Source organism: Fistularia commersonii, chromosome 24 (genome assembly GCF_037954325.1).
Source record: "Fistularia commersonii isolate RoL2024-O1a breed Wild chromosome 24, RoL_Fcom_v1.0, whole genome shotgun sequence".
NCBI lineage: Eukaryota > Metazoa > Chordata > Actinopteri > Syngnathiformes > Fistulariidae > Fistularia > Fistularia commersonii.
In genome coordinates this window covers 8,810,651-8,926,304 of record NC_141307.1, presented here as the reverse complement: position 1 = coordinate 8,926,304, position 115,654 = coordinate 8,810,651, and the positions used below count along the sequence as shown (strand labels likewise).

Sequence of the window (115,654 nt, the reverse complement as noted above, 5' to 3'; positions counted from 1 at the left end):
TGTAGGAAATGCCTGAGCACACCTTGTATAACAGACCTGGGAATTGTACGGCCCACGGGCCACATCCGGCCTGCGGGATGGCACTGACGGGCCTGTATGACAGACCTGGGCAATGTATGGCCCCGGGCCACATACCTTTGGTTGACTCTGACCGCCAGTGTAAGGTTAATTGGAAATTACAAAATAAACATACTTTCTAATTTCACCTCATTCATGGGGTAAAGCTGCACTGCTTTTATTCTGAAGTTGTTTTTTTTTTAATTCACGCACATAATGACGTAATGCGTATATCAAGACATGCACGTTATTGAATCACAAGACAATTTTCACCCTCAAAAATGTCGTCTCAGGCTAAAAAAAGAAAGGTAGATGCCGAATGTAGGATTTTCAACAAAAATTGGACAGCTAAGTATTTATTTACTGAAGTTGGAGGTAAAGCTGTGTGTTTAGTTTCCGGGGAGCAGATCGCCGTGTTTAAGGACTACAATTTGAGTCGGCATTACCAGACGAAACATGCAGAGAAATATAAAAACCTGACTGATGACGAAAGAACGCGGACATTGGAAGCTTTGCTAGCTAAGCTGCAAACGCAGCAAGGCTTTTTTACCAAGCTTCATACATCCAGGGATGCAGCAACCAAGACCAGCTTCGTGATATCCCACAAAATAGCCAAAAACAGCAAGCCATTCGCAGAGGGGGAGTTTGTGAAAGAGTGCTTGGTAGACTCTGCAGCACTAATATGCCCTGAAAAAAAAGCGGCATTTGAGCAAGTCCCGCCGTCCAGGCAAACCGTGGCGAGAAGGATAGAGGACATTGCGGGGAATCTGGAGCTACAGCTGCAACGTGAAGTGCCAAGTTTTGACTTTTTCTCCTTGGCTTTGAACGAGAGTTGTGATGTCCGCGACACAGCCCAGCTACTCGTATTTGTCCGTGGGATAGCGCCGGACTTCAAGATTACGGAGGAGCTGGCAGCAATGCGGTCGTTAAAAGGGATGACGACAGGGAGCGATCTCTTCACTGAGGTAAATGCTTGTATGGACACGTTGGGACTGAAATGGGACAGACTGGCAGGTGTCACCAAGGACGGTTGTCCAAATCTTACAGGGAAAAATGTCGGACTTTTAAAACGCATGCAGGATAAAGTGACTGAAATTGACCCTGATCAGAAATTGGTATTTTTACATTGCATTTTACACCAACATGTGTTGTGCACATCAGTGCTAAAAATTAACCATGTTATCGATGTTGTTACTATAATAGTTAACTTCATCAGGGCGCGGGCACTGAATCACAGACAGTTTATAACACTTCTGGAGGAGCATGAGAGTGAGCACAGTGACATTGGCTACCACACTTCTGTGAGATGGCTCAGCCTGGGCAAAGTGCTAAAAAGAGTCTGGGATCTGAAAGCAGAAATCCAGGAGTTTTGTGAGACAAAAGGCAAGGCCATCCCAGAGCTTGCAGATGAGGACAGGATGGCAGATTTTGCATTTGCTGTTGATGTGACTGCACTGATAAATGAACTGAACACCAAGCTGCAAGGCAAGGGCCTTTTTGTGCATGAAATGCACAGCCCGGTGAAGGCTTTCATGAGAAAGATACAGTTGCTTTCAAGACAACAGGAGAACAACACTCTCACTCACATGCTGACCCTGAAAGAAGTCACACCATCAGCTGATAACCTCTGCAGGTACTCATCCATGTGAGGAGCATTGTATGGTGAGTTTTCAAGGTGATTTGAGGATCTTAGAGCAATGGAGGATGACATGCACATGATTTCTTCTCCCTTTACCTTCCGTGTGGATGATGCACCCAGTGATTTTCGGCTGGAACTCATTGACCTGCAGTATGATGTAGTACTGGCAGAGCACTTTAAGTCAGGATCTCTGCTGGATTTCTACTCTTCTCTCAAGGAGGAGAACTTTCCAAACATTAGGAGACATGCTCAGAAGATGTTTGTTCTCTTTGGCTCTACCTACATTTGTGAACAAACATTTTCAATGATGAAGTTTACAAAATCCAGGTATAGATCCTCTCACTGATGATCATCTGTCAGCTGTGCTTCACATCTCCACTTCAGACATTCAACCTGACTTAGATGCACTTGTTAAAGCCCAGCAGAGATTAGATTTCTCTCACTGAACAAGAAAGAAGAACTTTAAAACACCATATGAGGTAGCTAGAGCTCCTCTCTTGGCAACCAGTTGTACGCCTTTTCTAGGTGTACAAAAAGGCAATGGGGCTCCCACGGGCCTTCTCTGTACTTCTCTATGAGCATTCTTGGCGCAAATACTGCATCTGTAGTACTCTTCCTTTTTCCATGTGTATTTTATTTAATTTTCTCTTTCTCTTGTCATTTACTGTCCCGCCGTGAATTTGAGTCCTGGTATGGCCTTTGCTAGCTCCCTCTTTACCTTAGGCTGCAGCCTAAGGTAAAGTGTGTCTGATGATTTTTGGTTATAGTAACCTTGGGTGCCACTGGCTGTAATCATGGAAACGCAATAGAAGGAGCTCCAGACAGATCTGGAAATGACTGGAGGTGGAAAAGACGGAGGACGGCTGCTTATATAATGCCCTTCCGCGTAAGCTAGTCTCGTTTACGGACATACCACCCTGAACACGCCCGATCTCGTCTGATCTCGGAAGCCAAGCAGCGTCGGGCCTGGTTAGTACTTGGATGGGAGACTGCCTGGGAATACCAGGTGCCGTAAGCTTTTTCATGTTCGTCCTCTCTGTCTACAGCAGGGGGTGCTGTCTCTCAAGAGCGCCAACATTTCACACACGGACACACGCCGCTCATTCCCTTGTGTCTGTCCCACCGGAGTCACCGTGAAGCCCGGCGCGACACGCATTCAGTCATAGTTTCCCGCCTTACCTTTCGGGTCACTTTCCGTTGTCTCGCCGCCTCCGTCCGTCGCTTGCCGCCTTTCTTTTCATCCCTGTACAGTATTTCTCCATGTGTGCTGAATTTCTTTTTCTCTCGTTTGTGCCTCTCGCTGTTGAATAATCCAGCCGCTGACCTCCGTACCACTGGCTCTCCTAGGCACTTACAGGCCTCCAAATGTACGGTAAGTCATCAGGACCCACTGCCTTTGAACTCCTCATCCTCTTCGATGCCCTCCTCGCTTCTTTTTACACTTGTCTCTGGTCCTTTTGCGGTCGGCAGTAGTCAGCGCTTCTACCCTTGGCTCTCTTTCATTTTTCCCCATTCATTCATCATATTCCTAGGAGTCTGGTTGTTGAAGTCCTGGGTTTACTTTGATGCTTCGGCGTCCTGTCGGGGGGCCGTGCACCACGTGAGCGGGCAGATGCGGAAGATGCATCAGCCATGTTGTTTTTTGTAAAGCAGGAACATCGGCCTCCACCGGGACCTCTGTGTCCGGGGCGTGACGGAGGTCTTATCTTATCTTATCTTGACCTCCACCTGTTTTCTGCTCTCACTACAGATCACAACGGCATCTGCAAAGGTCACGGTCCGTGAAGATTCACGTCTACCCTCATCCGTCAGGCCATCCGTCACCGTTGCGAACAAGAAGGGGCTCAGGGCCTATCCCCGACGGAGTCCCGCTTCCACCTTGAACTTCTCTGGTCCAGTCTTACAGCACACCGCACCAATTTCTCCCAGCTAGCATACATGTCCTGCACCAGTGTAACACACTTCTCTGCCGCTCCAGACTTCCTCATAGGATACCAGAGCTCCTCTCTTGGCAACCTGTCGTAGGCCTTTTCTAGGTGTACAAAAAGGCAATGCGGCTCCCGCCGGCCCCCTCTGTACTTGTCTATGAGCATTCTGGGCGCCAATACTGCATCTGTGGTACTCGTCCTTTTTTCCATGTGTATTTTATTTATTTTTCTCTTTCTCTTGTCATGAACTGTCCCCGCGTGCATACCAGTCCTGGTATGGCCTTTGGCAGCTCCCCCTTTACCTTAGGCTGCAGCCGAAGGTAAAGAGTGTCTGATGATTTTCGGTTCGCCGCCTTTCTTGTCATCCCTGTACAGTGTTTCTCCATGTGCGCTGTATTTCTTTTTCTCTCGTTTGTGTCTCTCGCTGTTGAATAATCCAGCCGCTGACCTCCGTACCGCTGGCTCTCCTAGACACTTCCATTCCTCCACCTGTACGGTACGTCATCGGGACCCACTGCCTTTGAACTCCTCATCCTCTTCGATGCCCTCCTCGCTTCTTTTTACACTTGTCTCTTCTCCTTTTGCGATCGCCAGTAATCAGCGCTTCTACCCTTGGCTCTCTTTCATTTTTCCCCATTCATTCATCAGGTTCCGAGGAGTCTGCTTGTTGAAGTCCTGGGTTTACTTTGATGCTCCGGCGTCCTGTCGGGGGGCCGCGCGCCACGTGAGCGGGCAGATGCGGAAGATGCATCAGCCATGTTGTTTCTTGTAAAGCAGGAACGTCGGCCTCCACCGGGACCTCCGTCTCCGGGGCGATGGGGGCGATGGGGGCGATGGGGGAGATGCGCCGTCGCTCCGGGCCGAGCGGCGGAGACGGCGTGGGGGTTTATTTGTGAATGAAGTCGTGAGTGAAGTTGACGGTGCGGGGAATGCGTTGGTGTCGAGCGAGGGCGCGGGGCTATCGCTCCTCGGCCTTTTGGCTAAGATCAAGTGTAGTATCTGTTTTTATCAGTTTAACATCTGGTACGTCCCCTATCCTCGGACCTAATATTAAATTGATTTTTGGAACAGGGAGATGGGATAGGGGCTTGCTCCGTCCACTCCGCGCATCGACCTGGTATTGCAGTATCTCCGGGAACGGTGCACCCCCCGCTTTTGTGTCCGGTGTCAAGGTTGCCGTGTCCTCCAACAACGTCATACGTAACCAACATACATGGGATCCAGATCTTGTCTGTGCCTTGCGTGACCAGCGACACTGTCCCCGTTGTTTCTGCCGGTAGGGAGCGGTAGATAGCGACACACGAGCGTGTCTGCCTGAAACCCTGTCCCTACCATTCGCCCCGTGCAGCCCGATAAAATCCCGCTATGGACCAGAACTGAGCCTAAATGGATCGCATTTGAAACGGATGGATTGCCCCCGATAGACTGTGTCAGACTGGGCTCAAGGGGAAGTTCTCCCGGCCGTAGAGCGGCAGAAACCCCTCGCGGCATTCGGAGGACGGACGGAACGTGTTCCGGTTGTCCTCTGACTTCTTCGTGAAAATTGAAGCGTCCGTGTCGTTTTCGGCGTCCCGGCCCGTCAGAACTCAGAGTTGACGTTTTTTTGACGGAGTGTGTGTGTGTGAGAGATTCACGCAGGGCGGTGTGTGCGTGTGTGTGCGAGACGGATGGTGTTTGAGCTCCCGGATCCTGCAGTATTTGTGAAGAGTCCGCGTGGGTTCCCCCCCCCGATTGAGTACGCAGTGCATACCCCCACTTCTCTAGATTGACCTCCACCTGTTTTCTGCTCTCACTACAGATCACAACGGCATCCGCAAAGGTCACGGTCCGTGGAGATTCATGTCTACCCTCATCCATCAGCCCGTCCGTCACCATTGCGACCAAGAAGGGGCTCAGGGCCTATCCCCGACGGAGTCCCGCTTCCACCTTGAACTTTTATGCTATGGCCTTTGCTAGCTCCCTTTTTACCTTAGGCTGTAGCCTAAGGAGTGTCTGATGATTTTCGGTTAGAGTAGCCTCGGGCGCCACTGGCTGTAATCATGGAGACTAAATAGAAGGAGCTCCTGACAGATGTGGAAATGACTGGAGGTGGAAAAGACAGAGGACGGCTGCTTATAAAATGCCCTTCCGCGCGGGTCTCCCTCGTTTACGGCCATACCACCCTGAACACGCCCGATCTCGTCTGATCTCGGAAGCCAACCAGGGTCGGGCCTGGTTAGTACTTGGATGGGAGACCGCCTTGGAATACCAGGTGCTGTAAGCTTTTTCATGTTTGTCCTCTCTGTCCCCAGCAGGGGGTGCTGTCTCTCAAGAGCGCCAACATTTCACACACGGACACCCGCGCTCATTCCCTTGTGTCTGTCCCACCGGAGTCACAGTGAAGCGCTCAGTCATAGTTCCTCGCCTTACCTTTCGGGTCACTTTCCGTTGTCTCGCCGCCTCCGTCCGTCGCTGTCTGTCGCTCGTCGCCTTTCTTGTCATCCCTGTACAGTATTTTTCCATGTGTGCTGTATTTCTTTTTCTTTTGAATCATCCAGTCGCTGACCTCCGTACCGCTGGCTCTCCTAGACACTTCCATGCCTCCACATGTACGGCATGTCATCAGGACCCACTGCCTTTGAACTCCTCATCCTCTTCGTTGCCTTCCTCGCTTCTTTTCTTAAGAATAAGAATAAGAATAAGAATAAGAACAACTTTATTAATCCCGAAGGAAATTGCAGTGCCAGAGTTACAGAAAATATAACAGTAACAAATCATAAAAGAAAGGCAGAATTAGAAATAAAAATAAACTATAAACTATAAAGTGTCTCAGTGAAACTATAAAGTGTCTTAGTAAGCAGTGATAAAACTATAAGTGTCTTAGTAACAAGTGAGGTAAGGAGTGCACAATAGTATGATAGAAGGGAACATTGTAGTGTAACTGTTACGAGATGAGATGAAATATGATGAAATATTGCACAGTTTCTGAATATTGCACAGAAATGAGATATTGCACATTTTTGTTTGTTTTTAGGTTAAAGATAGGTTGTTATGGTTGCCGGCGGCTGAATGGAGAGGAGTTAAAAAGTCTGATCGCCTCAGGAGGAAAGACCTCCTGTGGCGTTCAGTGGAGCTCCTCGGTGGTATCAGTCTACGGCTGAAAGAGCTCTGACAGGACGTCAGTGTGGCATGCAGGGGGTGATGGATGTTGTCCATGATGCTGAGGAGCTTCTTCAGCATCCTCCTCTCTGACACCTGCACCATAGACTCCTGCTCCACGCCCAGGACAGATCCAGCTCTCCTGATGAGCTTGTTGAGTCTGTTAGCGTCAGCTGTCTTGAGCCTGCTGCCCCAGCACACAACAGCGTAGAAGATGACGCTGGACACCACCGAGTGGTAGAACATCTGCAGCATGGTCCTGCAGACATTGAAAGATCTGAGCCTCCTGAGGAAGAACAGGCGGCTCTGACCCTTTTTGAAGATGGCGTTGGTGTTAATAGTTGTAAAGTTGTAAATAGTTGACAAGTTGTAAATTACTTTGGAATTCTTTAAAGCTGGTGTTTGGTGGTTTGATGCCAAACTTATCTGGTTTTGTAGCAATATATTGAATCAAAGGGCAACGTTTCTGATGGGTAAAGCTGTTCATCAATTGTGATGGGACGACCAGGTCTGTACAGTCATGGCCAAAAGTTTGGAGAATGACACAACAATAGAACCATCTGGCAAACACCTAAAAACCATGAAGGAACAGACATTGTGAAAGTGGCAATCTCAAAACTTTTGGCCATGACTGTAGAATGTGAAGACCACGGCCTCAGCTACATTTCACACCTTGCATTGTACTCCCAGCAAGTGGCTGCCTGCCATTAGTGCCATATTAGAATAAAAGCAGGTGGTCATCAGAAGGAAACCCCAAGGCTCAGGAATCTCATATCAGTTTCGAGCTGGTAAAGGGCAGTGTTTCCTCAAAGCGTCTCCAAGTGCTTGTTTATTCGGGAATGTGGGTATTCTGTAAGTCTTTCCAAAGAGTGTGGTTCAGTCCTGCTCTATATTTGTACAGCATCATGGAAACGCTGTGTTGGTGTTTGGCGCTATATGAATAATCAAATTTGATTGGTCGTGACTCAACTCATTGCAAGCTTTTGTGGCTCGTTGGTCTAGGGGTATGATTCTCGCTTTGGGTGCGAGAGGTCCCGGGTTCAAATCCCGGACGAGCCCGAGCCCTTCCAATGCTACATTCTGCTGTGTCATACGGACAGATCTGGTCTACTCTTCGCACACACCTTGCATCCTCTGTTTCAGCAGCAATGTTCAACCATCACAGACTTTTCCACCCAATGATTACTTATATAGAAGAAAAAACTCCCAAGTGTCAGCTTCACAAGGAAGACACCTTTGTAGTATTTGGTTCTCAGGACCACCTCGCTATAATGTCATCCAGAATGGTGAGACTGAAAATAGAGTCTACTCGTAAGCCCTTTAGTACCAGGGCTTACAATGGGCCCATGGCATTGCTGGCTACCTTCTCGTTTTCCATTGCAGTAACCAGGCACTTCACCGTTTGCTTGGGGCAACAGGTGAATCTGCCTTCAGATTAGCATGCAGGCTCTGATTATTCTTCAGGGGAACCTGGTCTTACAGCCCTCAAGGATTTTCTTTGGGATTGCTTCGGCAGGACACTGGAAACAGGCTGGATCCTCTCCAAAATACTTTTGTACTTTGGCAGGAGGGGGCAGGACATCATACATGGATCTGATGGTCAAGCTCAGCTTGTGGCCTCCATGTTCCACTGCCGCTCCAAAAGATCATACTACTTTTTACACCATCTCAGCTCACCCAGCGGCCATGCTTGGTGAGGGACAAAGCTCTGGCAATTCAGTCTGCTTCTTCCTGGTGGTGCATGTCCAGTACCACCAGCTGGTGCTGCTCAGCGGGAGAAGCCTTCCGTCATGTGGGATATTTTTGTTTTCCTGCACCTCTTGCCATGTTGAATTGGCCCACAATGTCCCTTTGTCTCACGGTAGACTTTGCCTTTGCTTTACTTTTCATTTTCTCCCAGTCTCTACGGTAGAAGCAGCACTGCCGCTGAAGAGATGTTGGGACTCTTTGACATTGTCTCATGTCTTGCTTAGTAATACTTGTATTTCTCCACCAGGCCCAATTATGGTGGGGATAGGGCTCCATTGATTGTGATCAGCATTGCAGAGAAAATCAAGTCACATCTCATTTGCCATTAGGTTTTCTCATCCTGTGCAACAAAGGAGTCGGAGCTAATATCCCGGTTCAAATGACAACAAAACAAAACAAACTTACTTGCTCACATTACAGCGCTGTGAAAAAGTAGGAGCAAAGGAGATGAGAGTCAGGGAATCATCAGTGATATGAATCCGGGACCTCTCGCACCCTAAGCGAGAATCATACCCCAAGACCAACGAGCCACGCCCACTGCTTGCATGTTGACTGTTTTTCGCGCTTTATTAAATCTCTATTATAGTTTGTTTTCTTTATTTATATTCCCTTCATCCACCTGGATGAGCCCATGAGGTGGGGCAGCTAAATGACTCTGGTGACAAGGAAGATGAAGAGGACAAAGGCAGAGCAGAGGACAAAGTGGTGGGAGCTGAAAAGGGAGGAGTGTTGCATGGTTTTAAGGGAGGAGTTGAGAAAGGGTCTGGGTGGTCACGGTGAGCTTACAGATGATTGGACAACAGCAGCTCGAGTTATCAGGGAGACAGATAGGAGAGTACTCGGTGTGTCATCTGGAAGAAAAGTAGACAAGGAGACTTGGTGGTGGAATGAGGAAGTGCAGGAGTGTATACAGAGAAAGAGGTTAGCAAAGAAGAAGTGGGATACTGAGAGGACTGAAGAGAACAGACAGGAATTCAGGGAGATATAGCGAAAGGTAAAGATAGAGGTAGCAAATGCAAAACAAAAAGCGTACGGTGACTTGTATGCTCGGATGGATAGAAAGGAGGGTGAGAATGATCTATACAGGTTGGCGAAAACAGAGAGATAAATATGGAAAGGATGTACAACAGGTCCGGGTGATTAAGGACAGAGAAGGAAATGCATTGACAGATGCTAGAAGAGTGATGAGAAGATGGAAAGAGTACTTTGAAGAGCTGATGAATGGGGAAAATGAAAGAGGCAAGGGTAGAAGAGGGGACTATTGTAGACCACAAAGTAGCACAAATTAGTAAAAGTGAAGTGAGGAAGGCATTGAAGAGGATGAAGAGGGGAAAAGCAGTTGGTCCTGATGATATACCTGTGGAGGTGTGGAAGTGTCTAGGAAAGGGAGCAGTAGATTTTCTGACTAGATTATTCAACAGGATTTTAGAGAGTGAGAAGATGCCTGAAGAATGGAGACAAAGTGTGATGGTGCCTATTTTTAAGAATATAGGGGATGTGCACAATTGCGGCAACTATAGAGGGATAAAGTTGATGAGCCGTACAATGAAGTTATGGTAAAGAGTAGTGGAAACTAGACTGAGAGCAGAAGTCAGCATTTGTGAAAAGCAGTATGGCTTCATGCCGAGGAAGAGTACTACAGATGCAGTATTTGCGTTGAGAAAGCTAATAGAGAAGTACAGAGAAGGCCAGAGGGAGCTGCATTGTGTTTTTGTAGACCGAGAAAAAGCATATGACAGGGTGCCAAGAGAGGAGCTCTGGTATTATATGAGGAAATCTGGAGTGGCAGAGAAGTATGTTAAACTGGTGCGCGACATGTATGCTAGCTGTGAGACATTGGTACGGTGCGCTGTAGGGGTAACAGAGAAGTTCAAGGTGGAGGAGGGACTCAACCAGGGATCAGCTCTGAGCCCGTTCTAGTACGCAATGGTGATGGACAGATGAGGTTAGACAGGAAACCCCTTGATGTTTGCGGATGACATTGTGATCTGTAGTGAGAGCAGAAAACAGGTAGAGGAAAATCTAGAGAGGTGGAGGTATGCTCTGGAAGGGAGAGGAATGAAAGTTAGTTGCAGCAAGACAGAATATATGTGTGTGAATGAGAGGAACTCGGCTGGAACGGTGAGGCTACAGGGAGTGGAGATCAAGAAGTTGGAGGATTTCAGGTACTTGGGGTCAAAAGTCCAGAGTAACGGAGAGTGTGGAAAAGAGGTGAAGAGACGGGTCCAAGCAGGTTGGGATGGGATTGAGAAAAGTGTCAGGGGTACTATGTGATAGAAGACTATGGGCCAGAATGAAAGGAAAGGTGTACAAGACTGTGGTGAGACCAGCGATGCTGTATGGCCTAGAAATGTTTGGAACAAGGTGTAAATTACTTTGGAGTTCTTTAAAGAATTCTAAAATAATTTTAAACTTGTTCCATTAACCTTCAACTTGTTGAGATTAACGCTTTTTGACCAAATGGCTTAATCTTTTATCCCTGCGACTGGATTTCAGTAAATGTGACATATTGTAATAGAATTACGTCTTACTCAAAACATTCTAACTCCAGACACTAGTTTTAAAGACTTCCATTGTTATTTAAACTTGCTCAGAAAAGATTCAACTTGGTGAGATAAACACTTGCTGACTAATTTCCTTTATCTTTAATCCTGTTGCTGGTTTTCAGTAAATATGACATTTAATCTGTAGAATCACATTCTATTCATCATATATCAGCACCAGACACCAGCTATAAAAGAAGTACAAAATTAAAAAATGCTAAAAAAAAATGTGATGCTCAACAATATATAGTTTATATTTAATGAAATCCAGCCACATGTTTAAATGGTAAAGCAATTTGTTCAGGAAGTATTTATCTCACCAAATTGAAGGTTTTTGGCACAAGTTGAAAATAATTTTGGAAGTCTTTCAAGCTGGTGTCTGTTGCTGAAATATGCGTAATAGGACATGATTCAACACAATATATTTCATATTTACTAAAATCCAGCCGCAGGATTAAAGGATAAAGCCATTTGGTCAAAATTGTTTTTCTCATCAAGTTGATGGTTTTCGTGTCATTCTTTAGAGCTTGTGTCTGTTGATGAAATATGCAGATTTGGATGTGATTCTACACAATACAGAATCTACGCAATGTATGAATTCACTCTAATTTAGCCGCAAGAAGGAAAGATGAAGCCATTTGGTCAAAAATGTTTATCTCGCCAAATTTAAGGTTTTTTGAACAAGGTGTAAATTATTTCAGAATTCTTTAAAGGTAGTTACTCTTGTTGAAAAATGTTGAATAGGATGTGATTCTACACAATAAAAAATCTACACATTATATAAATTCACTAGAATCCAGCAGCAAGAATGAAATATAAAGCCATTTGTCCAATTATGTGTACCCTGCAAAGTGTAAGCTCTTTGGAACAAGTTGTAAATAACATTGGAATTCCTTAAAGCTGGTGTCTGGCGCTAAAATATGCTGATTAAGATGTGATTCTAGACAATATAAAATCTACAAAATGTATACATTCACTGAAATCCAGACGCAAGAAGGGAAGAGAAACCCATTTGATCAAAAATGTTTATTTCGCCAAATTGAAGGCATTTGGAACAAGTTGTAAATTGCTTTGGAATTCTTAAAAGCTGGTGTCTGTTGCTGAAAATTGTTGAATGTGATGTGAATTTGCACTCTATTGGTCAACTGTAATGAAATCCAGGCGGAAGTTTGAAAATAAAGGCATTTGGACCTAAAATGTTTATTTCACTAAGTTGAAGGTTGTTTGGCACAAGTTGTAAATATCTCTAATTCTTTAAAGCTGGTGACCGGTGATGAAACATGCTGATCTGGATGTGATGCTACACATGACAGAATCTACACAATGTATTAATTCCCTCAAATCCAGCCACAAGAAAGATGAAGCCATTTGGTCAAAAATGTTTTTCTTTTTTTTTTTGAACATTTATTAGAACAGGTTCCTTAACAGAGTTTTATACATTCTTACAAAACCTCATAACAAGATATACATTATACAATACTCTTTATAGGTCACTTATTTCCTCAATAGCAAGTGAAAAATAAAATAAAACTAAAAAAAAAAACAGAAAAAAAAAAACAAAAAAAAAACAAAACACAAACACCAAGAAAAGCATCTAACTCAGTCAAATAGAGATAATATCTTCAACTCTCCAAATATTTTTTAATGGGTGCCCATTTGTCAAGATATAGGTCTGTCTGAAGTCGTAAGTTTGCTGTTATGCGTTCCATGCAGTTTACATCCTTAAGCCTCTGACGCCACTGGTCCAGGGTAGGTGGGTGGGGTTTGAGCCAATTTACTGTGATCATTTTATGTGCAATTAATAGAAGAACTCTAAGCGTAAACACCTGTTTTTTCCTTAGGCCGCTTGTTGATGCTGTACCCATAATAAATTGCTGTGGATCAATTGGTCTGTTTAATTTTAAAATCTCACTTATTTGTTTTTTTTATCTCTTCCCAGAATTTCATCAGTTTAGGGCAGTCCCAAAAAATGTGGGAAAAGTCCCCCGTTATGCCACAGCCCCTCCAACACAGGGGAGAACAGTTATTATCATACGAAGCTATTATCAAGGGAGATTTAAAATACCTTATTCTTAACTTCCAGCTGAACTCCCTCCATGTTGGGCTGCTTAAACATTGTTGCCAGGGCAACCAAGAACTCTCCCGTTCTCCATCAGCAATCATGGCATTAGATTGCAGTTCCCACTTAGCTTTCACATCCAGTGTGTCAACTGAAGTGTCCATATGTATCCTGCCATATATATCTGATATTGTATTTTTAATGTTCATTTTGTTCTCAACTATCTCAGTCCAATATTGTTCAAAATTAGTTGAAGCTTCTTTAATATTGTCCCATTCTTTGTGTGTCATCAAATAATGTCGAATTTGAAAATATCAAAATAAATCCTTAGAATCAATGTCGTATTTTGCCTGAAGTTGTGAAAAAGCCCTCAGAGTTCTTCCTTCAAATAACTGATTTATTGTGATTAAACCTTTCCCTGCCCATCTAATGAAACCACCGTCCATCTTTGCTGGCAGAAAGTCACCTGCTGCTGTTATTTTTGCTGCCCTCGATAGAGCTAGAGGTAGATTCAGGAATCGTCTTGTCTTTTCCCAAACCTTAAGTGTATGGTTGACATATTCATTTTGTATCTTAAGTCCACGTCTTGCTTTTGAATTTAGAAAGGGGAGAGTTGAAAGCGAAACATTTTTATCTGAACCTTGCTCTATATGCACCCATCTTGTGTCCATATCTAGTTTTATCCATGAGACCATTTTTCCAAGTTGTGCTGCCAGGTAGTAACTTCTTAAGTGTGGCAAGGCCAATCCGCCCTTATCTCTGGGTGCACAGAGTATTTTCAATCTCACTCTGGGCCTCTTGTTCTGCCATATATATTTGGAAATGAGCTTATCCAGTAATGTAAAGGTAGATACAGGAACAGTGATAGGCAGAGCATTGAACAGAAACAGCATTCTAGGTAGGACATTCATCCTGATACTTTCTATCCTCCCAACTAAGGACAAAGGAAGCACCTCCCATCTTTCCATGTCATTTTTGATCTGAGAAATTAGTTTGCCATAATTTGCCTTATATAGCTGACTTGTGTCGTGTGTGAGAATGATTCCCAGGTATCTAAAGCCCCCTTTTGACCACTTGAATTTCACCTGTCCGTCCAAGCATGTCGGCCAGCATCCTGTTATCATCATTGCTTCTGATTTCCCCTCATTCACCTTGTACCCTGACACCTCCCCATAGTCCCTCAGGCATTGCATAAGGGCCGGTATAGATGACTGAGGGTTTCTTATAAACAAAAGAACGTCATCCGCGAACAACGAAATTTTGTGCATCTCCCCTTCTTCATCTACCATTCCCTCGATCTGATCGTTTGTCCTTATCAATTCAGCAAGCGGTTCGATACACAATGCGAAAAAATAGGCGAGATTGGGTTCCCCTGCCTGACTCCTTTTTTAAGGTGAAAAAATTGGGAGCGGTACCCATTCACCCTGACCCTTGATATTGGGTCTTTATTCAGTGCTTCAATCCATTTATAAATGTCATATTAAATCCCATTTGTTCCATAGTAAATTTCAGATATGTCCAGTCCACTCTGTCGAACGCCTTCTCAGCATCTAGACTGAGAAGCATTGACGGGTGAACTGAATGTCTTGCCACTGATTGTACATTTAATGCTCTTCTAATATTTGCTCCTTGTCGACCTGGTATGAAACCGGTCTGGTCTGGATTAATCAATTTACCTAAATACTTCTGCATTCTATTTGCTAATATGGCACTAATAATCTTTACGTCATTCCCCAACAAACTGATTGGCCTATAGGCACCACAATCTAATGGATCTTTCCCCTCTTTGTGTATAACCGCTATTACTGCCTCAGACCAGGTCTTAGGTGGGTCAGATAGGTGGGTTTTCTCAGATAGGAGCTATTAATTCGTCCGCCTCAGATGCAGAGAGTTTTCTTAAATCAAGATTTTTGAATATATCTTCTAATTTCCTTTTGTCTTGTGTTTCTCCTGATGTATCATAAAGATTTTTATAGTAAGTTTGGAATGCCTCAGCCATCTCCTCTGGGTGGGAGACCTCGGTCAGAGAGGAGGGGTGTTTTATCTTAGGGACAATACGGCTTGATTGTTGTTTCCTCAGTTGAAAGGCAAGTAGCCGGCTTGCCCTATTTCCCTTTTCATAGTACCTTTGGCTTGTATATCGAAGTGCTCCCTCTGCTTTTTGTGTGAGAAGTTCATCCAAGGAGGTTTTACTTTCTTGTATTTGTTTAAAGACATTTTTGTCCCTTGTCATTTTGTGTTCATGTACTAGTCTTTTTATGTCACTTTCCAGCTGTTTTTCCTTTTCCATTCTCTGTCGGTTTAATCTAATCGCAATTTCAATACATTTCCCTCTCAGCACCACCTTTGCCCCCTCCCAAAGAGTCGAGGGGGATACTGATCCATTATCATTAATTTTGAAGTACTCATCAATTGCTTTTTTTATGTTTTCCTTTATACTTGAATCTGTCAACAATGAAATATTTAGTCTCCAGTATTTGAAGTGCCAACCAAAGCCTAAATTTAATTTCATATATACAGGACCATGATCAGATAGGGTACCAGGTTCAATAACACATTCTCTGACTTTATATAAGCTTTGTTTTGAAATGCAAATCAAATCAATTCTTGGGTATGACCCATGTACCATGGACAGAAAGGTGAAATCTCTCGTGGTCGGGTTCTTAGCCCTCCAAACATCCACAAGTCCTAATTCTTCCAACATATGTTTTGCTGCCCTGGATTTCCTGCTAATGGGCCCATAATCATAAGGAGTTTTATCCAATTTTACATTTAAAACACAATTGAAATCTCCTCCTAAAATTATAGTACCTCTGGCTTCTCTTGCCATTACAGTTGCCACTTCTTTAAAGAAATTGGGGTCATCTTCATTAGGGGCATAGATATTCATGATAGTTAGCTCTACTCCACTCAAGGTTCCCATAATAAGTATATATCTCCCCGCTTTATCCTTCACTTCTCTCTGAATTGCAAAACTAATTGAATGACTAATTAAAATTGCTACTCCCCTCTTTCTGCTGTTTGAAGAAAAAGCATAGAATACCTGTGCAACCCAGTCTCTCCTCAATTTCTTATGTTCTACCTCATTTAAGTGTGTTTCCTGTAGTAACGCTATTGAGCAATTACATTTCTTCAACTGAGTCAGCATTTTCTTTCTTTTTATAGGATTATTTAATCCTTTGACATTATAACTGACAATCCCTACCTGTGACATAAATCGGTATTTCCTATTTTCATTTTACCCTCCCCAGATTCACCTTTGCATAAAGTAACTATCCTTGCCCTCGTAGTAACAAAAATCACTTGTGCCGACCTAACCGACATGTCAAGGAAATAAGAACTCTTAAAACACAGAACAGAAAAAATAAAGTAAACATATGTGACTTCCAATAGTCCAGCTGAGTACAGAGATCTGTCCAGCTCCTGTTGCAATGCAGGCAGAGGGTTGTGATTTAAGATTCCCTCTGGGCAAAGTGCACTGAGTGCTGTCCAAATCACAGACCAAAGAAAAAAACAAAACCTTTGGTGAGGCGGTGATCCCAACACCGGTCTCATCGTAAAAAAATATTAATTGAAAATAATAGCAAAGTTAACTCTCCTCTCCTCTCAATAACTTTACAATATGATTCACTTAACTTCAGCATATTTGGCTGTTTAAACTATAAACAGTAATACACATAGAACTTTAAGATTGACAGTAATAACGTTATCTAATTATTTTAACATTACCCGGGCACAGTACTCCTCATCATTTTAGTCCGGCAAAACAGTCCGCAGGTCTGCGGCGGACAGTGATGTGTCCTTTCTTTCTCTCTTCCCACCATCCTGTCTTGTATGTATCATGTATCTTTTGAGAGTTCCCATTCCAGTCTCTCTCTCTTGCTAACCTGCAACTCGATGCCGAGCTTCTTCAACGTTGGCACAGCATCCACCAGCGGAGGAAATGTTTTCACTCCCGACTCCAAGTTGATTCTCAGCTGCGCCGGATAGCGGCACATTGCCCGGATCTCCTTCTCCTTCAGCTGCTTGATCACTCCTCGGACCCGGGTTCTCTTCCTCTGTATTTCTGGAGAGTAATCCTGGTTAAAGTAAATCACTCCCTTCTGGAACTTCACTCGTTTTTGGGCCCATGCTTGTCGCAGCACTGCTTCCTTTACTGTATAATCCAGAAACCTCACGATAATGGAGCGCGGAGGCGCTGAACTCACAGGCTTTAGCCCTAGTGATCTGTGTGCCCTCTCGATTTTTATATTTAGCTCGGGCGGGAGTTGTAGCGCCGTCTCAATTAAGTTCCTCACAAAACCAATCATGCCACCTTTCTCACTTTCCTCGGGGACTTGATAAATTCTCAGATTGTTGCGGCGCATCCGGTTCTGTAGATCATCGCACATGTTCTTCAGGGCCGCCTCCCGTTTCAACAGGTGCCTCAGCATCCTCTCATGGCGCTGGCTTGTGTCTTCCACCTGGCATACCCTGGTCTCCGCTTCCTCAGTTCTCCGCTCTAGCTTCTCCATCCTTTGAATCAATCCTTTGAATATACATTTTTACCATATATATGCACTCTCGCCATGTCTTTCCTGTATGTTCCATACATTTTCTTAGTCTGTTTTTTACTGTTTCATTTGTTCTTTCCACTAACCCTGCAGTTTGTGGATGATAAGAACAATGTCTCTTTAAGTCAATGTCCATAACTTGACCCATTGTGTACAACTTCATTTATTCTCTGCAGTATGCCATGGGTTGGCAGAATATATTTACAGATAGGTTTAACTACAGCTTCTGCATCAGCTTTTGTAGTGGTTGTGTTGCACACGTGAATGATGATGATTCAGTGTGTAGGTTTTGCGGGTTTTGTTGTCGGCTGTAACACAGACATTAGCCACATTACTGGCGTCCAACACAGCACTGAACTAATGCTGTGACCTCGTCTCGGCAAACTAATCACAGTTGGTTTCACGCCATCCTGTGGTGGAATGTGGTACTACATACTTACGAACAGTGAATGTGAGGAAAGGAGCAAGTTGCTAACTCAGGAAATAAAATACATTAATATCAAAAAAAAAAAGGGAGGGGGATGTCTGGTCTTTGCGCTCTCATAGTTGCAATTTGGATATAATATCTTTATCTCACCAAGTTGACAGTTTTTGGCACAAGTTGTAATTCTTAAGAGCTGGTGTCCGAAGCTCAAATTTCCCGATATGGATGTGATTATACACAATACAGAATCTAAACAATGTATACATTCACTCAAATCCAGCCGCAAGAATGAAAGATAAAGCCATTTAGTCAAAAATGTTCATCACCCAAACTGAAGGTGTTTGGAACAAGTTATAAATTACTTTGGAATTCTTTAAAGCTGGTATCTGTTGTTGAAAGATGTTAAATAGGATTTGAACTTACACAAAATATGTCAAATGTATAAATATCATGTTGCAGGTTTAGTAGGTTTTAACAAGTTGTAAATTACTTTTGAATTCCTTAAAGCTGGCACCTGTTGTTGAAAATTATTGAATAGGATGTGATTCTGCACAGTATATATCATCTTTACTTAAATGCAGCCAACAGTTAGAAATATAAAGCCATTTGGTCAATTTTTCATCTCAGCCAGTCGAGGGTTTTTTTGCAAAAGTTGTAAATAACTTTGTAATTCTTCAAAACTGGTGTCTGTTTTTGAAATATGCTGATGATTATGCTATGATTCTAAACAATTAATGTCTGATTCACTAACATCCAGCCAGATGTTTAAATGATAAAGGCATTTGATTGAAAAGTTCTTACCTCACCAAGTTGAGGATTTTTGAAAAAAGTTTTGAATAAGAAGTGAATTGTTAAAAACTGGTGTTTGGTGCTGCAATATGTTAAATATGAAGTGATACTACACAATATATGTCACATTTACTGAAATCCAGCTGCAGATTTAAAACATAAACCCATTTGGACATAAAATGTTTATCTCACCAGTTGAAGCTTTTTAGAACAAGTTTTAAACAAGAAGGGAATTCTTTAAAATTGGCGTCTGGTGCTAAAATATGTTGAAAAGGACATGATTCTACACAATACATGTGACAATTACTGATATGGAGTCGCATCTTCAAAGGATAAAGCCATTTGGTCAAAAAGTGTTTATCTTCCAAGTTTAAGGTTTTTGGCAAAGGTATTTGCCAACTTTGGAATTCATTAAAGCTGGTGTCTGGTGCTGAAATTTCCCGATTAGGATGTGATAATACACTATCGAAACAATGTATAAATTCACTCAATCCAGCCGAAAGAATGAAAGACAAAGCTATTTACTCAAAAATGTTTCACACCAAATTGAATTTTTTGGAACAAGTTGTAAATTACTTTGGAATTCTTTAAATCTGGTGTCTGTTTTTGGAATATGCTGAATAGGGCGTAATTCTACACAATATATGTCACATTTACTGAAATCCAGCCATTTGGACATCAAGTGTTTATCTTACCAATTGAAGCTTTTTAGAACAAGTTTTAAGAAGAAAAGAATTATTGAAATCTGGTGTCTGGTGCTAAAATATATTGAAAAGGACATGATTCTACACAATATCTGCGACAGTTACTGATATGGAGCCACATCTTTAAAAGATAAACCCATTTGGTCAAAAAGTGTTTATCTTCCAAGTTTTAGATTTTTGGCACAGGTTGTAAATAACTTTCGAATTCTTAATGCTGGTGCCTGGTGCTGAATATGATGTGATTCTACACAAAGTATGCCATCTTTACCTAAATCTACCCAAAGGTTTAAACCATAAACCTATCTGGTCAAAACTCTTCATGTCATGATGTTGAAGCTTTTTGGACCAAGTTATAAATAACAAGTGAATTCTTAAAACTGGTGTCTGGTGCTAAAATATGTTGAATAGGCCATGATTCTACACAATATATGTCACATTTACTGAAATCCAGCAGCAGGTTTAAAAGATAAAGCCATTTGATCAAAAACGTTTATCTCACTAAGTCGAATGTTTATGGCACAAGTTGTAAATAACTTTGGAATTCTTTCAAGGTTGTGTCTTGTGCTGAAATATGCTGAATATTAAAGAATTCTACAAAATATAGAATCTACAAAATGAATAAATTCACTCAAATCCAGACTCAACAATGAAAGATAAAGGCATTTGGACAAAAAGTTTTTATCTTCCAAGTTAAAGATTTTTGGCACATATTGTAAATAACCATGGTATTCTTAATGCTGGTATCTGGTGCTGAAATATGCTGAATATAACAGTCAAAATTGTTTTGACTAGATGGCTTTATTGTGGCTTTATTGGCTTTATTGGGTCGAAGAACAAGAACGAGAAGAAGAGGAGGAGTGCGTGTTCAGAAGCAGAGAGAGAGGAGGAAAGGAAAGAGCCTGGGAGTAGGGAGTAGGGAGAGTAGGGACTTTGAATATTGGGACTATGACAGGAAAAGGTAGAGAGTTTGTCGACATGATGCAGAGAAGGAAGGTGGATATACTGTTTGTCCAGGAGACCAGGTGGAAGGGTAGTAAGGCTAGAAGCTTGGGAGCAGGCTTTAAGTTGTACTATTATGGTACTGACAAGAAGAGAAGTGGAATAGGAGTTATCTTGAAGGAGGAGTTTGTTAGGAATGTCCAAGAGGTGAAAAGAATGTCACATAGACTTATGAGTCTGAAATTGGAAATTGAAGGTGTGATGCTCAATGTTGTTAGTGGCTATGCCCCGCAGGTGGGATGTGAATCTGAAGAGAAGGAGAAGTTCTGGAATGAGGTGGATGAAGTGATGCAGAATATTCCCAGAAATGAGAGAGTGGTAATAGGTGCAGACTTCAATGGACATGTTGGCGAAGGCAATAGAGGGGATGAAGAAGTGATGGGCAGATTTGGTATCCAGGACAGGAATGCAGAGGGACAGATGGTGGTAGATTTTGCAAAAAGGATGGAAATGGCTGTAGTGAACACCTTTTTCCAGAAAAAAACAGGAACATAGGGTAACTTATAAGAGTGGGGGTAAGAGCACGCAGGTAGACTACATCTTGTATAGATGCGGTAACCTGAAAGAGATCAGTGACTGCAAAGTAGTTGTAGGTGAGAGTGTTGCCAGACAGCATAGGATGATGGTTTGTAGGATGACTCTGATGACAAGGAAGATGAAGAGGACAAAGGCAGAGCACAGGACAAAATGGTGGAAGCTGAAAAGGGAGGAGTGTTGCATGGTTTTCAGGGAGGAGTTGAGAAAGGGTCTGGGTGGCCACGGTGAGCTTCCAGATGATTGGACAACAGCAGCTTGTATTATCAAGGAGACAGATAGGAGAGTAATTGGTGTGTCATCTGGAAGGAAAATAGATAAGGAGACTTGGTGGTGGAATGAGGAAGTGCAGGAGTATATGCAGAGAAAGCGGTTAGCAAAGACGAAGTGGGATACTGAGAGGACTGAAGAGAATAGACAGGAGTTCAGGGAGATGTGGCGAAAGGTAAAGATACAGGTAGCAAAGGCAAAACAAAAAGCGTACGATGACTTGTATGCTCGGATGGATAGAAAGGAGGGTGAGAATGATCTATACAGGTTGGCGAAACAGAGAGATAAAGATGGAATGGGTGTACAACAGGTCCGGGTGATTAAGGACAGAGAGGGAAATGTATTGAGAGATGCTAGAAGAGTGATGGGAAGATGGAAATAGTACTTTAAAGAACTGATGAATGTGGAAAATGAAAGAGAGGCAAGGGTAGAAGAGGTGACTATTGTAGACCACAAAGTAGCAAAAATTAGTAAGAGTGAAGTGAGGAAGGCATTGAAGAAGATGAAGAGTGGAAAAGCAGTTGGCCCTGATGATACACCTGTGGTGGTATGGAAGTGTCGAGGAGAGGCAGCGGTAGATTTTCTGACTAGATTATTCAACAGGATCTTAGACAGTGAGAAGATGCCTGAAGAAAGGAGACAAAGTGTGTTGGTGCCTATTTTTAAGAATACAGGGGATGTGCAGAATTGTGGCAACTATAGAGGGATAAAGTTGATGAGCCATACAATGAAGTTATGGGAAAGAATAGTGGAAACTAGACTGAGAGCATAAGTCAGCATCTGTGAACAGCAGTTTGGCTTTATGCCTAGGAAGAGTACTACAGATGCAGTATTTGCATTGAGAATGCTAATAGAGAAGTACAGAGAAGGCCAGAGGGAGCTGCATTGTGTTTTTGTAGACCTAGAATAGGCATATGACAGGGTGCCAAGAGAGGAGCTCTGGTATTGTATGAGGAAGTCTGGAGTGGCAGAGAAGTATGTTAGACTGGTGCAGGACATGTATGCTAGCTGTGAGACACTGGTACGGTGTGCTGTAGGGGTAACAGAGAAGTTCAAGGTGGAGCTGGGACTCCATCAGGGATCAGGTCTGAGGCTCTTCTTGTTAGCAATGGTGATGGACAGGCTGACAGATGAGGCTAGACAGGAATCTCCATGGACCATGATGTTTGCAGACATTGTGATCTGTAGTTAGAGCAGGGAACAGGTTGAGGAAACTCTAGAGAGGTCGAAGTATGCTCTAGAAAAGAGAGGAATGAAAGTTAGTCGCAGCAAGACTCAATATATGTGTGTGAATGAGAGGAACTCAGGTGGAACGGTGAGGCTACAGGGAGTGGAGATCAAGAAGCTGGAGGATTTCAGGTACTTAGGGTCAACAGTCCATAGCAACGGAGAGTGTGGAAAAGAGGTGAAGAGACGGGTCCAAGCTGATTGGAATGGGTGGAGAAAAGTGTCAGGGGTACTATGTGATAGAAGACTATCGGCCAGAATGAACGGAAAGGTGTACAAGACAGTGGTGAGACCAGCGATAATGTATGGACTAGAAACTATTACAATGACCAAAAGACAGCAGGCAGAACTAGAGGTTGCAGAGATGAAGATATTGAGGTTCTCTTTGGGAGTGACCAGGATGGATAGGATCAGGAATGAGTCCATCAGAGGGATGGCACATGTTCGATGTTTTGGAGAAGGTCAGAGAAGCCAGACTGAGATGGTTCGGTCATGTACAGAGAAGGGATAGAGAATATATTGGTAGACGCATTCTGGAATTGGAGCTGCCAGACAAGAGGTCTCGAGGAAGACTAAAGAGAAGATTTATGGATGTAGTGAGAGAGGATATGAAGGTAGTTGGTGTGAGAGAGGAAGACACAGAGAATAGGGTTAGATGGAGAAAGTTGACTCGCTGTGGCGACCCCTGACGGGAAAAGCCGAAAGAAGAAGAAGAAGAAGGCTTCCTATTGGTCGGCCGTGCACCACGTGACAGGGGAGATGCGGAAGATGCATCAGCGATGTTGTTTTAAGTGAAGATGACGGTGCACCCTCTCAAATTGCAAATAATAACAAATTTGATGGCAGACATCTCAAAGATCGTGAAGACGAATGTTTAACGTGCCATTTGGTGCGTCTACTGTATTATGTTGGTAGATGATAATGCAAAGAGGCAGGAGGGTTGTGGGTGACGTGTGACATAAGTTTGTTAACTGGACAATCTGTCTCTACGCCTTGCTTCCGTGTACCGAAATAAATTCCCACCAAGGAATCCGATCTTAGCGCAAATGGATTGTGTTTGACGACAAAAGACGACAGCCCCGATCCGTCCACCACACTGGTCGCGTTTAAAGACTGTCAGACCGGGATCGTGGCAAAGTTCTCCCGTTTGTAAAACAATAGAAACCAATTGTGGCATCAGGAGGATGGACGGAATGTGTTCTGTGTTCTGACTTCTTCATGAAAATTGAAGCGTCTATGTCGTTTCGGTCATTCCAGCCTATCGGAACTCATAGTTGACGTTTTTCTTGTCGTTGAATGGCTGCGATGGCTGACCCTGGATCAGCTTCTGAATGGAGCAATGCATGACTCAAAAAGTTTTGTATTTGTGGTTGTATTTGTACTTAGGAATCAATTACATGCTTGTGGTCATGTGGCACTCTCGTCTGTTGTTTGTACACATTTTCATCTGCTTGTTCATATGGGAAACGAAAACATTATTATTGAAAATCTCTGGTAAAACTGTTACAATGTTTTTTTTAATTTTACTGAGTTCTAAATCCACCTTTCTGTGAAAAGGATTTTTTAATCATCTCTGAACAAGCAAGGCTGATTTGTAGCGACTTGCACAAAGATCTACAGACACATTTTTAATTGCGTATTGTAAATGTGTAATACTGAAACACATCTCTTGTGTGTTTTGTAATAAATTTCAGGATGAGTAGAAAAGTCTGATGTTTACAACCTTTCAAGGGAAATCCTGCTTTTCCAATCCAATCCAATCTGTATCCTGTCCTACAACCCACTGAAGGGATTCAATGCAGCGTTGGTCTGTTCTGCATCTGAGGCTTCCACCATCCAAGGCTGGACCTGCAGCTCTGATATCAAAGGAATGGCTGTTTCGACGAGGTGGAACCGTGGCCAGTAAGCTTTCCTTTCACGATGGAAATGCTCCCTTACTTGTTGGCTTCCAACTTCTTCTTCCCCAGGTAGTGTTGGAGTGAAGCTTCTCCAGCTGGCATTTGGTAGAGGTGATGGTGGGGATCTAGGTGGTCATTTCATGTTCTTCAACTGTTGTACTGGGGGGCTTTTCCAATAATTATTTGGAGGCACGAATCGGAGGCAGCCGCTGTCAAGCCTGCAGTAGCTCCCCTCCGTCGCTCCACCGAGATGCACCGATGATCATCTCCATTGCCATGGTAAAGGCTGGAGGGGATGTGACGCAGCCTGCCCTGAAGCCCACTTCCAATGATCACCATGTTTTGTACTCTGTGGTTGTTTTACAGAATAAGAAATGCTGGAGGAAGCTTCTGACCAGGTTCGTGGTGGTTTCATGCACTTGGAAGAGGTTGAAGGCCTCCCAGATGACAGATGTGGGGATGGATTAAGACGCCTTGGCTCGGTTGAGGAATAAAACATGCAGGTCTCTTCTGTACCCTTTGAAGATTTTATTTGTTATTGTGTTTCAGGTGAGTTTGGAGTGAGAAGTTATGACTTGTTATCGCGAAGACATGCACCGGGGGTTCAAGATATGTTTAAAGAGGACAGAATTCACGCAGAGGTGCACTGTTTGTCATAGCTTCATTTTGACATTGATTTTCAGTCCAGACAAGGTGCTGTGAGACTTCAGTGTGTTGTTGGTGCTGATTGCCATCACCCTGTTCATAGGTGAAACTAAAAACTTGAATGTTGTATTTGAATATTTGACAATTTGATTAAAATAAGCTCAAAATGATCATTACAGTCTAAATCAGCTCATTTTAAAATGTTGATTTGAATAGGTGTCAGTGCCCAGTATCCAGATAAAGTGGGGCAAAACAGTATTTAGTCAGCCAACAATTGTGCAAGTTCTCCCACTTCAAAACATGATAGAGGTCTTTCATTTTCATCATTGGTATACTTCAACTATGAGAGACAGAAAGCACATTGTCTGATTTTTAACAAACTTATTTGGACATAATGATGGAGAATAAGTAGTTGGTCAGGAACAAACATTCATAGCAATACTTTCTTATATACCTTTTGCTGGCAATGACAGGTCAAAGGTTTTCTGAAAAGTCTTCATAAGGTATTCCAGGGGCGGGCAAACTTTTTGGCTCAGGGGCCGGATTGACTTTTAAAATTTGACAATATGATACATGTAAAACAAAAAATGGATTTGTGAACAGTACATATCAGACTCTTTTGATATTTGCTTTGAAAATAAAACCAACTTGGTTTTGAAGGCTCTGACATTTGCTTGCATTTCATTCACAAACCGTTTTTTCGGTTGGATCTTCACGTCCAGCTCATTCATGTGTGTCAGTAGGTCCACAGTAAATGTTAAATAACAAAGCCAATCTGTGTCATTCAGTTCAGGATAAATTCTCAAGAGTTCTGAAGTAGCTCCAAAAATTGATAATCTCCACTTTGAGCTCCCACATTCGTTGATCCAATCATACATATCAAGCATGAATTCTGTACCAATCTTTGATGGGCCAGATGTGGCCTGTTTAAGAATAAGAATAAGAACAACTTTATTTATCCCAAAGGAAATGGTTGTGCCAGAGTTTCAAGTAAAACATAACAATAATAAATAATAGTCGGAAGGAGGGAGAATGAGAAATACAAATAAAACCATAAAGTGTCAAAGGCTAGGCTATAAAGTGTTTTAAGGTCTTAAAAAGTACAAAGATTTGAATATCCCCTTCGGCTGAAGGGTTTGCCTACCCTTGATGTATTCACAGGGTTTTTACACACTGTTGCTGGTAGTTTGGCCCATTCCTCCATGCAGACCTCTTACCGCTTGTAGATCCTGCCTACAAAGCCACTCCTTCATTGCCCGGGCGGTGTGTTTGGGATCATTGTCATACTGAAACCCAGCCACGTTTCATCTTCAATGCTCCTGCAAATGGAAGGAGATTTTCACTCCAAATCTCAGAATCCATGGCCGCATTAATTCTTTCCTTTCAGCCTTTCTGATCAGTCGTTTGGTCCCTTTGTAGAAAAACAGCCCCAAAGCAATGCTTCACACTGGCAATGGTGTTATTTTGAATGTGATTCAGCATTCCTTCCCCCAGCCATGACACACTTAGCTTTTACTAAAAAGTTGTATTTTGGTTTCATCTGACCATAGGACATTCATAGTCCTCTTTTGGATCATCCAAATGCCCTCCAGTAAATTTAGATGACGCGATGGGACACATGCTATCTCAGTAGAGGGACACATCTGGCACTTCAGGGTTTGAGTACCTGGCGGCGTAGTGTGTTACTGATGGTAGCCTTTATTACTTTGGTCCCAGCTCTCTGCAGCTTATTCTCTAGGTCCCCCTGTGGGCGTCTCATCATTTTGAGCCCTCGGGGTGAGCTCTTGTGTGGAGCCCAAGATGGAGGGAGATTATCAGTGGTCTTGTATGTCTTCCATCTTCTAATAATTGCTCCCACAGTTGATGTCTTCACACCAAGCTGCTTTCCTAGTCCAGATTCAGTCTTCCCAGCCTGGTGCCGGTTTACATTTTTGTTTATGGTGTCCTTAGACAGCTCTTTGGTCTTGGCCTGATTGAGTTTGGAGTGTGACGGTTTGAGGTTGTGGACAGGTGTCTTCTATCCTGGTAACCAGTTCAAACAGGTGCCATTAATACAGGTAAGGTGTGGAGAACAGAGGGGCATCTTAAAAAAGAAGTTACAGGTCTGTGGGAGCTCTGTGATATCTTGTTTATTGGTAACCAAATACTTATTTTACTGAAGAATTTACCAGTTAATTTATTAAATCTCTTTAACCCCAGCACTGTCTCTCATAGTTGAATAGCAACAGAGGGTCAAATGTGCAAAGCCAAAAATGACTCGGATTGGGACAAAGTGGGGATAAAAAATGGATGAACTTTTCCTTGTTTTATTCATTACGAACATTTTCCATCAGCCGTGTTACAGGCACTGCTTTTCCAGGACATATTTGCAAATGTTAACAGTATGTATCTAATTAAAAGTAAAAAAAAAAAAGGTTAATGTGTAAATATCTCGTTACAATGTGAACACCTGCAGTTTACAGACAAGTGCAGCTTATGTGTTTGTGTTTTTACCCACTGTGGTTTATATTCAGATGAGCTCCAGATGTCACTTTCTAGGACTTTCAAGTTGCACAACAGTGCTCATTATCACGGCATCTCCTCTGGTCCTGCTCACTCTAGGTGAACAGCAGGGGGTCCAGGGCGGGCCGGTGTTGGATCTCAGGTAAGACAGAACAACAAGGTGCTCAGAGGACGTCAGTCACTCCTACAGAGCCAGGATGGGAGATCTGTACCCAGGGTCCTGTGGTTCTTTGTTTTCCTGCAGACGGGGATGATGTTGGAGGTCTTGGAGCAGACCGGCGCACAGAAGGAGACTCCTGGGCTGCTGGGTGACTGGACTTGGACCTGATTCATCAACAGTGTGTCAGAACTTCTCTCCATTCAGTGCATTTAAAAACCTCTGCATGTCATCGATGGTGGTCTGGCATCAGCTAAGCCACAGAATGCCAGTATAAGAGTACAGAGAAGCGGGACTCGGGATGAAAGTGTCCACGGAGGGGATTCCACAGGTCCCACATCTCTTTTCTTAATTCATAATTTAAAGTACAGTTAATTCATATGGTTAGAATTAGAATTAATTCATATAGTTTGAAGTAGAATTAATTTAAATAGTTCGAAGTAGAATTGAACCGAAGAGTTTATGACCGTTTATGTCGGTCACTGAAGGCTCCGGGGTTCCACGATGTGTTCCCGGTCAAGAGCGCTGTCCAGCCCCGCGACGTAAGTTCACTTTTACAGAGAATAGTGACGATTTCTCGACCTACAACCGAATTGACCGTGTTTATAACAACCGCGAAGCAACTCCCGGTGATTTTTGACGGTAATTTAGGTCCTTTCGGCCGAGAAATCTCGACGACGTCACAGATTTCGTGAGCTGAGGTAAGGCTAACTAAGCCGCTCAGCTAGCCAAACAGACTAGCTCGCGGCCTTCCGCCATCTTGCCTCGGAGCGCGTCGGTAATTGAATGTTGGCGACTCAAACGACAACGAAAAAGCGGTGGTCTAACCGAGCGCGATCGGCTCTGTCCGGACCAGCAGTCGTCGTAACAGCCGGTATTAGCCGGTGCGGGGCGGGGTTAGCGTTCAAGGCCGTCGAAGGCTGTTTGGGGTGCCGGGGTCCAGTGGGTGTTCGCCACGGGACGAGATGATTTACCGTCGTGTTTAAAAATTGTTCTGCTGGTAGTGACGAAAACATGAATGTAATTAAATGTAAATGTGGATTTAAATCCATTTTACTGTTGTCTTGTGTTCGTGACGTTTTTTGAATTGTGTTTCCCGGCGATGAGCAACGAGTCTCTGTGAGAGCTGGTCGCAACGATGCGGTAACCAGACGGGTTCACAAGATGGCGCCCGTTTGCAGCCCAGTGTATCGTGAGCGGTGCAAACGTCCCTTTTCCACCTGTGTCTTTTCTCCTCACGGGCGACTTTTTGCCACATTCCAGGTGGATTTGAAGGGGACACGATTCCAAGAGTCTGGTTGTTGATGTCCTGGGTTTACTTTGATGCTTCGGCGTCCTGTCGGGGGGCGTGCACCACGTGACCGGGCAAATGCGGAAGATGCTTCAGCCATGTTGTTTCTTGTATGAAGTCGTGAGTGAAGCTGACGGTGCGGGGGAAGCGATGGCGTCGAGCGAGGGCGCGGGGTTATCGCTTCTCGGCCTTTTGGCTAAGATCAAGTGTAGTATCTGTTCTTATCAGTTTAAAATCTGATACGTCCCCTATCCGGGGACCAAATATTAAATTGATTTTTGGAACAGGGAGATGGAATAGGGGCTTGCTCCGTCCACTCCGCGCATCGACCCGGTATTGCAGTATCTTCGGGAACGGTGCACCCCCCGCTTTTGTGACCGATGTCAAGGTTGCCGTGGCCTCCAACAACGTCATACGTAACCAACACACACGGGATCCAGATCTCGTCTGTGCCCTGCGTGACCAGCGACACCGTCCCCGTTGTTTCTGCCGGTAGGGAGCGGTAGATAGCGACACACGAGCGTGTCTGCCTGAAACCCTGTCCCTACCATTCGCCCCGTGCAGCCCGATAAAATCCCACTATGGACCAGAACTGAGCCTAAATGGATCGCATTTGAAAGGGATGGATTGCCCCCGATAGACTGTGTCAGACTGGGCTCAGGGGGAAGTTCTCCCGGCCGTAGAGCGGCAGAAACCCCTCGCGGCATCAGGAGGACGGACGGAACGTGTTCCGGTTGTCCTCTGACTTCTTCGTGAAAATTGAAGCGTCCGTGTCGTTTTCGGCGTCCCGGCCCGTCAGAACTCAGAGTTGACGGTTTTTTGGCGCCATTGCGCGTGTGCGTGTGTGCGCGTGTACGTGTGTGTGTGTGTGTGTGCGCGCGCGAGAGGGATCGCGTGTGAGCTCCCGGAAGAGTCCGCGTGGGTTCCCCCCCGACTGAGAACGGCGTGCGTGTGAAAGCGGTCCGTGCGCGGGACGCATGCGACTCATACTTACCTGGCAGGGGGAGATACCATGATCAAGAAGGTGGTTCACCCAGGGCGAGGCTCAGCCATTGCACTGCGGCTGTGCTGACCCCTGCGAATTCCCCAAATGTGGGGAATGTCTCGACTGCATAATTTCTGGTAGTGGGGGACTGCGTCCGCGCTCTCCCCTGTCGTGCTGTTCAAGAGCAAGTCTGTGTCGCTGGATGCCGGGTTCACTGTTTATGGTCGCGCGCGCCCACCCTCCCTGGCCGGGCTGTGACCCAACCAGGGAGTTGTCGTTGCACATGGCAGGTGCACCGCGAAAGCGTGGATTTACGATCGGGCCAGAAAACAATCCAGAGTGTCCAAGTCCCTGAAATGCTCCTGCTTCTTGATCTCCACTCCCTGTAGCCTCACCGTTCCACCCGAGTTCCTCTCATCCCCACACATGTATGCTGTCTTGCTGCGACTGACTTTCGTTCCTCTCCTTTCCAGAGCATACCCCCACCTCTCTATAGTTTCACCGAGACACTTTACAGTTTATAGTTTATTTTGATTTCTAATTCTGCCTTTTATTATTTATTACTGTTATATTTTCTGGAACTCTGGCACAAGGAACAGTTTCCTTCGGGATTAATAAAGTTGTTCTTATCTTATCTTATCTTATCTTATCTTATCTCGACCTCCACCTGTTTTCTGCTCTCACTACAGATCACAACGGCATCTGCGAAGGTCACGGTCGGTGGAGATTCATGTCTACCCTCATCGGTCAGCCCGCCCGTGCGTCACCATTGCGAACAAGAAGGGGCTCAGGGCCTATCCCCGACGGAGTCCCGCTTCCACCTCGAACTTCTCTGGTACCGTCTTACAGCACACCGCACGCACCACTGTCTCCCAGCTAGCATACATGTCCTGCACCAGTGTAACACACTTCTCTGCCGCTCCAGACTTCCTCATAGGATAGCAGAGCTCCTCTCTTGGCAACCTGTCGTAGGCCTTTTCTAGGTGTACAAAAAGGCAATGCGGCTCCCGCCGGCCCCCTCTGTACTTGTCTATGAGCATTCTGGGCGCAAATACTGCATCTGTGGTACTCGTCCTTTTTTTCCATGTGTATTTTATTTATTTTTCTCTTTCTCTTGTCATGAAGTGTCCCGCCGTGCATACCAGTCCTGGTATGGCCTTTGGCAGCTCCCCCTTTACCTTAGGCTGCAGCCGAAGGTAAAGAGTGTCTGATGATGTTCGGTTCGAGTAGCCTTGGGCGCCACTGGCTGTAATCATGGCGACTAAATAGAAGGAGCTCCTGACAGACGTGGAGATGACTGGAGGTGGAAAAGACAGAGGACGGCTGCTTATAAAGAGCCCTTCCGCGCGGGCCTCCCTCGTTTACGGCCATACCACCCTGAACACGCCCGATCTCGTCTGATCTCGGAAGCTAAGCAGGGTCGGGCCTGGTTAGTACTTGGATGGGAGACCGCCTGGGAATACCAGGTGCCGTAAGCTTTTTCATGGTCGTCCTCTCTGTCCCCAGCAGGGGGTGCTGTCTCTCAAGAGCGCCAACATTTCACACACGGACACACGCCGCTCATTCCCTTGTGTCTGTCCCACCGGAGTCACCGTGAAGCCCGGCGCCACACGCGCTCGCTCAGTCATAGTTCCCCGCCTTACCTTTCGGGTCACTTTCCGTTGTCTCGCCGCCTGCCTCCGTCCGTCGCTCGCCGCCTTTCTTCTCATCCCTGTACAGTGTTTCTCCATGTGCGCTGTATTTCTTTTTCTCTCGTTCGTGTCTCTCGCTGTTGAATAATCCAGCCGCTGACCTCCGTACCGCTGGCTCTCCTAGACACTTCCATGCCTCCACCTGTACGCTACGTCATCGGGACCCACTGCCTTTGAACTCCTCATCCTCTTCGATGCCCCCCTCGCTTCTTTTTACGCTGGTCTCTGCTCCTTTGCGGTCGCCAGTAGTCACCGCTTCTACCCCTGGCTCTCTTTCATTTTTCCCCATTCATTCATCAGGTTCCGAGGAGTCTGCTTGTTGAAGTCCTGGGTTTACTTTGATGCGCCACGTGACCGGGCAGATGCGGAAGATGCATCGGCCATGTTGTTTCTTGTAAAGCAGGAACGTCGGCCTCCACCGGGACCTCCGTCTCCGGGGCGATGGGGGCGATGGGGGAGATGCGCCGTCGCTCCGGGCCGAGCGGCGGAGACGGGGTGGGGGTTGATTTGTGAACGAAGTCGTGAGTGAAGCTGACGGTGCGGGGGATGCGCTGGCGTCGAGCGAGGGCGCGGGGCTATCGCTTCTCGGCCTTTTGGCTAAGATCAAGTGTAGTATCTGTTCTTATCAGTTTAATATCTGATACGTCCCCTATCCGGGGACCAAATATTAAATTGATTTTTGGAACAGGGAGATGGAATAGGGGCTTGCTCCGTCCACTCCGCGCATCGACCCGGTATTGCAGTATCTCCGGGAACGGTGCACCCCCCGCTTTTGTGTCCGATGTCAAGGTTGCCGTGGCCTCCAACGACGTCATACGTAACCAACACACACGGGATCCAGATCTTGTCTGTGCCCTGCGTGACCAGCGACACTGTCCCCGTTGTTTCTGCCGGTAGGGAGCGGTAGATAGCGACACACGAGCGTGTCTGCCTGAAACCCTGTCCCTACCATTCGCCCCGTGCAGCCCGATAAAATCCCGCTATGGACCAGAACTGAGCCTAAATGGATCGCATTTGAAAGGGATGGATTGCCCCCGATAGACTGTGTCAGACTGGGCTCAGGGGGAAGTTCTCTCGGCCGTAGAGCGGCAGAAACCCCTCGCGGCATCAGGAGGACGGACGGAACGTGTTCCGGTTGTCCTCTGACTTCTTCGTGAAAATTGAAGCGTCCGTGTCGTTTTCGGCGTCCCGGCCAATCAGAACTCAGAGTTGACGGTTTTTTGACGGAGTGTGTGTGTGCGCGTGTGCGTGTGTGCGCGTGTGCGTGTGTGCGCGTGTACGTGTGTGTGTGTGTGTGCGCGCGCGCGAGAGGGATCGCGTGTGAGCTCCCGGAAGAGTCCGCGTGGGTTCCCCCCCGACTGAGAACGGCGTGCGTGTGAAAGCGGTCCGTGCGCGGGACGCGTGCGACTCATACTTACCTGGCAGGGGAGATACCATGATCAAGAAGGTGGTTCACCCAGGGCGAGGCTCAGCCATTGCACTGCGGCTGTGCTGACCCCTGCGAATTCCCCAAATGTGGGAATCTCGACTGCATAATTTCTGGTAGTGGGGGACTGCGTCCGCGCTCTCCCCTGTCGTGCTGTTCAAGAGCAAGTCTGTGTCGCTGGAGGCCGGGTTCACTGTTTATGGTCGCGCGCGCCCACCCTCCCTGGCCGGGCTGTGACCCAACCAGGGAGTTGTCGTTGCACATGGCAGGTGCACCGCGAAAGCGTGGATTTACGATCGGGCCAGAAAACAATCCAGAGTGTCCAAGTCCCTGAAATGCTCCTGCTTCTTGATCTCCACTCCCTGTAGCCTCACCGTTCCACCCGAGTTCCTCTCATCCCCACACATGTATGCTGTCTTGCTGCGACTAACTTTCGTTCCTCTCCTTTCCAGAGCATACCCCCACCTCTCTATAGTTTCACCGAGACACTTTACAGTTTATAGTTTATTTTGATTTCTAATTCTGCCTTTTATTATTTATTACTGTTATATTTTCTGGAACTCTGGCACAAGGAACAGTTTCCTTCGGGATTAATAAAGTTGTTCTTATCTTATCTTATCTTATCTTATCTTATCTTATCTTATCTCGACCTCCACCTGTTTTCTGCTCTCACTACAGATCACAACGGCATCTGCGAAGGTCACGGTCGGTGGAGATTCATGTCTACCCTCATCGGTCAGCCCGCCCGTGCGTCACCATTGCGAACAAGAAGGGGCTCAGGGCCTATCCCCGACGGAGTCCCGCTTCCACCTCGAACTTCTCTGGTACCGTCTTACAGCACACCGCACGCACCACTGTCTCCCAGCTAGCATACATGTCCTGCACCAGTGTAACACACTTCTCTGCCGCTCCAGACTTCCTCATAGGATAGCAGAGCTCCTCTCTTGGCAACCTGTCGTAGGCCTTTTCTAGGTGTACAAAAAGGCAATGCGGCTCCCGCCGGCCCCCTCTGTACTTGTCTATGAGCATTCTGGGCGCAAATACTGCATCTGTGGTACTCGTCCTTTTTTTCCATGTGTATTTTATTTATTTTTCTCTTTCTCTTGTCATGAAGTGTCCCGCCGTGCATACCAGTCCTGGTATGGCCTTTGGCAGCTCCCCCTTTACCTTAGGCTGCAGCCGAAGGTAAAGAGTGTCTGATGATGTTCGGTTCGAGTAGCCTTGGGCGCCACTGGCTGTAATCATGGCGACTAAATAGAAGGAGCTCCTGACAGACGTGGAGATGACTGGAGGTGGAAAAGACAGAGGACGGCTGCTTATAAAGAGCCCTTCCGCGCGGGCCTCCCTCGTTTACGGCCATACCACCCTGAACACGCCCGATCTCGTCTGATCTCGGAAGCTAAGCAGGGTCGGGCCTGGTTAGTACTTGGATGGGAGACCGCCTGGGAATACCAGGTGCCGTAAGCTTTTTCATGGTCGTCCTCTCTGTCCCCAGCAGGGGGTGCTGTCTCTCAAGAGCGCCAACATTTCACACACGGACACACGCCGCTCATTCCCTTGTGTCTGTCCCACCGGAGTCACCGTGAAGCCCGGCGCCACACGCGCTCGCTCAGTCATAGTTCCCCGCCTTACCTTTCGGGTCACTTTCCGTTGTCTCGCCGCCTGCCTCCGTCCGTCGCTCGCCGCCTTTCTTCTCATCCCTGTACAGTGTTTCTCCATGTGCGCTGTATTTCTTTTTCTCTCGTTCGTGTCTCTCGCTGTTGAATAATCCAGCCGCTGACCTCCGTACCGCTGGCTCTCCTAGACACTTCCATGCCTCCACCTGTACGCTACGTCATCGGGACCCACTGCCTTTGAACTCCTCATCCTCTTCGATGCCCCCCTCGCTTCTTTTTACGCTGGTCTCTGCTCCTTTGCGGTCGCCAGTAGTCACCGCTTCTACCCCTGGCTCTCTTTCATTTTTCCCCATTCATTCATCAGGTTCCGAGGAGTCTGCTTGTTGAAGTCCTGGGTTTACTTTGATGCGCCACGTGACCGGGCAGATGCGGAAGATGCATCGGCCATGTTGTTTCTTGTAAAGCAGGAACGTCGGCCTCCACCGGGACCTCCGTCTCCGGGGCGATGGGGGCGATGGGGGAGATGCGCCGTCGCTCCGGGCCGAGCGGCGGAGACGGGGTGGGGGTTGATTTGTGAACGAAGTCGTGAGTGAAGCTGACGGTGCGGGGGATGCGCTGGCGTCGAGCGAGGGCGCGGGGCTATCGCTTCTCGGCCTTTTGGCTAAGATCAAGTGTAGTATCTGTTCTTATCAGTTTAATATCTGATACGTCCCCTATCCGGGGACCAAATATTAAATTGATTTTTGGAACAGGGAGATGGAATAGGGGCTTGCTCCGTCCACTCCGCGCATCGACCCGGTATTGCAGTATCTCCGGGAACGGTGCACCCCCCGCTTTTGTGTCCGATGTCAAGGTTGCCGTGGCCTCCAACGACGTCATACGTAACCAACACACACGGGATCCAGATCTTGTCTGTGCCCTGCGTGACCAGCGACACTGTCCCCGTTGTTTCTGCCGGTAGGGAGCGGTAGATAGCGACACACGAGCGTGTCTGCCTGAAACCCTGTCCCTACCATTCGCCCCGTGCAGCCCGATAAAATCCCGCTATGGACCAGAACTGAGCCTAAATGGATCGCATTTGAAAGGGATGGATTGCCCCCGATAGACTGTGTCAGACTGGGCTCAGGGGGAAGTTCTCTCGGCCGTAGAGCGGCAGAAACCCCTCGCGGCATCAGGAGGACGGACGGAACGTGTTCCGGTTGTCCTCTGACTTCTTCGTGAAAATTGAAGCGTCCGTGTCGTTTTCGGCGTCCCGGCCAATCAGAACTCAGAGTTGACGGTTTTTTGACGGAGTGTGTGTGTGCGCGTGTGCGTGTGTGCGCGTGTGCGTGTGTGCGCGTGTACGTGTGTGTGTGTGTGTGCGCGCGCGCGAGAGGGATCGCGTGTGAGCTCCCGGAAGAGTCCGCGTGGGTTCCCCCCCGACTGAGAACGGCGTGCGTGTGAAAGCGGTCCGTGCGCGGGACGCGTGCGACTCATACTTACCTGGCAGGGGAGATACCATGATCAAGAAGGTGGTTCACCCAGGGCGAGGCTCAGCCATTGCACTGCGGCTGTGCTGACCCCTGCGAATTCCCCAAATGTGGGAATCTCGACTGCATAATTTCTGGTAGTGGGGGACTGCGTCCGCGCTCTCCCCTGTCGTGCTGTTCAAGAGCAAGTCTGTGTCGCTGGAGGCCGGGTTCACTGTTTATGGTCGCGCGCGCCCACCCTCCCTGGCCGGGCTGTGACCCAACCAGGGAGTTGTCGTTGCACATGGCAGGTGCACCGCGAAAGCGTGGATTTACGATCGGGCCAGAAAACAATCCAGAGTGTCCAAGTCCCTGAAATGCTCCTGCTTCTTGATCTCCACTCCCTGTAGCCTCACCGTTCCACCCGAGTTCCTCTCATCCCCACACATGTATGCTGTCTTGCTGCGACTAACTTTCGTTCCTCTCCTTTCCAGAGCATACCCCCACCTCTCTATAGTTTCACCGAGACACTTTACAGTTTATAGTTTATTTTGATTTCTAATTCTGCCTTTTATTATTTATTACTGTTATATTTTCTGGAACTCTGGCACAAGGAACAGTTTCCTTCGGGATTAATAAAGTTGTTCTTATCTTATCTTATCTTATCTTATCTTATCTTATCTTATCTCGACCTCCACCTGTTTTCTGCTCTCACTACAGATCACAACGGCATCTGCGAAGGTCACGGTCGGTGGAGATTCATGTCTACCCTCATCGGTCAGCCCGCCCGTGCGTCACCATTGCGAACAAGAAGGGGCTCAGGGCCTATCCCCGACGGAGTCCCGCTTCCACCTCGAACTTCTCTGGTACCGTCTTACAGCACACCGCACGCACCACTGTCTCCCAGCTAGCATACATGTCCTGCACCAGTGTAACACACTTCTCTGCCGCTCCAGACTTCCTCATAGGATAGCAGAGCTCCTCTCTTGGCAACCTGTCGTAGGCCTTTTCTAGGTGTACAAAAAGGCAATGCGGCTCCCGCCGGCCCCCTCTGTACTTGTCTATGAGCATTCTGGGCGCAAATACTGCATCTGTGGTACTCGTCCTTTTTTTCCATGTGTATTTTATTTATTTTTCTCTTTCTCTTGTCATGAAGTGTCCCGCCGTGCATACCAGTCCTGGTATGGCCTTTGGCAGCTCCCCCTTTACCTTAGGCTGCAGCCGAAGGTAAAGAGTGTCTGATGATGTTCGGTTCGAGTAGCCTTGGGCGCCACTGGCTGTAATCATGGCGACTAAATAGAAGGAGCTCCTGACAGACGTGGAGATGACTGGAGGTGGAAAAGACAGAGGACGGCTGCTTATAAAGAGCCCTTCCGCGCGGGCCTCCCTCGTTTACGGCCATACCACCCTGAACACGCCCGATCTCGTCTGATCTCGGAAGCTAAGCAGGGTCGGGCCTGGTTAGTACTTGGATGGGAGACCGCCTGGGAATACCAGGTGCCGTAAGCTTTTTCATGGTCGTCCTCTCTGTCCCCAGCAGGGGGTGCTGTCTCTCAAGAGCGCCAACATTTCACACACGGACACACGCCGCTCATTCCCTTGTGTCTGTCCCACCGGAGTCACCGTGAAGCCCGGCGCCACACGCGCTGGCTCAGTCATAGTTCCCCGCCTTACCTTTCGGGTCACTTTCCGTTGTCTCGCCGCCTGCCTCCGTCCGTCGCTCGCCGCCTTTCTTCTCATCCCTGTACAGTGTTTCTCCATGTGCGCTGTATTTCTTTTTCTCTCGTTCGTGTCTCTCGCTGTTGAATAATCCAGCCGCTGACCTCCGTACCGCTGGCTCTCCTAGACACTTCCATGCCTCCACCTGTACGCTACGTCATCGGGACCCACTGCCTTTGAACTCCTCATCCTCTTCGATGCCCCCCTCGCTTCTTTTTACGCTGGTCTCTGCTCCTTTGCGGTCGCCAGTAGTCACCGCTTCTACCCCTGGCTCTCTTTCATTTTTCCCCATTCATTCATCAGGTTCCGAGGAGTCTGCTTGTTGAAGTCCTGGGTTTACTTTGATGCGCCACGTGACCGGGCAGATGCGGAAGATGCATCGGCCATGTTGTTTCTTGTAAAGCAGGAACGTCGGCCTCCACCGGGACCTCCGTCTCCGGGGCGATGGGGGAGATGCGCCGTCGCTCCGGGCCGAGCGGCGGAGACGGGGCGGGGGTTGATTTGTGAATGAAGTCGTGAGTGAAGCTGACGGTGCGGGGGATGCGCTGGCGTCGAGCGAGGGCGCGGGGCTATCGCTTCTCGGCCTTTTGGCTAAGATCAAGTGTAGTATCTGTTCTTATCAGTTTAATATCTGATACGTCCCCTATCCGGGGACCAAATATTAAATTGATTTTTGGAACAGGGAGATGGAATAGGGGCTTGCTCCGTCCACTCCGCGCATCGACCCGGGATTGCAGTATCTCCGGGAACGGTGCACCCCCCGCTTTTGTGTCCGATGTCAAGGTTGCCGTGGCCTCCAACAACGTCATACGTAACCAACACACACGGGATCCAGATCTTGTCTGTGCCCTGCGTGACCAGCGACACCGTCCCCGTTGTTTCTGCCGGTAGGGAGCGGTAGATAGCGACACACGAGCGTGTCTGCCTGAAACCCTGTCCCTACCATTCGCCCCGTGCAGCCCGATAAAATCCCACTATGGACCAGAACTGAGCCTAAATGGATCGCATTTGAAAGGGATGGATTGCCCCCGATAGACTGTGTCAGACTGGGCTCAGGGGGAAGTTCTCCCGGCCGTAGAGCGGCAGAAACCCCTCGCGGCATCAGGAGGACGGACGGAACGTGTTCCGGTTGTCCTCTGACTTCTTCGTGAAAATTGAAGCGTCCGTGTCGTTTTCGGCGTCCCGGCCCGTCAGAACTCAGAGTTGACGGTTTTTTTGACGGAGTGTGTGTGTGTGCGTGTGTGCGTGTGTGCGCGTGTGCGCGTGTACGTGTGTGTGTGTGTGTGTGTGTGCGCGCGCGAGAGGGATCGCGTGTGAGCTCCCGGAAGAGTCCGCGTGGGTTCCCCCCCGACTGAGAACGGCGTGCGTGTGAAAGCGGTCCGTGCGCGGGACGCGTGCGACTCATACTTACCTGGCAGGGGAGATACCATGATCAAGAAGGTGGTTCACCCAGGGCGAGGCTCAGCCATTGCACTGCGGCTGTGCTGACCCCTGCGAATTCCCCAAATGTGGGAATCTCGACTGCATAATTTCTGGTAGTGGGGGACTGCGTCCGCGCTCTCCCCTGTCGTGCTGTTCAAGAGCAAGTCTGTGTCGCTGGAGGCCGGGTTCACTGTTTATGGTCGCGCGCGCCCACCCTCCCCGGCCGGGCTGTGACCCAACCAGGGAGTTGTCGTTGCACATGGCAGGTGCACCGCGAAAGCGTGGATTTACGATCGGGCCAGAAAACAATCCAGAGTGTCCAAGTCCCTGAAATGCTCCTGCTTCTTGATCTCCACTCCCTGTAGCCTCACCGTTCCACCCGAGTTCCTCTCATCCCCACACATGTATGCTGTCTTGCTGCGACTAACTTTCGTTCCTCTCCTTTCCAGAGCATACCCCCACCTCTCTATAGTTTCACCGAGACACTTTACAGTTTATAGTTTATTTGGATTTCTAATTCTGCCTTTTATTATTTATTACTGTTATATTTTCTGGAACTCTGGCACAACAGTTTCCTTTGGGATTAATAAAGTTGTTCTTATCTTATCTTATCTTATCTTATCTTATCTTATCTTATCTTATCTCGACCTCCACCTGTTTTCTGCTCTCACTACAGATCACAACGGCATCTGCGAAGGTCACGGTCCGTGGAGATTCATGTCTACCCTCATCGGTCAGCCCGCCCGTGCGTCACCATTGCGAACAAGAAGGGGCTCAGGGCCTATCCCCGACGGAGTCCCGCTTCCACCTTGAACTTCTCTGGTACCGTCTTACAGCACACCGCACGCACCACTGTCTCCCAGCTAGCATACATGTCCTGCACCAGTGTAACACACTTCTCTGCCGCTCCAGACTTCCTCATAGGATAGCAGAGCTCCTCTCTTGGCAACCTGTCGTAGGCCTTTTCTAGGTGTACAAAAAGGCAATGCGGCTCCCGCCGGCCCCCTCTGTACTTGTCTATGAGCATTCTGGGCGCAAATACTGCATCTGTGGTACTCGTCCTTTTTTTCCATGTGTATTTTATTTATTTTTCTCTTTCTCTTGTCATGAAGTGTCCCGCCGTGCATACCAGTCCTGGTATGGCCTTTGGCGGCTCCCCCTTTACCTTAGGCTGCAGCCGAAGGTAAAGAGTGTCTGATGATGTTCGGTTCGAGTAGCCTTGGGCGCCACTGGCTGTAATCATGGCGACTAAAGAGAAGGAGCTCCTGACAGATGTGGAGATGACTGGAGGATGAAAAGACAGAGGACGGCTGCTTATAAAGAGCCCTTCCGCGCGGGCCTCCCTCGTTTACGGCCATACCACCCTAAACACGCCCGATCTCGTCTGATCTCGGAAGCTAAGCAGGGTCGGGCCTGGTTAGTACTTGGATGGGAGACCGCCTGGGAATACCAGGTGCCGTAAGCTTTTTCATGGTCGTCCTCTCTGTCCCCAGCATGGGGTGCTGTCTCTCAAGAGCGCCAACATTTCACACACGGACACACGCCGCTCATCCCCTTGTGTCTGTCCCACCGGAGTCACCGCGAAGCCCGGCGCCACACGCGCTCGCTCAGTCACAGTTCCCCGCCTTACCTTTCGGGTCACTTTCCGTTGTCTCGCCGCCTGCCTCCGTCCGTCGCTCGCCGCCTTTCTTCTCATCCCTGTACAGTGTTTCTCCATGTGCGCTGTATTTCTTTTTCTCTCGTTCGTGTCTCTCGCTGTTGAATAATCCAGCCGCTGACCTCCGTACCGCTGGCTCTCCTAGACACTTCCATGCCTCCACCTGTACGCTACGTCATCGGGACCCACTGCCTTTGAACTCCTCATCCTCTTCGATGCCCCCCTCGCTTCTTTTTACGCTGGTCTCTGCTCCTTTGCGGTCGCCAGTAGTCACCGCTTCTACCCCTGGCTCTCTTTCATTTTTCCCCATTCATTCATCAGGTTCCGAGGAGTCTGCTTGTTGAAGTCCTGGGTTTACTTTGATGCGCCACGTGACCGGGCAGATGCGGAAGATGCATCGGCCATGTTGTTTCTTGTAAAGCAGGAACGTCGGCCTCCACCGGGACCTCCGTCTCCGGGGCGATGGGGGAGATGCGCCGTCGCTCCGGGCCGAGCGGCGGAGACGGGGCGGGGGTTGATTTGTGAATGAAGTCGTGAGTGAAGCTGACGGTGCGGGGGATGCGCTGGCGTCGAGCGAGGGCGCGGGGCTATCGCTTCTCGGCCTTTTGGCTAAGATCAAGTGTAGTATCTGTTCTTATCAGTTTAATATCTGATACGTCCCCTATCCGGGGACCAAATATTAAATTGATTTTTGGAACAGGAAGATGGAATAGGGGCTTGCTCCGTCCACTCCGCGCATCGACCCGGTATTGCAGTATCTCCGGGAACGGTGCACCCCCCGCTTTTGTGTCCGATGTCAAGGTTGCCGTGGCCTCCAACGACGTCATACGTAACCAACACACACGGGATCCAGATCTTGTCTGTGCCCTGCGTGACCAGCGACACTGTCCCCGTTGTTTCTGCCGGTAGGGAGCGGTAGATAGCGACACACGAGCGTGTCTGCCTGAAACCCTGTCCCTACCATTCGCCCCGTGCAGCCCGATAAAATCCCGCTATGGACCAGAACTGAGCCTAAATGGATCGCATTTGAAAGGGATGGATTGCCCCCGATAGACTGTCAGACTGGGCTCAGGGGGAAGTTCTCTCGGCCGTAGAGCGGCAGAAACCCCTCGCGGCATCAGGAGGACGGACGGAACGTGTTCCGGTTGTCCTCTGACTTCTTCGTGAAAATTGAAGCGTCCGTGTCGTTTTCGGCGTCCCGGCCCGTCAGAACTCAGAGTTGACGGTTTTTTGACGGAGTGTGTGTGTGCGCGTGTGCGTGTGTGCGCGTGTGCGTGTGTGCGCGTGTACGTGTGTGTGTGTGTGTGCGCGCGCGCGAGAGGGATCGCGTGTGAGCTCCCGGAAGAGTCCGCGTGGGTTCCCCCCCGACTGAGAACGGCGTGCGTGTGAAAGCGGTCCGTGCGCGGGACGCGTGCGACTCATACTTACCTGGCAGGGGGAGATACCATGATCAAGAAGGTGGTTCACCCAGGGCGAGGCTCAGCCATTGCACTGCGGCTGTGCTGACCCCTGCGAATTCCCCAAATGTGGGAATCTCGACTGCATAATTTCTGGTAGTGGGGGACTGCGTCCGCGCTCTCCCCTGTCGTGCTGTTCAAGAGCAAGTCTGTGTCGCTGGAGGCCGGGTTCACTGTTTATGGTCGCGCGCGCCCACCCTCCCTGGCCGGGCTGTGACCCAACCAGGGAGTTGTCGTTGCACATGGCAGGTGCACCGCGAAAGCGTGGATTTACGATCGGGCCAGAAAACAATCCAGAGTGTCCAAGTCCCTGAAATGCTCCTGCTTCTTGATCTCCACTCCCTGTAGCCTCACCGTTCCACCCGAGTTCCTCTCATCCCCACACATGTATGCTGTCTTGCTGCGACTAACTTTCGTTCCTCTCCTTTCCAGAGCATACCCCCACCTCTCTATAGTTTCACCGAGACACTTTACAGTTTATAGTTTATTTTGATTTCTAATTCTGCCTTTTATTATTTATTACTGTTATATTTTCTGGAACTCTGGCACAAGGAACAGTTTCCTTCGGGATTAATAAAGTTGTTCTTATCTTATCTTATCTTATCTTATCTTATCTTATCTTATCTCGACCTCCACCTGTTTTCTGCTCTCACTACAGATCACAACGGCATCTGCGAAGGTCACGGTCGGTGGAGATTCATGTCTACCCTCATCGGTCAGCCCGCCCGTGCGTCACCATTGCGAACAAGAAGGGGCTCAGGGCCTATCCCCGACGGAGTCCCGCTTCCACCTCGAACTTCTCTGGTACCGTCTTACAGCACACCGCACGCACCACTGTCTCCCAGCTAGCATACATGTCCTGCACCAGTGTAACACACTTCTCTGCCGCTCCAGACTTCCTCATAGGATAGCAGAGCTCCTCTCTTGGCAACCTGTCGTAGGCCTTTTCTAGGTGTACAAAAAGGCAATGCGGCTCCCGCCGGCCCCCTCTGTACTTGTCTATGAGCATTCTGGGCGCAAATACTGCATCTGTGGTACTCGTCCTTTTTTTCCATGTGTATTTTATTTATTTTTCTCTTTCTCTTGTCATGAAGTGTCCCGCCGTGCATACCAGTCCTGGTATGGCCTTTGGCAGCTCCCCCTTTACCTTAGGCTGCAGCCGAAGGTAAAGAGTGTCTGATGATGTTCGGTTCGAGTAGCCTTGGGCGCCACTGGCTGTAATCATGGCGACTAAATAGAAGGAGCTCCTGACAGACGTGGAGATGACTGGAGGTGGAAAAGACAGAGGACGGCTGCTTATAAAGAGCCCTTCCGCGCGGGCCTCCCTCGTTTACGGCCATACCACCCTGAACACGCCCGATCTCATCTGATCTCGGAAGCTAAGCAGGGTCGGGCCTGGTTAGTACTTGGATGGGAGACCGCCTGGGAATACCAGGTGCCGTAAGCTTTTTCATGGTCGTCCTCTCTGTCCCCAGCAGGGGGTGCTGTCTCTCAAGAGCGCCAACATTTCACACACGGACACACGCCGCTCATTCCCTTGTGTCTGTCCCACCGGAGTCACCGTGAAGCCCGGCGCCACACGCGCTGGCTCAGTCATAGTTCCCCGCCTTACCTTTCGGGTCACTTTCCGTTGTCTCGCCGCCTGCCTCCGTCCGTCGCTCGCCGCCTTTCTTCTCATCCCTGTACAGTGTTTCTCCATGTGCGCTGTATTTCTTTTTCTCTCGTTCGTGTCTCTCGCTGTTGAATAATCCAGCCGCTGACCTCCGTACCGCTGGCTCTCCTAGACACTTCCATGCCTCCACCTGTACGCTACGTCATCGGGACCCACTGCCTTTGAACTCCTCATCCTCTTCGATGCCCCCCTCGCTTCTTTTTACGCTGGTCTCTGCTCCTTTGCGGTCGCCAGTAGTCACCGCTTCTACCCCTGGCTCTCTTTCATTTTTCCCCATTCATTCATCAGGTTCCGAGGAGTCTGCTTGTTGAAGTCCTGGGTTTACTTTGATGCGCCACGTGACCGGGCAGATGCGGAAGATGCATCGGCCATGTTGTTTCTTGTAAAGCAGGAACGTCGGCCTCCACCGGGACCTCCGTCTCCGGGGCGATGGGGGCGATGGGGGCGATGGGGGAGATGCGCCGTCGCTCCGGGCCGAGCGGCGGAGACGGGGTGGGGGTTGATTTGTGAATGAAGTCGTGAGTGAAGCTGACGGTGCGGGGGATGCGGTGGCGTCGAGCGAGGGCGCGGGACTATCGCTTCTCGGCCTTTTGGCTAAGATCAAGTGTAGTATCTGTTCTTATCAGTTTAATATCTGATACGTCCCCTATCCGGGGACCAAATATTAAATTGATTTTTGGAACAGGGAGATGGAATAGGGGCTTGCTCCGTCCACTCCGCGCATCGACCCGGTATTGCAGTATCTCCGGGAACGGTGCACCCCCCGCTTTTGTGTCCGATGTCAAGGTTGCCGTGGCCTCCAACGACGTCATACGTAACCAACACACACGGGATCCAGATCTTGTCTGTGCCCTGCGTGACCAGCGACACTGTCCCCGTCGTTTCTGCCGGTAGGGAGCGGTAGATAGCGACACACGAGCGTGTCTGCCTGAAACCCTGTCCCTACCATTCGCCCCGTGCAGCCCAATAAAATCCCGCTATGGACCAGAACTGAGCCTAAATGGATCGCATTTGAAAGGGATGGATTGCCCCCGATAGACTGTGTCAGACTGGGCTCAGGGGGAAGTTCTCCCGGCCGTAGAGCGGCAGAAACCCCTCGCGGCATCAGGAGGACGGACGGAACGTGTTCCGGTTGTCCTCTGACTTCTTCGTGAAAATTGAAGCGTCCGTGTCGTTTTCGGCGTGCCGGCCCGTCAGAACTCAGAGTTGACGGTTTTTTGACGGAGTGTGTGTGTGCGCGTGTGCGTGTGTGCGCGTGTGCGTGTGTGCGCGTGTACGTGTGTGTGTGTGTGTGTGTGTGCGCGCGCGAGAGGGATCGCGTGTGAGCTCCCGGAAGAGTCCGCGTGGGTTCCCCCCCGACTGAGAACGGCGTGCGTGTGAAAGCGGTCCGTGCGCGGGACGCGTGCGACTCATACTTACCTGGCAGGGGAGATACCATGATCAAGAAGGTGGTTCACCCAGGGCGAGGCTCAGCCATTGCACTGCGGCTGTGCTGACCCCTGCGAATTCCCCAAATGTGGGAATCTCGACTGCATAATTTCTGGTAGTGGGGGACTGCGTCCGCGCTCTCCCCTGTCGTGCTGTTCAAGAGCAAGTCTGTGTCGCTGGAGGCCGGGTTCACTGTTTATGGTCGCGCGCGCCCACCCTCCCCGGCCGGGCTGTGACCCAACCAGGGAGTTGTCGTTGCACATGGCAGGTGCACCGCGAAAGCGTGGATTTACGATCGGGCCAGAAAACAATCCAGAGTGTCCAAGTCCCTGAAATGCTCCTGCTTCTTGATCTCCACTCCCTGTAGCCTCACCGTTCCACCCGAGTTCCTCTCATCCCCACACATGTATGCTGTCTTGCTGCGACTAACTTTCGTTCCTCTCCTTTCCAGAGCATACCCCCACCTCTCTATAGTTTCACCGAGACACTTTACAGTTTATAGTTTATTTGGATTTCTAATTCTGCCTTTTATTATTTATTACTGTTATATTTTCTGGAACTCTGGCACAACAGTTTCCTTTGGGATTAATAAAGTTGTTCTTATCTTATCTTATCTTATCTTATCTTATCTTATCTTATCTTATCTTATCTTATCTTATCTCGACCTCCACCTGTTTTCTGCTCTCACTACAGATCACAACGGCATCTGCGAAGGTCACGGTCCGTGGAGATTCATGTCTACCCTCATCGGTCAGCCCGCCCGTGCGTCACCATTGCGAACAAGAAGGGGCTCAGGGCCTATCCCCGACGGAGTCCCGCTTCCACCTTGAACTTCTCTGGTACCGTCTTACAGCACACCGCACGCACCACTGTCTCCCAGCTAGCATACATGTCCTGCACCAGTGTAACACACTTCTCTGCCGCTCCAGACTTCCTCATAGGATAGCAGAGCTCCTCTCTTGGCAACCTGTCGTAGGCCTTTTCTAGGTGTACAAAAAGGCAATGCGGCTCCCGCCGGCCCCCTCTGTACTTGTCTATGAGCATTCTGGGCGCAAATACTGCATCTGTGGTACTCGTCCTTTTTTTCCATGTGTATTTTATTTATTTTTCTCTTTCTCTTGTCATGAAGTGTCCCGCCGTGCATACCAGTCCTGGTATGGCCTTTGGCGGCTCCCCCTTTACCTTAGGCTGCAGCCGAAGGTAAAGAGTGTCTGATGATGTTCGGTTCGAGTAGCCTTGGGCGCCACTGGCTGTAATCATGGCGACTAAAGAGAAGGAGCTCCTGACAGATGTGGAGATGACTGGAGGTGGAAAAGACAGAGGACGGCTGCTTATAAAGAGCCCTTCCGCGCGGGCCTCCCTCGTTTACGGCCATACCACCCTGAACACGCCCGATCTCGTCTGATCTCGGAAGCTAAGCAGGGTCGGGCCTGGTTAGTACTTGGATGGGAGACCGCCTGGGAATACCAGGTGCCGTAAGCTTTTTCATGGTCGTCCTCTCTGTCCCCAGCAGGGGGTGCTGTCTCTCAAGAGCGCCAACATTTCACACACGGACACACGCCGCTCATCCCCTTGTGTCTGTCCCACCGGAGTCACCGCGAAGCCCGGCGCCACACGCGCTCGCTCAGTCACAGTTCCCCGCCTTACCTTTCGGGTCACTTTCCGTTGTCTCGCCGCCTGCCTCCGTCCGTCGCTCGCCGCCTTTCTTCTCATCCCTGTACAGTGTTTCTCCATGTGCGCTGTATTTCTTTTTCTCTCGTTCGTGTCTCTCGCTGTTGAATAATCCAGCCGCTGACCTCCGTACCGCTGGCTCTCCTAGACACTTCCATGCCTCCACCTGTACGCTACGTCATCGGGACCCACTGCCTTTGAACTCCTCATCCTCTTCGATGCCCCCCTCGCTTCTTTTTACGCTGGTCTCTGCTCCTTTGCGGTCGCCAGTAGTCACCGCTTCTACCCCTGGCTCTCTTTCATTTTTCCCCATTCATTCATCAGGTTCCGAGGAGTCTGCTTGTTGAAGTCCTGGGTTTACTTTGATGCGCCACGTGACCGGGCAGATGCGGAAGATGCATCGGCCATGTTGTTTCTTGTAAAGCAGGAACGTCGGCCTCCACCGGGACCTCCGTCTCCGGGGCGATGGGGGCGATGGGGGCGATGGGGGAGATGCGCCGTCGCTCCGGGCCGAGCGGCGGGGACGGGGCGGGGGTTGATTTGTGAATGAAGTCGTGAGTGAAGCTGACGGTGCGGGGGATGCGCTGGCGTCGAGCGAGGGCGCGGGGCTATCGCTTCTCGGCCTTTTGGCTAAGATCAAGTGTAGTATCTGTTCTTATCAGTTTAATATCTGATACGTCCCCTATCCGGGGACTAAATATTAAATTGATTATTGGAACAGGGAGATGGAATAGGGGCTTGCTCCGTCCACTCCGCGCATCGACCCGGTATTGCAGTATCTCCGGGAACGGTGCACCCCCCGCTTTTGTGTCCGATGTCAAGGTTGCCGTGGCCTCCAACAACGTCATACGTAACCAACACACACGGGATCCAGATCTTGTCTGTGCCCTGCGTGACCAGCGACACCGTCCCCGTTGTTTCTGCCGGTAGGGAGCGGTAGATAGCGACACACGAGCGTGTCTGCCTGAAACCCTGTCCCTACCATTCGCCCCGTGCAGCCCGATAAAATCCCACTATGGACCAGAACTGAGCCTAAATGGATCGCATTTGAAACGGATGGATTGCCCCCGATAGACTGTGTCAGACTGGGCTCAGGGGGAAGTTCTCTCGGCCGTAGAGCGGCAGAAACCCCTCGCGGCATCAGGAGGACGGACGGAACGTGTTCCGGTTGTCCTCTGACTTCTTCGTGAAAATTGAAGCGTCCGTGTCGTTTTCGGCGTCCCGGCCCGTCAGAACTCAGAGTTGACGGTTTTTTTGACGGAGTGTGTGTGTGTGTGTGTGCGCGTGTGCGCGTGTACGTGTGTGTGTGTGTGTGTGTGTGTGTGTGCGCGCGCGAGAGGGATCGCGTGTGAGCTCCCGGAAGAGTCCGCGTGGGTTCCCCCCCGACTGAGAACGGCGTGCGTGTGAAAGCGGTCCGTGCGCGGGACGCGTGCGACTCATACTTACCTGGCAGGGGAGATACCATGATCAAGAAGGTGGTTCACCCAGGGCGAGGCTCAGCCATTGCACTGCGGCTGTGCTGACCCCTGCGAATTCCCCAAATGTGGGAATCTCGACTGCATAATTTCTGGTAGTGGGGGACTGCGTCCGCGCTCTCCCCTGTCGTGCTGTTCAAGAGCAAGTCTGTGTCGCTGGAGGCCGGGTTCACTGTTTATGGTCGCGCGCGCCCACCCTCCCCGGCCGGGCTGTGACCCAACCAGGGAGTTGTCGTTGCACATGGCAGGTGCACCGCGAAAGCGTGGATTTACGATCGGGCCAGAAAACAATCCAGAGTGTCCAAGTCCCTGAAATGCTCCTGCTTCTTGATCTCCACTCCCTGTAGCCTCACCGTTCCACCCGAGTTCCTCTCATCCCCACACATGTATGCTGTCTTACTGCGACTAACTTTCGTTCCTCTCCTTTCCAGAGCATACCCCCACCTCTCTATAGTTTCACCGAGACACTTTACAGTTTATAGTTTATTTGGATTTCTAATTCTGCCTTTTATTATTTATTACTGTTATATTTTCTGGAACTCTGGCACAACAGTTTCCTTTGGGATTAATAAAGTTGTTCTTATCTTATCTTATCTTATCTTATCTTATCTCGACCTCCACCTGTTTTCTGCTCTCACTACAGATCACAACGGCATCTGCGAAGGTCACGGTCCGTGGAGATTCATGTCTACCCTCATCGGTCAGCCCGCCCGTGCGTCACCATTGCGAACAAGAAGGGGCTCAGGGCCTATCCCCGACGGAGTCCCGCTTCCACCTTGAACTTCTCTGGTACCGTCTTACAGCACACCGCACGCACCACTGTCTCCCAGCTAGCATACATGTCCTGCACCAGTGTAACACACTTCTCTGCCGCTCCAGACTTCCTCATAGGATAGCAGAGCTCCTCTCTTGGCAACCTGTCGTAGGCCTTTTCTAGGTGTACAAAAAGGCAATGCGGCTCCCGCCGGCCCCCTCTGTACTTGTCTATGAGCATTCTGGGCGCAAATACTGCATCTGTGGTACTCGTCCTTTTTTTCCATGTGTATTTTATTTATTTTTCTCTTTCTCTTGTCATGAAGTGTCCCGCCGTGCATACCAGTCCTGGTATGGCCTTTGGCGGCTCCCCCTTTACCTTAGGCTGCAGCCGAAGGTAAAGAGTGTCTGATGATGTTCGGTTCGAGTAGCCTTGGGCGCCACTGGCTGTAATCATGGCGACTAAAGAGAAGGAGCTCCTGACAGATGTGGAGATGACTGGAGGTGGAAAAGACAGAGGACGGCTGCTTATAAAGAGCCCTTCCGCGCGGGCCTCCCTCGTTTACGGCCATACCACCCTAAACACGCCCGATCTCGTCTGATCTCGGAAGCTAAGCAGGGTCGGGCCTGGTTAGTACTTGGATGGGAGACCGCCTGGGAATACCAGGTGCCGTAAGCTTTTTCATGGTCGTCCTCTCTGTCCCCAGCAGGAGGTGCTGTCTCTCAAGAGCGCCAACATTTCACACACGGACACACGCCGCTCATCCCCTTGTGTCTGTCCCACCGGAGTCACCGCGAAGCCCGGCGCCACACGCGCTCGCTCAGTCACAGTTCCCCGCCTTACCTTTCGGGTCACTTTCCGTTGTCTCGCCGCCTGCCTCCGTCCGTCGCTCGCCGCCTTTCTTCTCATCCCTGTACAGTGTTTCTCCATGTGCGCTGTATTTCTTTTTCTCTCGTTCGTGTCTCTCGCTGTTGAATAATCCAGCCGCTGACCTCCGTACCGCTGGCTCTCCTAGACACTTCCATGCCTCCACCTGTACGCTACGTCATCGGGACCCACTGCCTTTGAACTCCTCATCCTCTTCGATGCCCCCCTCGCTTCTTTTTACGCTGGTCTCTGCTCCTTTGCGGTCGCCAGTAGTCACCGCTTCTACCCCTGGCTCTCTTTCATTTTTCCCCATTCATTCATCAGGTTCCGAGGAGTCTGCTTGTTGAAGTCCTGGGTTTACTTTGATGCGCCACGTGACCGGGCAGATGCGGAAGATGCATCGGCCATGTTGTTTCTTGTAAAGCAGGAACGTCGGCCTCCACCGGGACCTCCGTCTCCGGGGCGATGGGGGCGATGGGGGCGATGGGGGCGATGCGCCGTCGCTCCGGGCCGAGCGGCGGAGACGGGGCGGGGGTTGATTTGTGAATGAAGTCGTGAGTGAAGCTGACGGTGCGGGGGATGCGCTGGCGTCGAGCGAGGGCGCGGGGCTATCGCTTCTCGGCCTTTTGGCTAAGATCAAGTGTAGTATCTGTTCTTATCAGTTTAATATCTGATACGTCCCCTATCCGGGGACCAAATATTAAATTGATTTTTGGAACAGGGAGATGGAGTAGGGGCTTGCTCCGTCCACTCCGCGCATCGACCCGGTATTGCAGTATCTCCGGGAACGGTGCACCCCCCGCTTTTGTGTCCGATGTCAAGGTTGCCGTGGCCTCCAACAACGTCATACGTAACCAACACACACGGGATCCAGATCTTGTCTGTGCCCTGCGTGACCAGCGACACCGTCCCCGTTGTTTCTGCCGGTAGGGAGCGGTAGATAGCGACACACGAGCGTGTCTGCCTGAAACCCTGTCCCTACCATTCGCCCCGTGCAGCCCGATAAAATCCCACTATGGACCAGAACTGAGCCTAAATGGATCGCATTTGAAACGGATGGATTGCCCCCGATAGACTGTGTCAGACTGGGCTCAGGGGGAAGTTCTCCCGGCCGTAGAGCGGCAGAAACCCCTCGCGGCATCAGGAGGACGGACGGAACGTGTTCCGGTTGTCCTCTGACTTCTTCGTGAAAATTGAAGCGTCCGTGTCGTTTTCGGCGTCCCGGCCCGTCAGAACTCAGAGTTGACGGTTTTTTTGACGGAGTGTGTGTGTGTGTGTGTGTGCGTGTGTGCGCGTGTGCGCGTGTACGTGTGTGTGTGTGTGTGCGCGCGCGAGAGGGATCGCGTGTGAGCTCCCGGAAGAGTCCGCGTGGGTTCCCCCCCGACTGAGAACGGCGTGCGTGTGAAAGCGGTCCGTGCGCGGGACGCGTGCGACTCATACTTACCTGGCAGGGGAGATACCATGATCAAGAAGGTGGTTCACCCAGGGCGAGGCTCAGCCATTGCACTGCGGCTGTGCTGACCCCTGCGAATTCCCCAAATGTGGGAATCTCGACTGCATAATTTCTGGTAGTGGGGGACTGCGTCCGCGCTCTCCCCTGTCGTGCTGTTCAAGAGCAAGTCTGTGTCGCTGGAGGCCGGGTTCACTGTTTATGGTCGCGCGCGCCCACCCTCCCCGGCCGGGCTGTGACCCAACCAGGGAGTTGTCGTTGCACATGGCAGGTGCACCGCGAAAGCGTGGATTTACGATCGGGCCAGAAAACAATCCAGAGTGTCCAAGTCCCTGAAATGCTCCTGCTTCTTGATCTCCACTCCCTGTAGCCTCACCGTTCCACCCGAGTTCCTCTCATCCCCACACATGTATGCTGTCTTGCTGCGACTAACTTTCGTTCCTCTCCTTTCCAGAGCATACCCCCACCTCTCTATAGTTTCACCGAGACACTTTACAGTTTATAGTTTATTTGGATTTCTAATTCTGCCTTTTATTATTTATTACTGTTATATTTTCTGGAACTCTGGCACAACAGTTTCCTTTGGGATTAATAAAGTTGTTCTTATCTTATCTTATCTTATCTTATCTTATCTTATCTTATCTCGACCTCCACCTGTTTTCTGCTCTCACTACAGATCACAACGGCATCTGCGAAGGTCACGGTCCGTGGAGATTCATGTCTACCCTCATCGGTCAGCCCGCCCGTGCGTCACCATTGCGAACAAGAAGGGGCTCAGGGCCTATCCCCGACGGAGTCCCGCTTCCACCTTGAACTTCTCTGGTACCGTCTTACAGCACACCGCACGCACCACTGTCTCCCAGCTAGCATACATGTCCTGCACCAGTGTAACACACTTCTCTGCCGCTCCAGACTTCCTCATAGGATAGCAGAGCTCCTCTCTTGGCAACCTGTCGTAGGCCTTTTCTAGGTGTACAAAAAGGCAATGCGGCTCCCGCCGGCCCCCTCTGTACTTGTCTATGAGCATTCTGGGCGCAAATACTGCATCTGTGGTACTCGTCCTTTTTTTCCATGTGTATTTTATTTATTTTTCTCTTTCTCTTGTCATGAAGTGTCCCGCCGTGCATACCAGTCCTGGTATGGCCTTTGGCGGCTCCCCCTTTACCTTAGGCTGCAGCCGAAGGTAAAGAGTGTCTGATGATGTTCGGTTCGAGTAGCCTTGGGCGCCACTGGCTGTAATCATGGCGACTAAAGAGAAGGAGCTCCTGACAGATGTGGAGATGACTGGAGGTGGAAAAGACAGAGGACGGCTGCTTATAAAGAGCCCTTCCGCGCGGGCCTCCCTCGTTTACGGCCATACCACCCTGAACACGCCCGATCTCGTCTGATCTCGGAAGCTAAGCAGGGTCGGGCCTGGTTAGTACTTGGATGGGAGACCGCCTGGGAATACCAGGTGCCGTAAGCTTTTTCATGGTCGTCCTCTCTGTCCCCAGCAGGGGGTGCTGTCTCTCAAGAGCGCCAACATTTCACACACGGACACACGCCGCTCATCCCCTTGTGTCTGTCCCACCGGAGTCACCGCGAAGCCCGGCGCCACACGCGCTCGCTCAGTCACAGTTCCCCGCCTTACCTTTCGGGTCACTTTCCGTTGTCTCGCCGCCTGCCTCCGTCCGTCGCTCGCCGCCTTTCTTCTCATCCCTGTACAGTGTTTCTCCATGTGCGCTGTATTTCTTTTTCTCTCGTTCGTGTCTCTCGCTGTTGAATAATCCAGCCGCTGACCTCCGTACCGCTGGCTCTCCTAGACACTTCCATGCCTCCACCTGTACGCTACGTCATCGGGACCCACTGCCTTTGAACTCCTCATCCTCTTCGATGCCCCCCTCGCTTCTTTTTACGCTGGTCTCTGCTCCTTTGCGGTCGCCAGTAGTCACCGCTTCTACCCCTGGCTCTCTTTCATTTTTCCCCATTCATTCATCAGGTTCCGAGGAGTCTGCTTGTTGAAGTCCTGGGTTTACTTTGATGCGCCACGTGACCGGGCAGATGCGGAAGATGCATCGGCCATGTTGTTTCTTGTAAAGCAGGAACGTCGGCCTCCACCGGGACCTCCGTCTCCGGGGCGATGGGGGCGATGGGGGAGATGCGCCGTCGCTCCGGGCCGAGCGGCGGGGACGGGGCGGGGGTTGATTTGTGAATGAAGTCGTGAGTGAAGCTGACGGTGCGGGGGATGCGCTGGCGTCGAGCGAGGGCGCGGGGCTATCGCTTCTCGGCCTTTTGGCTAAGATCAAGTGTAGTATCTGTTCTTATCAGTTTAATATCTGATACGTCCCCTATCCGGGGTCCAAATATTAAATTGATTTTTGGAACAGGGAGATGGAATAGGGGCTTGCTCCGTCCACTCCGCGCATCGACCCGGTATTGCAGTATCTCCGGGAACGGTGCACCCCCCGCTTTTGTGTCCGATGTCAAGGTTGCCGTGGCCTCCAACAACGTCATACGTAACCAACACACACGGGATCCAGATCTTGTCTGTGCCCTGCGTGACCAGCGACACCGTCCCAGTTGTTTCTGCCGGTAGGGAGCGGTAGATAGCGACACACGAGCGTGTCTGCCTGAAACCCTGTCCCTACCATTCGCCCCGTGCAGCCCGATAAAATCCCACTATGGACCAGAACTGAGCCTAAATGGATCGCATTTGAAACGGATGGATTGCCCCCGATAGACTGTGTCAGACTGGGCTCAGGGGGAAGTTCTCCCGGCCGTAGAGCGGCAGAAACCCCTCGCGGCATCAGGAGGACGGACGGAACGTGTTCCGGTTGTCCTCTGACTTCTTCGTGAAAATTGAAGCGTCCGTGTCGTTTTCGGCGTCCCGGCCCGTCAGAACTCAGAGTTGACGGTTTTTTTGACGGAGTGTGTGTGTGTGTGTGCGTGTGTGCGCGTGTGCGCGTGTACGTGTGTGTGTGTGTGTGTGTGTGTGCGCGCGCGAGAGGGATCGCGTGTGAGCTCCCGGAAGAGTCCGCGTGGGTTCCCCCCCGACTGAGAACGGCGTGCGTGTGAAAGCGGTCCGTGCGCGGGGCGCGTGCGACTCATACTTACCTGGCAGGGGAGATACCATGATCAAGAAGGTGGTTCACCCAGGGCGAGGCTCAGCCATTGCACTGCGGCTGTGCTGACCCCTGCGAATTCCCCAAATGTGGGAATCTCGACTGCATAATTTCTGGTAGTGGGGGACTGCGTCCGCGCTCTCCCCTGTCGTGCTGTTCAAGAGCAAGTCTGTGTCGCTGGAGGCCGGGTTCACTGTTTATGGTCGCGCGCGCCCACCCTCCCTGGCCGGGCTGTGACCCAACCAGGGAGTTGTCGTTGCACATGGCAGGTGCACCGCGAAAGCGTGGATTTACGATCGGGCCAGAAAACAATCCAGAGTGTCCAAGTCCCTGAAATGCTCCTGCTTCTTGATCTCCACTCCCTGTAGCCTCACCGTTCCACCCGAGTTCCTCTCATCCCCACACATGTATGCTGTCTTGCTGCGACTAACTTTCGTTCCTCTCCTTTCCAGAGCATACCCCCACCTCTCTATAGTTTCACCGAGACACTTTACAGTTTATAGTTTATTTGGATTTCTAATTCTGCCTTTTATTATTTATTACTGTTATATTTTCTGGAACTCTGGCACAACAGTTTCCTTTGGGATTAATAAAGTTGTTCTTATCTTATCTTATCTTATCTTATCTTATCTTATCTTATCTTATCTTATCTCGACCTCCACCTGTTTTCTGCTCTCACTACAGATCACAACGGCATCTGCGAAGGTCACGGTCCGTGGAGATTCATATCTACCCTCATCGGTCAGCCCGCCCGTGCGTCACCATTGCGAACAAGAAGGGGCTCAGGGCCTATCCCCGACGGAGTCCCGCTTCCACCTTGAACTTCTCTGGTACCGTCTTACAGCACACCGCACGCACCACTGTCTCCCAGCTAGCATACATGTCCTGCACCAGTGTAACACACTTCTCTGCCGCTCCAGACTTCCTCATAGGATAGCAGAGCTCCTCTCTTGGCAACCTGTCGTAGGCCTTTTCTAGGTGTACAAAAAGGCAATGCGGCTCCCGCCGGCCCCCTCTGTACTTGTCTATGAGCATTCTGGGCGCAAATACTGCATCTGTGGTACTCGTCCTTTTTTTCCATGTGTATTTTATTTATTTTTCTCTTTCTCTTGTCATGAAGTGTCCCGCCGTGCATACCAGTCCTGGTATGGCCTTTGGCGGCTCCCCCTTTACCTTAGGCTGCAGCCGAAGGTAAAGAGTGTCTGATGATGTTCGGTTCGAGTAGCCTTGGGCGCCACTGGCTGTAATCATGGCGACTAAAGAGAAGGAGCTCCTGACAGATGTGGAGATGACTGGAGGTGGAAAAGACAGAGGACGGCTGCTTATAAAGAGCCCTTCCGCGCGGGCCTCCCTCGTTTACGGCCATACCACCCTGAACACGCCCGATCTCGTCTGATCTCGGAAGCTAAGCAGGGTCGGGCCTGGTTAGTACTTGGATGGGAGACCGCCTGGGAATACCAGGTGCCGTAAGCTTTTTCATGGTCGTCCTCTCTGTCCCCAGCAGGGGGTGCTGTCTCTCAAGAGCGCCAACATTTCACACACGGACACACGCCGCTCATCCCCTTGTGTCTGTCCCACCGGAGTCACCGCGAAGCCCGGCGCCACACGCGCTCGCTCAGTCACAGTTCCCCGCCTTACCTTTCGGGTCACTTTCCGTTGTCTCGCCGCCTGCCTCCGTCCGTCGCTCGCCGCCTTTCTTCTCATCCCTGTACAGTGTTTCTCCATGTGCGCTGTATTTCTTTTTCTCTCGTTCGTGTCTCTCGCTGTTGAATAATCCAGCCGCTGACCTCCGTACCGCTGGCTCTCCTAGACACTTCCATGCCTCCACCTGTACGCTACGTCATCGGGACCCACTGCCTTTGAACTCCTCATCCTCTTCGATGCCCCCCTCGCTTCTTTTTACGCTGGTCTCTGCTCCTTTGCGGTCGCCAGTAGTCACCGCTTCTACCCCTGGCTCTCTTTCATTTTTCCCCATTCATTCATCAGGTTCCGAGGAGTCTGCTTGTTGAAGTCCTGGGTTTACTTTGATGCGCCACGTGACCGGGCAGATGCGGAAGATGCATCGGCCATGTTGTTTCTTGTAAAGCAGGAACGTCGGCCTCCACCGGGACCTCCGTCTCCGGGGCGATGGGGGCGATGGGGGCGATGCGCCGTCGCTCCGGGCCGAGCGGCGGAGACGGGGCGGGGGTTGATTTGTGAATGAAGTCGTGAGTGAAGCTGACGGTGCGGGGGATGCGCTGGCGTCGAGCGAGGGCGCGGGGCTATCGCTTCTCGGCCTTTTGGCTAAGATCAAGTGTAGTATCTGTTCTTATCAGTTTAATATCTGATACGTCCCCTATCCGGGGACCAAATATTAAATTGATTTTTGGAACAGGGAGATGGAGTAGGGGCTTGCTCCGTCCACTCCGCGCATCGACCCGGTATTGCAGTATCTCCGGGAACGGTGCACCCCCCGCTTTTGTGTCCGATGTCAAGGTTGCCGTGGCCTCCAACAACGTCATACGTAACCAACACACACGGGATCCAGATCTTGTCTGTGCCCTGCGTGACCAGCGACACCGTCCCCGTTGTTTCTGCCGGTAGGGAGCGGTAGATAGCGACACACGAGCGTGTCTGCCTGAAACCCTGTCCCTACCATTCGCCCCGTGCAGCCCGATAAAATCCCACTATGGACCAGAACTGAGCCTAAATGGATCGCATTTGAAACGGATGGATTGCCCCCGATAGACTGTGTCAGACTGGGCTCAGGGGGAAGTTCTCCCGGCCGTAGAGCGGCAGAAACCCCTCGCGGCATCAGGAGGACGGACGGAACGTGTTCCGGTTGTCCTCTGACTTCTTCGTGAAAATTGAAGCGTCCGTGTCGTTTTCGGCGTCCCGGCCCGTCAGAACTCAGAGTTGACGGTTTTTTTGACGGAGTGTGTGTGTGTGTGTGTGCGTGTGTGCGCGTGTGCGCGTGTACGTGTGTGTGTGTGTGTGTGTGTGCGCGCGCGAGAGGGATCGCGTGTGAGCTCCCGGAAGAGTCCGCGTGGGTTCCCCCCCGACTGAGAACGGCGTGCGTGTGAAAGCGGTCCGTGCGCGGGACGCGTGCGACTCATACTTACCTGGCAGGGGAGATACCATGATCAAGAAGGTGGTTCACCCAGGGCGAGGCTCAGCCATTGCACTGCGGCTGTGCTGACCCCTGCGAATTCCCCAAATGTGGGAATCTCGACTGCATAATTTCTGGTAGTGGGGGACTGCGTCCGCGCTCTCCCCTGTCGTGCTGTTCAAGAGCAAGTCTGTGTCGCTGGAGGCCGGGTTCACTGTTTATGGTCGCGCGCGCCCACCCTCCCCGGCCGGGCTGTGACCCAACCAGGGAGTTGTTGTTGCACATGGCAGGTGCACCGCGAAAGCGTGGATTTACGATCGGGCCAGAAAACAATCCAGAGTGTCCAAGTCCCTGAAATGCTCCTGCTTCTTGATCTCCACTCCCTGTAGCCTCACCGTTCCACCCGAGTTCCTCTCATCCCCACACATGTATGCTGTCTTGCTGCGACTAACTTTCGTTCCTCTCCTTTCCAGAGCATACCCCCACCTCTCTATAGTTTCACCGAGACACTTTACAGTTTATAGTTTATTTTGATTTCTAATTCTGCCTTTTATTATTTATTACTGTTATATTTTCTGGAACTCTGGCACAACAGTTTCCTTTGGGATTAATAAAGTTGTTCTTATCTTATCTTATCTTATCTTATCTTATCTTATCTTATCTTATCTCGACCTCCACCTGTTTTCTGCTCTCACTACAGATCACAACGGCATCTGCGAAGGTCACGGTCCGTGGAGATTCATGTCTACCCTCATCGGTCAGCCCGCCCGTGCGTCACCATTGCGAACAAGAAGGGGCTCAGGGCCTATCCCCGACGGAGTCCCGCTTTCACCTTGAACTTCTCTGGTACCGTCTTACAGCACACCGCACGCACCACTGTCTCCCAGCTAGCATACATGTCCTGCACCAGTGTAACACACTTCTCTGCCGCTCCAGACTTCCTCATAGGATACCAGAGCTCCTCTCTTGGCAACCTGTCGTAGGCCTTTTCTAGGTGTACAAAAAGGCAATGCGGCTCCCGCCGGCCCCCTCTGTACTTGTCTATGAGCATTCTGGGCGCAAATACTGCATCTGTGGTACTCGTCCTTTTTTTCGATGTGTATTTTATTTATTTTTCTCTTTCTCTTGTCATGAAGTGTCCCGCCGTGCATACCAGTCCTGGTATGGCCTTTGGCGGCTCCCCCTTTACCTTAGGCTGCAGCCGAAGGTAAAGAGTGTCTGATGATGTTCGGTTCGAGTAGCCTTGGGCGCCACTGGCTGTAATCATGGCGACTAAAGAGAAGGAGCTCCTGACAGATGTGGAGATGACTGGAGGGGGAAAAGACAGAGGACGGCTGCTTATAAAGAGCCCTTCCGCGCGGGCCTCTCTCGTTTACGGCCATACCACCCTGAACACGCCCGATCTCGTCTGATCTCGGAAGCTAAGCAGGGTCGGGCCTGGTTAGTACTTGGATGGGAGACCGCCTGGGAATACCAGGTGCCGTAAGCTTTTTCATGGTCGTCCTCTCTGTCCCCAGCAGGGGGTGCTGTCTCTCAAGAGCGCCAACATTTCACACACGGACACACGCCGCTCATCCCCTTGTGTCTGTCCCACCGGAGTCACCGCGAAGCCCGGCGCCACACGCGCTCGCTCAGTCACAGTTCCCCGCCTTACCTTTCGGGTCACTTTCCGTTGTCTCGCCGCCTGCCTCCGTCCGTCGCTCGCCGCCTTTCTTCTCATCCCTGTACAGTGTTTCTCCATGTGCGCTGTATTTCTTTTTCTCTCGTTCGTGTCTCTCGCTGTTGAATAATCCAGCCGCTGACCTCCGTACCGCTGGCTCTCCTAGACACTTCCATGCCTCCACCTGTACGCTACGTCATCGGGACCCACTGCCTTTGAACTCCTCATCCTCTTCGATGCCCCCCTCGCTTCTTTTTACGCTGGTCTCTGCTCCTTTGCGGTCGCCAGTAGTCACCGCTTCTACCCCTGGCTCTCTTTCATTTTTCCCCATTCATTCATCAGGTTCCGAGGAGTCTGCTTGTTGAAGTCCTGGGTTTACTTTGATGCGCCACGTGACCGGGCAGATGCGGAAGATGCATCGGCCATGTTGTTTCTTGTAAAGCAGGAACGTCGGCCTCCACCGGGACCTCCGTCTCCGGGGCGATGGGGGCGATGGGGGAGATGCGCCGTCGCTCCGGGCCGAGCGGCGGAGACGGGGCGGGGGTTGATTTGTGAATGAAGTCGTGAGTGAAGCTGACGGTGCGGGGGATGCGCTGGCGTCGAGCGAGGGCGCGGGGCTATCGCTTCTCGGCCTTTTGGCTAAGATCAAGTGTAGTATCTGTTCTTATCAGTTTAATATCTGATACGTCCCCTATCCGGGGACCAAATATTAAATTGATTTTTGGAACAGGGAGATGGAATAGGGGCTTGCTCCGTCCACTCCGCGCATCGACCCGGTATTGCAGTATCTCCGGGAACGGTGCACCCCCCGCTTTTGTGTCCGATGTCAAGGTTGCCGTGGCCTCCAACAACGTCATACGTAACCAACACACACGGGATCCAGATCTTGTCTGTGCCCTGCGTGACCAGCGACACCGTCCCCGTTGTTTCTGCCGGTAGGGAGCGGTAGATAGCGACACACGAGCGTGTCTGCCTGAAACCCTGTCCCTACCATTCGCCCCGTGCAGCCCGATAAAATCCCACTATGGACCAGAACTGAGCCTAAATGGATCGCATTTGAAACGGATGGATTGCCCCCGATAGACTGTGTCAGACTGGGCTCAGGGGGAAGTTCTCCCGGCCGTAGAGCGGCAGAAACCCCTCGCGGCATCAGGAGGACGGACGGAACGTGTTCCGGTTGTCCTCTGACTTCTTCGTGAAAATTGAAGCGTCCGTGTCGTTTTCGGCGTCCCGGCCCGTCAGAACTCAGAGTTGACGGTTTTTTTGACGGAGTGTGTGTGTGTGTGTGTGCGTGTGTGCGCGTGTGCGCGTGTACGTGTGTGTGTGTGCGCGCGCGAGAGGGATCGCGTGTGAGCTCCCGGAAGAGTCCGCGTGGGTTCCCCCCCGACTGAGAACGGCGTGCGTGTGAAAGCGGTCCGTGCGCGGGACGCGTGCGACTCATACTTACCTGGCAGGGGAGATACCATGATCAAGAAGGTGGTTCACCTAGGGCGAGGCTCAGCCATTGCACTGCGGCTGTGCTGACCCCTGCGAATTCCCCAAATGTGGGAATCTCGACTGCATAATTTCTGGTAGTGGGGGACTGCGTCCGCGCTCTCCCCTGTCGTGCTGTTCAAGAGCAAGTCTGTGTCGCTGGAGGCCGGGTTCACTGTTTATGGTCGCGCGCGCCCACCCTCCCCGGCCGGGCTGTGACCCAACCAGGGAGTTGTCGTTGCACATGGCAGGTGCACCGCGAAAGCGTGGATTTACGATCGGGCCAGAAAACAATCCAGAGTGTCCAAGTCCCTGAAATGCTCCTGCTTCTTGATCTCCACTCCCTGTAGCCTCACCGTTCCACCCGAGTTCCTCTCATCCCCACACATGTATGCTGTCTTGCTGCGACTAACTTTCGTTCCTCTCCTTTCCAGAGCATACCCCCACCTCTCTATAGTTTCACCGAGACACTTTACAGTTTATAGTTTATTTTGATTTCTAATTCTGCCTTTTATTATTTATTACTGTTATATTTTCTGGAACTCTGGCACAACAGTTTCCTTTGGGATTAATAAAGTTGTTCTTATCTTATCTTATCTTATCTTATCTTATCTTATCTTATCTTATCTCGACCTCCACCTGTTTTCTGCTCTCACTACAGATCACAACGGCATCTGCGAAGGTCACGGTCCGTGGAGATTCATGTCTACCCTCATCGGTCAGCCCGCCCGTGCGTCACCATTGCGAACAAGAAGGGGCTCAGGGCCTATCCCCGACGGAGTCCCGCTTTCACCTTGAACTTCTCTGGTACCGTCTTACAGCACACCGCACGCACCACTGTCTCCCAGCTAGCATACATGTCCTGCACCAGTGTAACACACTTCTCTGCCGCTCCAGACTTCCTCATAGGATACCAGAGCTCCTCTCTTGGCAACCTGTCGTAGGCCTTTTCTAGGTGTACAAAAAGGCAATGCGGCTCCCGCCGGCCCCCTCTGTACTTGTCTATGAGCATTCTGGGCGCAAATACTGCATCTGTGGTACTCGTCCTTTTTTTCGATGTGTATTTTATTTATTTTTCTCTTTCTCTTGTCATGAAGTGTCCCGCCGTGCATACCAGTCCTGGTATGGCCTTTGGCGGCTCCCCCTTTACCTTAGGCTGCAGCCGAAGGTAAAGAGTGTCTGATGATGTTCGGTTCGAGTAGCCTTGGGCGCCACTGGCTGTAATCATGGCGACTAAAGAGAAGGAGCTCCTGACAGATGTGGAGATGACTGGAGGGGGAAAAGACAGAGGACGGCTGCTTATAAAGAGCCCTTCCGCGCGGGCCTCCCTCGTTTACGGCCATACCACCCTGAACACGCCCGATCTCGTCTGATCTCGGAAGCTAAGCAGGGTCGGGCCTGGTTAGTACTTGGATGGGAGACCGCCTGGGAATACCAGGTGCCGTAAGCTTTTTCATGGTCGTCCTCTCTGTCCCCAGCAGGGGGTGCTGTCTCTCAAGAGCGCCAACATTTCACACACGGACACACGCCGCTCATCCCCTTGTGTCTGTCCCACCGGAGTCACCGCGAAGCCCGGCGCCACACGCGCTCGCTCAGTCACAGTTCCCCGCCTTACCTTTCGGGTCACTTTCCGTTGTCTCGCCGCCTGCCTCCGTCCGTCGCTCGCCGCCTTTCTTCTCATCCCTGTACAGTGTTTCTCCATGTGCGCTGTATTTCTTTTTCTCTCGTTCGTGTCTCTCGCTGTTGAATAATCCAGCCGCTGACCTCCGTACCGCTGGCTCTCCTAGACACTTCCATGCCTCCACCTGTACGCTACGTCATCGGGACCCACTGCCTTTGAACTCCTCATCCTCTTCGATGCCCCCCTCGCTTCTTTTTACGCTGGTCTCTGCTCCTTTGCGGTCGCCAGTAGTCACCGCTTCTACCCCTGGCTCTCTTTCATTTTTCCCCATTCATTCATCAGGTTCCGAGGAGTCTGCTTGTTGAAGTCCTGGGTTTACTTTGATGCGCCACGTGACCGGGCAGATGCGGAAGATGCATCGGCCATGTTGTTTCTTGTAAAGCAGGAACGTCGGCCTCCACCGGGACCTCCGTCTCCGGGGCGATGGGGGCGATGGGGGAGATGCGCCGTCGCTCCGGGCCGAGCGGCGGAGACGGGGCGGGGGTTGATTTGTGAATGAAGTCGTGAGTGAAGCTGACGGTGCGGGGGATGCGCTGGCGTCGAGCGAGGGCGCGGGGCTATCGCTTCTCGGCCTTTTGGCTAAGATCAAGTGTAGTATCTGTTCTTATCAGTTTAATATCTGATACGTCCCCTATCCGGGGACCAAATATTAAATTGATTTTTGGAACAGGGAGATGGAATAGGGGCTTGCTCCGTCCACTCCGCGCATCGACCCGGTATTGCAGTATCTCCGGGAACGGTGCACCCCCCGCTTTTGTGTCCGATGTCAAGGTTGCCGTGGCCTCCAACAACGTCATACGTAACCAACACACACGGGATCCAGATCTTGTCTGTGCCCTGCGTGACCAGCGACACCGTCCCCGTTGTTTCTGCCGGTAGGGAGCGGTAGATAGCGACACACGAGCGTGTCTGCCTGAAACCCTGTCCCTACCATTCGCCCCGTGCAGCCCGATAAAATCCCACTATGGACCAGAACTGAGCCTAAATGGATCGCATTTGAAACGGATGGATTGCCCCCGATAGACTGTGTCAGACTGGGCTCAGGGGGAAGTTCTCCCGGCCGTAGAGCGGCAGAAACCCCTCGCGGCATCAGGAGGACGGACGGAACGTGTTCCGGTTGTCCTCTGACTTCTTCGTGAAAATTGAAGCGTCCGTGTCGTTTTCGGCGTCCCGGCCCGTCAGAACTCAGAGTTGACGGTTTTTTTGACGGAGTGTGTGTGTGTGTGTGTGCGTGTGTGCGCGTGTGCGCGTGTACGTGTGTGTGTGTGCGCGCGCGAGAGGGATCGCGTGTGAGCTCCCGGAAGAGTCCGCGTGGGTTCCCCCCCGACTGAGAACGGCGTGCGTGTGAAAGCGGTCCGTGCGCGGGACGCGTGCGACTCATACTTACCTGGCAGGGGAGATACCATGATCAAGAAGGTGGTTCACCTAGGGCGAGGCTCAGCCATTGCACTGCGGCTGTGCTGACCCCTGCGAATTCCCCAAATGTGGGAATCTCGACTGCATAATTTCTGGTAGTGGGGGACTGCGTCCGCGCTCTCCCCTGTCGTGCTGTTCAAGAGCAAGTCTGTGTCGCTGGAGGCCGGGTTCACTGTTTATGGTCGCGCGCGCCCACCCTCCCCGGCCGGGCTGTGACCCAACCAGGGAGTTGTCGTTGCACATGGCAGGTGCACCGCGAAAGCGTGGATTTACGATCGGGCCAGAAAACAATCCAGAGTGTCCAAGTCCCTGAAATGCTCCTGCTTCTTGATCTCCACTCCCTGTAGCCTCACCGTTCCACCCGAGTTCCTCTCATCCCCACACATGTATGCTGTCTTGCTGCGACTAACTTTCGTTCCTCTCCTTTCCAGAGCATACCCCCACCTCTCTATAGTTTCACCGAGACACTTTACAGTTTATAGTTTATTTGGATTTCTAATTCTGCCTTTTATTATTTATTACTGTTATATTTTCTGGAACTCTGGCACAACAGTTTCCTTCGGGATTAATAAAGTTGTTCTTATCTTATCTTATCTTATCTTATCTTATCTTATCTTATCTCGACCTCCACCTGTTTTCTGCTCTCACTACAGATCACAACGGCATCTGCGAAGGTCACGGTCCGTGGAGATTCATGTCTACCCTCATCGGTCAGCCCGCCCGTGCGTCACCATTGCGAACAAGAAGGGGCTCAGGGCCTATCCCCGACGGAGTCCCGCTTCCACCTTGAACTTCTCTGGTACCGTCTTACAGCACACCGCACGCACCACTGTCTCCCAGCTAGCATACATGTCCTGCACCAGTGTAACACACTTCTCTGCCGCTCCAGACTTCCTCATAGGATAGCAGAGCTCCTCTCTTGGCAACCTGTCGTAGGCCTTTTCTAGGTGTACAAAAAGGCAATGCGGCTCCCGCCGGCCCCCTCTGTACTTGTCTATGAGCATTCTGGGCGCAAATACTGCATCTGTGGTACTCGTCCTTTTTTTCCATGTGTATTTTATTTATTTTTCTCTTTCTCTTGTCATGAAGTGTCCCGCCGTGCATACCAGTCCTGGTATGGCCTTTGGCGGCTCCCCCTTTACCTTAGGCTGCAGCCGAAGGTAAAGAGTGTCTGATGATGTTCGGTTCGAGTAGCCTTGGGCGCCACTGGCTGTAATCATGGCGACTAAAGAGAAGGAGCTCCTGACAGATGTGGAGATGACTGGAGGTGGAAAAGACAGAGGACGGCTGCTTATAAAGAGCCCTTCCGCGCGGGCCTCCCTCGTTTACGGCCATACCACCCTGAACACGCCCGATCTCGTCTGATCTCGGAAGCTAAGCAGGGTCGGGCCTGGTTAGTACTTGGATGGGAGACCGCCTGGGAATACCAGGTGCCGTAAGCTTTTTCATGGTCGTCCTCTCTGTCCCCAGCAGGGGGTGCTGTCTCTCAAGAGCGCCAACATTTCACACACGGACACACGCCGCTCATCCCCTTGTGTCTGTCCCACCGGAGTCACCGCGAAGCCCGGCGCCACACGCGCTCGCTCAGTCACAGTTCCCCGCCTTACCTTTCGGGTCACTTTCCGTTGTCTCGCCGCCTGCCTCCGTCCGTCGCTCGCCGCCTTTCTTCTCATCCCTGTACAGTGTTTCTCCATGTGCGCTGTATTTCTTTTTCTCTCGTTCGTGTCTCTCGCTGTTGAATAATCCAGCCGCTGACCTCCGTACCGCTGGCTCTCCTAGACACTTCCATGCCTCCACCTGTACGCTACGTCATCGGGACCCACTGCCTTTGAACTCCTCATCCTCTTCGATGCCCCCCTCGCTTCTTTTTACGCTGGTCTCTGCTCCTTTGCGGTCGCCAGTAGTCACCGCTTCTACCCCTGGCTCTCTTTCATTTTTCCCCATTCATTCATCAGGTTCCGAGGAGTCTGCTTGTTGAAGTCCTGGGTTTACTTTGATGCGCCACGTGACCGGGCAGATGCGGAAGATGCATCGGCCATGTTGTTTCTTGTAAAGCAGGAACGTCGGCCTCCACCGGGACCTCCGTCTCCGGGGCGATGGGGGCGATGGGGGCGATGGGGGCGATGGGGGCGATGCGCCGTCGCTCCGGGCCGAGCGGCGGAGACGGGGCGGGGGTTGATTTGTGAATGAAGTCGTGAGTGAAGCTGACGGTGCGGGGGATGCGCTGGCGTCGAGCGAGGGCGCGGGGCTATCGCTTCTCGGCCTTTTGGCTAAGATCAAGTGTAGTATCTGTTCTTATCAGTTTAATATCTGATACGTCCCCTATCCGGGGACCAAATATTAAATTGATTTTTGGAACAGGGAGATGGAGTAGGGGCTTGCTCCGTCCACTCCGCGCATCGACCCGGTATTGCAGTATCTCCGGGAACGGTGCACCCCCCGCTTTTGTGTCCGATGTCAAGGTTGCCGTGGCCGCCAACAACGTCATACGTAACCAACACACACGGGATCCAGATCTTGTCTGTGCCCTGCGTGACCAGCGACACCGTCCCCGTTGTTTCTGCCGGTAGGGAGCGGTAGATAGCGACACACGAGCGTGTCTGCCTGAAACCCTGTCCCTACCATTCGCCCCGTGCAGCCCGATAAAATCCCACTATGGACCAGAACTGAGCCTAAATGGATCGCATTTGAAACGGATGGATTGCCCCCGATAGACTGTGTCAGACTGGGCTCAGGGGGAAGTTCTCCCGGCCGTAGAGCGGCAGAAACCCCTCGCGGCATCAGGAGGACGGACGGAACGTGTTCCGGTTGTCCTCTGACTTCTTCGTGAAAATTGAAGCGTCCGTGTCGTTTTCGGCGTCCCGGCCCGTCAGAACTCAGAGTTGACGTTTTTTTGACGGAGTGTGTGTGTGTGAGAGATTCACGCAGGGCGGTGTGTGTGTGTGTGTGCGAGATGGATGGTGTGTGAGCTCCCGGATCCTGCAGTATTTGTGAAGAGTCCGCGTGGGTTCCCACCCCCAATTGAGTACGCGGTGCATACCCCCACTTCTCTAGATTGACCTCCACCTGTTTTCTGCTCTCACTACAGATCACAACGGCATCCGCAAAGGTCACGGTCCGTGGAGATTCATGTCTACCCTCATCCGTCAGCCCGTCCGTCACCATTGCGACCAAGAAGGGGCTCAGGGCCTATCCCCGACGGAGTCCCGCTTCCACCTTGAACTTTTATGCTATGGCCTTTGCTAGCTCCCTTTTTACCTTAGGCTGTAGCCTAAGGAGTGTCTGATGATTTTCGGTTCGAGTAGCCTCGGGCGCCACTGGCTGTAATCATGGAGACTAAAGAGAAGGAGCTCCTGACAGATGTGGAAATGACTGGAGGTGGAAAAGACAGAGGACGGCTGCTTATAAAATGCCCTTCCGCGCGGGTCTCCCTCGTTTACGGCCATACCACCCTGAACACGCCCGATCTCGTCTGATCTCGGAAGCCAACCAGGGTCGGGCCTGGTTAGTACTTGGATGGGAGACCGCCTGGGAATACCAGGTGCCGTAAGCTTTTTCATGTTCGTCCTCTCTGTCCCCAGCAGGGGGTGCTGTCTCTCAAGAGCGCCAACATTTCACACACGGACACCCGCGCTCATTCCCTTGTGTCTGTCCCACCGGAGTCACAGTGAAGCGCTCAGTCATAGTTCCTCGCCTTACCTTAAGGGTCAGTTTCCGTTGTCTCGCCGTCTCTGTCTGTCGCTCGTCGCCTTTCTTTTCATCCCTGTACAGTATTTTTCCATGTGTGCTGTATTTCTTTTTCTTTTGAATCATCCAGTCGCTGACCTCCGTACCGCTGGCTCTCCTAGACACTTCCATGCCTCCACATGTACGGCATGTCATCAGGACCCACTGCCTTTGAACTCCTCATCCTCTTCGTTGCCTTCCTTGCTTCTTTTCTTAAGAATAAGAATAAGAATAAGAACAACTTTATTAATCCCGAAGGAAATTGCAGTGCCAGAGTTACAGAAAATATAACAGTAACAAATCATAAAAGAAAGGCAGAATTAGAAATAAAAATAAACTATAAACTATAAAGTGTCTCAGTGAAACTATAAAGTGTCTTAGTAAGCAGTGATAAAACTATAAGTGTCTTAGTAACAACTGAGGTAAGGAGTGCACAATAGTATGATAGAAGGGAACATTGTAGTGTAGCTGTTACGAGATGAGATGAAATATGATGAAATATTGCACAGTTTCTGAATATTGCACAGAAATGAGATATTGCACATTTTTGTTTGTTTTTAAGTTAAAGATAGGTTGTTATGGTTGCCGGCGGCTGAATGGAGAGGAGTTAAAAAGTCTGATCGCCTCAGGAGGAACGACCTCCTGTGGCGTTCAGTGGAGCTCCTCGGTGGTATCAGTCTACGGCTGAAAGAGCTCTGACAGGACGTCAGTGTGGCATGCAGGGCTTGATGGATGTTGTCCATGATGCTGAGGAGCTTCTTCAGCATCCTCCTCTCTGACACCTGCACCACAGACTCCTGCTCCACGCCCAGGACAGATCCAGCTCTCCTGATGAGCTTGTTGAGTCTGTTAGCGTCAGCTGTCTTGAGCCTGCTGCCCCAGCACACAACAGCGTAGAAGATGACGCCGGACACCACCGAGTGGTAGAACATCTGCAGCATGGTCCTGCAGACATTGAAAGATCTGAGCCTCCTGAGGAAGAACAGGCGGCTCTGACCCTTTTTGAAGATGGCGTTGGTGTTAATAGTTGTAAAGTTGTAAATAGTTGACAAGTTGTAAATTACTTTGGAATTCTTTAAAGCTGGTGTTTGGTGTTGAAACATGCTGAATTTAATGTGATTCTCCACAATATATACTTCATATTTATTGAAATCCAGCCACAATTTAAAATAATAAAGTCATTTGGTCAGGAAGTGTTTATCTCACCAAGTCTAATGTTTTTGGCACAAGTTGAAAATGATTTTGGAAGTCTTTCAAGCTGGTGTCTGTTGCTGAAATATGCGTAATAGGACATGATTCTACACAATATAATTCATATTTACTTAAATCCAGCTGCAGCATTAAAGGATAAAGCCATTTGGTCAAAATTGTTTTTCTCATCAATTTGATGGTTTTTGACAAAAGTTGTAAATTTCTTAGGAATTCTTTAAAACCGGTTTTTGGTGCTGAAATATGCTGACTAGAATTTGAATCTACAGGATAGTTGTCAAATTTACTGTATTCCAACCAAGGGGATTAAAATATAAAGCAACATGGTCAACTAGTGTTTATCTCACCAAGTTGAAGGTTTTTGGCACAAGTTGTAAAGAACTCGAAGTCTTTGAAACCGGTGTCTGGTGCTGAATTATGCTGAATATATGTAGTTCTACATAATATATGGAACATTTACTCAAATATAGAAGCATATTCAAAAGATAAAGCCAGCTGGACATAAAGTGTTTACCTCACCAAGTTGAAGGTTTTTGGGTAAAAGCTGTAAATAACTGTAATTCTTTAAAGCTGGTGTCTGTTGCTGAAATATTACTGAACTGGACGTGAATTTATATTATATATGTCACATTTACTGAAATCCAGCCGCAAGTTAAAAAGATAAAGCCCTTTGGTCATTTTTTTTTTTTTATCCCACCAAGTTGAAGCTTTTTGGAACAACTTTTAAATAAAAAGGGGAATTTTTTAAAATTGTGACCTTTGCAGAAATATGTTGAATAGGACGTGATCCTACATAATATATGTCACATTTACTAATCTCCAGCCGCAGGTTTAGACGATAAAGCCCAATGGACACAGAGTATTTATCCCACCGAGTTGAAGGTTTTTGGCAAAAGTTGTATATAACTTTGTAATTCTTTAGAGTTAGTGTCCGGTACTTAGATAGGATGTGAATATACACTATATATGTCACATTTACTGAAATCTCGCTGCATGTTTAAGGGATAAAGCCATCGGGTTATATTTTTATCTTATCAAGTTGAAGCTTTTTGAATAAGTTTTAAGTAACAAGGGAATTCTTTAAAACTGGTGTCTGGTATTAAAATATGTCTAATATTACATGGTTCTTCAGAATATAGGTCACATTTACTTCAATCCAGACGCAGGTTTGAACTAGAGGGACTAAGGAGGGATCATTTGATCCCTAACCTTTGGAGACTACAGAGGGGTCATTTGATCCCCCTGCCATGGAATGTGGTCTGTCCAGTACGCTAATAATGTGGCAGCCCTCCTGCTGGGAGTTGAATGCAGTTTATCAGAGGAGCAGCTCTGGGAGGAGGGGGGAGAAAGAAGTGCGAATCAGTTTTACATGGATTTCACCTAATCAAGGGTAATTGTAACTTCATTGCTTCTGACTCTGATCTTTCTCTTGAAAGCTTGAATGTGCTTGTTTTTTTTTTGGAAATATTCTGCATTGCTTGATGCTGGATAACCACTTCTTGTGCAGGCTTGATACAGCACATGGGTGTTCAGGGTTGCCATGTCGACCATGTTATGGAACACGGTGACTGGCCATTTTCGTGTTCCTGCCCGCAGGCTGTACTCGCGCACCATCTGATCCAAGGCAACGACACCGGATTTTGTGGAGTGTTACTGGGTGATGGTGCTTGGCTTTCTTTTGTGGCTGTCCTCAGTCTGAACCACACCGTGTATACTGCTCATTACGTAGACAGTCTTCTTCCAGCTGGCTGCATACACTGTCAGGGTGGTGTCAGTCGTTGAAAACACCTGAGTGCTGAACTCATTGCATTTCATCTCCTGAGCCGAAGGGGGAATATCTCTGCAAATCTTATTGAGTGGCCCAAGACGGGTAGTTTTCCCGGTGAGCAACTTTTTGCAAGTGAAATTGAGGTGAAAAAAGAGTCCGTTGTGACGGTTCTGCCGTGGTCCAGAAATGGTCTCATCAACTTCATTACCACACTCTCGGACAGTCTCTCCTCTTTGGGACGACCAGGTTCTTTGCCAACATATGGAAATACATTGCAGATATATTTAATGTCAAATCACAAGCCACCCAGAACTTGATGCCAAACTTATCTGGTTTTGTAGCAATATATTGAATCAAAGGACAACGTTTCTGATGGGCAAAGCTGTTCATCAATTGTGATGTGACGACCAGGTCTGTACAGTCATGGCCAAAAGTTTGGAGAATGACACAACAATAGAACCATCTGGCAAACACCTAAAAACCATGAAGGAACAGACATTGTGAAAGTGGCAATCTCAAAACTTTTGGCCATGACTGTAGAATGTGAAGACCAAGGCCTCAGCTACATTTCACACCTTGCATTGTACTCCCAGCAAGTGGCTGCCTGCCATTAGTGCCATATTAGAATAAAAGCAGGTGGTCATCAGAAAAACCCCAAGGCTCAGAAATCCCATATCAGTTTCGAGCTGGTAAAGGGCAGTGTTTCCTCAAAGCGTCTCCAAGTGCTTGTTTATGGGGGAATGTGGGTATTCTGTAAGTCTTTCCAAAGAGTGTGGTTCAGTCCTGCTCTATATTTGTACAGCATCATGGAAACGCTGTGTTGGCATTTGGTGCTATACGAATAATCAAATTTGATTGGTCGTGACTTAACTGAGCAAGCTTTTGTGGCTCGTTGGTCTAGGGGTGTGATTCTCGCTTTGGGTGCGAGAGGTCCCGGGTTCAAATCCTGGAGGAGCCCGAGTCCTTCTAATGCTACATTCTGCTGTGTCATACGGACAGATCCGGTCTACTCATCGCACACACCTTGCGTCCTTTGCTTCAGCAGCGATGTTCAACCATCACAGACTTATCCACTCAATGATTACTTGCATAGAAGAAAAAACTCCCAAGTTTCAGCTTCACAAGGAGGACACCTTTGTAGTATTTGGTTCTCAGGACCACTTCAGCACCATCACACTTTGTCTCCATTCTTCAGGCATCTTCTCACCCTCTAAGATCCAGTTGAATAATCTAGTCAGAAAATCTACCGCTGCCTCTCCTAGACCCTTCCACACCTCCACGGGTGTATCATCAGGACCAACAACTTTTCCACCCTTCATCCTCTTCAACGCCTTCCTCACTTCACTTTTAGTAATTTGTGCTACTTTGGGGCCTACAATAGTTCCCTCTTCTACCCTTGCCTCTCTTTCATTTTCCCCATTCATCAGCTCTTCAAAGTACTCTTTCCATCTTCCCATCACTCTTCTAGCATCTGTCAATACATTTCCCTCTCTGTCCTTAATCACCCGTACCTGTTGTACATCCTTTCCATATTTATCTCTCTGTTTCGCCAACCTGTATAGATCATTCTCACCCTCCTTACTGTCCAACCGAGCATACAAGTCATCGTACGCCCTTTGTTTTGCCTTTGCTACCTCTATCTTTACCTTTCGCCGCATCTCCCTGAACTCTTGTTTGTTCTCTTCAGTCCTCTCAGTATCCCACTTCTTCTTCGCTAACCGTTTTCTTTGTGTATACTCCCGCACTTCCTCATTCCACCACCAAGTCTCCTTATCTACTTTTCTTCCAGATGACACACCAAGTACTCTCCTATCTGTCTCCCTGATAACACTAGCTGTAGTTGCCCAATCATCTGGAAGCTCACCGTGACTACCCAGAACCTTTCTCAACTCCTCCCTGAAAACCATGCAACACTCGTCCCTTTTCAGCTCCCACCACTTTGTCCTCCACTCTGCCTTTGTTCTCTTCATCTTCCTTGACACTAGGAGTCATCCTACAAACCACCATCCTATGCTGTCTGGCAACACTCTCACCTACAACTGCTTTGCAGTCACTGATCTCTTTCACGTTACCTCGTCTATACAAGATGTAGTCTAGCTGCGTGCTCCTACCTCCGCTCTTATAAGTTACCCTATGTTCCTTTTTTTCTGGAAAAAGGTGTTCACTACAGCCATTCCCATCCTTTTTGCAAAATCTACTACCATCTGTCCCTCTGCATTCCTATCCTAGATACCTAATCTGCCCATCACTTCTTCATCCCCTCTATTGCCTTCACCAACATGTCCGTTGACGTCTGCACCAATTACCACTCTCTCATTTCTGGGAATATTCTGCATCACTTCATCCAACTCATTCCAGAACTTCTCCTTCTCTTCAGATTCACATCCCACCTGCGGGGCATAGCCACTAACAACATTGAGCATCACACCTGCAATTTCCAATTTCAGACTCACAAGTCTGTCTGACATTATTTTCACCTCTTGGACGTTCCTTACAAACTCCTCCTTCAAGATAACTCCTACTCCATTTCTCTTCTTGTCAGTACCATAATAGTACAACTTAAAGCCTGCTCCTAAGCTTCTAGCCTTACTACCTTTCCACCTGGTCTCCTGGACACACAGCATATCCACCCTCCTTCTCTGCATCATGTCGACCAACTCTCTACCTTTTCCTGTCATAGTCCCAATATTCAAAGTCCCTACTCTCAGTCCCAGGCTCTTTCCTTTCCTCCTCTCTCTCTGCTTCCGAACACGCACTCCTCTTCTTCTTGTTCTTCGACCCACAGTAGCCCAATTTCCATTAGTACCCTGTAGGTCATCAGTACCAATGGCGGTCGTTGTTAACCCGGTCCGCGACCGATCCGGTATGGTATAGTTTTGGTTGACTCACATGTTTGGTTTAGGCAAAACTTTAACGCCGGATGCCCTTCCTGACGCAACCCTCTGCATTTATGCTTGGGACCAGCTCAGGGAGACACTGCTCCATGCCCCCCCGAAGGCAGGCTTGGAGAGACACGGGGCAGTGCCACACTGAGGCTGCATTCCAATGCTGCTCCAAATCAACTCATAAAATCTATTAACCAAATAAATGTCAACTTTATCTGGAGGAACAGACCACACAATCTAAAAAAAAAAAAAAAAAAAAATCATATTTGGTGAAAGAAACAAGTGAAGGAGAGCTGAAAGTGATAGATTTTGACTGCCTGGATGGGACATTGAAGGTGAACTGGTTGAAATCCTGGATCAAACAATCATTCTTTCTGGCATTATATTCCAAACTACTTATTCAACAAAGTCGGTGGCCTAAGTCTTCTGCTCATCTCTGACTTTGAAAATTTGACAGGAATCTTGTTGATATCAGAGTTCCATATACAAATTTTATTATACTGGAAAATGATATATATACACACACACACACAATTCCTCACCACACAGTACAATAATTTGGAACAATAGACATGTACTGCATCACAACAAATCTCTATTTTACAAGGAATGGTTTAAGAAAGGTATATGGTCAATAATTGACTTGATGGATGACAATGGCAGTCTTCTAGACTATGAACAATTCTGTACTAAACACAGATTTAACCCTCCCATATTAGAGTTCATAAAGTTATGAAACGCACTACCTCGACAATTTGTATTCCTGACCAAAAATATAATGCATACCAAACCATATAACCACAGTTACCCCAACTATCACTCCAGGGAATCTCAATTCTGGACAGAAAATGCAGCAACTCCTTTATTAGGAAATGTTTCACCCCTGGACGTCAAAACAAAAATAATGTTTTAAATAAATTTGATAAGGAATCGATTGCCACGCTGCGAACTATGTATCTGACTCTACCCATACCCCCCAAGGTAAAAGGGACCCACTTCAAAATTATGAGTGACATCTACCCATCTAAGGAATTATTGAGGGTACGCTTTAATTTTGAAGATAATATTTGTACATTTTGTGAAGATAACACTGACTGTCACGAACCGCTGGGGCGGACTCGGGCAGGGAACCATGCTTCGGGGCAGAGATAGGTTGAAAGCGCTTTTATGGGGGTTGAAATGGCGGAACGGGATGCAGACGGGATGGGATGCAGGGTCTCACCAGGACGGGTTGCAGACGGGGCTGGTTGCAGACCGGGCTGCGGACTGGACGGGTGTCCAGACGGGACTGCAGAGGCTGGGTCTCACCAGTACGGGTTGCAGACAAGACGGGTTGCAGACGGGACGGGTTGCAGACGGGACTGCAGAGGCTGGGCCTCACCAGTACGGGTTGCAGATGGGACGAGTTGCAGACTGGACGGGATGCAGACTGGACGCTAGTGCAGATGGGACGCAGGGGCTCACCGGGACGGGTATGCAGACGGGACGGGTGTCAGACACCCTAACACACTTGGTCCAGTCGTAACAAGGGAGGGGACAGAGGTTACACTGGCCGACTTGGTCCGGTCGTAACGAGGGACGGGACAGACGTTACACCTGGGGTCTGGCCGTGGCAAGGGATGGGGTCCTAGTCGTGGCAGGGCTTCACAGTGGTCTGTGAGGGCCACAATGGCAGGGGTGGGGTCCGGTCGTGGCAGGAGTGGGGTCCGGTCGTGGTAGGGGTAGGGGTAGGGGTAGGGGTAGGGGTAGGGGTGGCAAGGGCTTCACAGTGGTCTGTGAGGGCCACAATCCCCCGGCGCCAGGCAGAGCGTGCCACTGCCCTTTATAGAGATCTTGATTAGCGGCATCTGCTGCAGCTGGCGCCGATTACAATGGGGATCAGGTGTGATATCCTGACACTGACACCACTGACCATATATTTTTCTTATGCGAAAAAGTACAGGGCTTTTGGGCTAAAACTCAAAAATGGGTTAAAGATCATTTTCCATCGTCACCACTTTCCTTCTCAAGAGATGATATAACATTTGGACTACTTTTAAGCAACAAAAGAGATGAACTCTGTGTCAATGTTATTTTAGGCCTGTCCAAGTTCATCATTCACAAAAACAGAATGCAAAAATGTTCCCCAAATTTTAATTTCTTCAAAAACGATTTTGAATTATACAAAAAAAAGTCTTAAAACTTATGGAAAAATCCAAAAACCAAAACAGTTTGATGTCTGAGATTCCTTGTGAACCGCCAACTTAATGACATGTTATATTCCCCTTGCAAGTTTTTTTTTTTTTTTTTTTCGTTTTAATCTTATTTGTCTATCTCTTTATTCAATTATTTCCTTTTAATTTCTTTTTTTTTTGTCTAGCATTATAAATTTCTCACAAACCGTTAACACTACTAACTTCTGATTACATCCAGAACGAATGTCCTTATGTCCTTTGCTTCCTCATCCCTGGTTGTTTCATTGACATTCAGTTCTACCTTGCCATGTTTATGTGTACATTTGTATAATTGCGTGTACTATTTATCTTCAATAAAAAAAAAAAAAAAATGAGAGGCTGAGAGAACTTCCTTGTCTCTCTCGCCCCCTCCCCCCTTAACGCCCCCCTCTTCTTCCTCACGGCGGCCGATGGGACGCGATTCTCGCCGTTGTCGTGGGAGTAGGGTAAAGGATTCCCCGCGTCGGTGCGAGCGATGCGTTTCGAGGCGTATTGCATGTGTGTGTGGATGGGGGGGGGTTTGACAACCACCCCCTCCCTCCCCCAGCACAGCAACGACGTACTTCCCCAGCCTAAAATCCAAGTCGAAAGCAATTCAGTCTTGTTTTAAGACGGTGTGAGGGTGACAGCAATTGTCCAAGAAGCTTTCTTCGGTTATTTTTGAGGTTTCTCAATGTACTCCTAATGGGAGAGAAGGTAAAGCCCACAGTAAAGGCTACAGGCTTTGCCCTTGTCCGCGCTGCAAGGGACTTTACCCGGTTTTCGAGGGGACCTCCTGCGTAATGGTGTTGAATTGACCGTCTGCTAGGGCGGTTTGATTTTCTCCCTTGAAGCTTGCCCACATGGGGTGTTCCCTGTTTGTGGGGTCCCCTGACTCTAGATGACCTTGAGCATTGCTGGCCCTCCAAGGTGTTTGTCTCATTTGAATGTCTGCCCTGTCAGCTTTCAATGGTGCTTTGTGCCTACCATGGTGACCATGGGTAACGGGGAATCAGGGTTTTATTCAGGATTCACCTGAGTCTGGCGGATCGGGAGTCCCAGGAGTGGAGGAGCGGAGGAGAGCAGAAGCTCGGCCCATGATTCGCCTTAGTCCTCTTGATCGCGGGTGCCAGGGCCCGGGGCGGAGGACTGGAGGAGCAGAGGAGAGCAGAAGCCAGGCCCGCGATTCGCCTGATTGCGGCGGATCTGGAGTACCAGGACCTGTTGTGGAGGAGCGGTGGAGAGCAGAAGCCCGGCCTGCGATTCGCCTAAGTCCCACGGATCTGGAGTACCAGGACCCGGAGCGGAGGAGCGGAAGAGAGCAGAAACCCGGCCCGTGATTCACCTAAGTCCCCCGGATCGGGAGTACCAGGGCCGGGAGTGGAGGAGCGGTGGAGAGCAGAAGCCCGGCCCGTGATTCGCCTTAATCCGAAGGATCGCGAGTACCAGGCCCCGCAGCGGAGGAGCAGAAGAGAGCAGAAGCCTGGCCCGCGATTTGCCTGAGTCCGGCGAATCGGAAGTACCAGGACCCGGAGTGGAAGAGCGGACGAGAGCAGAAGCCCGGCCTGCTATTCGCATAAGTCCCCTTTATCGCGAGTACCAGGACACGGAGCGGAGGAGAGGAGGAGAGCAGAAACCTGGCCCGTGATTCGCCGAAGTACCCCAGATTAGGAGTACCAGGGCCGGTAGTGGAGGAGCGGTGGAGAGCAGAAACCCGGCCCGTGATTCACCTAAGTCCCCCGGATCAGGAGTACCAGGGCCGGTAGTGGAGGAGCGGTGGAGAGCAGAAACCCGGCCCGTGATTCACCTAAGTCCCCCGGATCAGGAGTACCAGGGCTGGGAGTGGAGGAGCGGTGGAGAGCAGAAGCCCGGGCCGCGACTCGCCTAAGTCCCCCGGATCGCGAGTACCAGGGCCCCGAGCAGAGGAGCGGAGGAGAGCAGAAGTCCGGCCCGCTATTCGCCTGAGTCCGCCGGATCGAGAGCACCAGGACCCGGAGCGGAGGAGTGGAGGAGAGCAGAAGCCCTGCCCGTGATTCGCCTAAGTCCCCTTGATCGCGAGTACCAGGGCCCGGGGCGGAGGAGGGGAGGAACGGAGGAGAGCAGAAGCCCGGCCCGTGATTAGCCTAAGTCCCCCGGATCGCGAGTACCAGGACCAGGAGCGGAGGAGCTTTGTCATTTGATTGACTTCCTCACTCAGCCGCCAGTTCTGGGATATCCAGTTTTTGAACAGCCCTTCACGGTACACTGTGATGCTACGCAGGAGAGATTTCGGGCTGTGCTATAACAGCGACAGGGTGGAAAGCTGGTTGTGATTGCTTACGGATCAAGAACTCTTTTTTTTTTTTGAACATTTATTAGAACAGGTTCCTCAGCAGATTCGCACACATTCTTACAAAACCTCATAACAAGATACACATTATACTATATTCTTTATAGGTCACTTATTTCCTCACTGGTGCGCGAAAAATAAAATAAAAAAAAATAAAAAAATAAAAAATAAAAAAAATAAAACACAAAAACAAACAAACAAACAAAAAAAAACATCTAACTCAGTCAAATAGAGATAATATCTTCAACTCTCCAAATATTTTTTAATGGGTGCCCATTTGTCAAGATATAGGTCTGTCTGAAGTCGTAAGTTTTTTCTGTTGTGCGTTCCATGCAGTTTACATCCTTATGTCTCTGACGCCACTGGTCCAGGGTAGGTGGGTGGGGTTTGAGCCAGTTTACTGTGATCATTTTATGTGCAATTAATAGAAGAACTCTTAGCGAAAACATCTGGTTTTTCCTTAAATCGCTTGTTGATGCTGTACCCATAATAAAGTGCTGTGGATCAATTGGTCTGTTTAATTTTAAAATCTCACTTATTTGTTTTTTCACCTCTTCCCAGAATTTCATCAGTTTAGGGCAGTCCCAAAAAATGTGGGAAAAGTCCTCCGTTATGCCACAGCCCCTCCAACACAGGGGAGAACAGTTATTATCATAAGAAGCTAGTATCAAGGGAGTTTTAAAATACCTTATTCTTAACTTCCAGCTAAAATCCCTCCATGTTGGGCTGCTTAAACATTGTTGCCAGGGCAACCAAGAACTCTCCCGTTCTCCATCAGCAATCACGGCATTAGATTCCAGTTCCCACTTAGCTTTCACATCCAGTGTGTCCACTAAAGTGTCCATACGTATCCTGCCATATATATATGATATTGTATTTTTAATGTTCATTTTGTTCTCAACTATCTCAATCCAATATTGTTCAAAATTAGATGAAGCTTCTTTAATATTGTCCCATTCTTTGTGTGTCATCAAATAATGTCGAATTTGAAAATATCAAAATAAATCCTTAGAATCAATGTCGTATTTTGCCTGAAGTTGTGAAAAAGCCCTCAGAGTTCTTCCTTCAAATAACTGATTTGTTGTGATTAAACCTTTCCCTGCCCATCTAATGAAACCACCATCCATCTTTGCTGGCAGAAAGTCACCTGCTGCTGTTATTTTTGCTGCCCTCGATAGAGCTAGAGGTAGATTCAGGAATCGTCTTGTCTTTTCCCAAACCTTAAGTGTATGGTTGACATATTCATTTTGTATCTTAAGTCCACGTCTTGCTTTTGAATTTAGAAAGGGAAGAGTTGAAAGCGACACATTTTTAACTGAACCTTGCTCTATATGCACCCATCTTGTGTCCATATCTAGTTTTATCCATGAGACCAATTTTCCAAGTTGTGCTGCCAGGTAGTAACTTCGGAAATGTGGCAAGGCCAATCTGCCCTTATCTCTGGGTGCACAGAGTATTTTCAATCTCACTCTAGGCCTCTTGTTCTGCCATAAAATTTGGAAAGGAGCTTATCCAGTAATGTAAAGGTAGATACAGGAACAGTGATAGGCAGAGCATTGAACAGAAACAGCATTCTAGGTAGGACATTCATCCTGATACGTTCTATCCACCCAACTAAGGACAAAGGAAGCACCTCCCATCTTTCTATGTCATTTTTGATCTGAGAAATTAGTTTACCATAATTTGACTTATATAGCTGACTTGTGTCGTGTGTGAGAATGATTCCCAGGTATTTAAAGCCCCCTTTTGACCACTTGAATTTCATCTGTCCGTCCAAGCATGTCAGCCAGCATCATGTTATCATCATTGCTTCTGATTTCCCCTCATTCACCTTGTACCCTGACACCTCCCCATAGTCCCTCAGTCATCTATACCGGCCCTTATGCAATGCCTGAGGATTTCTTATAAACAAAAGAACGTCATCCGCGAACAACAAAATTCTGTGCATCTCCCCTCCTTCATCTACTATTCCCTTGATCTGATCGTTTGTCCTTATCAATTCAGCAAGCGGTTCGATACACCATGTGAACAAAATAGGCGAGATTGGGTTCCCCTGCCTAACTCCTTTTTTAAGGTGAAAAAATTGGGAGCAGTACCCATTCACCCTGACCTTTGATATTGAGTCTTTATTCAGTGCTTCAATCCATTTTATAAATGTCATATTAAATCCCATTTGTTCCATAGTAAATTTCAGATATGTCCAGTCGAACGCCTTCTCAGCATCTAGACCAGTGGTTCTTAACCTTGTTGGAGGTACTGAACCCCACCTGTTTTACATGCGCATTCACCGAACCCTTCTTTATTGGATCGAGGATCGTTTCGTTGATGGGTACAAAGAACAGGCAGAGTACCCTTTTCATCGAATCTGGCTCCCTTCACCTTGAATTCAGCAAGCGCTATGTTCTTGTAGTTCCCATCTCCATGCAGCTTAAGGAAGCTGTCCCTTAGTTTTGCCGGTGCTGGACTAGAATTGCTCATCTTGTCTTTGCAAATCATGCAGTTAGGACATCGATTCCAATCACGTTCCGTCATACATGTGAATCCATATTGTACGTGTTCTTCCGACCGCTTTCTTTTTTTGCCCGACATAATTAGTATGAAGGGATTAAAATATTAAGAAAGAAATCACATGACGTACCATCACGAGTCACAAGTTACTACAACTGAGCGCGCCAAAATCCCTGCAGCACGGATAGGCCAAGCTATGTTGCGTGATCACCTGCAGCCAGTGATGTCATCACCAATGTGTGTCTTGACCTCCGCCGAACCCCTGAGACTGACCCACCGAACCCCTGGGGTTCGATCGAACCCAGGTTATGAACCACTGGTTTAATCTAATCGCAATTTCAATACATTTCCCTCTCAGCACCACCTTTGCCCCCTCCCAAAGAGTCGAGGGGGATACTGATCCATTATCATTAATTTTGAAGTACTCATCAATTGTTTTTTTTATGTTTTCCTTTATATTTGGATCCGTCAACAATGAGATATTTAGTCTCCAGTATTTGAAGTGCCAACCAAAGCCTAAATTTAATTTCATATATACAGGACCATGATCAGATAGGGTACCAGGTTCAATAACACATTCTATGACTTTATATAAGCTTTGTTTTGAAATGCAAATCAAATCAATTCTTGGGTATGACCCATGTACCATGGACAGAAAGGTGAAATCTCTTGTGGTCGGGTTCTTAGCCCTCCAAACATCCACAAGTCCTAATTCTTCCAACATATGTTTTGCTGCACTGGATTTCCTGCTAATGGGCCCATAATCATAAGGAGTTTTATCCAATTTTACATTTAAAACACAATTGAAATCTCCTCCTAAAATTATAGTACCTCTGGCTTCTCTTGCCATTACAGTTGCCACTTCTTTGAAGAAATTGGGGTCATCTTCGTTGGGGGCATAGATATTCATGATAGTTAGCTCTACTCCACCTACTGTTCCCATGATAAGTATATATCTCCCCACTTTATCCTTCACTTCTGTCTGAATTGCAAAACTAATTGAATGACTAATCAAAGTTGCTACTCCTCTCTTTCTGCTGTTTGAACAAAAAGCATAAAATACCTGTGCAACCCAGTCTCTCCTCAATTTCTTATGTTCTACCTCATTTAAGTGTGTTTCCTGTAGTAACGCTATTGAGCAATTAAATTTCTTCAACTGAGTCAGCATTTTCTTTCTTTTTATAGGATTATTTAGTCCTTTGACATTATAGCTGATAATCCCTACCTCTGACATAAATTAGTATTTCCTATTTTCATTTTACTCTCCCCAGATTCACCTTTGCATAAAGTAACTATCCTTGCCCTAGTAGTACCAAAAATCACTTGTGCCGACCTAACCGACATGTCAAGGAAATAAGAACTAAATAAGAACAAAACAGAAAAAATAAAGTAAACATATGTGACTTCCAATAGTCCAGCTGAGTACAGAGATCTGTCCAGCTCCTGTTGTAATGCAGGCAGAGGGTTGTGATTTAAGATTCCCTCTGGGCAAAGTGCACTGAGTGCTGTCCAAACCACAGACCAAAGAAAAAAAACAAAACCTTTGGTGAGGCAGTGATCCCAACACAGGTCTCATCGTAAAAAAATATTAATTGAAAATAATAGCAGAGTTAACTCTCCTCTCCTCTCAATAACTTTACAATATGATTCACTTAACTTCAGCATATTTGGCTGTTTAAACTATGAACAGTAATACACATAGAACTTTAAGATTGACAGTAATAACGTTATCTAATTATTCTAACATTACCCGGGCACAGTACTCCTCATCATTTTAGTCCAGCAAAACAGCCCGCAGGTCTGCGGCGGACAGTGATGTGTCCTTTCTTTCTCTCTTCCCACCATCCTGTCTTATATGTATCATGTATCTTTTGAGAGTTCCCATTCCAGTCTCTCTCTCTTGCTAACCTGCAACTCGATGCCCAGCTTCTTCAACGTTGGCACAGCATCCACCAGCGGAGGAAATGTTTTCACTCCCGACTCCAAGTTTATTCTCAGCTGCGCCGGATAGCGGCACATTGCCCGGATCTCCTTCTCCTTCAGCTGCTTGATCACTCCTCGGACCCGCGTTCTCTTCCTCTGTATTTCTGGAGAGTAATCCTGGTTAAAGTAAATCACTCCCTTCTGGAACTTCACTCGTTTTTGGGCCCATGCTTGTCGCAGCACTGCTTCCTTTACTGTATAATCCAGAAACCTCACGATAATGGAGCGCGGAGGCGCTGAACTCGCAGGCTTTAGCCCCAGTGATCTGTGTGCCCTCTCGATTTTTATATTTAGCTCGGGCGGGAGTTGTAGCGCCGTCTCAATTAAGTTCCTCACAAAACCAATCATGTCACCTTTCTCACTTTCCTCGGGGACTTGATAAATTCTCAGATTGTTGTGGCGCATCCGATTCTGTAGATCGTCGCACATGTTCTTCAGGGCCGCCTCCCGTTTCAACAGGTGCCTCAGCATCCTCTCATGGCGCTGGCTTGTGTCCTCCACCTGGCATACCCTGGTCTCCGCTTCCTCAGTTCTCTGCTCTAGCTTCTCCATCCTTTGAATCAAGTCCGTGACCGACACCTCCAGTCTAGTTAATTGTTCCTTAGTGTCTGCAAATGCTTGCTTATTTTCTTTCCTCAACTCTTTCAACTCGCGAAGAATGTTCTCCATGTTCTGTTCATCCGTTTTTCCGCTCACCTGGCTTGGGGAAGATGGCGGCCGATTTTTTCCTTTCGCTTCTTCTTGCTGTTTTTGCTGTTTTGCTGCGTTCCGTGTGTCTCTGACCGTGCTCATCCCAATCTGCAATGCTTCAGACCCACTTTTCCACCATTAAACTGTCAAGTACTTTTTCATAAACAGCCGAATACTACCAATTTTCGGGAGAGCTCAACTCCGTGCCTGTGTCTCAGTACATTGCGTCACCGGAAGCCCCATGTGGAGGATTTTTGCCACAAGTCTCACGAGTGTTTGGCTTGCAGCCGATGACCTACAAGACAGACGAACAGAAGATAGCATATACCATCAGTCTACTCACCGGAGCTGCACTACGCTGGGGGTCGGCGGCGTGGCGGAGAGACGGACTGCCGTGCCGGTCCTATGCCGCTTTCACCGCCGAGATGAGAGAAGTTTTCGACCACCCTCTCCAGGGAGACGACGCAGCGAAACGCTTGGGCGACCTCACCCAAGGGGGACAGAGTGTGGCTGAGTATGCTGTTGAGTTTCAGACCCTGGCGGCAGCGTGTGACTGGAACGACCCGGCACTATGATACGCCTTTCAGAGGGGGCTCAATGATGAGCTGAAGGACGAGCTGGCGGGGAGGGACGGACCTCCGGACCTGCATGCACTGATCAACCTCGCAATCCGGATAGACAATCAGCTCTGCGAGAGGCGGCGGGAGAAGAAAGCCCAGGGACCCCCTTCGGACCGAACCTCAGCCCTGCCTCGCCCCTATCCCGGCTCCCGTAACCCCACTTCACCACTCCGCCCGAATTCCAGCCCCGGGTCCCGCCGCGTCAGGGGAGGAGCCCATGCAGCTGAGCCGAGCGCACCTCACCGCTGAGGAGAAGACTGCCCGGCGGCACCGGAACGCCTGTCTCTACTACGGTGAGGTGGGCCACTACACCGCCACCTGCTCGGCCAAGCTGGGAAAAGCCAAGGCTCGCCAGTGACTCGCCAGTGATCTCCTCCCCGCTGGCTCACCTACGGGTGCCAACCTCGCTGGAGTGGGGCATGCACCAGCGCTCGGTCTCGGCGCTGGCAGACTCAGGGGCAGAGGGCAACTTCATAGACGAGGCCCTGGTTAAAGAGCTCCTCATCCCCACCACAGCTATCCAACCACCCTGCTGCGCCCTGTCATTGAACAACCGCCGGCTGGCCCATGTACAGCGCCAGACCGTCCCCGTTCGTATCCGGATTTCTGGTAACCATTCCGAATCAATCTCCTTCGCCATCCTGTCTGGACTTCACTCCCCCCCTGGTGCTCAGGTTCCCCTGGCTGCAACTACAAAATCCCCACATCGACTGGGCCACCGGCAAAATCCGGACCTGGAGCACATCATGCCATGCAACCTGCCTGACCTCCGCCCCAACCCCCGGTAGTCCCGCTGCCCCAGGTCGACCATTAAACCCGGACCTATCCTGCGTCCCTTCCGAGTATCATGATCTCGCCCAGGTCCTCGACAAGGATAAAGCCCTGACCCTTCCCCCTAACCGGCCTTATGACTGCGCCATAGACCTCCAGCAGGACGCAGTTCTACCCAGAGGTCGACTATATAATCTGTCAAGACCCGAGAGAACCGCCATAGAAGAGTATATCAGAGATTCCCTGGCGACGACCATCCACCTCTCCGGCCGGGGCGGGGTTCTTCTTCGTGGGGAAGAAGGATGGGGGCCTCAGACCCTGCGTGGACTACCGGGGTCTGAACAGGATCACCATCCAGAACAAGTACCCACTTCCCCTTATTGACTTGGCTTTTACTCTGCTCCACGGGGCCCAGATTTTCACAAAATTGGATTTAAGAAATGTGTATCATTTGCAATATCTGGTGGACTGGAAGGGCTACGGTCAGGAGGGAAGATCCTGGGTTTCGGCTCGGCGGATCCTGGACCCCTCGTTAATACGGCAATACCACCACGACCGCCCAGGCCGGCTCCGTGGGGCGCCGGGAGGCGCCCGTTGAGGGGGGGGGGGGGGGGGTACTGTCAGGATCTCCTCTCGGCAGCCGAGAGGAGACATGGCTGGGTCCAATTGAGAATCAGCATCCAGCTGCCGCTAATCAACATCCCCATAAAGAGCAGCGGCACGCTCTGCCTGGCGCCAGAGAATTGTAACTCTGCTATAACTCTACTGAGACCCTGCCTAAATAAAGAGATCGGATTCCAGCCCTGTTGGTGTGGTTCCCTGCCCGAGTCCGCCCCCGACCCGTGACACTATCCTTTCAACATATAGCATGATTTCAGTAAATGTGAAATATAGCGTATAGAATCACATCCTATTCAGCATAATTCAGCACCAGACACCAGCATTAACCATTTCCAAAGTTATTTACAACTTGTGCCAAAATCTTTCAAATTCGTGAGACAAACACTTTTGGACCATATAGCTTTATCTCTGAAACCTGCGGATTGATTTCATTAAATCTGACAAAAATTTTGTAGAATCATATCTTGCTCAGCATATTTAAGCACCAGACACCAGCTTTAGAGAATTATCTTGTGATTTAAAAGGTGTTCCAATAAGCTTAAACTTGGTTAGATAAACTATTTAACCAAATGGCTTTATCTTTTGAACCTGCGTCTGGATTTTGGGAATTGTGAAGTATTTTATGTAGCATCACATGCCATTAAGCATATTTCAGCACCAGACATGAGTTTTAATGATTTCCAAAGTTATTTTCAACTTGCGTGAAAAAGCTTCAAACTGTGGAGGTAAACACTTGTTTACCAAATGGGCTTATCCTTTAAACCTGATGCCTGGTTTCAGTAAATGTGACATATATTTTATGGAATGATATTCTTTTAAACGTTTTTGACCACCACATACCTGCTTTAACGAATCGCGTAGTTATTTCCAACTTGTGCCAAAGTCTTTCAACTTCATGTGTTTAACACTTTTTGACCAAATGGCTTTATCTCTGAAACTTGCGGCTTGATTTCAGTTAATGTGACATAAATTGTGTAGAATCACATTCTATTCAGCATATTTCATCACCAGACACCAGCTTTAAAGAATTCCAAAGTTATTTACAACTTCTGCCTAAAACCTCAAACCTCTTGAGATAAACACATTTTTTTTCCAAATGGCTTTATCCTCTTAACCTTCGGCTGGATTTAAGAATAAGAATAAGAATAAGAATAAGAACAACCTTATTAATCCCGAAGGAAATTGCTGTGCCAGAGTTACAAAAAAATATAACAGTAATAAATAATAAAGAAAGGCAGAATTAGAAATAAAAATAAACTATAAAGTGTCTCAGTGAAACTATAAAGTGTCTTAGTAAGCAGTGATAAAACTATAAGTGTCTTAGTAACAAGTGAGGTAAGGAGTGCACAATAGTATGATAGAAGGGAACGTTGTAGTGTAGCTGTTATGAGATGAGATGAAATATTGCACAGTGTAGCTGTTATGAGATGAAATATTGCACAGTTTCTGAATATTGCACAGAAATTAGATATTGCACATTTTTGTTTGTTTTTAGGTTAAAGATAGGATGTCTGATTTCAGTAAATGTGACATTAAGTGTGTAAAATCACTTCCTATCTAGCACATTTCAGAAACCGACACTTGCTTTAAAGAATCCAAAAGTAATTTACAACTTGTTCCAAATTCATTCAATTTGGCAAGATGAACATTTTTTACCAAATGGCTTTATCTTTCATTCTTCGGCTGGATAATAATGAATTTATGCATTGTGTGGATTTAAGATTGTGTATAATCACATCCATTTCAACATATTTCAACAAAAGAAATGGGCCTCAAAGAATTCCAAAGTAATTAACAACTTGTTCCAAAACCTTTCAATTGTGAGATATTTTTTTTTTTAAATAATGGCTTTATCTTTCATTCTTGCAACTGGATTTTAGTGATTTTATACATTGTGTGGATTTGATGTTGTGAAGAATCAGCATATCTAATCCCCAGACACCAGGTTTAATGAATTACAAATTTATTGACAGCTTCTGCCAAAAACCTTCATGTTGGTGAGATAAACACTTACCGTCCAACTGGCTCTTTATTTTAAACCTGAGGCTGGATTTAAGTAAATATAATATATATAGTGTAGATTCACGTCCTATCCAGTATATGTCAGCAACAGACACCAGCTTTAAAGAATCCAAAAGTCATTTACAGTTTGTGCCAAAAATCTTCATCTTGGTAAGATAAACACTCTTGACCAAATGGCTATTTCTTTCATTCATATGGCTAGATTTGAGTGAATTTATACATTGTGTTTATTCTGTATTGTGTAGAACCACATCCTTATCAGCAAATTTCATTACCAGACACCATCTTAAAAGAATGAAAAAATAATTACAGCTTATTCCAAATGACTTCAATTTGGTGAGATAAATACTTGATGTCCAACTGGCTTTATCATTTAAACCTGCGGCTGGATTATTGTAAATTCAACATATATTGTGTAGAATCACGTTCAATTCGACATATTTAACCACCAGACACCAGTTTTAAAGAATTCCCTTGATATTTAAAACATTTCCCAAGATGCTTCAACTTGGTGAGATAAATAATTTTGACCAAATGGTTCTATCTTTTAAAACACAGGGCTGGATTTCAGTAAATGTAAAATATATAATGCGAAGTCCCGTCCAATCCAGCATATGTCAGCAACAAACACCAGATTTAAAGAATGCCTTCAACTTGGCAAGATAAACATTTTTTACCAAATGGCTTTATCTTCCATTCTTGGGACTGAATTTGAGTGAATTTATACAGTATGTGGTTTTAATATTGTGTAGTCATTCCTGATCAGCATATTCGTTCACCAGATCTTCTTCTTCTTCTTCTTCTTTTGGCTTTTCCCTTCAGGGGTCGCCACAGCGGGTCAACTTTCTCCATCTAACTCTATTCTCTTATCCTCCTCTCTCACACCAACTACCTTCATATCCTCTCTCACTACGTCCATAAATCATTACATTACATTATATTACATTGCATTTGGCAGACGCTTTTATCCAAAGCGACTTACAATAGAGGACATAGGGACTGCAAATACACTTGCAAATACACCTGCAAAATACACGATGCACATGAAATATAAAGAACAGTAAGCTTGGGTTAGTGAGCTTTTTTTTTTTTGTTTTTTTTTTTTGACAAAGACATACACAAACGTACACACACACACACACACACACTGCATAGCCTAACTTGCTGCCTAACCTGACTTGGGGCATCAGCGCAGTAAAAAGTCCTGAAAGAGAACAGTTTTTACCTGTTTCTTGAAGGTTGAGATAGATGATGCTAGTCTTGTTGCTTCTGGAAGTTTGTTCCACCACTGAGGTAGTAGAACTGAGAACAGTTTTGCCTGAGATCGCTTAGAGCGAGCAAAAGGTACTGCTAGTAGGTTTGTATTAGAGGAACGCAGCTCTCTGCCGGGAGCATAAGGTCTTATCATTTTGTTCAGATATGCTGGACCTGTTCCTGAGGTGGTTTTGAATGCCAGGGTCAGGGCCTTATGCTTGACACTTGTTGGCTTCCAACTTCTTCTTCCCCAGGTAGTGTTGGAGTGAAGCTTCTCCAGCTGGCATTTGATAGAGGTGATGGTGGGGATCTAAGTGGTCATTTCATGTTCTTTGATTGTTGTACTGGGGGGCTTTTCCAATAATTATTTGGAGGCACGAATCGGAGGCAGCCGCTGTCAAGCCTGCAGTAGCTCCCCTCCGTCGTTCCACCGAGATGCACCGGTGATCATCTCCATTGCCATGGTAAAGGCTAGAGGGGATGTGACGCAGCCTGCCCTGAAGCCCGTTTCCAATGATCACCATGTTTTGTACTCTGTGGTTATTTTACAGAATAAGAAATGCTGGAGGAAGCTTCTGACCAGGTTTGTGGTGGTTTCATGCACTTGGAAGAGGTTGAAGGCCTCCCAGATGACAGATGTGGGAATGGATTAAGAAGCCATGGCTCGGTTGAGGAATAAAACATGCAGGTCTCTTCTGTACCCTTTGAAGATTTTATTTGTTATTGTGTTTCAGGTAAGTTTGGAGTGAGAAGTTATGACTTGTTATCACAAAGACATGCACCGGGGGTTCAAGATATGTTTAAAGAGGACAGAATTCACGCAGAGGTTCACTGTTTGTCATAGCTTAATTTTGACATTGATTTTCAGTCCAGTCAAGGTGCTGTGAGACTTCAGTGTGTTGTTGGTGCTGATTGCCATCACCCTGTTCATAGGTGAAACTAAAAACTTGAATGTTGTATTTGAATATTTGACAATTTGATTAAAATAAGCTCAAAATGATCATTACAGTCTAAATCAGCTCATTTTAAAATGTTGATTTGAATAGGTGTCAGTACCCAGTATCCAGATAAAGTGGGGCAAAACAGTATTTAGTCAGCCAACAATTGTGCAAGTTCTCCCACTTAAAAACATGATGGAGGTCTTTCATTTTCATTATTGGTATACTTCAACTATGAGAGACAGAAAATCTCATTGTCTGATTTTTAACAAACTTATTTGGATATAATGATGGAGAATAAGTAGTTGGTCAGGAATAAACATTCATTGCAATACTTTCTGATATACCTTTTGCTGGCAATGACAGGTCAAAGGTTTTCTGAAAAGTCTTCATAAGGTATTCCAGGGGCGGGCAAACTTTTTGGCTCAGGGGCCGGATTGACTTTTAAAATTTGACAATATGATACATGTAAAACAAAAAATGTATTTGTGAACAGTACATATCAGACTCTTTTGATATTCGCTTTGAAAATAAAACCAACTTGGTTTTGAAGGCTCTGACATTTGCTTGCATTTCATTCACAAACCGTTTTTTCGGTTGGATCTTCACGTCCAGCTCATTCATGTGTGTCAGTAGGTCCACAGTAAATGTTAAATAACAAAGCCAATCCGTATCATTCAGTTCAGGATAAATTCTCAAGAGTTCTGAAGTAGCTCCAAAAATTGATCATCTCCACTTTGAGCTCCCTCATTCGTTGATCCAACCATACATATCAAGCATGAATTCTGTACCAATCTTTGATGGGCCAGATGTGGCCTGTTTAAGAATAAGAATAAGAAGAACTTTATTTATCCCAAAGGAAATTGTTGTGCCAGAGTTTCAAGTAAAACATAACAATAATAAATAATAGTCGGAAGGAGGGAGAATAAGAAATACAAATAAAACCATAAAGTGTCAAAGGCAAGGCTATAAAGTGTTTTAAGGTCTTAAAAAGTACAAAGATTTGAATATCCCCTTCGGCTGAAGGGTTTGCCTACCCTTGATGTATTCACAGGGTTTTTACACACTGTTGCTGGTAGTTTGGCCCATTCCTCCATGCAGACCTCTTACCTCTTGTAGATCCTGCCTACAAAGCCACTCCTTCATTGCCCGGGCGGTGTGTTTGGGATCATTGTCATACTGAAACCCAGCCACGTTTCATCTTCAATGCTCCTGCAAATGGAAGGAGATTTTCACTCCAAATCTCAGAATCCATGGCCGCATTAATTCTTTCCTTTCAGCCTTTCTGATCAGTCGTTTGGTCCCTTTGTAGAAAAACAGCCCCAAAGCAATGCTTCACACTGGCAATGGTGTTATTTTGAATGTGATTCAGCATTCCTTCCCCCAGCTACGACACACTTAGCTTTTACTAAAAAGTTGTATTTTGGTTTCATCTGACCATAGGACATTCATAGTCCTCTTTTGGATCATCCAAATGCCCTCCAGTAAATTTTGATGATGTGATGGAACACATACTATCTCAGTAGAGGGACACATCTGGCACTTCAGGGTTTGAGTACCTGGCGGCGTAGTGTGTTACTGATGGTAGCCTTTATTACTTTGGTCCCAGCTCTCTGCAGCTCATTCTCTAGGTCCCCCTGTGGGTGTCTCATCATTTTGAGCCCTCGGGGTGAGCTCTTGTGTGGAGCCCAAGATGGAGGGAGATTATCAGTGGTCTTGTATGTCTTCCATTTTCTAATAATTGCTCCCACAGTTGATGTCTTCACACCAAGCTGCTTTCCTAGTCCAGATTCAGTCTTCCCAGCCTGGTGCCGGTTTACATTTTTGTTTATGGTGTCCTTAGACAGCTCTTTGGTCTTGGCCTGATTGAGTTTGGAGTGTGACGGTTTGAGGTTGTGGACAGGTGTCTTCTATCCTGGTAACCAGTTCAAACAGGTGCCATTAATACAGGTAAGGTGTGGAGAACAGAGGGGCATCTTAAAAAAGAAGTTACAGGTCTGTGGGAGCTCTGTGATATCTTGTTTATTGGTAACCAAATACTTATTTTACTGAAGAATTTACCAGTTAATTTATTAAATCTCTTTAACCCCAGCACTGTCTCTCATAGTTGAATAGCAACAGAGAGTGAAATGTGCAAAGCCAAAAATGACTCGGATTGGGACAAAGTGGGGATAAAAAATGGATGAACTTTTCCTTGTTTTATTCATTATGAACATTTTCCATCAGCCGTGTTACAGGCACTGCTTTTCCAGGACATATTTGCAAATGTTAACAGTATGTATCTAATTAAAAGTAAAAAAAAAAAGGTTAATGTGTAAATATCTCGTTACAATGTGAACACCTGCAGTTTACAGACAAGTGCAGCTTATGTGTTTGTGTTTTTACCCACTGTGGTTTATATTCAGATGAGCTCCAGATGTCCAGATGTCACTTTCTAGGACTTTCAAGTTGCACAACAGTCCTCATTATCACGGCATCTCCTCTGGTCCTGCTCACTCTAGGTGAACAGCAGGGGGTCCAGGGCGGGTCGGTGTTGGATCTCAGGTAAGACAGAACAACAAGGTGCTCAGAGGACGTCAGTCACTCCTACAGAGCCAGGATGGGAGATCTGTACCCAGGGTCCTGTGGTTCTTTGTTTCCCTGCAGACGGGGATGATGTTGGAGGTCTTGGAGCAGACCGGCGCACAGAAGGAGACTCCTGGGCTGCTGGGTGACTGGACTTGGACCTGATTCATCAACAGTGTGTCAGAACTTCTCTCCATTCAGTGCATTTAAAAACCTCTGCATGTCATCGATGGTGGTCTGATATCAGTTAAGCCACAGAATGCCAGTATAAGAGTTCAGAGAAGCGGGACTCGGGATGAAAGTGTCCACGGAGGGGATTCCACAGGTCCCACATCTCTTTTCTTAATTCATAATTTAAAGTACAGTTAATTCATATGGTTAGAATTAGAATTAATTCATATAGTTTGAAGTAGAATTAATTTAAATAGTTCGAAGTAGAATTGAACCGAAGAGTTTATGACCGTTTATGTCGGTCACTGAAGGCTCCGGGGTTCCACGATGTGTTTCCGGTCAAGAGCGCTGTCTAGCCCCGCGACGTAAGTTCACTTTTACAGAGAATAGTGACGATTTCTCGACCTACAACCGAATTGACCGTGTTTATAACAACCGCGAAGCAACTCCCGGTGATTTTTGACGGTAATTTAGGTCCTTTCGGCCGAGAAATCTCGACGACGTCACAGATTTCGTGAGCTGAGGTAAGGCTAACTAAGCCGCTCCGCTAGCCAAACAGACTAGCTCGCGGCCTTCCGCCATCTTGCCTCGGAGCGCGTCGGTAATTGAGTGTTGGCGACTCAAATGACAACGAAAAAGCGGTGGTCTAACCGAGCGCGATCGGCTCCGTCCGGACCAGCAGTCGTCGTAACAGCCGGTATTAGCCGGTGCGGGGCGGGGTTAGCGTTCAAGACCGTCGAAGGCTGTTTGGGGAGCCGGGGTCCAGTGGGTGTTCGCCACGGGACGAGATGATTTACCGTCGTGTTTAGAAATTGTTCTGCTGGTAGTGACGAAAACATGAATGTAATTAAATGTAAATGTGGATTTAAATCCATTTTACTGTTGTCTTGTGTTCGTGACGTTTTTTGAATTGTGTTTCCCGGCGATGAGCAACGAGTCTCTGTGAGAGCTGGTCGCAACGATGCGGTAACCAGACGGGTTCACAAGATGGCGCCCGTTTGCAGCCCAGTGTATCGTGAGCAGTGCAAACGTCCCGTTTCCACCTGTGTCTTTTCTCCTCACGGGCGACTTTTTGCCACATTCCAGGTGGATTTGAAGGGGACACGATTCCAAGAGTCTGGTTGTTGATGTCCTGGGTTTACTTTGATGCTTCGGCGTCCTGTCGGGGGGGCGTGCACCACGTGACCGGGCAAATGCGGAAGATGCTTCAGCCATGTTGTTTCTTGTATGAAGTCGTGAGTGAAGCTGACGGTGCGGGGAATGCGGTGGCATCGAGCGAGGGCACGGGGCTATCGCTTCTCGGCCTTTTGGCTAAGATTAAGTGTAGTATGTGTTCTTAGCAGTTAGATATCCGATACGTCCCCTGTCTGGGGACCAAATATTAAATTGATGTTTGGAACAGGGAGATGGAATAGGGGCTTGCTCTGTCCACTCTGCGCATTGACCCGGTATTGCAGTATCTCCGGGAACGGTGCACCCCCCGCTTTTGTGTCCGATGTCAAGGTTGCCGTGGCCTCCAATAACGTCATACGTAACACACACACACGGGATCCAGATCTTGTCTGTGCCCTGCGTGACCAGCGACACTGTCCCCGTTGTTTCTGCCGGTAGGGAGCGGTAGATAGCGACACACGAGCGTGTCTGCCTGAAACCCTGTCCCTACCATTCGCCCCGTGCAGCCCAATAAAATCCCACTATGGACCAGAACTGAGCCGAAATGGATCGCATTTGAAACGGATGGATTGCCCCCGATAGACTGTGTCAGACTGGGCTCAGGGGGAAGTTCTCCCGGCCGTAGAGCGGCAGAAACCCCTCGCGGCATCAGGAGGACGGACGGAACGTGTTCCGGTTGTCCTCTGACTTCTTCGTGAAAATTGAAGCGTCCGTGTCGTTTTCGGCGTCCCGGCCCGTCAGAACTCAGAGTTGACGGTTTTTTGACGGAGTGTGTGTGTGTGCGTGTGTGCGTGTGTGCGTGTGTGTGTGTGTGTGTGTGTGTGTGTGTGTGTGTGTGTGTGTGTGCGCGCGCGAGAGGGATCGCGTGTGAGCTCCCGGAAGAGTCCGCGTGGGTTCCCCCCCGACTGAGAACGGCGTGCGTGTGAAAGCGGTCCGTGCGCGGGACGCGTGTGACTCATACTTACCTGGCAGGGGAGATACCATGATCAAGAAGGTGGTTCACCCAGGGCGAGGCTCAGCCATTGCACTGCGGCTGTGCTGACCCCTGCGAATTCCCCAAATGTGGGAATCTCGACTGCATAATTTCTGGTAGTGGGGGACTGCGTCCGCGCTCTCCCCTGTCGTGCTGTTCAAGAGCAAGTCTGTGTCGCTGGAGGCCGGGTTCACTGTTTATGGTCACACGCGCCGACCCTCCCTGGCCGGGCTGTGACCCAACCAGGGAGTTTTCGTTGCACATGGCAGGTGCACCGCGAAAGCGTGGATTTACGATCGGGCCAGAAAACAATCCAGAGTGTCCAAGTCCCTGAAATGCTCCTGCTTCTTGATCTCCACTCCCTGTAGCCTCACCGTTCCACCCGAGTTCCTCTCATCCCCACACATGTATGCTGTCTTGCTGCGACTAACTTTCGTTCCTCTCCTTTCCAGAGCATACTCCCACCTCTCTATAGTTTCACCGAGACACTTTACAGTTTATAGTTTATTTTGATTTCTAATTCTGCCTTTTATTATTTATTACTGTTATATTTTCTGGAACTCTGGCACAACAGTTTCCTTCGGGATTAATAAAGTTGTTCTTATCTTATCTTATCTTATCTTATCTTATCTTATCTTATCTTATCTCGACCTCCACCTGTTTTCTGCTCTCACTACAGATCACAACGGCATCTGCGAAGGTCACGGTCCGTGGAGATTCATGTCTACCCTCATCCGTCAGCCCGCCCGTGCGTCACCATTGCGAACAAGAAGGGGCTCAGGGCCTATCCCCGACGGAGTCCCGCTTCCACCTTGAACTTCTCTGGTACCGTCTTACAGCACACCGCACGCACCACTGTCTCCCAGCTAGCATACATGTCCTGCACCAGTGTAACACACTTCTCTGCCGCTCCAGACTTCCTCATAGGATACCAGAGCTCCTCTCTTGGCAACCTGTCGTAGGCCTTTTCTAGGTGTACAAAAAGGCAATGCGGCTCCCGCCGGCCCCCTCTGCATTTGTCTATGAGCATTCTGGGCGCAAATACTGCATCTGTAGTACTCGTCCTTTTTTCCATGTGTATTTTATTTATTTTTCTCTTTCTCTTGTCATGAAGTGTCCCGCCGTGCATACCAGTCCTGGTATGGCCTTTGGCAGCTCCCTCTTTATCTTAGGCTGCAGCCGAAGGTAAAGAGTGTCTGATGATGTTCGTTTCGAGTAGCCTTGGGCGCCACTGGCTGTAATCATGGCGACTAAATAGAAGGAGCTCCTGACAGATGTGGAGATGACTGGAGGTGGAAAAGACAGCACACCGCACGCACCACTGTCTCCCAGCTAGCATACATGTCCTGCACCAGTGTAACACACTTCTCTGCCGCTCCAGACTTCCTCATAGGATACCAGAGCTCCTGTCGTAGGCCTTTTTTCCATGTGTATTTTATTTATTTTTCTCTTTCTCTTGTCATGAAGTGTCCCTCCGTGCATACCAGTCCTGGTATGGCCTTTGGCAGCTCCCCCTTTACCTTAGGCTGCAGCCGAAGGTAAAGAGTGTCTGATGATGTTGGGTTCGAGTAGCCTTGGGCGCCACTGGCTGTAATCATGGCGACTAAATAGAAGGAGCTCCTGACAGATGTGGAGATGACTGGAGGTGGAAAAGACAGAGGACGGCTGCTTATGAAATGTCCTTCCGCGTAGACTAGTCTGGTTTACGGCCATACCACCCAGAACACGCCCGATCTAGTCTGATCTCGGAAGCCAAGCAGGGTCGGGCCTGGTTAGTACTTGGATGGGAGACAGCCTGGGAATACCATGTGCCGTAAGCCTTTTTTATGTTCGTCCCCTCTGTCAACAGCAGGAGGTGCTGTCTCTCAAGAGCGCCAACATTTCACACACGGACACACGCCGCTCATTCCCTTGTGTCTGTCCCACCGGAGTCACCGTGAAGCCCGGCGCGACACGCGCTCTGTCATAGTTCCCCGCCTTACCTTCTTCGGTCACTTTCCGTTGTCTCGCCGCCTGCCTCCGTCCGTCGCTCGCCGCCTTTCTCGTCATCCCCGTACAGTATTTCTCCATGTGTGCTGAATTTCTTTTTCTCTCGTTTGTGCCTCTCGCTGTTGAATAATCCAGCCGCTGACCTCCGTACCGCTGGCTCTCCTAGGCACTTCCAGGCCTCCACATGTACGGTACGTCATCAGGACCTACTGCCTTTGAACTCCTCATCCTCTTTGATGCCCTCCTCGCTTCTTTTTACACTTGTCTCTGCTCCTTTTGCGATCGCCAGTAATCAGCGCTTCTACCCTTGGCTCTCTTTCATTTTTCCCCATTCATTCATCATATTCCTAGGAGTCTGGTTGTTGAAGTCCTGGGTTTACTTTGATGCTTTGGCGTCCTGTCGGGGGGCCGTGCACCACGTGACCGGGCAGATGCGGAAGATGCATCAGCCATGTTTTTTTTTTTGTAAAGCAGGAACATCGGCCTCCACCGGGACCTCCATCTCCTTGGCGAGTCGGAGGTCTTTTCTTATCTTATCTTGACCTCCACCTGTTTTCTGCTCTCACTACAGATCACAACGGCATCTGCAAAGGTCACGGTCCGTGGAGATTCACGTCTACCCTCATCCGTCAGCCCGTCCGTCACCGTTGCGAACAAGAAGGGGCTCAGGGCCTATCCCCAACAGAGTCCCGCTTCCACCTTGAACTTCTCTGGTCCCGTCTTACAGCACACCGCACCACTGTCTCCCAGCTGGCATACATGTCCTGCACCAGTGTAACACACTTCTCTGCCGCTCCAGACTTCCTCATAGGATACCAGAGCTCCTCTCTTGGCAACCTGTCGTACGACTTTTCAAGGTGTACAAAAAGGCAATGGGGCTCCCACGGGCCTTCTCTGTACTTCTCTATGAGCATTTTCGGCGCAAATACTGCATCTGTAGTACTCTTCCTTTTTCCATGTGTATTTTATTTAATTTTCTCTTTCTCTTGTCATTAACTGTCCCGCCGTGCATACGAGTCCTGGTATGGCCTTTGATAGATCCCTCTTTACCTTAGGCTTTAGCCTTAGGCTGTAGCCTAAGGTAGAGAGTGTCTGATGATTTATGGTTAGAGCAGTGTAGCACCCAACCTCTTAGTTAATGCAGTGATAGTACAATGGTTTGGGCCCTGGGAACGTTACTTAGATGAAATTTTCAATGGTAAATAGGAGAAACAATAATACCTAATTCTTTGATAACTTAAACTTATTTATGCTTTTTGATTATAGCGGTGCCTCCATCTCCTAAGGATAAAATATGAATTAAGACAAACACAGATCTCTTTAAGTACAAATTTAAAGTTTAGTTTCACAAAATTAAAAGAAAGAAAAATGAAATAAAATTGGTAGTGCGTTCATTTGAGATTTTGTCGCTTTGCAACTACATAAACATATTCAAAAACCATGTACATCCCTTCAAGTTCAGTCCAGTTCAAAAACCATAACCTTAAAGTCCTTTTTGTTTTTCTCAGAAAGATCAATCGTGGCAGGCCTGATTCGATGCTCGGGATCGTTGGACCAGAAAAACAGAAAATGTCCGTTTCACTTGTTCACAAGCCCCAAAATAAAATGCATGTGCTTTGATGTACTCACTAATCCTTTTGGTGTTGAAGCAATGGATAGTCAAATGTTGTCCATCACCATGCGATTCCCTCTCGGCAAACGGGTTAGCAATGACTTGGCATCACGGCATCACGAAGTGCACTCGGTGAAACTCATCGGTTAAGCCTCAGCAGAAACGTCCAGAGAATTCCTCTCGGTCCACTGAGCATCAAAGGTCTCCAATTCCAAGCTCATATACTTTACATACAGAGTATGAAATTAACTTGCGGTAAAATGCTAACAATGCTAACGCTCGATTAGCATCGCATATGTGCACTTCAACATATCGTCTAAGCATAAAAATCATATACATCGAGTACTCACTCATCACAGGGTTAAATAGTCGAAAACAGCAACGTAGACTCTGCATCCACAATGTTTTATGACCATTCTCCTTTCAGCTTAGCTTCACAAACTTCCCTCGGCAAACGTAGCAGTCGAATGCCTCGCGCCTAGATGTTCTATTGCCTTCCTCATTCAGATCCCGCCCTCACGCATGGGATTGGACACTAAGTGTACATCAACCAATACAATTCAAGAAAATACCATATTGACACTTAACAAGTTCGGATGCAAACAAAAGCACATGTTGAGCTGTACGTTTCACACAAGCTTGTGGCGATTAAAAGCACGATTCCCAAATAAATGACAAAAACCTTGGATAAGATTAAACCTTGTTTTTAACCATTTATGAACTCATTTTAAACATGAAATATTAAATGTTTTACAGCCATTTCAGTCTTATTTAATTTTACTTAAATGTTAAAACATCTTTACATTTTAGCCTGTATGGTCTGTACTGAAATTTTAGACGGGCTACATCCTCCCCCTTCTAAAAGGTGTAGATGTCCTCATCTAACTGTACTGTTTAGACTTAGATCTGTAGGGGCATGTTTTAGGATGTTTCACAAGATCAGGGTTTCCTCTGGCACTGAGGTTCAAGTGAATGACCATGCTCTGGTGCACAATAGTCACAGGTTCCCCAGCTTGAGTTCCAGGTTTATCATAGGTCAAGCGGATCACTGGTTTTACTTCACGCGTTGACTTTCTGCTTCTAGGGCTGGTTTGAGTTCTCAACTCCACATCAGTGTCTTCAGCTGTATCATTAGTATCTGCGTCCTCGTTGGAGGACTGATATTCCTCTTCCTGTGAACTGACAGAATGTACTTTCTCCACCTCCGGTTCACTCTCAGATGAGGGGAAATTTTCAAAGGGAGTATGCTCTGGGGTGGTTCGGTCTGGTATGGACAGTGGTTTCCTGACCTTATCATAGGTTGGGCACTCGTAGACACACTCATACTCAGATTCAGAGTTTGAAGAGATGTCAGATGTCTGATCATTTTGGTGATGTGTTTGATGTCTTAGAGTATGTTGTCTCCTGGTAACTGGTGTTCTGACTCTTTTAGTTTGTTCAGAGTTATCGGGAATCCTGACAAGATAACCAATTTGTAGAAGGTGGTCTCTGTGTAGAGTTTTGACACTTCCAGTTCCTTGTTCGGGTTTGACTCTGTCTACAGGTAAGTTGGAAAACTTTTTAATCACAATATAGGGTGTGGATTTCCATCTATCTTGTAGTTTATGTTTCCCAGTGAGGCCAACATTTCTTACGAGGACTCGGTCTCCTTCTTGTAGAGGTTGGTCTCTTACTCGTTGATCATAACAGGTTTTGTTTCTCAGATGGCTCTTGGTTGCACACTCTGCAGCTAAATGGTAAGCTTTTTGGAGTTCTTTTCTCATTTTGTCCACATACTGTCGGTGAGACGTCTCTGAATTACCGTCGAGAGCTGTACCAAAACAGAGGTCAACAGGCAATCTGGCATTGCGCCCGAACATTAAGTAGTATGGGGAATATCCAGTGGACTAATTTTTAGTGCAGTTATACGCATGTACTAACTGACTGATATGTTGACTCCAGTTTTGTTTCTGCACATTTTCAAGAGTTCCAAGCATTGAGAGAAGTGTTCTGTTGAAATGTTCTGGTTGAGCATCACCTTGCGGATGATAAGGTGAGGTGCGCGACTTTCTTACTCCAAGCATGGATAAGAGTTCTTTTATAAGGCGGCTTTCAAAATCTCTACCTTGGTCTGAATGTATTCTAGCGGGTAGTCCATAATGAACAAAGTACTTTCCCACAATACTTTGGCAATTGTAACTGACTTTTGGTCCTTTGTAGGAAATGCCTGAGGATACCTTGTATAACAGACCTGGGCATTGTACGGCCCACGGGCCACATACCTTTGGTTGACTCTGACCGCCAGTGTAAGGTTAATTGGAAATTACAAAATAAACATACTTTCTAATTTCACCTCATTCATGGGCTAAAGCTGCACTGCTTTTATTCTGAAGTTGTTTTTTTTTTAATTCACGCACATAATGATGTAATGCGTATATCAAGACGCGCGATTGAATCACAAGACAACTTTCACCCTCAAAAATGTCGGCTCAGGCTAAAAAAAGAAAGGTAGATGCCGAATGTAGGATTTTCGACAAAAATTGGACAGCTAAGTATTTATTTACTGAAGTTGGAGGTAAAGCTGTGTGTTTAGTTTGCGGGGAGTAGATCGCCGTGTTTAAGGACTACAATTTGAGTCGGCATTACCAGACAAAACATGCAGAGAAATATAAAAACCTGACTGATGACGAAAGAACGCGGACATTGGAAGCTTTGCTAGCTAAGCTGCAAATGCAGCAAGGCTTCTTTACCAAGCTTCATACATCCAGGGATGCAGCAACCAAGACCAGCTTCGTGATATCCCACAAATTAGCCAAAAACAGCAAGCCATCCGCAGAGGGGGAGTTTGTGAAAGAGTGCTTGGTAGACTCTGCAGCACTAATATGCCCTGAAAAAAAAGCGGCATTTGAGCAAGTCCCGCTGTCCAGGCAACCGTGGCGAGAAGGATCGAGGACATTGCGGGGAATCTGGAGCTACAGCTGCAACGTGAAGTGCCAAGTTTTGACTTTTTCTCCTTGGCTTTGAACGAGAGTTGTGATGTCCGCGACACAGCCCAGCTACTCGTATTTGTCCGTGGGATAGCGCCGGACTTCAAGATTACGGAGGAGCTGGCAGCAATGCGGTCGTTAAAAGGGATGACGACAGGGAACGATCTCTTCACTGAGGTAAATGCTTGTATGGACACGTTGGGACTGAAATGGGACAGACTGGCAGGTGTCACCAAGGACGGTTGTCCAAATCTTACAGGGAAAAATGTCGGACTTTTAAAACGCATGCAGGATAAAGTGACTGAAATTGACCCTGATCAGAAATTGGTATTTTTACATTGCATTTTACACCAACATGTGTTGTGCACATCAGTGCTAAAAATTAACCATGTTATCGATGTTGTTACTAAAATAGTTAACTTCATCGGGGCGCGGGCACTGAATCACAGACAGTTTATAACACTTCTGGAGGAGCATGAGAGTGAGCACAGTGACATTGGCTACCACACTTCTGTGAGATGGCTCAGCCTGGGCAAAGTGCTAAAAAGAGTCTGGGATCTGAAAGCAGAAATCCAGGAGTTTTGTGAGACAAAAGGCAAGGCCATCCCAGAGCTTGCAGATGAGGACAGGATGGCAGATTTTGCATTTGCTGTTGATGTGACTGCACTGATGAATGAACTGAACACCAAGCTGCAAGGCAAGGGCCTTTTTGTGCATGAAATGCAGAGCCCGGTGAAGGCTTTCATGAGAAAGATACAGTTGCTTTTAAAACAACAGGAGAGCAACAATCTCACTCACATGCTGACCCTGAAAGAAGTCACACCATCAGCTGATAACCTCTGCAGGTACTCATCCATGTGAGGAGCATTGTATGGTGAGTTTTCAAGGTGATTTGAGGATCTTAGAGCAATGGAGGATGACATGCACATGATTTCTTCTCCCTTTACCTTCCGTGTGGATGATGCACCCAGTGATTTTCAGCTGGAACTCATTGACCTGCAGTCTGATGTAGTACTGGCAGAGCACTTTAAGTCAGGATCTCTGCTGGATTTCTACTCTTCTCTCAAGGAGGAGAACTTTCCAAACATTAGGAGACATGCTCAGAAGATGTTTGTTCTATTTGGCTCTACCTACATTTGTGAACAAACATTTTCAATGATGAAGTTTACAAAATCCAGGTATAGATCCTCTCACTGATGATCATCTGTCAGCTGTGCTTCACATCTCCACTTCAGACATTCAACCTGACTTAGATGCACTTGTTAAAGCTCAGCAGAGATTTGATTTCTCTCACTGAACAAGAAAAAAGAACTTTAAAACACCAAATGAGGTAGCTAGACCACGAATGTAGGCATGTTAAGGCACCAGATAACAGTGAACTGGGACCCTTTTTCTCAAAATCACAGTTCAGTGACAGTCAATATGGAACTCAAAATGTGTTTTGAAGTGAATGTGACTGAAAATGTTCACTAATATGAGTCACAAATAGTAAAAAATGTTCAAATTTTGTCTACCATTGTGCTGAGAAATCTGAATGAATAAATTTTTGTAAGGCAACCTCATTTTTTCATTGCTTAACTTTAACATATACTCTTGCCAGCTTGTCAAAACAGTGCTATTTACTGCTTTTTATAGAGAAATACAATTAATATTATGCAGAATTGAGTTCAGCCTTTTGGCCTGGCCCTCCACAATATTTTATGTTTCTTATGTGGCCCCATGGAAAAAATAATTGTCCACCCCTGGCCTAACGGGTTGTATGCCATGAGTCATGATATGCTCTGGTATAAAAGTCATGGCGCATCTTCATCGGGCCAAATTGCATGTGCCACACCAGTGTTGGGGCAGATACAGAAATGCTCATCTGCCACAAATCCATACATGTTTTTTTGGGCATGGAGAACCGTATTTATGTGGGAATGCGAAAATCCTCCATGGTGGAATACCAAATTTGGTGAGGTTTGTTTCAATACTGAATATTGTTTCAATAATGGCTTGAGGGCAGTCAGATTCATGGCGCACGCATCCATTCCCCACTTTCCAACCTCACATATACTATTACTATAGTAGTCATAAGTTTTCCTAACTAGTCTATCCCTTTCCATATTTAGCACAGTGTCACACTTAAGTTGGCCCAGATAATGATCCTTTTTACCACACTGTCGTTTCATGCAAAATGGTGGTGTCTTTTTCATTTTAATTAGAATGAATCCCTTAATGACAGTTCTGTTGGTTGCCATAGAATAATTAGCTGGCAATCGCCAATTTGATGGATTGTAAGGCAGAAAGGGAAGGACTGAGGTATTTGTTATATTCTGAAAAATTCAAAATCTCTGATTCGGTCCTTGGGAATACACCCATATTATGGACAAGGTTTCACGTTCATTAATTGGATGAGGTTGTATAGACGGGTTAGGAGACACTGATATTGGCATTACAGTACAAACATAGCAATCAGTTTGGTCTCCTGCTGTTATATTTATCAATCGCCACCAGAGACTGTTACAGTGAGGAGCATTGTTCTCATTTCATAGTTCTTTATAAGTTTGATATAGGCCCTTCTTTACTCATCAGACTTGTCATTGTTTGTCTCTGCCTTCTCCTGCTGGGTTGGGTGCTCCTGTTTTGGCTGGCTCATCCTGGATCCTTCCAACCTAAACGGTTAGGGACCTGGTGGTTTCTTCACTAATGCAGCTGATGCCTTGAGACGAGTAAGACTATCCCTCTTACTCCCCTTTGTAGTCAGCCTTCCCCTCTAGCCAGTGTTAGTAGGATCAACAGGGAGTACCTTACAGTGTGATTATGAATCCAAGTGGATCGTTCCGCAGTTTTCACTGCAGTCGGCGTGGTCAGAAGTACTTGGAATGGTCCTTCCCAGCGTGCTGAACTCCAACAGCTTCTCTTTATGACTTTCACGAAGATCCAATCACCAACTCGGACCTTCACCTGTGGAGCAGATTGAGATTCAGGCAGATCATTTGCGTCTGTTACATCTCGTTGCCTTCGTGTATTTCTAATGTATTCCACTAAGTTTCTTCTGTGTGGGCCTTCTCTAGGTCTGGATGTGTCATCGGTAACCTGAATGGTCCACCATGTACTATCTATAATGGTGTCAAACCATTCACTGTGGTAACTATGTGCATATACATTTTTACCATATATATGCACTCTCGCCATGTCTTTCCTGTATGTTCCATACATTTTCTTAGTCTGTTTTTTACTGTTTCATTTGTTCTTTCCACTAACCCTGCAGTTTGTGGATGATAAGAACAATGTCTCTTTAAGTCAATGTCCATAACTTGACCCATTGTGTACAACTTCATTTATTCTCTGCAGTATGCCATGGGTTGGCAGAATGTATTTACAGATAGGTTTAACTACAGCTCCTGCATCAGCTTTTGTAGTGGTTGTGTTGCACACGTGAATGATGATGATTCAGTGTGTGGGTTTTGCGGGTTTTGTTGTCGGCTGTAACACAGACATTAGCCACATTACTGGCCTCCAACCTCTTTGCTGCCGACACAGCACTGAACTAATGCTGTGACCGCGTCTCGGCAAACTAATCACAGTTTTCCTGATTTACAAAACCAGTATAGCAATTGCTCCCATTTCCCCTCTGCACACGTACATTTACACACATTCCAAACCGACACTCGGCTCCAATACACAGTAGTCCCGCCACGAGGCTACAGTTAGCTAGCGGCTAGCGATCGCATGCTATTAGCACTACCCAAGCTACTGCTGACCTCAACCCTACAAGTTAAACGGCCATTCACTCACTTCACCGGGACTCTTTCGCTCGTTTTTACCTATTTACGTGTCGTTATAACTCTTTACCTGTAACGCAGACATTAGCCACATTTCTGGCGTCCAACCTCTTTGCCCCGACACAGCACTGAACTAATGCTGTGACGGCGTCTCGGCAAACTAATCACAGTTGGTTTCACCCCATCCTGTGGTGGAATGTGGTACTACATACTTACGAACAGTGAGTGAGAGGAAAGGAGCAAGTTGCTAACTCAGGAAATAAAATACATTAAATATAAAAAAAGGGGAGGGGGATGTCTGGTCTTTGCGCTCTCATAGTTTTTACCAAACAATATCTATATTTTCCTGCAGAATTGAATTCAATAAAATCTATGTCCATCACTTCTAAAGGATATTGTGGATCTGGAAACCTTCCTTTCTTTGGTCTTTGTTTCCTTGAGTATTATTTTTAAAGCATGTTATACATTGTGCACACAAATTTTTTTAAGCAGGAATGTAGGATAATGGTATGGAAGTGTTTTGACGTAAGTACCTCCATCCCTCCTGTTGACACATGGCAAGGCCCATGGGTCATTTTCATTTATCATCAAAATTCCATTGAAGTCTGTTGCTCCTCTCTTGAGCCAGGATTGTCTTTCAGCAGCTGACGCATTCTCCTGAGCATCTTTTAGTACATCATTGTCAATTAATGATGGTGTGGTAGATAGTTCTTCAGCATGCATGCTGTATTTTTTTTTTCTGCTTCCTTTGCTATTTTGTCAGCAAAGGCATTTCCTTTTGTAAAATCATGTGTTCCTGAGTGATGTGCTCTGCATTTTACTACTTCTAATTTTCGTGGGAGCAGAATAACTTCTAGCAGTTTTGTTAAGAGTGCTGCGTGTGTCACTGTTTTTCCTGTAGTCGTCACCATGCCTCGCTGTTGCCACATTTTTGCAAATACAAAGAGTGTGGAATAGGCATATTGGCAATCAGTGTAAATTGTTACATCAATCCCTTCTGCTACTTGGCAGGCTTCTATCAATGCTATAATTTCAGCTGCTTGGGCTGATAGTGATGTTGGTAACGCCCTTGAAGTTATGACCTGGTTCGGGAGTTCTACCACAGCACAACCTGTGTGTGTGACTCCTCTGTCATCTTTAAAAGATGATCCATCTACAAACCACACACAACCATTAGGTAGTGGTGTGTCTTGCAAATCTGGTCTTGGTAGAACTACTTGGTATGTTTCTGTTATGCAATCATGAGGTGTGCCATCTATTGGTAAAGGTAAAAATGTAGCTGGATTGAGTTGTGTTCATCGTTTGATGGTAAGATGTGGTTGACTTAGCAGCACCGCTGTAAAATTGATTTGTCTAGCTGGATATAGAAAAGACAATTTGCTTGCAGTAGGAGAACATCAACTGCATGTGGTACTAATAGTTCAAATGGATGAACTACATCAGCCGAATTTTCTACAGCTAGAGTGGCTGCTGCTACTGCTTGTACACATGGTGGGAAAGCCCTAGCTACACTGTCCAACTGTTTTGAGTGGTAAGCTACTGGTCTAAATTTATCCCCACATTTCTGTAAGAGTAAGATCGTCATGTATGACTGTTTACAGTCCACAGTTAGGATAAATGGCTTATTGTAGTTTAGACGTGCCAGCACGGGTACACTACAAAGTTGTTGTTTGAGTTCCGCAAACGCTTCATCTGCTTCTGGTGTCCAGGTGAGAGAACATCATTCATAGCCAATGGGTTTTCACATACCACTTTCAAAAGCGGTGCAGTTATGATTGCAAATTCTGCGATGAATGCTGTACAATAGTTACATAAACCAAGGACAGAAAGCATTTCTTTCTTTGTTCTTGGTTTAGGAGCTTTCTTCACAGCATTTTTTTCTTGCTTCAGGCCTTAAATCAGCAATGACCTTTTGAATTTTGCTGCAAAAATTAATGGACTTTCTACATACCCCTGTGGCATTCAGGTGTCCCGTGGCGGAAGCCACAAAAACGGACAGAAGCCACAAAAAAATGCCCTTATAGCAAATGTATGCAACACATAAAAAAAAACACCAATAATAACCTTATAAACTTTCTGTATTATTAAGGAAAATAGCAGTATTTTACTCACTCAAATTCTGATGATTTGTAGACAAAATCCATCCTCCTTCCTTTCCTCAAATGGAGTTCTATTATCCTGTCGTACAGATTATCCGTGCGCTTCGTCTCCAAGCACTCCCAGCAATACAATTTGCAGTGTACCTCGGTGTCACGACTCATCAGGTCCCCGGGCAAGCGGCACAGCAATCACAGCAATTATCCTCCGGAACCTGGTGACCACGCCGCACCAGGGAATAATCCCACTAATCAGGCCTGAGTAAAAAGGCAGACCCAAAGTTTCAGTCATTGTCTGATCTCGTTAGGATGAGAAGTTCGTATTGTCTTCAACTCCACTTGTGTAGAAAGTCCCAGACTGAAAACCCATTAAACTACCTGCAATCCTACGTGCCTGTGTCTGTCCTTCAACAGTCCAAAGTTCCGAAAGACCTGGGTGAAGAGGGCCTCTGATGTCTTCAATGCTGCAGGGACTCCCCTCACTTGCATGCCTTAGAGAAGCGATCCACGACCACTAGGATGCTCGGAGGGGGGAAGGTCTGTGGCATAATCAATGCCGAGATGGGACAGGGTCTATTTGGGATTGGTAAGGGTTCCAGTTTCCCTGCTGGTAGGTGACGAGGGGTTTTCGCCATGGCACAATCGGGGCATTGGCTGAAAATCTTTGGACGTCTCTCGACATACCTGGCCACCACTACTTGCCTCGAAGAATGTTCAGCGTTGCACTTATACCTGGATGCCCTGTACCTGGTGTGCAGAGGTGAGGAGAGAGTCCCGGATGGTTTGGGGTACATAGGTACGGTCGGCAGGAGTGTTGAGTGGTGCGGGGTCGGACACTGATACGTCCCAGATTTCCTCATCCAGGCTCCACCGGATGGGGCTCACGAGCACCCTGTCAGGCAGAATGTTCTCTGGTTCTTCAGGGGCATTTTCAGGTGAGTGAATACGTGAAAGAGCATCTGCCCGGCCATTGAGAGTACCGGGGCAATATTGGATGGTGAACTGAAATCTGGTGAAGAAGAGAGCCCATCTGGCCTGGCGGGGGTTCAACCTCTTTGCTTCGCGTAGGTATTGCAAGTTCTTGTGGTCAGAGAGCACAATGAAGGGATATTTCCTCCCTCAACCCAGTGGCGACCTTCTTCTAAAGCCAACTTGATGGCCAGGAGCTCTCTATCCCCAATATCATAGTTGCTCTCAGGTGAACTCATCTTCTTTGAAAAAAAGACACAGGCATGTAGGATTGCAGGTAGTTTAATTGGTTTTCAGTCCGGGACTTTCTACACAAGTGGAGATGAAGACAATACGAACTTCTCATCCTAACGAGATCAGACAATGACTGAAACTTTAGGTCCGCCTTTATACTCAGGCCTGATTAGTGGGATTATTCCCTGGTGCGGCGTGGTCACCAGGTGCGGATGATAATTGCTGTGATTGCTGTGCCGCTTGCCCGGGGACCCGATGAGTCGTGACACTCGGAGCCTGTGATCCAGGGGTACCGGTCGTAGTTTGTGGTTTGAAAATGTTGAACAAATCCTTTTCCTGGTTGTGACAGGTTCGCTAGCTATGAAAGGAAGTGAACCGACCATTTGGAATTATTTAATAAAAATTCATGGACAAAATATAATTAACGTTTGTGATTCAGATATTTTTTTGGGCCAGCAGAGAAGGCCTTGCAGGCCCTGACAGCTCACCACTGCTTGGATCAATGATTATCTGCACTTGGCATGATCGGCTTGTATTTGGATGTGTCATATTAATCTTTTCAGTGAGTTTTTGCGTTTTGGTGTGTCCATGGGCACTTTGAACTTTTATCTTTGTGTTTGAATATTTTATTTTTGGAGGTGCTCTTGTCAATACTGTTTTGCATGCTCCTGTATCACAGGAATTCTGTTAAGACTCCATTAACTTCCAAATTCATGTAGGGTTTTACTGTCAAATTATTCAGTAGTTCCCATGCACTTGCTATATTTATACTTTCAAGTCCTTCCTCTTCTTCATCATCATCATCTGAATGAGTTGGGGTGCGTGCACTTGGTAAGGGTGCACGCTCCTCACTTCACCTATCTCCCCTGTCATTTCCTCCTTGTCTCTTTTGCCCACACTGTCGTGACCAATGGCCTGTTTTACCACAATGCCAACATGAGTCATCTCTGTCTATTTTGTCTTTTCTCAATTCCACTCTGATATCTAATTCTTCCTGTACTCCCTCTCTGGGGTCTTCGTCCTCTACGACCTCCTTGAAACATTAACAATCCTTCATCATCATCATCTTCCATTTCATAAACTGATGTTTCTTTGGCTGTTTGTAATTCCTCTGCATGCCTTGCATACGCCATAACACTGTCTACTGTCGCTGTTTCCCCATCAAGCAGACATTTAAGAATAAAAATAAGAACAACTCTGTCTCTCTGTGGCACTCACTGTATCACTCTTTAGTTTGAGAAAGTACACAAAAATTATAGTGGAATAATCATCAGTAAACGACAACGCAAATCTGTGTCCATCTATAGATATGGGATCTACTGGCCCTCCCAGATCTGTATGCATTAAATCAAACACCTCTGTTGCTCTTGCATCAGGCTCTCTGTTTCTGATCTGCACAAACTTCCCTTGAATACACACTTCACATGGCGATACAGGTTTTTCAGTTTTCCCTTTGATTACCATACCATCAACCACTTTTGTCAACTTTTGTACATCGCTATAATTAAAATGGCCGAAAATTTCATGCCATGTTTGTAAATCAAAACACCCTTTGCATTTGTCATTACTTTCATCTGCTGTAGATAGGTAGTAAAGTTTGTTCTGCACATTAATAGGAAATACAGTACCGTCACTCATTTTGACCATGTCTTTTCCTTCATTGAAGATTACCGTTGCTTCGCTTGCTGTGGTGGCCATCACAGATAAAATGTCCTGTGTATAGGAAGGGATGAACAGCGCGTTTCTCAGTGTTGCTGTGTGGTGACGTCCTCTGCTGTCTATGAGGATCGACTCTGCCTCTCCCCGCTGCTTCGCCACGCCTTGACACTTGGTCCCGTCTGCCAGCTCAACATGGTGTGTGTCAGCTCTGAAAGTCTCATCGAAGCTCTTGAACTTTGTCTCATCCGTGATGATGTGGGAAGTAGCGTCCGTGTCCACCATTAGGCCTTTCATCTTCACACCACGCTCTGGAACGATGTCCGCTCCCCGGTCTTCGGTCAAGAAAACATACGATGTGTTGCCCTCACCCTCTGCGGCTTGTCTCGCTTGTTCACTCGTTGGACGACGCCTGCAGTTTGCATCTCTGTGCATCGAGCTTTTGCAAAAACCGCACCACTGTCTTCTTTGGCATGTTCTTGCTTTGTGCCGCTTCACACCACATTTAAAGCACACCATATCCGCCATTGTGTTTTTGTCATTGCCCCTCAGAGTGTCATTTACTTTCGTGTTCACTTTCATAACATTATCTGACACATGAGAGCAGAGTTTTTCAGTGTCTACATGTGAACGCAATCTCCTTTTAAAATCAGCAAATTTTAGCTTTTCTTCACTTTGAGTCACATGAACTGCAAATGGTTTGAACGATTCTGGAAGTCCCTTTTGCACCATAGCTATGAGAAGATCATCACTCATGACTTCCTCTGCATTTCTTAGCGCCGTGATTATAGTCTCTGCCCTAATCACAAAGTCTGTTACGCTTTCATTGCTGCCTTTCGGCAGTTTTGTCAGGTCAGTATACAGGTTTATAATGCGAGGCTTCCCTTTACCTGCATAATACTCTCATAGCATCTTCAGTGCCTTTCTCCCATCATCTGCAGCTTCGCACATGACCAGGCCTAGACTTTTGTCATCTGAAAACTGGATCAGCTGGGCATAGGCCATTTCATTCTGCTCCTTGTCCTTCGCCTCCTCGTCATCGTCATCAAATTCTGGAGTTTCACTCAGAATTGTGTCTTTGACCCCCTGCAGCCGCATGTAGGCCAAGAATTTAGTCTCCCAGAGATCATACTGCTTCTCATCTCCGGTAAAAACTAGCCGTGACCATCTACTTGGCCGCTCCATGGCTTGCTAGTTAGAGCACGTGGTAGCACTGTTAGCAGCTACTAGCTAATCAAGCTCACCGTCACGCCGAGTTCGCAGTATCGTCGCTCTTCTCAGCGGCTCCAAACTGTCTTCAGCCGTCTTTGGGGGTTTCCTGGGCCATTAACCTGCTGTCAGAGGTTATCTCTGCAGTAGATCTGCGTGTTACCCCTCAATACCGACTGGGTCTTTTACAGAGGAATAATATGTGTGACACATCTCTTGCTTTGCGGAACTGGAAGAAGTTAAGTTTATTTTCAAGCAAATAAAAACACAACAGACAGACCGGAAGCTGGGACTGGCCCTTCAAAATAAAACGGAAAATGATTGAAAGCATATTTCTCAGTTAACAATAAGAACAACTTTATTTATCCCGAAGGAAATTGTTGTGCCAGAGTTTCAAGTAAAACATAACAATAATAAATACTAGTAGGAAATTGTGTAAACAGTATAAAAAAAAAGGTGGGGAGAGTAAGAAATACAAATAAAACTATGAAGTGTCTAAGTAGCAAGTCAAGGCTATAAAGTGTCTTAAGGTCTTAAGTACAAAGATTTTGAGATTCCCTGTGGCTGAAGGGAGAGGAATTAAAAATTCTGATAGCCTCAGGTAGGAAAGACCTCCTGTGGCATTCATCGGAGCTCCTCGGTGGTCCTCTCAGCAGACCAAGTTTCAGATGTAGTTGGTAAGGAGAATCATCCTGCTCATTGAATTCTAATCCACTATGGTTTCCAAATTTCCCTTCATTGCAGAATTGAAACTGTGTAACAGTTTCTCCTGTTTCTTGTTTGCATGCTGCTTACTGTGCATGGGTTGCGGTGGTAGCATGCAGTGGTCTTGCTCTATTTAATACTGCTTGTACAGCAGCCAGATAATTTCCAACAATAGGACCATCTGTTGGATGTTGACAAATCTCTTGTTGGAGATTTCCTCCTTTGTAATCACCTCGATATCTTGCCCATTTTAATAGAAAGACAAGTTTGAATATTTGTTCTAACTCCAATCCAATCAAACTCTATGACTCAGCGAGCTGGAAAACTGCATCTTGGAATGGCCCCCAGCCATTATCTGCAGCTTCTTTTACCTCAGGGGGGTTTTCCGCATCGTGTGGATTCGGAACTTGTATGATAGGATATAATTTGGCCTCATCTACAATATAACTTTTGTTAAGGTTCTTTCTCCGTGTTTTGTATGGATGTGTTGGTTTTACTTTTACTTGTTCTTGTTTGTCTTTGTGTATGTCCTCATATGCTGGCAGCTTTTTAAGATCTGGGTATAATGGCTCTGGAACCCCTCCCACTGCGCCTTGTGGCATCTCCAGTGGTGGGGGTTGCTGCATCACAGCTTTGACGGCTGTTTCATTATCCTCCTTCTGCACAAACATAGTTTCTTTACTCTGATCTTTAATTTGTTCTTTTCTTCTTCTTTTGTATACTTTGTGTTCGTGTAGTGGCTTGTTTAATCCATTTTTCAACTTTTCTCACTTCGTCTAACTTTTTGTCACTCTTTTTCTTGTTTTTGCATTTTTCGTGTTCATCCATAAGTTTTTTAATGATGCTAATCTTCATTTTCCATCCCTGCTGTATTTCTTTTTCCGTTTTCTTTAATATTTTGTAGTATCTGGATCCAATTTGTGCATGAACTTCACAGCCCCTTCCAAGGCTTTTTAATTTTTTCTACTACAAGAGATTCCCATTTTTTTTACACTACAGGTTGTTGTGGTTAACTATCAGTCACAATGTTCACAGAGATCTTTGACCGTGCCAAGCTCCTATAGAACCTAGTATTCTGCAGACACAGCTGTCACTGCAAACCAACTTTCTCAATTTTAACCAAAACCTAAAAATTACACTTACTTCAGAGACTGACTTTAGTCAGTATAAAAATCTCTTTGAAGTGACAACACACACATATATTCCAGTGCACCCTGCTGTTCTTTCTTTTCTTAGGGCTAAAAGTATAAACCTCTGTCTACTTTCTTTTGAAGGAAAAAGTATGAACCACACCTACCTACTTTTCGCGGACAAAAGTATAAACCACATCTACTTTCTTTTAATGGACAAAACCATTCTCAGTCTGTTAATTTGGTGTTTACTCCTTGGCCTTCTCGGTCCAGTCAGATCCTGTCAATACAGCGATGGCAGGTGTAAGGAGGAAGTTCTAACCACCGGTCTTTCTCTCAGATCACTAGATCTGGCAGTCATTTGGATATAATATCTTTATCTCACCAGGTTGACAGTTTTTGGCACAAGTTGTAATTCTTTAAAGCTGGTGTCTGAAGCTCAAATTTCCCGATAAGGATGTGATTATACACAATACAGAATCTAAACAATGTATAAATTCACTCAAATCCAGCCGCAAGAATGAAAGATAAAGCCATTTATTCAAAAATGTTTATCACCCAAATTGAAGGTTTTTGGAACAAGTTGTAAATTACTTTGGAATTCTTTGAAGCTGGTTTCTGTTAAATAGGATTTGAACTTACACAAAATATGTCAAATGTATAAATGTCATGTTGCAGGTTTAGTAGATGAAGCAGTTTGGTCTTTTTTTTTTTTTTATTTCACCAAATTGAAGGTTTTTTAACAAGTTGTAAATTACTTTGGAATTCCTTAAAGCTGGCACCTGTTGTTGAAAATTATTGAATAGGATGTGATTCTGCACAGTATATATCATCTTTACTTAAATGGAGCCGACAGTTAGAAATATGAAGCCATTTGGTCAATTTTTTAATCTCAGCCAGTCGAGGGTTTTTTTGCAAAAGTTGCAAATAACTTTGTAATTCTTCAAAATTGGTGTCTGTTTTTGAAATATGCTGAATAGGATGTGATTCTAAACAATTAATGTCTGATTCACTAGCATCCAGCCAGATGTTTAAACGATAAATGCATTTGGTTGAAAAGTTCTTACCTCACCAAGTTGAAGATTTTTGAAAAAAGTTTTGAATAAGAAGTGAATTGTTAAAAACTGGTGTTTGGTGCTGCAATATATTAAATATGAAGTGATACTACAAAATATATGTCACATTTACTGAAATCCAGCTGCAGGTTTAAAACATAAACCCATTTGGACATAAAGTGTTTATCACACCAGTTGAAGCTTTTTAGAACAAGTTTTAAACAAGAAGGGAATTCTTTAAAACTGGTGTCTGATGCTGAAATATGTTGAAAAGGACATGATTCTACACAATACATGTGACAATTACTGATATGGAGTCGCATCTTCAAAAGATAAACCCATTTGGTCAAAAAGTGTTTATCTTCCAAGTTTAAGGTTTTTGGCAATGGTATTAAAAAACTGGAATTCTTTAAAGCTGGTGTCTGGTGCTGAAATTTCCCGATAAGGATGTGATTATACACAATACAGAATCTAAACAATGTATAAATTCACTCAATCCCAGCCGAAAGAATGAAAGACAAAGCTATTTATTCAAAAATGTTTATCACACCAAATTGAATTTTTTGGAACAAGTTTTAAATTACTTTGGAATTCTTTTAAGCTGGTAATTGTTGAAATATATTGAATAGGATGTGATTCTGCACAGTATATGTCATCTTTATTTAAATGCAGCCGAGGGTTAGAAAGATAAAGCCATTTGGTCAAAATGTTGTATCTCAACAAGTCGAAGGTTTTTTGCAAAAGTTATAAATAACTTTGTAATTCTTTAAATCTGGTGTCTTTTTTTGGAATATGCTGAATAGGGTGTAATTCTACACAATATATGTCACATTTACTGAAATCCAGCCATTTGGACATCAAGTGTTTATCTTACCAATTGAAGCTTTTTAGAACAAGTTTTAAACAAGAAGAGAATTATTGAAAACTGGTGTCTGGTGCTAAAATATGTTGAAAAGGACGTGATTCTACACTATATCTGCGACAGTTACTGATATGGAGCCACATCTTTAAAAGATAAACCCATTTGGTCAAAAAGTGTTTATCTTCCAAGTTTAAGTTTATTGGCACAGGTTGTAAATAACTTTGGAATTCTTAATGCTGGTGCCATGTGCTGAATTATGCTGAATATGATGTGATTCTACACAAAGTATGTCATCTTTACCTAAATCTACCCAAAGGTTTAAACCATAAACCTATCTGGTCAAAACTCTTCATGTCAGATGTTGAAGCTTTTTGGAACAAGTTATAAATAACAAGTGAATTCTTAAAACTGGTGTCTGGTGCTAAAATATGTTGAAAAGGCCATGATTCTACACAATATATGTCACATTTACTGAAATCCAGCAGCAGATTTAAAAGATAAAGCCATTTGGTCAAAAATGTTTATCTCACCAAGTCGAATGTTTATGGCACAAGTTGTAAATAACTTTGGAATTCTTTAGAGGTTGTGTCTTTTGCTGAAATATGCTGAATATTAAAGAATTCTACAAAATATAGAATCTACAAAATGAATAAATTCACTCAAATCCAGACTCAACAATGAAAGATAAAGGCATTTGGTCAAAAAGTTTTTATCTTCCAAGTTAAAGATTTTTGGCACATATT

The 115,654-nt window shown here is 47.6% G+C and overlaps 44 non-coding genes and 1 pseudogene across 44 annotated transcripts; all 45 read left to right on the top strand.

Moving 5' to 3' along the window:
• The first annotated feature begins 2,595 nt into the window (after positions 1-2,595).
• On the top strand, positions 2,596-2,714 carry LOC147220227 (5S ribosomal RNA). Its single transcript, XR_015108653.1, has one exon. It is a non-coding gene; the product is annotated as a 5S ribosomal RNA (ribosomal RNA).
• A 1,870-nt stretch (positions 2,715-4,584) lies between these two features.
• On the top strand, positions 4,585-4,775 carry LOC147220226 (U2 spliceosomal RNA). The gene has a single exon (XR_015108181.1). It is a non-coding gene; the product is annotated as a U2 spliceosomal RNA (small nuclear RNA).
• Positions 4,776-5,768: 993 nt separating this feature from the next.
• Positions 5,769-5,887, top strand: LOC147220225 (5S ribosomal RNA). The gene has a single exon (XR_015108585.1). It is a non-coding gene; the product is annotated as a 5S ribosomal RNA (ribosomal RNA).
• Positions 5,888-7,749: 1,862 nt separating this feature from the next.
• Positions 7,750-7,821, top strand: trnap-ugg (transfer RNA proline (anticodon UGG)). Its single transcript has one exon. It is a non-coding gene; the product is annotated as a tRNA-Pro (tRNA).
• A 21,461-nt stretch (positions 7,822-29,282) lies between these two features.
• Positions 29,283-29,473, top strand: LOC147220223 (U2 spliceosomal RNA). Its single transcript, XR_015108132.1, has one exon. It is a non-coding gene; the product is annotated as a U2 spliceosomal RNA (small nuclear RNA).
• A 619-nt stretch (positions 29,474-30,092) lies between these two features.
• Positions 30,093-30,260, top strand: LOC147220222 (U1 spliceosomal RNA). Its single transcript, XR_015108238.1, has one exon. It is a non-coding gene; the product is annotated as a U1 spliceosomal RNA (small nuclear RNA).
• A 1,190-nt stretch (positions 30,261-31,450) lies between these two features.
• Positions 31,451-31,569, top strand: LOC147220221 (5S ribosomal RNA). The gene has a single exon (XR_015108272.1). It is a non-coding gene; the product is annotated as a 5S ribosomal RNA (ribosomal RNA).
• Positions 31,570-32,359: 790 nt separating this feature from the next.
• LOC147220220 (U2 spliceosomal RNA) lies at positions 32,360-32,550 on the top strand. Its single transcript, XR_015108076.1, has one exon. It is a non-coding gene; the product is annotated as a U2 spliceosomal RNA (small nuclear RNA).
• A 642-nt stretch (positions 32,551-33,192) lies between these two features.
• LOC147220219 (U1 spliceosomal RNA) lies at positions 33,193-33,356 on the top strand. The gene has a single exon (XR_015108400.1). It is a non-coding gene; the product is annotated as a U1 spliceosomal RNA (small nuclear RNA).
• A 1,200-nt stretch (positions 33,357-34,556) lies between these two features.
• On the top strand, positions 34,557-34,675 carry LOC147220218 (5S ribosomal RNA). The gene has a single exon (XR_015108271.1). It is a non-coding gene; the product is annotated as a 5S ribosomal RNA (ribosomal RNA).
• Positions 34,676-35,465: 790 nt separating this feature from the next.
• Positions 35,466-35,656, top strand: LOC147220217 (U2 spliceosomal RNA). The gene has a single exon (XR_015108074.1). It is a non-coding gene; the product is annotated as a U2 spliceosomal RNA (small nuclear RNA).
• A 642-nt stretch (positions 35,657-36,298) lies between these two features.
• On the top strand, positions 36,299-36,462 carry LOC147220216 (U1 spliceosomal RNA). The gene has a single exon (XR_015108389.1). It is a non-coding gene; the product is annotated as a U1 spliceosomal RNA (small nuclear RNA).
• Positions 36,463-37,662: 1,200 nt separating this feature from the next.
• On the top strand, positions 37,663-37,781 carry LOC147220215 (5S ribosomal RNA). Its single transcript, XR_015108270.1, has one exon. It is a non-coding gene; the product is annotated as a 5S ribosomal RNA (ribosomal RNA).
• Positions 37,782-38,562: 781 nt separating this feature from the next.
• On the top strand, positions 38,563-38,753 carry LOC147220214 (U2 spliceosomal RNA). Its single transcript, XR_015108109.1, has one exon. It is a non-coding gene; the product is annotated as a U2 spliceosomal RNA (small nuclear RNA).
• A 641-nt stretch (positions 38,754-39,394) lies between these two features.
• LOC147220213 (U1 spliceosomal RNA) lies at positions 39,395-39,558 on the top strand. The gene has a single exon (XR_015108378.1). It is a non-coding gene; the product is annotated as a U1 spliceosomal RNA (small nuclear RNA).
• A 1,201-nt stretch (positions 39,559-40,759) lies between these two features.
• Positions 40,760-40,878, top strand: LOC147220212 (5S ribosomal RNA). Its single transcript, XR_015108435.1, has one exon. It is a non-coding gene; the product is annotated as a 5S ribosomal RNA (ribosomal RNA).
• Positions 40,879-41,659: 781 nt separating this feature from the next.
• LOC147220211 (U2 spliceosomal RNA) lies at positions 41,660-41,850 on the top strand. Its single transcript, XR_015108134.1, has one exon. It is a non-coding gene; the product is annotated as a U2 spliceosomal RNA (small nuclear RNA).
• A 640-nt stretch (positions 41,851-42,490) lies between these two features.
• On the top strand, positions 42,491-42,655 carry LOC147220210 (U1 spliceosomal RNA). The gene has a single exon (XR_015108225.1). It is a non-coding gene; the product is annotated as a U1 spliceosomal RNA (small nuclear RNA).
• Positions 42,656-43,855: 1,200 nt separating this feature from the next.
• Positions 43,856-43,974, top strand: LOC147220209 (5S ribosomal RNA). Its single transcript, XR_015108261.1, has one exon. It is a non-coding gene; the product is annotated as a 5S ribosomal RNA (ribosomal RNA).
• A 799-nt stretch (positions 43,975-44,773) lies between these two features.
• LOC147220208 (U2 spliceosomal RNA) lies at positions 44,774-44,964 on the top strand. The gene has a single exon (XR_015108073.1). It is a non-coding gene; the product is annotated as a U2 spliceosomal RNA (small nuclear RNA).
• A 646-nt stretch (positions 44,965-45,610) lies between these two features.
• Positions 45,611-45,774, top strand: LOC147220207 (U1 spliceosomal RNA). The gene has a single exon (XR_015108367.1). It is a non-coding gene; the product is annotated as a U1 spliceosomal RNA (small nuclear RNA).
• A 1,216-nt stretch (positions 45,775-46,990) lies between these two features.
• On the top strand, positions 46,991-47,109 carry LOC147220206 (5S ribosomal RNA). The gene has a single exon (XR_015108269.1). It is a non-coding gene; the product is annotated as a 5S ribosomal RNA (ribosomal RNA).
• Positions 47,110-47,908: 799 nt separating this feature from the next.
• LOC147220205 (U2 spliceosomal RNA) lies at positions 47,909-48,099 on the top strand. Its single transcript, XR_015108117.1, has one exon. It is a non-coding gene; the product is annotated as a U2 spliceosomal RNA (small nuclear RNA).
• A 637-nt stretch (positions 48,100-48,736) lies between these two features.
• Positions 48,737-48,900, top strand: LOC147220204 (U1 spliceosomal RNA). The gene has a single exon (XR_015108355.1). It is a non-coding gene; the product is annotated as a U1 spliceosomal RNA (small nuclear RNA).
• A 1,186-nt stretch (positions 48,901-50,086) lies between these two features.
• Positions 50,087-50,205, top strand: LOC147220203 (5S ribosomal RNA). The gene has a single exon (XR_015108433.1). It is a non-coding gene; the product is annotated as a 5S ribosomal RNA (ribosomal RNA).
• A 799-nt stretch (positions 50,206-51,004) lies between these two features.
• LOC147220202 (U2 spliceosomal RNA) lies at positions 51,005-51,195 on the top strand. Its single transcript, XR_015108113.1, has one exon. It is a non-coding gene; the product is annotated as a U2 spliceosomal RNA (small nuclear RNA).
• Positions 51,196-51,830: 635 nt separating this feature from the next.
• LOC147220201 (U1 spliceosomal RNA) lies at positions 51,831-51,994 on the top strand. Its single transcript, XR_015108344.1, has one exon. It is a non-coding gene; the product is annotated as a U1 spliceosomal RNA (small nuclear RNA).
• A 1,196-nt stretch (positions 51,995-53,190) lies between these two features.
• On the top strand, positions 53,191-53,309 carry LOC147220200 (5S ribosomal RNA). Its single transcript, XR_015108268.1, has one exon. It is a non-coding gene; the product is annotated as a 5S ribosomal RNA (ribosomal RNA).
• Positions 53,310-54,099: 790 nt separating this feature from the next.
• LOC147220199 (U2 spliceosomal RNA) lies at positions 54,100-54,290 on the top strand. The gene has a single exon (XR_015108127.1). It is a non-coding gene; the product is annotated as a U2 spliceosomal RNA (small nuclear RNA).
• Positions 54,291-54,929: 639 nt separating this feature from the next.
• Positions 54,930-55,093, top strand: LOC147220198 (U1 spliceosomal RNA). Its single transcript, XR_015108333.1, has one exon. It is a non-coding gene; the product is annotated as a U1 spliceosomal RNA (small nuclear RNA).
• A 1,206-nt stretch (positions 55,094-56,299) lies between these two features.
• LOC147220197 (5S ribosomal RNA) lies at positions 56,300-56,418 on the top strand. Its single transcript, XR_015108267.1, has one exon. It is a non-coding gene; the product is annotated as a 5S ribosomal RNA (ribosomal RNA).
• Positions 56,419-57,208: 790 nt separating this feature from the next.
• On the top strand, positions 57,209-57,399 carry LOC147220196 (U2 spliceosomal RNA). Its single transcript, XR_015108112.1, has one exon. It is a non-coding gene; the product is annotated as a U2 spliceosomal RNA (small nuclear RNA).
• Positions 57,400-58,038: 639 nt separating this feature from the next.
• On the top strand, positions 58,039-58,202 carry LOC147220195 (U1 spliceosomal RNA). The gene has a single exon (XR_015108322.1). It is a non-coding gene; the product is annotated as a U1 spliceosomal RNA (small nuclear RNA).
• A 1,201-nt stretch (positions 58,203-59,403) lies between these two features.
• On the top strand, positions 59,404-59,522 carry LOC147220194 (5S ribosomal RNA). Its single transcript, XR_015108266.1, has one exon. It is a non-coding gene; the product is annotated as a 5S ribosomal RNA (ribosomal RNA).
• A 790-nt stretch (positions 59,523-60,312) lies between these two features.
• LOC147220193 (U2 spliceosomal RNA) lies at positions 60,313-60,503 on the top strand. Its single transcript, XR_015108072.1, has one exon. It is a non-coding gene; the product is annotated as a U2 spliceosomal RNA (small nuclear RNA).
• Positions 60,504-61,132: 629 nt separating this feature from the next.
• On the top strand, positions 61,133-61,296 carry LOC147220192 (U1 spliceosomal RNA). Its single transcript, XR_015108153.1, has one exon. It is a non-coding gene; the product is annotated as a U1 spliceosomal RNA (small nuclear RNA).
• Positions 61,297-62,497: 1,201 nt separating this feature from the next.
• On the top strand, positions 62,498-62,616 carry LOC147220191 (5S ribosomal RNA). The gene has a single exon (XR_015108264.1). It is a non-coding gene; the product is annotated as a 5S ribosomal RNA (ribosomal RNA).
• A 790-nt stretch (positions 62,617-63,406) lies between these two features.
• Positions 63,407-63,597, top strand: LOC147220190 (U2 spliceosomal RNA). The gene has a single exon (XR_015108071.1). It is a non-coding gene; the product is annotated as a U2 spliceosomal RNA (small nuclear RNA).
• A 629-nt stretch (positions 63,598-64,226) lies between these two features.
• On the top strand, positions 64,227-64,390 carry LOC147220189 (U1 spliceosomal RNA). Its single transcript, XR_015108142.1, has one exon. It is a non-coding gene; the product is annotated as a U1 spliceosomal RNA (small nuclear RNA).
• Positions 64,391-65,586: 1,196 nt separating this feature from the next.
• Positions 65,587-65,705, top strand: LOC147220188 (5S ribosomal RNA). Its single transcript, XR_015108263.1, has one exon. It is a non-coding gene; the product is annotated as a 5S ribosomal RNA (ribosomal RNA).
• An 808-nt stretch (positions 65,706-66,513) lies between these two features.
• LOC147220187 (U2 spliceosomal RNA) lies at positions 66,514-66,704 on the top strand. The gene has a single exon (XR_015108111.1). It is a non-coding gene; the product is annotated as a U2 spliceosomal RNA (small nuclear RNA).
• Positions 66,705-67,697: 993 nt separating this feature from the next.
• On the top strand, positions 67,698-67,816 carry LOC147220186 (5S ribosomal RNA). The gene has a single exon (XR_015108472.1). It is a non-coding gene; the product is annotated as a 5S ribosomal RNA (ribosomal RNA).
• A 25,990-nt stretch (positions 67,817-93,806) lies between these two features.
• On the top strand, positions 93,807-93,997 carry LOC147220185 (U2 spliceosomal RNA). The gene has a single exon (XR_015108192.1). It is a non-coding gene; the product is annotated as a U2 spliceosomal RNA (small nuclear RNA).
• A 648-nt stretch (positions 93,998-94,645) lies between these two features.
• On the top strand, positions 94,646-94,809 carry LOC147220184 (U1 spliceosomal RNA). Its single transcript, XR_015108311.1, has one exon. It is a non-coding gene; the product is annotated as a U1 spliceosomal RNA (small nuclear RNA).
• Positions 94,810-96,362: 1,553 nt separating this feature from the next.
• On the top strand, positions 96,363-96,481 carry LOC147220183 (5S ribosomal RNA; annotated as a pseudogene).
• The last annotated feature ends 19,173 nt before the right edge of the window (positions 96,482-115,654 follow it).